The 122,147-nt window shown below is 35.9% G+C and overlaps 13 protein-coding genes, 1 non-coding gene and 1 pseudogene across 29 annotated transcripts; 9 read left to right on the top strand and 6 right to left on the bottom strand.

Annotated features, from left to right (window-relative positions):
* The first annotated feature begins 16,234 nt into the window (after nt 1-16,234).
* LOC109011940 (thioredoxin-like 3-1, chloroplastic) lies at nt 16,235-18,426 on the top strand. Of its 3 annotated transcripts, none has more exons than XM_018993347.2 (5): nt 16,235-16,774; nt 17,123-17,197; nt 17,647-17,713; nt 17,896-17,913; nt 18,013-18,426. In XM_018993347.2, exons 1-5 carry the CDS (start codon nt 16,473-16,475, stop codon nt 18,109-18,111), a joined length of 561 nt encoding a protein of 186 aa, XP_018848892.1. In that variant the 5' UTR covers nt 16,235-16,472; the 3' UTR covers nt 18,112-18,426. The 3 variants fall into 3 exon arrangements, with proteins under 3 accessions (XP_018848892.1, XP_018848891.1, XP_035544901.1); XM_018993346.2 differs by having other exon boundaries at nt 17,842-17,913; XM_035689008.1 differs by lacking the exon at nt 18,013-18,426 and having other exon boundaries at nt 17,647-17,959.
* Nucleotides 18,427-18,690: 264 nt separating this feature from the next.
* On the top strand, nt 18,691-18,772 carry TRNAS-GCU. Its single transcript has one exon. It is a non-coding gene; the product is annotated as a tRNA-Ser (tRNA).
* Nucleotides 18,773-21,170: 2,398 nt separating this feature from the next.
* Nucleotides 21,171-23,226, bottom strand: LOC109011939 (activator of 90 kDa heat shock protein ATPase homolog). The gene is made up of 3 exons (XM_018993345.2): nt 21,941-23,226; nt 21,777-21,856; nt 21,171-21,652 (listed from the first exon to the last, which is right to left on the bottom strand). Exons 1-3 carry the CDS (start codon nt 22,808-22,810, stop codon nt 21,559-21,561), a joined length of 1,044 nt encoding a protein of 347 aa, XP_018848890.1. The 5' UTR covers nt 22,811-23,226; the 3' UTR covers nt 21,171-21,558.
* A 1,398-nt stretch (nt 23,227-24,624) lies between these two features.
* LOC109011938 (DNA-3-methyladenine glycosylase) lies at nt 24,625-28,745 on the top strand. 2 transcript variants are annotated; one of them, XM_018993343.2, is made up of 6 exons: nt 24,625-25,053; nt 25,185-25,256; nt 25,391-25,514; nt 27,998-28,068; nt 28,262-28,319; nt 28,410-28,745. In XM_018993343.2, the coding sequence occupies exons 1-6, from the start codon at nt 24,766-24,768 to the stop codon at nt 28,571-28,573; spliced, it is 777 nt and encodes a 258-aa protein (XP_018848888.1). In that variant the 5' UTR covers nt 24,625-24,765; the 3' UTR covers nt 28,574-28,745. The 2 variants fall into 2 exon arrangements, with proteins under 2 accessions (XP_018848888.1, XP_018848889.1); XM_018993344.2 differs by lacking the exons at nt 27,998-28,068; nt 28,262-28,319; nt 28,410-28,745 and adding an exon at nt 26,106-26,334.
* Nucleotides 28,746-28,974: 229 nt separating this feature from the next.
* On the bottom strand, nt 28,975-32,415 carry LOC109011937 (gamma-tubulin complex component 3-like). The gene is made up of 3 exons (XM_018993342.2): nt 29,884-32,415; nt 29,333-29,772; nt 28,975-29,237 (listed from the first exon to the last, which is right to left on the bottom strand). The coding sequence occupies exons 1-2, from the start codon at nt 32,154-32,156 to the stop codon at nt 29,478-29,480; spliced, it is 2,568 nt and encodes an 855-aa protein (XP_018848887.1). The 5' UTR covers nt 32,157-32,415; the 3' UTR covers nt 28,975-29,237; nt 29,333-29,477.
* Nucleotides 32,416-37,035: 4,620 nt separating this feature from the next.
* LOC109011936 (E3 ubiquitin-protein ligase SINAT2-like) lies at nt 37,036-41,852 on the top strand. 4 transcript variants are annotated; one of them, XM_018993338.2, is made up of 4 exons: nt 37,036-37,286; nt 38,898-39,200; nt 40,789-41,175; nt 41,295-41,852. In XM_018993338.2, exons 2-4 carry the CDS (start codon nt 38,985-38,987, stop codon nt 41,613-41,615), a joined length of 924 nt encoding a protein of 307 aa, XP_018848883.1. In that variant the 5' UTR covers nt 37,036-37,286; nt 38,898-38,984; the 3' UTR covers nt 41,616-41,852. The 4 variants fall into 4 exon arrangements, with proteins under 4 accessions (XP_018848883.1, XP_018848885.1, XP_018848886.1 ...); XM_018993340.2 differs by having other exon boundaries at nt 38,882-39,200; XM_018993341.2 differs by lacking the exon at nt 37,036-37,286 and adding an exon at nt 37,326-37,429.
* Nucleotides 41,853-43,320: 1,468 nt separating this feature from the next.
* On the top strand, nt 43,321-46,834 carry LOC109011962 (probable protein kinase At2g41970). 2 transcript variants are annotated; one of them, XM_018993376.2, is made up of 8 exons: nt 43,321-43,519; nt 43,956-44,127; nt 44,672-44,928; nt 45,008-45,134; nt 45,210-45,483; nt 45,937-46,069; nt 46,179-46,265; nt 46,490-46,807. In XM_018993376.2, the coding sequence occupies exons 2-8, from the start codon at nt 44,034-44,036 to the stop codon at nt 46,613-46,615; spliced, it is 1,098 nt and encodes a 365-aa protein (XP_018848921.1). In that variant the 5' UTR covers nt 43,321-43,519; nt 43,956-44,033; the 3' UTR covers nt 46,616-46,807. The 2 variants fall into 2 exon arrangements, with proteins under 2 accessions (XP_018848921.1, XP_018848920.1); XM_018993375.2 differs by having other exon boundaries at nt 43,325-43,519; nt 43,950-44,127; nt 46,490-46,834.
* Nucleotides 46,835-48,782: 1,948 nt separating this feature from the next.
* On the top strand, nt 48,783-58,476 carry LOC109011935. Its single transcript, XM_018993337.2, has 8 exons — nt 48,783-49,228; nt 50,005-50,373; nt 50,459-50,718; nt 53,760-53,901; nt 54,109-54,480; nt 54,621-54,752; nt 55,620-55,748; nt 55,856-58,476. The coding sequence occupies exons 1-8, from the start codon at nt 49,112-49,114 to the stop codon at nt 58,211-58,213; spliced, it is 3,879 nt and encodes a 1,292-aa protein (XP_018848882.1). The 5' UTR covers nt 48,783-49,111; the 3' UTR covers nt 58,214-58,476.
* Nucleotides 58,477-61,022: 2,546 nt separating this feature from the next.
* Nucleotides 61,023-62,302, bottom strand: LOC109011934. The gene is made up of 2 exons (XM_035688267.1): nt 61,678-62,302; nt 61,023-61,216 (listed from the first exon to the last, which is right to left on the bottom strand). The coding sequence occupies exons 1-2, from the start codon at nt 62,300-62,302 to the stop codon at nt 61,023-61,025; spliced, it is 819 nt and encodes a 272-aa protein (XP_035544160.1).
* Nucleotides 62,303-62,306: 4 nt separating this feature from the next.
* Nucleotides 62,307-64,956, bottom strand: LOC109011932 (annotated as a pseudogene).
* Nucleotides 64,957-65,128: 172 nt separating this feature from the next.
* On the bottom strand, nt 65,129-66,987 carry LOC109011930 (putative metal tolerance protein C3). Of its 2 annotated transcripts, XM_018993334.1 has the most exons (4): nt 66,918-66,987; nt 66,551-66,764; nt 66,047-66,222; nt 65,129-65,514 (listed from the first exon to the last, which is right to left on the bottom strand). In XM_018993334.1, exons 2-4 carry the CDS (start codon nt 66,759-66,761, stop codon nt 65,308-65,310), a joined length of 594 nt encoding a protein of 197 aa, XP_018848879.1. In that variant the 5' UTR covers nt 66,762-66,764; nt 66,918-66,987; the 3' UTR covers nt 65,129-65,307. The 2 variants fall into 2 exon arrangements, with proteins under 2 accessions (XP_018848879.1, XP_018848878.1); XM_018993333.2 differs by lacking the exon at nt 66,918-66,987 and having other exon boundaries at nt 66,551-66,884.
* Nucleotides 66,988-68,688: 1,701 nt separating this feature from the next.
* Nucleotides 68,689-69,620, top strand: LOC109011931 (calcium load-activated calcium channel-like). The gene has a single exon (XM_035688635.1). It carries the CDS (start codon nt 68,830-68,832, stop codon nt 69,403-69,405), a length of 576 nt encoding a protein of 191 aa, XP_035544528.1. The 5' UTR covers nt 68,689-68,829; the 3' UTR covers nt 69,406-69,620.
* Nucleotides 69,621-73,875: 4,255 nt separating this feature from the next.
* Nucleotides 73,876-80,753, top strand: LOC109011969 (zinc finger protein 6-like). Of its 2 annotated transcripts, XM_018993388.2 has the most exons (3): nt 73,876-74,184; nt 74,274-74,829; nt 80,265-80,753. In XM_018993388.2, exons 2-3 carry the CDS (start codon nt 74,274-74,276, stop codon nt 80,393-80,395), a joined length of 687 nt encoding a protein of 228 aa, XP_018848933.1. In that variant the 5' UTR covers nt 73,876-74,184; the 3' UTR covers nt 80,396-80,753. The 2 variants fall into 2 exon arrangements, with proteins under 2 accessions (XP_018848933.1, XP_018848932.1); XM_018993387.2 differs by having other exon boundaries at nt 73,876-74,829.
* A 994-nt stretch (nt 80,754-81,747) lies between these two features.
* Nucleotides 81,748-96,873, bottom strand: LOC109011927 (kinesin-like protein KIN-7K, chloroplastic). Its single transcript, XM_035688642.1, has 24 exons — nt 96,467-96,873; nt 95,485-95,776; nt 95,301-95,398; nt 95,033-95,122; nt 94,659-94,711; nt 93,559-93,624; nt 93,405-93,458; nt 93,268-93,327; nt 92,825-92,903; nt 92,397-92,464; nt 89,578-89,640; nt 88,776-88,880; nt 87,351-87,455; nt 87,077-87,184; nt 86,842-86,988; nt 86,276-86,458; nt 85,966-86,124; nt 84,657-84,887; nt 83,765-83,905; nt 83,549-83,674; nt 83,413-83,463; nt 83,169-83,216; nt 82,868-83,071; nt 81,748-82,613 (listed from the first exon to the last, which is right to left on the bottom strand). The coding sequence occupies exons 2-24, from the start codon at nt 95,730-95,732 to the stop codon at nt 82,050-82,052; spliced, it is 3,051 nt and encodes a 1,016-aa protein (XP_035544535.1). The 5' UTR covers nt 95,733-95,776; nt 96,467-96,873; the 3' UTR covers nt 81,748-82,049.
* Nucleotides 96,874-101,275: 4,402 nt separating this feature from the next.
* On the top strand, nt 101,276-111,656 carry LOC109011929. Of its 7 annotated transcripts, none has more exons than XM_018993329.2 (16): nt 101,276-101,445; nt 102,192-102,313; nt 102,582-102,683; nt 102,788-102,900; nt 103,015-103,279; nt 103,444-103,703; nt 104,037-104,190; nt 106,367-106,476; nt 106,562-106,649; nt 107,653-107,988; nt 108,079-108,153; nt 108,743-109,341; nt 109,976-110,084; nt 110,198-110,377; nt 110,836-111,038; nt 111,247-111,656. In XM_018993329.2, exons 5-15 carry the CDS (start codon nt 103,112-103,114, stop codon nt 111,019-111,021), a joined length of 2,265 nt encoding a protein of 754 aa, XP_018848874.1. In that variant the 5' UTR covers nt 101,276-101,445; nt 102,192-102,313; nt 102,582-102,683; nt 102,788-102,900; nt 103,015-103,111; the 3' UTR covers nt 111,022-111,038; nt 111,247-111,656. The 7 variants fall into 7 exon arrangements, with proteins under 7 accessions (XP_018848874.1, XP_035544413.1, XP_035544411.1 ...); XM_035688520.1 differs by having other exon boundaries at nt 102,788-102,930; XM_035688518.1 differs by having other exon boundaries at nt 102,228-102,313; nt 102,788-102,930; nt 110,836-111,656.
* Nucleotides 111,657-122,147: the final 10,491 nt, after the last annotated feature.

Here is a 122,147-nt window from a genome sequence, read left to right as displayed (position 1 = left end):
ATGACGTTTACGTATTTTATGATTATATATAAAATTACTTATAGATAAATTATATTTTAATATAAATTAAGCAAATTACTGTTTATAACGATTTAATTATCACTCTTTTATCGCCTTTTTACGTATTATTAATGATTGATATATAAATAAAAATTTATAAAGAAATTCTTTTAAAGTAACAAGAATTTTTAATCTGATAAATTATTTTTGGATATCATCAATCATTCACTCTCTTTTGGTAAGTTTATCACTTAGAAGGGATGAGGCGAGAGAATAAGATGGGTATTAAGTTTGGATCTTAACATCATCAGAACTAAAAACTAATTTCTGATATTAGTTGACTGGATTTTCTTTTTTTGAAACGTAAGTTTACTTGATTGTTATTCTCGCATCAACTCAAAATATCTTACAAAAGATCATAATGATACATCTATAATTATTTTATAATTTATTTATAATTCATTTTAAATCAATCAATATAATTATAACATTTCATTAAAAAATAATTTTAATTTTACTTAACTACCATTCATAAGTAAATCGTGACACTTCAGTAAATCTTCGCCTGAAGAATTGATAAATCACACATAGCTCGTGCGATCCAAAACTTTTTAGAGATGAAAAGGTTGGTGAGATGACTCTTCCAACGCTCCCATGATCCGACCGTTACCCAAAGGCAAAGGCTCGAAGCTCAGCAACAAAACAAGTTGACAGATCGGGCGCTGCAAGCAATGGTGTTATAGTTGACAGATCGGGCTCAGCAAAAATTTACGCTGGGCGGTATCCAGCGGTCAAAATGGGGCGGCTTGTAGCCGCACCCTATTTGGAAGCACCGCCTATTATTTTTTAAATTTTTATTTGATTTTTCTTGTAAAAAGCACCACCGAATGTTGCTATAAATGAATGATATCCCCTGCTTGATTCTCCCATTCGTTTTGTTTTTTTTTTTGGTCGAAGCTGCAATCCTCGGTTTGGTTGGTGACAAATTGATCCGATGAATCTATAAAGGAAATTATATATAATATTTTTGAATAAAATATTATATATTGCTTTGGAATAATGGTGAAGAGTTGAGCATGAGTTGGTGTATATTTTATTGAAGAATAAAGATTGGATTCATTCAATGGCTTCGTTCCCAATCAATCAACCATCCATCCTTTTGTTAAGAATTTATTTCTTTAAAATATGGAAAAACAGTTCCAATGCACGTGATCACAACATCACTTTAAATAATCGTAAATTATTGACTGCCACTGATATATTCTAATTAATCCCCTCTTGAGAAAAATCTCAACAATATAACGACTGATGTGATTTTAATAAGAAGATATTATAATTAATTTAATAATTTCTACTTAAATTAACAAGACTTGTTAATAAATTAGTCGTACGAGCTTCCGTACGACTCAGCGTGGACCTCGCTGGACTTCTGAGCATAAGCGTCAGCTTGCAAAATAATTGCTGGATTCTCTGTCGGTGGTTCATCCTCTCATATCATCTTTTTTGTAAAGATATTTGCTACGTGGTGCGCAATTTTTTAAAAAAATAAAAAATAAATATGAGGTTCACAATAATTGTACAATGCTTGCTTGTATATAATATTAGTCTTTATTTTATTTTTATTAAGTAATAATTGTGATTTAATTTTACTGACCCTGACAGAAGTGCTTGTATTTATATAAAAATATTGAAATAATTTATGCAAATTTTAAATAAACAAATCTTAAGTATTTATAAAAAAAAAATAAACTATATTTAAAAAAATGTAAAACAGCTATTTTTTATTAGTAAAACATACTTTTTTTTTTTTACAAAAAATTTATATAAAATTTATTTATTTGAGATTTGTACCTAATATTATTTATAAAAAATATATATATAAATTTTATATTGTAGCCACGTTTGAAAAATCTGAGCAAGTAAGCATTTATATATAGAATAGATTTGTTGATATAGAATAATGCTAACTACATTTAGTGAGTAAATTTTGCATATATATATATATATATTTTTAAATAGTGGGATTTATTATTAAAATATTAATTTGTTAATCTGAAACTCAAATTTATTTACTTTGATAGTGCGGAGCGTGCATATCATATAACTGTACAACTTAATTTTTAGAAAAACTCTATTTGCACCCGGGAGGGGTACCCCCCGCGTACACAGACTCCACGTGGATGCCAGAAACGCTGCGTTTCATTTGCAGCCCTCAACTGATAGACTCTCCTTCTTCTTTGACGCTATGTCACAGACACCTAACAACAGACGAGCCACTGCAAGTGTTAGTGAACATCTAGTCTTTCATATTCATAAGAGACGTTGGTGAGGCAACATATTCATAAGAGATTTTGCTCGAACTAACACCCAGAAATTGTTAGTGAACATCTAGTCTTTCATTGGCCTTGCCTCAGTTCATCGATCTGTTCGTATCAAAATGCAATGTAGAAAAAAAATATAGCAGGATTTATTTGGTAAGGTCTTAGTTCATCTCTGCTTTACTTATCCCCAGTTTATTGTTCCAAGATGCTATGAACTGCTATAACAAACTAATAAACTTGAATGGAGATTAATACGAGGATCTAGCTTTAAACCCATATCTTTCTTCATGCTATTAGGATCTGTAAACCCATATCCCCGTAACATTTGTTTCTTAGGCAAAAATACAATCAAGCTAATTTTAGAAGAGCAAACTCACATTAAAGATAAACAATACCAACCAGCTGGAAAAAAAAAAAAACACACTAAAGTACCAATTAACCAGGAAAAAAAAACACGCTGAAGTATCAACCAAGAAAAAACAAATCGGTGGCTACCCACAACGAACCAAATCCCCAAACTCACGAACCAGACCTCTTTGGCTACCCACAACGACGACCACCAATTGGGGCAAATTGGGTTGTTTTATTTCACACAAGTTCTGCTGTGGTTTTACGATTTCATTTCCGAACTTCCCTCTCACTTTGTCATGTTTTTTTTTCTTCTTTTTTTAATAATATATTGGCTGCGATTCCCCCCGTGTACCCAATGGCGTGTACCTGTAGAAGAACTGTAATTTTTAATACACATGCATGCATTTTTCCATAATAGTTAACAAGCTATCATGTATGTAATTTGTATTTAACAATTAATTGAACAATGACACCTAAGCGTAATGTTTTTTAAGAAAGGATAAAATATATAAGACTTGGGAGACTTTTAAGTGGAAAGCGAATGAATAAATAAATAAATAAATAAAAAGTACCGTATATCAATCGGGAGGATTTATTAATGAAAAGTGTTACAGTCATAAAGAGATTGATCTTACGAAAATAAATTTATAAATTAACATAATGTTATTTCATATGACACGTTATATCTACTTTATAATAAAAATAATTTTACAATTTAACATATCACATCGAACCACGTCAATTTATGAGTTAATTTTATAGGATTTTTTTATACTTAAAAGCATTTCTCTTGTTAAGATCATTTGAATCAATTGACAACATCTTAATATCGAATCCCTCATTCTCATGTATAAAAAAAAAAAAAAAAAAGCATTTATCTTTATTAATATCACGACCAATTCCCTTCGTATCGCGGGTTAGTGTTTCAGAGAATCCAGTGCATGTTCATTCATGGTAAAAGAAAATCCAAAACGACATGGGTTTGGTAAAAATATGCCTATGTTGAAAGTCCATTGAGAACACCATGCATTGCATGCTACCTGGAGTAATAATATTCCAAAGTAAAATACGTAAGCGACCTTGAAAAATCAAGTTCACTTCACTGTAAAATCAATTCAATCATGCATATAAAACTGAATGCGGAGAGAATCACACAAGCTTCAAAAAAAAAAAAAAAAAAAAACAGAATAATAATGACTATCAAATCGAAATTATATTACTACTCTATATATATAGTACATAGCTCGATCGTGAAAGAAACTTCATTCCTTTAATTTGTTTTAAGAAAATATGTCATCTCATCTTATTTAATCATTATAATTTTCTTAACTTTCAATATAAAATAAAATAAACAATTCAACTTTTTCAAATCTCAAAATAAAAATAATATTAAATAATATATTATAACAATACTTTATTCAATTTTTTAACTTTAATTTCAATTCATCTTATCCTGCAAAAACAAATGAGAAATCTTGTAGGAATAGGATTTTTTGTCACAAAAAGTCTGTTTTTTATCATAGGAACTTGCAGTTTTTGTTACAGTAAACGAATATATTAATTATAAGAAAATGATTTACACACAATATTTTTTACAATACTTTATATAATTATGTTTTAAATAAAAGATATATTTATAAAATATCTTATAAAAATAATATTATTTTATAACATTATCATACAATATATTATATAATATATTTTATGGATATCATTACTCTTAATTATAAGAAAGAATAATGTTAGAGCCATCGTTAGTAGCTCCCATTGGAGCTACCACTGGCTCTAATATGTATTTTTTATATGTTTTTTTAGTTATTTTTTTAAATAGATTTTTTAACATTTTTTAATATTTTTAAAAAATAAAAAAATTCATAATATTATTAAAAAATACTTTATTAATCAAGAAGTATTTTAATATTTTTTTATTTTATGATTAAAGAAATTTTTTTTAATAATATTATAAATTTTTTTTATTTATTTTAATATTTAAAAATATTTAAAAAATTTATGTATGAAATAACTGAAAAAAATACATAAAAATATATATATATATTAGAGCAACGGTAGATCCTCTTGCAGTACTCTATACGAAAACCACGGTGATCTGTCCATACAGACTCCGTTACAAAAGCGAGTTGCGTACACATGACTGACATTTGTTATTGTCATGTCGGGAGCTCGGTATCAGAAGTTTATGAAATACTCTGAAATGCCAAATAAAATATTCAGAAACTGAAATAATTAGGACAGATTTGGTAACAAAAATAAAATATAAAATATAAAATTTTCATCTCATCTCATCTCATCATTACATTTTTTTCAAATTTTCATATAAAATATAATAAACAATTTAATTTTTTCAAATCTCAATACACATTTTTCAAATCCCAAAACAATAATAATATTAAAACATAATATTTTAAAATTTAAAACAAAACACAAAATTCTCATCTCACCCCCCAAATCTACCCTTAGTGATACGCAAGTGTGTAATTTGCTTTCATAAATGTTGTGCTTAGACATAAAAAAAAAAAAAATTCTTAATTATATATAGTTTTTTTTTTTTAAAAAAAGGTTGCTGTCTTTATTACATTGATGATTCAAATTAACAATATATTTGCGTTCCTCCATCAACCGATATTTTGATAGGCACTTCTCTAAAGAAACAGAATGAATTATAAATGCTAATAATACTCTCAAGTCTCAACCATGGGCACAACTTGTATGAAATTATGGTTTGGTGACTTTGGTCCACATAAGTATATATATAATGTTATATACGTTCGTGTATATATATATAGAATTAAGAACTTAATTAAGTCTATATAGCGAATGAGAAGTATTATTTGAAAATTTTTACACTACATATTATTCATATAGTATAATTTAATTTGTAAGATTTAAAATTTAAAATTTAAAATTTATTATTTAAATTAAATTATAACACATGAGTAATGTATAGTATAAAATTTTTTAAATAGAATTATTGATAGCGAAAGAGAATATTGATTAAGTTGGATGGCAAAGTGAATGTAACAATATTCATTAATTAACGTTATAATATATTTATCCCTCCATCTTAATTTCCCATTTTTATACCGTTAAAATAAAATAAATCGGCATTTATGAGAAAGGAAAATGACAACGATGAAAGGACTTTTCACTATCTCTGAACATGCAAAGGGGTCGGGTTCATTTAAGTCCTATACAACTCATCCACCAACTCTTATCCACCGACATGAATATATACACTCCTTTACAACTATATTGTAAATTTGGAGGTTCGACTATGGAAAACGACAAACTGCACCATTTGATCCCTCTCTCTCTCTCATCATTCCATCCATTTTGGTCCGTTGGGCACTTTCTCAAACACGGCATGTCACTCTTGGATCTATTTTGAAAGCCGATCGATCGAGCCGAGAGCGACTTGTCAAATAAATTGATTTATTGAGTAATGAATGGTATACTTACAATTTTTTTTTTTTATAAATGTAAAGACCGTTAGAGACATTAAGAAATTCTATAAAAGGATCTCACATATTGATCTAATACATGCCATATCTCTCTCTCCTCTTCCTTTTCCTCTCTTAGCTTTCTCTTCCCTTTCCCTCCCCGCTGGTGTTGTCTGCCCTCTCGGAGTGGTTCCTTACCACCACAGACAGCTAAAAGACAAGCCATCGGCTCAGATCCTGCCATCCCAACCACCTAGCGGCATGTGGTCGACCACACACACAATGTGCGAAATGTGTGGTCCTCGACCACCAACGTGCACGACGAGTTGCCGTGAGCTCCACACCGGTGATGCCACTTGGACTGTTACTGTCTTCTGCCCATCTTGAAGTGGTCTCCAACCACCATAGATGATGTGGGGAGAGGGTAGGGGTGCTGGCACGGGGGGAGGGGATCGAGAAAAAAAATAGAGAAGGAGATAGTATTATCACATCAATATGTGAGATCTCTTTTTGGGATTATTTTGTGTCTATAGCATTTATACAACCATGTGCTAAATTGAGGATATTTTTGTAAAAATAATATTACTTTTATAAGTTGTTTTGTAAAAATATCTCTCATTTAACACGTGGTTGTATAACAGCAGTAAAAAAAAGTTGTAATTGTATCATTTTCTTTATTTATTTACTAACTTACATAAAAGAAATTAAAATGATTTTAAAGCTTAGGTACAAGCTATTTTTTTTATAAAAAAAATAAAAAAAAATAAAATTATAAGAGGCTTATCCACCACAAACTTATATCTATAAATTAATTATATTATTACAGCTTATAACAGCGAAAAGAAAATCTAGTGTATCACGGCGGACAAAAGTGTTTTTCAGTAATATAATATATATAGCAAGATCCCACTCCATTCACACGGGTGCATGGACTTCACCTTTTGCTCGGCCTGGCCTGCTCGAGATCCGAAACGTAAGGAAGAAGGAATAATTTGAGAAACAATTTTGAAGATGGACGGCTCAACACAACACCTTCACGTCTTGCATGGACGGTCAAAAGGCAATATATATCTCGATATTAGATTATAAAGATCAAGAAGAGTCATCATGTGATCAGACCTAACCACAAAAGTTGAGCTAAAGTAAGTAATCGGTATGATTAGATTGAAGAAGAAGACTCGCTCATGATCATGTCATGAGATATTGTTGCCTTGGGTACTGGATATATATAGAAACTATAAAATAAAAAAAAAAGAAAAAAAAAAAGCAAGCTATATATAATTCTTCTGTACGCTGCATGCCTTTGCTTTCACGTACACGGTACACCTACCCCTGAGTTTCGTCCATGATCATGAAGATCACAAACCAGTACTCCCAGTCCCACTCTTTCCTTCACGAAGTTATGATCATTTCAGCCGCCTCTACAGATATTCTATCATCACTCCACTCTTTTATATGCTCGCTCCAACCACCACCACCATTAACCCTAGTCATCATCCTGATAATATTGCCCGGTCCGCACTTGCAAATAATAAACTATGGTAAGGGGCATGCATTAATATGTATGTATATAGACATATTATATACATACATGATATGGGGATGGAACATCATTAGTGTGAATGAAGACTCGACCAGAATTTGTCCAGATCATAAAAATGGGGCCCCATATATACCACTCAGTAACATTCAGACGTATTAGATCAATCCATAACCCTATATACAATACCTTTGAAGAGTAATAAGCAAGAAAGATGAACAGAATGAAGTAATGTCATTTATGCTTGTGTCATATATAATAATTACTTGAATTAATACACATTTGATTCGGTAAACAAAAGCTAGTACTTAATTTCTTTGATTAAGAATATTAATATTTGGTATATACCGACGTGTTAAATTAATCTCCATAATTCGTTTAAAAAAATTAAACCCATTGTAAAGAGTACTGGAATTTAATTATTAATTAATTCATTAAAGAAAAAGATCGAATGAATTAATGTTAAGTGACCATCCTAGCTAGCTAGCTGTGAGCAAATCAGTACTCCAATATTCCGTAAAAGTGACTGGAACGTGTTTTCTGGGGCAAGCAAGCAAGCACTAAGTTTGAATATCTCAAATCTCTATCATGAGTCAAAGAAGAAGATAGCATGCATGCAGGCTGATCTGCCCCACTACTAATTAATGAAGAAGTTGCTTTTTCTTCTAATAATTCATTGTGATCTTATGATTTATATATATATATATATATATGCATCAGGCAGCTGGAAACATGCAACTTAAAAATATCAACTTTAATTAACTGCATGATGATCTTAGAACAGCGGGTTGCCGACATGATGAACTTCCAAAATATATAGCGCAATGATAAGTAGATTAACAAATAAAAAGGCAGCTAGATTGACCTATCTATGAAAAAGGCATTAGTAGTACGCACTGGTGACAAAAAGAGGATAAATTTGTAAGTTCCAGAAGATGTATTTGAATGTTGAAGTGAGTTGAGTTGAGTTGAATTGAGTTGAGATAATAAAATATTATTAGAATATTATTTTTTAATATTATTATTATTTTAAGATTTGAAAAAATTGAATTGTTTATTATATTTTATATTAAAATTTAAAAAAATTATAATAATAAATTGAGATCAATTTGAGATCCAAACTCACCCAAATGACACTTTAGGAGTGGATTAAAGTATCAGAATAGATTGAAATCCACGCTAGCTAATGAACATGACCTCCTGTTTGCACAGCACCAATTTTTGAAGAAAAGAAAAGATTGCAATATGTCAGAAGGAAACAAGTGGGCACTGCCCATGAAGTGGTACTGTACTGGCTGCTTTAGAATGCTTACAGTAAGGAAGAACAAATATGACCATAAATGGGCCTTTTGTCTACATTGTGAGTAAGGTCTCGATTAGGCGAAATGGGCCTTTTGTCTAGCTACTTTCTGAGATCATGATTAGGTGTGTTGGGCTTTGGGTTCTGAGTGCGATTACTGAATTTCTTGCGGAAATAAGAAATTAATTGGTTGCAACCACACGAAATATGTTCTTCGATAGTACTGTTTGTAAGGAAAAATAAAATAAAAACCAATAGGCTTTCAAGTTTCAACATGGCCGGTGGCATTGTGTGCCCACAAAATATCGTCTAGCAAGTCATGATCCTGAGGTACTACGTACTTAATTTGATTTGATTAACCGCAGCAGTGTTAATTAATAAATAGCTAGATTAAGAAACCAGTTGTAACAAGTAAATTAAATAGCTTAAAACTCTAAATACGTTATAAAATAAGAGGGCTATATCAATAAATTAATAATAAACAAACTAGGGAGAATTTATTTTATTTTTTGTAACATTTCATCATCTTTCGACGTTCAGATGATTCCGTACAAGTGACAAGGCGCACACCTCCTTTACTTTTGTCCGAGAGTACCGCGTCCATGCACGTACCGTGCCAACACAAAATGTTTTTTAAACGATGCAATAAAACCCAGCACCCCAATGCCTAATGCCTAAACCCTGATCATCTTGAGGTGTCAGCGATCGATGCCCGAATTATTAATTAATACAGCCTAGCTTCTAGACGACTCTAGTATTGCATGCTAAATGCTCAAAGTTTCGTTCAATATGATCTTCTCTTCAAATCTCAGGCCGCTGCTGTTCATAATTATGAGGAGCAGAAAACGGTGGGAATCATCATCCTGATCTCCAGCCGAACGTCACAGGCACGCTAATTAGGAATATGAGGTGCTTGCAACCATCTATATATTGAGTATAAAATACCGAGGTGTTAATATTTGTAATCAAACTAAAGCTGCCAGAACCAAAATAGGCAAGCTAGCTGCATACGCGGGCAGAAGTAAACCCAAGCATGCAAGAGGGTCGACGAGACTAGTTCCTAGTTTGAAGGATGACAATTAATAATAATGACGACGACGACGATTATAAGGAGGGATATTTGGCTGTTGGTACGAAGAAAAGGAAAGTCGAGTTGGTGAAGGACAGCTCGATCGGCCGGTCAATATTAAGCAATTGTTTAGCAGTACTAGCCCTTCATGACTCTTTAGTTCGACAACATGATCATATAGCCAAAGATAATAGTGGCATTATAAACAGGTGATGCATGTCTTTTTCGCGAACATGCCACAGTACTACCTACCCTTTCGTAGATTAATATATTACTACTTAATCTAGATCTTTGCTCATGATGTTTGTAATATGTATGTCAATACATTTATCTGTTGCCGTTTATTTACTAATGTGTTTTATTCTTATGTAAATAAATGGATCTGAGGTGGCACAATTTGGACCCTTGAAGTAAATAAGGTTGAGCCGCTTGATCATGTGAGAGGTCCGTGATTGCATCTGAGGAATAAATTGTTGAGCCGCTGGATTGTTACACATGTTGGCATCTGTTGTACCGTATATATTTATTGCTACACGTTGTAAACCCTAATCGATTCATTCTTTGTACATTTCGGCGGTTTGTGAGGCATAAAGATAGAGAGAGCAGAGAAGAGGCGATTCTTAGGATTTTCTCTTAGAGGAGAAATCTGTGTGATTTCTGGTAGAAAAAAAAGAGGGCTTTGTAACTCTAACATGTATTGAGGCTTCTCTGTGAATGAAGTATTGATCATCAATAAAGATCTTTGAGGCCATTCATGCCGTGGACGAAAACCATTAGCGTCGAACCACGTATATTAGTTATGTTCTTTCTTTATTTCCTTACTTCCTTTACAGTTCATATTTTATTGTTTCTTTTGATAACTATTTTATATTCTTGTTGATTCATGTTCCATTTTTTTCTATAGTGTTCTATATTTGTAATCTGGTTATTTTCTGTGATACTGTTTATTTTTTGGCTATGGTTGATATCAAACCGAGATTCTTGTGATTCTTGAGTTTATGTTTTCTAAAAGAAACTTAAATATTCTATAACAACTGGCATCTAAAGCTTAGGTTTATGGAGACCATGAGGTTTGATATAAAGAAGTTCACTAGAGATAACGATTTTGGCTTATGGAGGATCAAGATGAGGGCACTGCTAGTCCAACATGGATTGCAGGATGCCCTCCTTGGTGAGAAACAGAAGGGTTTTTCCTAGAAAGAGGAAGAAAATGGGGTTGTCCATAAGAACATCCTCCAGAAGGCCCATAGTGCCCTAATCCTGTCTCTTGGGGATAAAGTCCTGAGAGAGGTGACTAGTGAGGACACTGCTGCAGGTATATGACTAAAATTAGAGAATCTGTACATGACCAAATCCCTAGCTAACAGACTACACAAGAAAACCAAACTTTATACTTTCAAGATGACCCGTAGGACTCCAATAGGGTAGCATTTTGATGAGTTCAATAATATTATACTAGACCTAGCAAATATAGACATTAAGGTGGAGGATGAGGATCAAGTCATCCTCTTGATGAGTTCTTTGGACTCATCATACCTAAGCCTAAAAGAAACCATGATGTATGGTAGAGACTCTTTGACACTAAATGAAGTACAATCTGTACAACACATTAGGGAACTACAGAACAGAGGAGATACCAAACAAAATCAAGGGGAAGGCTTGTCTGTTAGGGGTAGAACAAAAAAAGAAAGAGAAGAGGGGTAAGAATAAAAACAAGAAATTCAGGTCTAAGTCAAAGGGAAAACAATTTAAATGCTTTCACTATCACAAGGAAGAACACTTTAAGAAAGATTGTCCTAATAGGGAAACAAACCTTAGGAATAAGCCTAAAGAGGCAGGAGATGCTTCTGTGGTTTTAAAGGGGTATGAGAGTGCTGAGGTACTTACAATGAGTGAGGTTGATTCAAAAACAAAGTGGATAATGGACTCTGGTTGCTCTTTTCATATATGTCCAATCAGAGATTGGTTTGAGACATTCTTTGAGTTAGATGGGGGACATGTAATTCTAGAAAACAATAAGTCCTGCAAAATCATGGGAATAGGGTCAGTTAGACATAAAATGCATGATGGAATTGAAAGAGTTTTGAGGGAGGTCAAGTTCATACTTGAATTAAAGAGAAATTTAATTTATCTTGGTATGCTTGATTTGTCAGGCTACACCTTCAAATATGAGGCAAAGGTTCTTAGAGTTACTAAAGACTCCTTATTTATTATGAAATGAGTAATTAAAAATAGATTGTATGCACTACTTGGGAAAACTGTAGTTGTAGAAGCATCCCAACTCAGAACATAGTAGAAAACAAAGCTGTGTTATGGCATAAGAGGCTTGGGCATGTAAGTCAAGGGGGTCTTCTAAAACTACAAAAACAAGGGCTACTGAGTGATCAAAATCTAGGGAAATTACATTTTGTGAAGATTGTATCTATGGAAAGGCAAAGAATGTTATTTTTAAGTCAACAACTCACAACACTAAACAAACCCTAGATTATGTCCATTCTTACCTATAGAGACCTGCAAGAGTGAATTCACATAGTGGAGGGAGTTATTTCATCTCCTTAGTGGATGATTACTCTAGGAAGGTCAGGATAGTCATCCTTAAAAACAAGAGTGACATATTTGAAAAATTCAAGGAGTGGAAGTCTCTAGTGAAAAACCAAATAGGTAGAAAACTCATGACCGTAAGAACTGACAATGGTCTAGAGTTCCTGTCCAATGAGTTTAATATGTACTGTTAAAAATAATGAATTTTTAGATATAAGACAGTGATGGAAACCTCTCAATAGAAAGGCTTAGCTAAAAGAATGAATATGACCATCTTAGAAATTGTAAGGTGCATGTTGTCCAATTCAAGCTGCCCAAAACCTTCTGGGCAAAAGCTACCACTATTGCTGTTCACCTTATAAATAAATGTCCACCATCTGCTGTAGGGTTTAAAACTCCACATAAGTTATGGTTTGGGAAACCTCCCAGCTATGACTACCTAAGAGTTTTTGGGTGTATTGCCTATGCATATTCAAAAACTGACAAACTGGAATCTAAGGCACTCAAGTGCATTTTTATAGGGTATCCTGAAGGAGTTAAGGATTACAAACTTTGGGTAGATGGACCTAGAAAGTATAAGTGCATTGTGAGAAGGGATGTGACCTTTAATGAGTCATAAATGGCTTGGGTACAGGAAGAAAAAATAGACCAAAAATTTGATAAGTCTCCAAGGGGATCTCAGATTAAGGTAGAGTAGGTTAATACCCAATTTGAACCTGAAATTGGGGAAAGTAGTAACTCTGATGAAGAATACTCATGGGACACTGATCAAGGTGGAGTTAACTCCTATAATTTGGTTAGCGATAGGCAAAAGAGAGTTATCAAACCACCTATAAGGTATGGGCAAGCTGAACTCACAATGTTTACCCTAACAATAGCTGATGAGGTTGTTTACCAGGAACCTAAAACTTATAAAGAGACAATAATTAGCAAGGATTCCTATAAATAGATTCTTGCCATGTATTAGGAAATTGAATCTCTTAATAAGAATAAGACATGGGTTTTAGTGCCTAACTTAAAGGGATCAAACTTGTTGGATTCATGTGGATCTATAAGAAAAATGAAAGCATACCAAGGGTAGAAGGGACCAGGTATACGGCTAGATTTGTAGCCAAAAGGTTTATAAAGAGAGAATGAATTGATTTTAATGAAATATTCTCCCATGTGGTTAAACATAGCTCAATTAGGCTACTACTAACTTATATAGCCTTTGAAAACCTGCTTCTAGAATAATTAGATATTAAAACTGCTTTTCTATATGGAGAACTTGATGAAAAAATTTATATGCAGCCTCATGAAGGTTTTACTAATAAAATTAAAATTAATCAAGTGTATCTTTTTAAAAAATCTCTATATGGTCTTAAATAATCACCTAGGCAGTGGTATAAAAGATTTGACACACATATGATTAGTAACAATTTTAAAATAAGCTGATATGATAGTTGTGTCTATTACAAGGAAGAAAAAGAAATATTTGTTTATCTCATTTTTGTATGTTGATGATATGTTGGTAGCTTGTAAAGACATTGATTTAATTGAATAAGTTAAATGCATGTTGAAATCAGAGTTTGAAATGAAGGAACTGGACCCTGCTAAGAAAATTTTAGGAATAGATATTGAAAGGGACAGAAGTGCTGGAATGTTATATTTGTCTCAGAAAAATTACATTTCTAATATTCTCAAGAGATTTGGTATGGAACACGTGAAACCTGTTAACACACCCCTAGGTCAGCATATCAAACAGTCTATAGATCAGGCTCCTAAAACAAAACCAGATATTAATTTTATGCAACAAATCCCTTATGTTAACATGGTGAGAATTATAATGTATGTAATGGTTTATTCTAGACCTGACCTGACCCGACCTATGATGTGAGTGTAGTTAGTATGATTTATGGGGAACCTAGGAAAACCCCATTGGCAAGTCATTAAATGAGTATTAAGGTATCGTGCAGGCACTACTAACTTAGGTTTCAATTTTGGGAATAAAGTTGAAAAAGGTTGTGAACTGACTGGTTTTGTAGACTCTAACTTTGCAGGGATTGTAGACACTAGGAACTCCTTAACTGGTTATGTGTTTACTACTTTTGGGGGAGCTATTAGCTAGAAATCACACTTACAATCTATGGTGACTTTGTCCACCACAGAAACTGAATATATAGCATTGACAGAAGCCACTAAAGAGGCCATATGGTTAAAAGGTATTGCAAGTGATGACCAAGTTTGTCCCTTGGTCTGTCCCTTGGTCTAAGTTCAAACACTGTTTGAACTTAGTTGGTATGGAGTCTAGAGTCAGTCCCCATTAGGGGAATAATGCAGGAATGAGCCAATTATGAGGATTAAATGAACATTTGGCAAATAAATGTTTTGCCAAGGTAGAGAATTGTAATATGTATGTCAATACATTTATCTGTTACCGTTTATTTACTAATGTGTTTTATTCTTATATAAATAAATGGATCTGAAATGGCACAATCTGGACCATTGAAGTAAATAAGGCTAAGTTGCTTGATCACGTGAGAGGTCCTTGGCTGCATCTGATGAATAAATTGTTAAGCCGTTGGATTGTTATACGTGTTGGTATCTGTTGTACCATATATATTTATTGCTATACGTTGTATACCCTAATCGATTCTTTCTTTGTACATTTCGGCTGTTTGTGAGGCAGAGGGATAGAGAGAGCAGAGAATGGGCGATTCTTAGGATTTTCTCTTAGATGAGAAATCTGTGCGATTTATAGTAGAAAAGATAGAGGGCTTTGTAACTCTAAGATGTACTGAGACTTCTCTGTGAAGTATTGATCATCAATAAAGATCTCTTAGGCCATTCCTATCGTGGACGTAGACCATTAAGGTTGAACCACGTATATCGATTGTGTTCTTTTGTTACTTCCTTATTTTCTTTACAGTTCATATTTTCTTGTTCTTTTGATAACTGTTTTATATTCTTGTTGATTCATGTTCCATTATGTTCTATATTTCTAATCTGGTTATTTTCTATGATACTGTTAGTTTTCTGGTTGTGGTTGGTATCAAACTGAGATTCTTATGATTCTTGAGTTTCTGTTTTCTAAAAGAAACTTAAAATTCTATAATAATGTTGTTCACATGATTTCATGCAAACGACAATATTACAGTCTTGCTGATGCTCACGTGTTATATATGGACCATCGTGTTATTCAGAATTTACGCAAGCACTATCCCTTCACGTGCAGGATGCTTGGGAGGAAGCAAGGTGGCCGGATTCATTACCTATCTGGGCTATCTCTAAATTTTTCGAAGTGGAAAAAATGGGAGTGGTGAATGAGTTCCTTGGTCATGGAAACACGACTAATTTATATTTTATAGTCAATAAATATTATCGATTTCAAATCGATGATGATGTTAATTCTCTTTATCATGACGTACGGCATCGGCATATGGCCGCTTGCGCAATGCGCTTCATCCCCACGTGAAATCGCCAGATCGTTAGAGAAGTAAAGGTCGTTTACCCTCATGTGTATTGAAATTTGAAACGGCAATCATCTCAATGCCGTTTACGCCACACAAAGACGAATAAATAAATAAATATCTTGGCCGTCAATGGTCCCCACGCGTCCTTTGCTTTCCCAATCCCAACTCACCTTGCGGATAAGCTTTCCATTCAGCCATTTCTCGCATTTTCCGAAGCAAGTAAAGCATTAAAAAAAAGTCTGTAAAATGCAAACTTGTACTCCATCCATCCATGCCAGTTCTAGAGCCCAATAAGTCCAAACTTCCCATTACCACCAGAGAATGATTTTCCGCGTCAAGCTTTCTTCCATCCCATCAGCATAAATTTCAGCTTAGTTCCCTCTACAATTTCTCTTCTTCTTAATATTTTCCTTTTCAAAAAGGGTTGCAGAGAGATCATAATGTCTGTATTAGCTGCGAATTCTCATATTTTGTACAGGGAAGTCTACCACCGAGACCAACAACAGCAATTCTTATCAAGCAGTGGGAGCTTTTCGTTTCCGCAAAGAAGTTCCGGGCATTGGGTTGATCGTAGAAACAGAGACTGCAAGAAGATATTGAGAAGAGACATAAGAGTGGACGCTTTTTGGTCAGATTTGTCAAGACCCACTACGGTCGAGATGGAACCCATCAATGATTGTGATCATCTTGATCAGATTCTACTCCATGCAAAACAGCTCTCCCAACCCATTCTCATCGACTGGTATGTCTCCCTTCCCCTTCCCCTTCCCTGTCTCTATATCTCTGGCTCTTAGCATGACACAGTTTTCTGCAAAACGGTGTTGTTTTGACGCACATCAATTTTATTGCTTTAAAAGCGAGAGTTATTAAAGAATTGTGTCGCACTCGCACAAGCGGCTGCAGTACCTGGTGCCTTTTGAGTAAGTCGTAGGGCCAGAATACTTGTAGCTTCAATATTTGCGCTTAAGTAATCAACACGCTTTTTTTTTTTTTTCGTTTTTGTTTTAATGTTTAGTTCTTGAATTGTATGCTTCTTCCAAAATTGTTATTTGAAAAGTTTGGTTTCCTAATGTTGCCAATTCGCGCGCAGGATGGCTGCTTGGTGCCGCAAATGCATATACTTGAAGCCTAAATTGGAGAAACTGGCTGCCGAGTATGACACCAAGTAAGCCTATGCTTGTTATGAGAGTAGCTTGGTAGTGAAATCAGGTGCTGCATTGTGACCTGAAAACATGTTTCTATAAAATTATTTCTTGCGATATTAGCTAAGCTTGCATTTGGTTGGGTTCTCTGAGCTTGGTCTAGCCATTGCCACTTTATTTGGTAACTCTTTCTTGAGCTCATTGACTTGGAGGTCAAGTCGAGTCTTGGTTTAGCAGTAGTCATATCAACAAGCTTACTTTGGTTTGAATAGCCTTAGCTCCCAGCACAAATGTTTCATTCCCTTTCTGGAAGACGGGCTGGGGCATAGGCTAATTAAATGGGGCACCTGCTTTCTTGGGTTAACCAGTATTGAAGTTCTAAGATCTGTATAATACCCTTTTTAATGTTGTTGTCTACGATCATTATTCCAATTAGTTGATTGTTTGTTTGCTTTTCACCTGATTATAATAGGATCACATTTTATTACGTCGATGTCAATAAAGTACCTCAAGCTCTAGTGAAGCGTGGAAACATCTCTGTATGTATAATTGCAAAGCATTTCAATATTTTGTTTACAGATCTATATAAATATATGTATATATGTTCACGTATATGTACGATAAATATTTTTATATCTTCATTCTACTACTCTGTCACTGCCACTAGCTAGCCCTTGCTTGCACGATTTTAATAATGGTTTCTTGTGTTCTCTTTCCTCAGAAGATGCCAACACTTCAGGTATGTCCGTCTGCTTTTTTGCTTTTGTCGATTAACTTGATTGTAGTGGGGAGAGATCTCAAGGAAAACTTACAAACGACTTGAACATCTGAATTTCAGCTATGGAAAGATGGAGAGATGAAAGAAGAAGTAATCGGAGGGCATAAGGCGTGGCTTGTGGTTGATGAAGTGAGAGAAATGATCCAAAAGTATTTCTAATATTGTTGTTCTATTGACAATCAATCTCTCCCTCTCTCCAAATTCTTGTATACAGTCTTCCTTTTTTTTTTTTTTTTCCTGCCCTTGTCATGTATTGCATTGCATACATGATCATATAGAGTACTACACTAATATTTCATTCCATCTTGTCTGTAACGGGTGCTTAATTTTGAGGGAAGATATCTATTTTATTTATTTTTTTTACCCTCTATTCGCAGCAGCATACCATTTTTATGGAACATTTTGCTGCTTTCAGATTTGGTATGTGTAAGGAAAAAAGTTCATAATTAAGGCTGTGGATGTAATTTTTCAATATTTTGTGATCTTATCCATTCAGAGACTTAGCAGCAACGGTATATGATTTGACATATCAAGTGAACCATATTTCGATGGTCTTGGACTATCGTTTTGCCCTTTTCTTTGAGAAATTTAGAACGATAGTCTTTGTGCCAAGGTCTAATTTCCGAGTGGTTCAGGAGCTGGGACCCGAATAATTTTGCTGTTACGTATTACAAGATAAACCCATCGCGCAGCAGAAGCTTGAGATATTAAAAAGATGGAGGACCATCTTACCAAATCGTCGCTTTGGCCGAGTGGTTAAGGCGTGTGCCTGCTAAGTACATGGGGTTTCCCCGCGAGAGTTCGAATCTCTCAGGCGACGATTCCTTCTTTTGTTATATATATATATATATATTATATTTTGGACTACCTTCCCAATCGTTCTAAATTACAACTTGGATTTGCACTCACCTGTTTGTTTATTGTTTTGTTTTTAACTAAAATAAAGAAAGTGCGTTGTAGTTGGAGGAGTTCCATAGCTCTTTTTACAAAGAGCTCTGGACTGAATGAAATCAAACCAATAGACCACCACATTAGTATAGTTAATTCTCCATAAATAGTCCACAACATTTGTAATTAATTGATGGAAAAATGAAATAGAAATCTCTCTCTAAAAGAGGTATCTTATTTAATTTCCAATTAATTTCGGACTCAGTTTCATAAAAAGGGAAATTTGATGGTTCTATTTTATTTAAACAAAATCATGATGTCTCGACATGAGTATTTCAATCTAATCGTCAGGTAATCACTCCTTGTTAACTTTTTCTATTATCCACAAAAATCCTATCTTTTAAATTTATGTATAAAAGGATTTAAAGTTGACCGTTGAAAGGCCTCGAGAGACATATGAAAGGACCAGATATGTTACTCAGTAGATAGAAACTTAAGAGCAATGAATGGCAGTTCTCATCACTACAGCAAAACAGGTAAAAGGTGAATCAGGTAGTAGGGCAAAGGATTTACAGGATAACAATAATATCATCAATCTTTGTTGCTCATTAAACAATGCTAGTTTAGATTAATATTCCTCGTTTCGTTTCAACCAGTCCTACTTCTGGCTCCTTTAAGGAGCAAATACAATTGTATCAGAACAAGATAAACTTGGCATCTTCTTCTATGAACCTATTTATCCTAACCACCTTATATGGGCTTCATGAGGTTTCAACACTGGAGACCAACAGGTTCAAACCATAACATATGAAGCGACGTTCCACATAGCTACTCTCTCACTGATCACCACCATTCTCAGCATCAGTGGCCTTTTTGAACTCTTCGGACTTATTCAACATGCTATACAAGGATGTCCTCCCTAACTTCAAATGCAACCCCCCAAACCCCCCCCCAACGTAGGCCTCCAACCCAACCAAACCGGACTGGGTTTGGGCCCGACCCGACGTAACAACAAGGGCAACAAGAAAAAACCCAATCCAAGTTAGGTCAACCCGTTTAATATCTACCTCCATGAAGTTTCCGAGAAAAAAATCTCCCAAAATGTCTTTTGAAGCCCTTCCAAACCCACAACACCATCAACACCAACACCAACACCAACACCAACAACGCAGAGAGCACAGGTAGATTTTCTTGATGGATTCAGACCACGACATTCCCAAGATTATCCGCAGCTACCAAATCCCATTGGTTGGTGACCATACTTCGGCATGACTCTCTCCCCTTTACGACAGGCCCCGTTTCTGGATCAATGAAATGGGTCTTGTCCTAAAGCACCAAATTTTTCCCTTTTGCTCTCCGTCGAATTTGTCCGAGTCTAGAGCACATCGAAGAAAATAGGGCCCAACATTGCAACAAAATTACGCCTCCGACCCGGCGAGCTTGGCTTACTGCCGACCCTATCGCATAGCCTCAATGCAACCAAGGCACGGACTTCACCGACAACAACAACTTAGGTGATAACAAAGAGAAATGGAGAGTGATAGCAACTATGGTTTGAGATTTGGGGATGGATGGCATAAGGTATGAGATTGTCGTATTGAAACTAACAGATAGCGGGTTTGACCCATAAGTTAGTTCAACCCGCTTTTATCGATCGGGTCGAGGCGGTTCGTACATGCGGTTCGGGTTTGTACGAGCGGTTCGGGGCAGTGCCTTTTCTGCACAAGCCCACCCCAATGTTTCCCTCATTTCTAAACTGGTCACAACTTATCCATCTTCAAGTCGCAACCGACCTTGGAAAATGCTCTTCCACCTCCAACATCTAATTCTAGACTCTATGACCTCTTTACCTACAATAAAAAACAATCATCATATACAAGTTATATTTAACTCGTAGCCCACCCTCCCCTCAAGTCAAACTATGATCCTGTAAAGGTTTTCACGGTGTTAATACTAGATGAAGCTTTGCCATTACCCCCCCCCCCCCAAAAAAAAAAAAATAAATAAATAAATAAAAATCATACTAAGCATAAATGCACCTAAAATATTCCCAAATTCTAACATACCATTAAAGACAAATTGGCCATCTCAGCCACTACATTGCCAAACGTTACGATATTCAGCATTTCCCTATGGCTTCTTAACCCAGCCTCATACTACCAAAACTCGGTATAAGATTATTATCCAATACCAACTATAAAAAACAAAGACTATTATCCAATAGTAAAATTTATCAATAACAAGTTTTTACCAACTTCTAAAACGGCTCAACTACAGTATCAGTGATGGCAAACGACAACAGTCATTCATATGTAACGGAAACGAATATATAAGAAGCAAATACATAACATTCAGCAATGGTTTTCTCTCCCCAAATGAGGCAGAAAGTCACTAATGAGTTCCAATATCTTGAATGCAGTATAAGATGAAGCAGCATGAAAGCTATCCAATGTTGACAGAAGCATAATCTTAACAAGACACATCTTTATCAGTGACACAAAGTTCTAAGTTTAAGGACATTTTTTAAATTGAAAACATGGAACGGATGATAGTTCAGATCAAAGGGCAGTTATTAAAAGACTCAAACCGCCCAATCAAGAGATTCCACGACTAGAAACAATGTCTATATAATCCACAGATTTTCAGTGACACTCGATACCGAAGAAAGAGAGATTGATTGAAAATTCTACACTTGAGATGGATTTTATCTCAAAAATCTCAAATACCGAAACCAAAAACAGCCCGTATCTTGTTGAAAATAAGATCCCGCCATCCCCTCTCAGTGTTCTCCACTACAGTCGCATTCCCATAACTGCAACCAAAAACAATCCAAAACAAAGGGAAATCATCTGACCATCCGAGAAAAAAATAAATCCCCACATTTTATGAACGAATGAGAAAAAAAAAACCAAACAAACTCATCAACTAAAGCGCACCTGTCTTCCTCAGGAATATCAGCATGCGTCAGGTTGACAACTGTAACGCCAGGTTCCGGCTCATGAAGAGAAAGTCTCACCTGCAACATTCATCCAAAAGAACAGTCACTACACTGACTCACATCAACCACAATCTAATCAAACCAGAAAACAACAGAACTCACCGTCGAATGAATACCATCAGGCCAGCTCCCGAACCTCCACTTCTGAACAATTAATTTCGCTTCCTGCAATTCCACATTGGTCCCAGTCACCGACCCATCAAATATGGTGAACTCCCCACCCACCTCTTTGCTAATCCTCGCATTGCTCTGAGTAAAACCCTTCCACCTATTCTCGTCCATCAGTATCTCAAACATATCCCTCGCCCTACAACTAAACTTCTCCGTCAAAGTTATCGTCTTGAACCCCTTCTTCGCCTCCTTCTTCTCCACCACCGACTCCTTCGGCTTTGTTGCAGCCGCCGCCGCCGAAGAAGTGGCCGACTGAGCCTTCGGCGCTACCTTCTTGACCTCCAATTCGTCCTTGGCAGGACCACCTTTAGCCATGCTCTGCACGTAGACCCTGACCTTCTCGAGAATCAAGGGTTTTCCTTTCGACAGCATGGCATCCTTGAGTCTCCGACCAACAGGGCCCTCGTCCTTTACGGAGACCTTCAATTCGGGGTCCTCGTCGGCGTTCTCGTCGGAAATGTAGGGGATCTCGACGAGACCTTCGGCTTTAAGCAAGGATTTACCGTCGGAGTCCTTGGCCTCGCCCTCCCAGGAGAGCGTGAGGCTGATCTCGTAGCCGGGTATAATCTTACCCTTGCGGATGTTGACGTAGGCCTCGCCCTCGACCTTGTCGACCTTCTTGGTCTTGATGAAAAGGTCGCCTTCGCCGTCGAGGACGGTGAGATCAGAAAGGAGCTTGGAGAAGAGGTTACGGGACCAAACGAGGCAGTCGGTCTCGGCCCAGTGCCAGTTGTGGACGTTGGCGCCATCGGGTCTGTCCTCCACGATCCAACGCTTGTCGCCCTCTCCGTATTTAGCCATTGCCCAATTGAATCAATGTAAGAGAGCACAAAGAAAATTACAAAGCTAACCTCCGAGAGGGTTCGTATGGAGAGAGAGAGAGAGAGAGAGAGAGAGAGAGCGTGCGTCTGCGTGTTCTTATACAAATACAGAGATGGGATTGGGGAGGCGAGGGAAAGTGGGAGGACGGAACAAAAAGCTTGGAACTTTGGACCAGGAGGAGGGGTTGAGGGTGCGGCGTCTGGAGGGTTCCTAGACTGGAAGACTCTAGAATTGCTATTACTTTTATTTTTTCCTTTGAAGTATGTATTTAACTAATTAAGTTGGGGAAAGACTTTGGAAGGGTCTAGACTCTAGAGAGACTAGAGATCTCTGGCGAGTCACGACCCCTTTAAAAACACCAATTTTTTTTTAGAATTCGCCCTGTTGGATTGGATTAAACGTTTAGAGATGCGGCAATTGCCTTCATGTATAAACAAAGTGATTATGGCTCCGAGGTATGGTCTTATGAATAACCCAAAAAGAAAGAACGGAGACAGTATGCTACAAAATCGAGCACGTGGTGGCTGATATGATGATGAAGGTGTCCAAAGCTCGGAAGGGGAGCATTGCAGAAGATGTCTACATATTGGTCCAACGATTTGGGATACCTATTGTCAAGTTAAAGGTGCTCTGTGTTCGGATCTTTCTAAGTGGGCCAAGCTGGCCTTTTTGGGTATGTTCATTTGAACATCAACGACAGTAGTTTTGATTTTCCAAGCCCATGTGGCGATGGTGGAGTGATTTGAAACGTTGATGATGTTTTTTACTGCGGCCTTTTCAGCCCACCATAAGTAGGGTGCTGACTTCATTGCGGTATAAAGAAAAAAAAGTTAAACTTTGTGTAAATTATGGTTTTGAAATGTGAAGCTGAATTTTATTCTATGTATAGAAAAATAGTGTTATGCCGCTAGGGCGGTTCTAGGCCTGATTTGATTTTACAAATTTTAAAAGTTATTTCATCTCAATATTTAAATATAAATATTTTTTAAATTCAAATTTTCAACATTTTCATATAATCATTATAAAATTTTTAAGCTTTTAAATAAAACACAAAAAAATAATCTAAGTTTTTCAAATCTCAAAATAAAAATTATATTAAAAATTTATATTTTAACCCTCTTTTAATTTTATATTTTTTTCTAATTTTTTTGTTCAAATTTTTTTCTCTCATTTTCTCAAATTCTATAAAAATTTTAACTCAAATTATTTTATTATTATTTACAAATTATCTCAATACTATTCACGTATTTCTCATATCATCTTATATATGTAACCAAACGAGACCTTAATATGACTAATTTAGAATCTACATTTTATTTTTTCTATAAATTAATTTAATATTTTACATGTTAGGCACGTTCAAGATTAAAAAAGTAGTTATAAATTTGTTTATTTTATATAAGAATCCTGTCACGTTAATTAGTATGAATTTTCTAAATTTATTTATAAATAACTTAATTAATCGTTAAAGAGTATATTTACACATAATTAAGAGAATTAGATAAGAAATACTTTAATTATAAAAACGTAGTTTGATGTCTAATATTTACACACAATTAAGAGAATTAGATAAGAAATATTTTAACTACAATAAAATTAAATAAAAGTAAATTTTTTATTATAAAATAGATTTAATCTAACAATATAAAATAATGTCATTTTATGATTTATTTTTATATAAAAAAAAAAAAAAAAAAAGTTTTTGTCTATTCCGAACTTGGGAACAATCGTATCCCAGTACGGATGATTTTAGTGGTGACTAGGAATAGGATATTAGAAAGTTAGAAAGCGTGCCTCGTATGGGAACAATTACCCGCCAAATATCCCCGAAACTGGTCCACGAACAGTGTTCCTCGAACGCCTGATCAGATGCCCATTCTTCTCCCCATCTATCTTCTTCATTTACAGCTCCGCTTTGTTTCCACAGCCACGCGATGAACAAAACCCAGCGTTTCAAACGAGTCGCCAAACCCAAACTACCGATTTCGACTACCCAACCCGACGACCTCGAGACTCGGCCGAGTAACCGCTCCAAGGCGCTGACCATTAGGGTCAAACCCAAACCCAACCCCAAATTGAATGCTGTTCCAATCCCAGATCTCTCTTTTGACAGAATGACGATCCTGTCCCCTGAATTCTATCAGATTGACGCTCTAGATCTCGCCCCACGTTTGCTTGGCAAGCTTCTTAGGAGGGACGACGTTGTTCTTCAGATTACCGAGGTAATTTTCTTTCCTGGCCTCCGTTTGTTTCCCGAGAAACATATAGGAAAACTATTGGCGAAAAAACAAAGCTTTGTTTAAAATAGAGATGTGATACAAATTTATAACCTTACTACAACTATTTATGATAGGTTGAAGCTTACAGACCGAACGATTCCGCTTGTCATGGTCGATTTGGAATTACAGCAAGAACAGCCCCAGTTGTAAGACACTCGACAGAATTTGGATTTAGGAGTTACATTGTGCAGTTAAAAAATTTAAAGCTCGTATTTTTGAGGCATTAGTAGTAAAATTCTTTGTAAAATGTAGATGATATTTGTTCACACTTTGGTTGTAGTTTGGACGAGGTGGTCATGCGTATGTTTATCTATGCTATGGTCTCCATACAATGCTGAATATTGTGGCTGACAAGGAAGGAGTTGGTGCTGCTGTGTTAATACGCTCTTGTGCTCCCATTGCCGGTATTTTTTTTTTCAAAATTTCAAAAGCTATTTTCTATTGACTTTATTGTGGTTGGTTATGTTTAATTTTGTGTTATCTTCACCATTCTATCAATCACGCCCTGCCAATCCAGTCAGGAAATTGATTAAATATTGACAAATACTCATCTCAATAATGTGGAGATGGCTATCCAAATATTTGAGTTATTTGCATTGCTAAATCGACTAGTCTGCATAAATAAACACACGAAAAAATCTATTTTTTGAAGAGTTGGTTTGGTTGCTTAAAAGTGAAGCTTGATTTCGATGGTGCTTTATTTCATTCTAACCATTCAGCTGATATTGGTGTTATTTTACGGAATGGTAATGGGTATGTTTTGATGGCTGCAAGTCATAAGGAACATAGGGTTTTTGAAGTTGATGATATTGAAGCTTTAGCAGCTTTGCGGGGTTTGCAGTTAATTCTTCATTTGGGATTGTTGAATCTGATTTTAGAAGGTGACTCACTTAGTATTGTTGAAGCTATTTGTTCCAATGATGCTAATTTAACTAGAAGAGGGTCTGTGATTGATGAAATCAAAAGCCTTCTTAGTCGTTTTAATTCTTTTGAAGTTCTCCACGTTGGTCGTCAAGGGAATGAGGCTGCTCATCTATTGGCAAGACATGCTTATTTTATTGATGATACTTTGCAATGGTGGCATTCTTGTCCAGAGTTTATACAAGCTAGAGTTGTCTTGGACGCTGCTGTGTAACTATGCAGTGTTTTATTTGTATTGACTTTCTTTATGAATGAAGTTATGCTGCTGTTATCACAAAATCCATTAATTCATAACGGGATATTCCAACTTTGACCTGAGACATATAGAATACAAGCTAACTACTGCTTTTAAGGCTACCCAATACACAGTTTTTTGCGACTGACATGGTCCATTGTTGTAACTCTCTACAGACAAACCGTTTGAGAAACAGCATTTTGTCCTAAGACAAATTTAACAAACCCCACATTATGTCTTAAGACAGAATTAAACAACCCTACATTCTGTCTAAGACGGAGTAGAGGACACACTCTATGGATAAAAATCCAATATCTATGAACAAAAATCCAAGAGACTGTGTTTTTTTTTTTTTAACTTGAAACAAAGGAAATAACAGAAAATGTAAAAGATACATGGAAAAATAATGAATTACAGCTTGGAAAGCTGTAGATCCGCATTTTCAACTTTAGAGGAAATAAAAAATGCAAACACCGAGATTGTGGTGGCGTGTGAGGGACGCACGCCACCCTGGAAGTACGGCGGAACATCAAGTCTAAAGAAACTGATGGCCCTGATCCCAGAAAAGCCACGCGTGGCGCGCGTCCCTTGCGGTGGTGCGTGGATGTCATGCGCGCACTTTGGGCCACGTGTGTAGCTCACGTGCCGTTCAGTTCGACGAAATTCTTCTTCCATCTGAAAGATCGGTGCCTAGGAATCTTGCAGTGTGCGCGTGGTGGTCGCCTGGCTCCGGAGAACAATAGATATGCATTTCGCCCTACTGTGAACGAAAAATAAAACAAAACCATAAAAATAAAAGAAAAACTAGAGAGAATAGGAAGGAGGGATGAGGGAGGAAGGGAGGGGGGAGGGAGGAGCCAAAGCTCCAACCCCCCTCCTCTGGTCTGAGTTTTTTTTTGGAGGGGGGTTGGGGGCTGTGTAGAGAGAAAAGGGAGAGAACGAGAATAGGGTTTTCCAGATATGCTTAAAAGCCTAGTTGATTTAGTTATATGAGCAGGTTCACTTGTAGGAGAAGTAACCAAACAGCTCGTACTAGTGGTGTCCTCAACAAAATTTACATGGGGGACAAGAAAATGTCACCACCTGAAAGTCAATAACAAATCTTGAACATTTTGGAGTAAAACATGTGCAGCATTTTATTGCAACATTATGAGGAATTATAATTTTAGTAATTTTTACAAATTAAATCATTATCCCACTCTATTGACTTGGTGGTGTTTTGTAGTCCTTGAATTTACATCTTTTTTTTAACCAGGATTGATCTAAAGGTTGCTAAACAATGTTACATCAGTGATGAATTAACAGTGTATTCCGTAGAATTTTGTGGATGAGGAGAGATTGGCTTTGTTTGGATCCCAAACTCCTCTTAACTCATCTCAACTCATCATTACAACTTTTTCAAATTCCAATACAAAATATAATAAATAATTCAACTTTTTTAAATTTCAAAATAATAATAATATTAAAAAATAATATTTTAACAATATTTTATCATTTCAACTCAACTCAACTCAACTCACTTCAACATCCAAACACAACTTAAAACAATTACTGAGATCCTTGGTACGCGGATTCCAGTTATTCACTACTTTTTATTTTTCAAGTTTTCTTTTTGTTCCTTAGCTGTACATTACATAAACATGTACAAGGACCCTTGTTCTATCATTATATCATCTAGAATGATCTTGTGTAGTTCTTTTACCATCTTTATCATTGTTAACAACATCACAGGATTGGACACCATTCAGCAGCGTCGAGGCCGGGAAACTGACAAGCCGGTTCTTCTTACTGGGCCTGGAAAGGTCAGTTCTTTTTCCTCTCTTTTTAGTCAATTTGGTGTTGTATTTTCAGCTTTCCAGGTACCGAGCTTGAAATAATTGCTAATCCTTGCTTTAACGACGCGTTCTTGAAGCCTGAAGGGAACTGAATTAGTTTTGATTATCGGGATATCTGGGTTTTTCCACTGCTTAACGTTCTATATTTTCCCATATTTAGATCGGTCAAGCACTGGGTCTTTCCACAGAATGGTCTAACCATTGCCTTTATACTCCTGGTGAGCACATGGATCATAATTTTGTGAGTTTTACTTTTTAGATTAATGGACTTCATGTGGCTCTGAAATGAATAAAATGGCGTGGCGCAGGCGGTTTAGAACTCTTAGATGCTCCAGAGCCTGAAAAGATACTAATCGGTCCACGTGTTGGCATTGAATATGCTTTACCTGAGCATGTCAATGCATTATGGAGATTTGCTGTTGCGGATACCGCGTGGATAAGTGCCCCTAAAAACACCCTGAGGCCGCCCTGATCTTTTTATATAATGTGGTTTGATTTTTGCAACATTTGGAGGAAATGAAGATGTAAATATTGCTTTCCGTGGAACAGATTGAAAAGGGCAGAACCTGTTTCCAAATGTGACCAACTAATGGCCAAGTTGGCCTTTAAACAAAGATAGAGAGAGCTCAAGCTTCGAATATGTTACCCAGATTTTTAACAAAAAAAATAATGATGGGATAATGTCTCAACAACTAGGCCAAGAAACGAACTTCACCCCTTTAAAAATTGCACACTTTTTTATCGCACTTACCATCAATTTCTCCATATAAATTAGACTGAATACATCTACGTGCGGGCGAGAACATATCCGACATTCCATCAGGCACAAAGATTTTCATTCAATGGCACAACTCAAAAATTAACGGAACAGAATGGAGAGAAATTAATTGAATAGATGTGAAGGATGATACAAAACAAGGGATGACACATTTCTTATCAGTTGGCGAATGTATAAATTATGGTACAAGTGTCCAAGCCCTGGATGGACAGCCTGTGTAAGCCGCAAGAAATATTCCAAAAGAAAATCATTCAGATATCTGATTGAAAACCCGTAAACTACCACAATTTACCCTGATGTATATACCTTCAAGTCAATTAAACTTCCACACCAAACCATCTGGAAAAGCAACCACCATCTGAAAATTAAGATATTCCAATGTCAGACCCAGAGAAAATACTGTAAACCCTACACACAATTACAAAAAAAGAAAGGAGCCAATAGTTTCCTTACCTAAATTTGAGCACTAAAAAATTATCTGGTATGTCCATAGGTCAGCCAGCCCCAGGTTCAGGCACATGGCAGGAGCAGTTAGCAAATTGAAGCACTTTCTTGGTGCCTTGATCTCACAAATAACTCAAATACATCGAATTCTTCCCTATAAACTAGGAACCGAACTGCTATAAAATTCAGTGAAGTCAAGTCGGAACAGAAGGAACTTTAGATCAACATGTTGCTGCACAGGCAACTGAGAAAGGAAGCCCTCAAGCAGTGACGAATATTCCTTTGCTATTGCATCCAAATCTTGTCCCATATTTCGAAAAAATTCACTGGCACGTTGTGTGAGGGCCTTTCTGCCATCACCTATCCAGGACCCAGGTTTTGAAGCTTTATCACTTAATTGCCTCCGTGATTTGCTCTTGTCCTGAGAGGGTATAGAGGATTCTGTGGTTCTGTAGCCAACATGCAATTGGACATAAAACAGTTTCAACAAATGTAATTCCTGCGATATTTAATAATTCATGTGCAGAAATATTGCAATGACAATACAGAAAGATCATTACCTTGCTTGCAGCTCACATATCCCTTCATATAATCGATCAGTATGACTTCGGAACCGCAATATAAGATCAAACAGGACAAAGAGTGACTTGCAAAGGGTCTGGGAACGTTCTCCAAGGAGGGATTTCTCAACTATTGAATGGAGATACTTCTCATGTGCAGCCAGTAGATCATCAAGATCCCTTGCTACCTCCATTTCACCTGAAAACTCCGACCATGACACCTCCAAGACTTCAAACATAATATAATACTGCAAGTTTGTAACAAAATGATTCATGCCATCCCAAAGAACCTGACATCGCCTCAATGTTGAGAGCAACTGGAACTTCACTGCACGTTGCAGCTTAGTGAAGGAATGAGAGGTAATACAATTTGGTTTCATAATCTTCCAGGCACCAATAAGCGCATGCTCCACCCGCCTAAGCTTCCACAGGAAATTAAAAATTATTAAATACATTGCCATAACAGACTCTGTAAACACTGTATCCAGTGGCACTCTTGCATCATATTCCAATGAGAAAACATCCCAGCCAATATCTCCAGTTTCATGTGGCATCATCTTCACTCTCAACCTATCCAATATGTCACGATCATCATACTGAGCATTAGAAGACCGAATTGCAGTTTCCAGCAAGCCAGCTAGTTTGAAAGTGCTAATGGTGTTAGCAGGCTCTGAAAGCTCTGGCCCAACAATATCCATTAGGTACTGAACAAAATCACCTTGTCCAAGCAGTAAGTACCGCTTAATTGCAAGACAATGCTCTTTAAACTTATACTGCTTGTACATAACTTCCAACAAGTGCTTATCAATCCTCTTCGCCGCTTCATTAACCAAGGTCTCAAGGGAATCAGTTTCACCGTACCCCAGGCCCCCTCTTCTTGTTGTCATCCCAGCAGCTGTGGCAGCTTCTGTTGCAGCATCAGCCCAACCACGATCCTCACAACAAACACGAAGAAAATTTATCGACTTGCCAGTCCTTAAAATGCGCTGAGCAAGAGATTGAGAGATAAAAGAAGGAAGCATCCCAGCATGGAGCCTATAACCATCTCTCCAAAGAGACTCGACTTTCACAGGTTGACCTACAATGAAATATTCAGCAAAAATATCTTCCAACTCCCCTTCCAAAACCCAACTCCTCACCATCTCAAAAAGAGGAGAACAAACCCGCTGAAGTAAACGCCTCATGAACTCATGCACCAGCGGATCACCATGCTGGGCATGCAAATGAATAGCCCCAGCCATTGCCCCACCCCTCAAAACCCTACACTTGTCAACCAAAACAGCCATTAACCTCATTTTCACTGTTGGCTCTGCAAACCATACCGACAATCTTCTCAATGAAAGATAATTATCCGAGCACACCTTCTCCAAAACCAATGGAATAGAATTCATAGACTGTCCTTCGAGCACTGCCAACAACTTGTAGTACTCTGAAAGCTCATCTTGCAACGCAGCACAAAAGGCCTGCCCAACCGTTCCGACATCCTTGGCTGGAAATCGATCCATACTCTCAGTAATATACCCTGTAACCTTTCTGAACAACCACCCCAATTCACAAAGCTTCCGGACCATAACCCGGGTTGCTCTTGGAACCTTAACTGAATCCGGTAAAACATACCCATCGGCATTTTTATCAAATTTGACATACTTCCCGTCAATTCCTTGACAAGCATATAACACATCTCTCACCAAAACCTCTTCGCACACCTCATTTTCTTCCTTAATCAAATTCGCGAACTCCCGAAATGCAATTTCACGCCGATTTCCCGGGTCTTTTGAGACCAACACAACCCCATTTCTCCAACCCTTCTCTTTAGTTCCCAACCTTCGAAAAACCCTCGAGCTGTTACCCAATTCGGTGTCGCTCAGCGCCAAGTTGGGTAACAAAAGCGAAGAATCCAACTGGGCTTTCGACGCTTTTCTATCCTCGGCTATGATTTTGAGCAAATAAAGGACAGCCCATTTGTTATTTACGCTACCGGGCCCGGATTTGGAGGCGAATTTAGTGAATAGTTCGGCGAAAGTGAGGGCTTCGGAGGACTTACCTTGGGTGGCCAGGCGACGCTTGATGGACTCGGCGATGGCGGCGGCGTCGGGGGCAATGGAGGGCGTCATTCGGCTGGAGAGGATGCGAACCGCGTAGCGGAGAGAGTTTCGAAAATCGGAGGAGTTAGGGTCTATAGGGTGCGGATCGGAGGTGGGGTTTTGGGATAGCAAGCGTAGGACTAGCTCTTTGATCAGATCTGCGACCTTTTGGTCGTCCTCTTCTTCCATGGCACTTCACAGTTTCCACACTTGGGAGAGAGAGAGAGAGAGAGAGAGAGAGAGAGAGAGAGAGAGGTGGGGTTGAAGGCAAAGGAGAGGGGTTGTGAATTCGGAGTAGCTGTGGCGAGTGGGAGTGAAGGAGGTTTTCCAAAATCTATAAGCGCGGGGAAAGGAGAAGCAACTTTTTGAAATGGTGTCTGATAAATTGCATTCTCTCTGCGCCTGCGGAGCAAATCAGTTGGCGTTGAAACTCGCAAGATCATCAGGTTTCTGCATTTGGCAAGCTCTCCGCATTTTCAGCGATTTTTTTTTATATAGAAAATATATAAAAATATATGCAGCCAATATTATATTACTTAAATTCTAAAATTCGTATTTAGGTATCGTTTGGATTTGAAGATAAATTAAAATGGATTATAAATAGTAATAAGATGAATTGTGAATAATAATAAGATTTATGAGTTAAAATTATTAAATAATAATAAATAATAATGAGATGAATTGAAATAAACTATAAATACAAACGAGACTATAGATAGAATGATGCTAGAGAAGCCACCAAAATTTTTAGCTGGGTGTGTAATTTTTTAAATTCTTTAAACATATATATTTTTAAAAACTAAAAAAATCATCAATTAATTAAAAGATACTTCTTTAGTTATTAAATAAAATAAAAAATATATATAAAATATAAATTGATAAAAAAAAAATTCGAGTAGAGTTTTCCATATAGTTAATCATTAACATATAAACAATTATTTTTGTCTAAATATCCATTTTAGAAGTTTTATTACCTACAAATCTGATGTGTCAACGTATTATTTGTTGTAGAATCTATAATCTATAATCTATAATCTATAATAAGAGTAGCAGCATTCCTCTATTATAATTATAAAAATTAAAATATTAATAATATTTTATTATTGTAAAGACTTTTATTCGAGTGAAGTGTTGGGCATGTAAAAAATACATGCTTCGAACTAAGGACTCAGGAGAACATCTGATGAGAGAGCAAATTCCATTGAAACAATTTTACAACAATGCCAGTCAATGCGTTGAGTTTTTGCTTGCTTTCCCTTATTCGGTTTGAGAAAATCTCTGATTCTATCCGTATACAATTGAGGTTGGATTGGGTTTGGGACTTTGGGTTCAGTCCTTTGCATGACATAAAGCCCACCTTTTTGTAATTGGTTTTATCCTTAATTTTGAAGGTAGAATTACAGCTACAAAACGGGGCAGTTAGGATCGGACTTTGTTTGGATTGAGAGATGAGATAAGATGAGTTGAGATAATTTATAAATAGTAATAAAGTTTGTGAGTTAAAATTTATAAATAGTAATGAGATAATCTCAACTCATCTCTCAATCAAAACAAATAATATTAGATTTATCTATGAGAAGTGCTACACTCGCACAAAGAAATCTTTTAAAAGTAAATTTATAAATTAACTTAGCTTCATGCGATACATTATATTTATTTTATAAAAAAAAAAACTTTAGAATTTGACTTAACACGTTAAATTACATCATTTTATTTTCTTTAAGGCTTTGTTTGGTTACACAGTTCATATGAAATGATATAATATGTTTTTATTGAAAGTTGAATAAAATATTATTATAATATAAATTTTTATTATTTTATTTATTTTATGATTTGAAAATGTTAAATTGTTTATTATATTTTGTATAAGAGTTTGTAAAAATTATAATGATCATATAAGACGATATGAAATAAGATTGTTTGATTTTGCGTAACCAAACTAGCCCAAAATTCTTTTGTAACTAAAATGTTTCTCCTTATTAAATAGAGATATTGTGATACCTTGAGTTCATAGTTCAATTCCATATTCTCAAAATGCAAGGCTTGGCCAAGCATCCAAGAACCAAACTTGACACTAGGGGTGAGCACCGATTTAGGAGGAGTTAGATTTCTCTAAAGCCGACTCTAATTCAAACTTGTCGGAGTGAAGTAAGATTTGTTTCTTTAGCATTTTTTAGCTTCATATTCAGCTCATTTTTTTTAAATGCGGGCTTTCAAATCTCAATTTTTCAAAAAATTAAAGATTAAGACTAAATTATTCAAGTTCAATACTAATATCTAGCTTATTTTTTCACGAGACTTATATTATAATGTCTAATTACATGTTATTATACTATAGTGTTATATGTTATTATAATATACTAGTGTCTAACTTATTTATAACTTATTTCTACACTAGATTTATTAGTTATTTATATACTAGTGCCTAATTTATTTATATACAAGATTTATACTATATGATTATATATGATAGTAATACTATGATATTTACATATACTAAACTATAATTAGTTTATTTATATTATAGTATAAGTATATTATTCTATACTAATTAACTTATACTAGTATATTATTGAATTTAACTATATAAGTTATAAACTATACTAATATTCATGATAAATATATAAATAAATACATATTCTTATAACATATATATAATATTGGAGTTGAATTTGGAGCCGGAGGGTAAAGTCGCAGTCGGTCTATTGACACCTCCGACTTCAATTGAAAAGTTGAAAAAAAAATTCGACTTCAATTTTATTTTGTTAGAATTAGAGTAGAGTTAGAACAAAATCAAAATGGAGTCAGATTCAAAATCAAAATTTTGAATTTGTTCTCAATCCTACTTGACATATGCATAAAGAGATCTCAACGTAGAATATGGCCATGGAAAACTCCTATGGCCCAATAATATTTTAATAGGCCTCGTTCGGTTATGCAATTCATATGAAATGAGATGAGATGTTTTGTTGAATAAAATATTATTATAATATAATTTTTAAGATAATCATTATTTTACAATTTGAAAAAATTGAATTGTTTATTATATTTTATGTTAAAGTTTAGAAAAATTATAATGATGAGATGAGATAGGTTTGTGTATCCAAATTCAGCCTAAATTATTTGTTGCGACTATTGTTTCTTTTATGAAAGAGAAATACTCTAACCACAAAATGATTGCACAAAAATAATTTTATAAATTGATGTGGCTTGACCTAGTTTGTCAGATTGTAAAGTTACTTTTATTGTAAAGTAGGTCTGATAGATTATATGAAATCACATTAGTTTGTAGGATTATTTTGTGTAATTCATTTGTAACTGTACTCCTCTTTGTGAGATACGAACAAAAAATAAAATAAAAGAAATATATATATTTTTTCCAGAAATGCTAAATCCAAACGAAGAAGTGTCTCAAAAAAATTATTTTTACTTAATAATTAAAAAATTATTTTTTAATGATGTTGTAAATTTTTTATTTTATTTTTAAATGTTAACTGTGATTAAAAAATACATAAAAAAAAAAAATTGAAATGCACTTATCGGACACACTTTCGAGACAATTTTTCGATGAGTGCAGTGCTACAATTTTTTTTCAATCTTTTTCCGAAAAAACCTACTGCCTTGTTTCACTTCTTTCATCAGTGCTTTGGAAACAAATCACCTAGTATTATAATTAACTTTCTGACGCCAATTTTATGACTTTTATCCTTTTTCATTTATTATGACGCACATGCATAATTGCAAAATCATGGGCCTACATATGTTCTGTTGGAATTAAATACGATGGCAGGAGAGAGTAGAGCGAGCAAAGGAGATGGGGTAGATATGAGTTTTATATATATATATATATATATATATATATATATATATATATATTTATATATATATCTATATATATAGCTGGTCGGGATAAGGTTTGATCCATAAAGTTGATAACTACGAAAGAGTCATGTATATATACTATAATTTCTCATACGCATGAGATCATTTCCAAGTGGTTTTCAATTGTGTTAATATTTCGTTGATTTTTGTGGTCGGAGAATTTTGGAACTTGGTTTTATGGTATCCGATGGAACGAGTGGGTGAGTTAGCTTGTATTAATCATAATTGCCGGTTCACCCACATAATCACAGTTGATTTTCCATATTACTAATGTTGTCTTTTGTTATATATATTTAAAGATGATTGCTATAGACATAAAAGAATCACACGTTTTTTTTTTTTTTTTTTGTTCGCGTGTGTCTCCCCTCCCTTCCTCCCCGCTTTCCTTTGTCTCAATCCGTCTCCACCCCTTCCCGTCGCCGCCATGGTGGTTGGGGACCACCTCAGGATCGGCAGAAGCCACCGACAGTCAAAGCGGCACCGTCTCATTCACGACAATGTCTTTCCCATACGAGTCCCCTCCCCTCCTCTCCCTTTCCCTCTCTGTCTTCGTTCGTCTCCACCATGGTGGTCGGGGACCACCTCAGGGCCGGTAGAATCTACCAGTGGTCCAAGTGGCACCGTCCGGCCCTGATGAGAGCTCCCGTGCACGGTAGCTCAGGTGGTAACGATAATTGGAGACAGGCAGAGACAGAGAGGGAACGGGAGAGGAGGGGAGAGGAATCGCACGGGTGGAGAAAAAAAATGGAGTAAATGTGGCACACTCACAGTGTGCCATATTAGTATGTGAGGTCTCTTTGTAGAATTCTTTTGTGTCTGTAGTATTTTTCATAATTAAAATCCATACAATATTCATTGCCATTTGTGAGCCTATATTCAACGACAAAGTTTGGAGCTTGATAATGCGCTACCAAACGAAGAAAATTGCCATTCCATTATTGATTTGAGGGAAGTTATGATATTGATGTGGAAGAAAGAAAAAGGTGGAAGATTAGCTGAAATGGACACTTTCCAAATGGCTAGATATAGGTTGAAGATATGCAAAATTTGTGCAGGCTGTTTGAAAAAACGTGATACACCGTAAGAAATTTTTTGTTCGAGTTTTATTTTTAATTTTTGGAAATTAAAAATAAGAGGAAAATAAAAGAATCCGATATTTCAAACGTTGCGTGCGCGTACAGACACTAGTCCGCGGTCGGGAACCGAGTCCGGACTCCGAATGCCATAAAGACGAAACAAAGTTGGGTAAAAGTTTTGCAGGTAAAATAAAACCCCCCCAAAAAAAAAAAAAAAACCCCGAGAAAATATTTTCAAAACCACATTTTGCAGTTGTGATTTGTGGAAGCATAGAGCCAGGGGCCGTTCGTGACACGCACCGATAGAAACAAGATATCCTTTTTTTTTTTGTTCTGCAATTTCCACACCCGGGTAATACGCGTAAGTACCGGAGCTCGTGGCACTGTGTTGTTTTGTTTTTTCTGATTTTTTTTAATTTATGTTTCTGATTCTGAGTGAAACCCATAGTTTATGGATTTAATTTGATCGCGTGCAGAGACATTTGGTTTGGAAATCTCAACAGGGTATTTGTTGTTTTCTTCTTTTTGGTTTGTTCTTTGGTTGTATATTTTGTGGGTTTGTTTTTTCTTTTGATGGGCGATGATGGGTTTGTTTTTTCTTTTGATGGGTGATGATCTTTGGATAGTTTAAATGGGTCTTCTTTTGGTTGTTCTCATGGTAGGTTTTACTGCATTCTTGATTTGTTTAAGTGGAAAAAGGCAGTTTTTGGCGAGACCGAGTTTTGCGTGTGATTGATTGGTTGGGTGGGTGGAAGTTTGAAATTGGATTTTGCGTTGTATTAGTGTTCTTATACCTATTTTGATTTATTTGATGGATGGTTCAAGTGGGAAAGGTAGTTTTGGCACATAAGTTCGTTGAATTTTACTTATTATTCTTTTTTTTTTTGACTTTTGAAATGTTTCTCTGTCCTGATTTGTTCTGATGACTGAATTAATGACTGATTTGAAAAGATAGGGATTGTTTTTGGACGAGTTATTCTTGGCACTTTGTCGAATATCCCGTTTGTGGGAATCACGATCCTATTACTTTGTGCCTGGGTTTTGATTGCTTCACGGTTTATGTAAATGGAAATGGTTGTTTTGTCAAAACCCACTTGGAGTGTGTCCCTATGCGTTGAATATGCTTAAGTTGTAGGCGATTTGGTTTACTGAGTTATGGTGGAGGAATTTATGTGAAGCTGTTGCGTTGTGGGATATAAATTTGTGTTTAGCTCTGTTGATCCCATTTTGTATAATGTTTGAAGCTGAATCATTCTTTAATTGTGTATTTCATTTGCTTGAAAACATTTTTCATATGTTTTTATCTCCTCTTCTTGTTCCAGTTTAAGTGTGTATACAAGGTGAAGTTTGAAATTTATATCCATCTGCTTAGCACTGCTTTTCATTTCCTGAATACTTTAAATTGCCTTTCAATGGGAAGAGTTTTATTAACGTTATTCCACTGGGGAATACAAATGATTCATGAATGTCGAATTACAATACTCTGGGGAATACAAATGATTCATGAATGTCGAATTACAATCTTTAGTAATTAGAGTAACCGACTAGTTCTTATGATTTGTGATTTGTAGTATAGAGTGCTTTTGTATTATAGAGGTCCACGAATTGTATATTATCTATCTGGAAAAACATATTCATCAGTCTGTCTGTCTAGTTGTCAGTGATATTTTTCTCACCTTTGAAAACCAGAAGAGTATTCTTGAGATAATTTAATTAGGATGGACGTGCTAAGGGTTCCACCAATAAGCCTATATAGTGCTTTAGGTCCACAAAACCCCTTACAGTGGTGGGAGTTGCTGTGGGAGTAACATATTGACACCATCTTCTATACATAATGCTCAGTTCATTGCTAGGTCTATCTTTTATATTTGGTTGTTCAGTGAAAGTTGAATTCAATATTATGTATTAGGTGTGTGTGATGGTCTTTCGCACTCATATCCTTTATATTTCTAACAGACCAATATCATTATAGGGGACTAGAAGAGGAACATTTGGAGAGTCAATCAAAGTTCAGAATCTTGGTCATTGAGCTAGAAATATTATTAGATTTGTATTAGCAATGGCTCCTGGAGGCAGTGCTTGCAAAGAAGTCCTTGAATCTTATCCTACGGTATCAGATTATGAAATAGCAACAGCAGAGCTGGAGACTAATAGCAAACCTACAAGAGCTACCAATGGCTTGGGTGGACAACAAGGGATTTATTCAACTAATGGTGTGCATGAACTGCTCGAGTGCCCTGTCTGTACATGTTTGATGTACCCTCCTATACACCAGGTTTGCTAATTCTCATATGTTCCATTCCTGAACTTGTCTATGATCTGTTTTGGATAGGAATCGCACTTCTAGTTTTGGGATGTTCATTTGGAATGACTCTTTAAAGTACTATAGAGTTTAAATTACCATGTGTAGAGCGTTTGTGATGTCTCCCATATATGTACAATGTACATGCTTTTAATTTTTGTTTTCTACTACACTTTAAAGGTTGTATTGAAGCATCAAATGCTGTTGCAAACCAAATTACATGTACAAGTAACTTTCCCTACATTTTCAAATATAACTGTAATGTTGGACTGCTTAAGCTAAAAAGAGAGGAATATAGAATTGTTAGTAAAGACTCTGTTGGGTTGCAGAACATGCTAGTCTCTAAAAAAAATTCTTGGGCTCCCACTCCAATAAAAATTGTCAATTGTAATTTTTATTTATCGTTATATTATACTCACCTTGGTGTGTATGGATGATAAGTAGAACAACTCAATTAGTTTATTCTTGGGCTCCCACTCCAATAAAAATTGTCAATTGTAATTTTTATTTATCGTTATATTATACTCACCTTGGTGTGTATGGATGATAAGTAGAACAACTCAATTAGTTTAACAAGAATAAAATAAAATAAAAAATAATTTTAAAATATGTAAACTGTGTGGTGTGGGATGATGAGTAGCATCCCTCTTTATTGTAATTTACCCTGCGAAAGGCTTGAGTTCTTACTGCTCCCATTAAATACGGAATCCAAGTTTGTAGGTGCAACTTGAATAACTGATTATTATAGATCTTAAAGGAATTCAATTATAACTTAACGTTAATATATGTATGAATTATAAAAGAATTTTTATGCACGACAACTACCAGAATTTTTTATTTTCAAGAACATGTGCTATTTCTATGAATCTGTGGGGTGGAAGAATTTGTTGAAAGGATGGATGTCTATCCTGTTTATTGGCACCTTATTCAGTCTACACATTTATAATATATGTCAATGTTCTTCCCAATCAGATTCTTAACTGAAACCATGCTAGAGAAGTTTCTGGCCCTTTGGGGAAGGGTTTAGATTTACCTATTATTGTCTTTCCAAATCTATTTTTCAAATGATGGATGTGGTATACACCCTCCAAAAGACAGGACTGTTTGGGTAAAACTTTGGGCAATGAATGTATTATCAGGTGGGTAACTTTGGAGATCTTTTAGGTGGCTGGATAGCTTATGCCCAAGGGATATGTCTTGGTTGGTGTATGACTGGGGGTTGGTTTGCAATGAATTATAAAGTGAAAAGGAAGCTTTACTATTCGTGAGGGTAGTAGAGTACTATTTAGTTTAAGTGATTTAACTTAACTTTAATGTGTTTTTGGAAGGCTTTGCATGAATAGCTTGCAAATTCCTGTTGATTATACACTGAATTGTAACTGCTTCCTTTGTTCAAGCTGGTTTGGATGTTAGGTTATAAAATATCAAAACTGGAAAGAGCTTCTTGTCCTTTTTCTCTTAACATGCTAATTGAGAAATTATTCTATTTCTATGCATGCTCATTCCGCATATTCTAGGTTTTCTGAACTCTCTTATGTGTGTCTGGGTCCTCATTTTGTAGTGTCCAAATGGCCACACACTGTGTTCAAACTGCAAGATAAGAGTGCACCAGTGTTGCCCAACTTGCCGCTACGATCTTGGGAATATAAGGTGTTTGGCTTTGGAGAAAGTGGCTGAATCATTGGAGCTCCCATGCACATACCAGGCTTTGGGTTGTAATGATATTTTCCCATACTACAGCAAGCTTAAACATGAGCAACATTGTCGATTTCGTCCATACAATTGCCCGTACGCTGGATCCGAGTGCTCTGTCACAGGTGACATCCCAACTCTTGTTGAACATCTCAAGGACGATCACAAGGTTGACATGCATGATGGTTGTACCTTCAACCATCGATATGTTAAATCAAATCCACATGAAGTTGAGAATGCCACATGGATGTTAACTGTAAGTATTTCATGCCATGCTCCTAATATCTAGATGGCTTTCCTTCCCATTTCCATCTTCACCAAGTACAATTCCATTTTGGCATACCAATTGATGTTTTGATCTCCATTTTGGTGCAGGTGTTCAATTGTTTTGGAAGACAATTTTGTTTGCACTTTGAGGCTTTCCAGCTTGGTATGGCACCAGTCTACATGGCCTTCTTACGATTCATGGGCGATGATAATGAAGCAAAGAAATTCAGCTATAGTTTGGAAGTTGGCGCAAATGGTCGGAAGCTCATATGGCAAGGAATTCCAAGGAGCATCCGTGACAGTCATAAGAAAGTTCGTGACAGTCAGGATGGACTCATTATTCAGAGGAACATGGCGCTATACTTTTCTGGTGGGGAGAGGCAAGAGCTGAAGTTGAGGGTTACCGGCCGTATATGGAAAGAAGAATAACATAGAGAAAGATGATGGATGTTTAGGTGAGTGTACAGTAAGTCATTGGGGTTGCTTCATGTGGCATTAATTGTTCTGATTAGGTCTCCTTTTGTGTTTACATGATGTTTCTGTAATTGGGGTCAAGTGCATTCTACAAACTTGTTTCTCAGCGGCCCTACTTTCCACAAACTCCGGTTGAAAATTTGTGTAAAAGTTCGAAACAAATATTGGTGCGAAAAGATTCATTTGGTACGATGATTGGAGTTTTACATTTTTATCATTGCCATCAAACTGCCGGCTTTGGTTGTGGATTGTCATCAACTTCTTTTCGTCCTTCTGAGATATTATAAGTTATGTCGAAAGTTGGAAATTTAATAAAAAAATGAAGAATTGCTTGTGGAACGTGAGAGAGAACATTGCGATGGTGCGGTAGGAATTAGGAAGTAGTGCACAAGACGTGCATCAATGGTCGTGAAATTATTTGTTTGGTAAGATCGCGTTTGCACAATCGAACCCTGTTTAGAGGTTTGGACATTAAAGATGTGAGTCGAAGTCAGAGATGAACCCGTTGGAATGCATATTCATGATCTAAATCTACAAGACAGATCGATATATATATATATATATATTTTTTTTTTATATTTGAACTCTAGAACATATTCGAGACAGATGTATAAAATGGATATTATAATATTTATTAAATATTTAATATTTTTTTGTAACAAAAATTCATTTGATAGCAATAATTATGAAACTCATTTTATATCTTTATTTTTTTCATTTAATCTTAGGTTTTTAAAATATCAAAATCCATCCTTTCACCTTTGAAAAGACTAACGTTTTTCTTGTTTTAGCTGTGTTTTGATTAATGAGGCATGAAATTTGTCTCTCACTCTGTTTTTAGGACGCGTGGGAGGCACTTAGACATAATGCATGTTTGGAATTACTGTTTGATAATCATATATTCAAAACACTTTCAAACATGTTATATTTATTTAGAATCTGTTTGAGATTGAGTTTGAAAGCTTAAAAAGTGCTTTTAAAGAAAAAATGTTGTGTTTGGTAAATTTATAAAAAATGCTTTAATCACCTAAAAAAATTGAGAATCATAGTTTTTTAAAAAGTACCAAATTGAAGCTTTTATAGAAAAGCTTATATATATTTTTAAAAAATTAATGTAACTAACTTTAAAAATGCTTTAGATTTAGATACATGTTTATCAAACAATAAATAATTTTTTAATTATAGAGCTTATTATTTAAGTTATAAACTATAAGTTCTGAAATTATAAACTATATTTCCTATCATAATCCCAAACATGTACTTAGAAACAAATAAAAAAGTACTTTCTAAGCTATTAACGATTATTTAAATTTTTAAAGATTATAACTATATTCTTGAAAGTTTAAAAATTATAATTATTTTAAAATTGTATAGATATTTTAGTCTATTAATAGTTTTTTTAAAATTTTAGTTATGTTCTGTATTATCTAGAAAAACACATTTGATATTTTTCTTTAAACGTACTTTTTAACTTATCTGAAGTTAAAAATGTTTTGATACGTAAGATCTAAACTATCTAATTTTTCTATTAAAAAACTTCTTAGACTATTTAAAAAATTTTTAAAACAGCTACCGCAACTCCAAACATGCCGTAGTCACGCGGGTGGGGCAGTAGATTAGTTTTACGGTTTAAGCTCTCCAACCGAGTTTCCCGCGGAACAGAGAAACGTCTGCCACTGCCCCAAAACAGAGATCCCATCCGAGGAAGTTAGAGAAAAACGACTTTCTGCTTCCTCTGTTTCCAGATCTCTTTCCTCTGTTCCTATATTTCTCTCTCCAAAATAATTCTTATTATTTTTCTCTGTCTCCATCAAGTTATTTTTGGTGTCTTGGCTCTTATCGGTTTGATCGGATCACAGGTAAAAGTTCATTTGTTTTTTTTTCTCGAGAGATTTTTCACATGTTATGTACATGAATACTTTGAATTTGCATACATTGGAAGTGTTTAGCTCATTTATCATCTCTCTTCTATACCAAACATGTTAAACATTATTCAAATTTGCTTTCTTTTGTTACATTAGGTTTGTTACCTCGTTGTCATATTGAAATATAGATTACATTGGTGCTTTGAGATTGATACAAAGCAGAGGAATCTTTGAGAATTAGAGAAAAATATGTGGGTTTTCACTATTCTTCCGCTGTGTTTGTTTCACTTATCTCTAATTTTGAAGGTCAAGTGAAATTTGAAGGACACTTTGTTGTTTGGGCTCTTTCGTTCTTTTGTTTTCCCCCCTCTCTTCTGCAGTACGTTAGATTCATGATTTCACGTATGGGATTGGAATGATGTAGTTGCAGGAACAGTATTGTACTGAATAGAACAGTGTTCGTTGCTTTGAATGGGTTTTTGAGATTGCTGCCCCTGAGACTTGAACTATGTTCTGCTGTGGAGATAAGGAGGAGGAAAACCTCGGTCCACCAGCTAACCAATATACCGCACCACCCAGAGGGGGAAATGCATATGGCGGGGGTAACATACTTCCAACTCCTTGGTGTTGCTTTTTTAGTCTTCATGTACTCTTACATTACAATTTCGAGATCCGTGGTAGTATGTAAGGATAAACATGTGTTAAACAACAAACAAAATTGTCCAAATTGTTTACGCTCTGCTGTCAGAGGCAACAAGACGAAACTTTTGCTTGTTTTAGTATATGTCTTCAGCTGTAGCATAATGTTCAGATCTTCTAAATCCAATATTTTACTCTTAACATTCATTTATACCAGCTAACCTTCCCTCCTTCTGATTCCACTATGAATATGCGTTTCTGAATCCATGTACGTTTGCATTGCCGGTAGCTGTATGAGTTTTAGACCCTTCAATCAATAACTACCGCACTTTCACACGGAAAAATACTCTTTTTTCTTGATGTTTGTTTTACATATTTATCAGTGATGTAGGCAGCATATGACTCCAACGGGGAAATTCTATCATGAACAATAATCTCATTACAATTGAACACGCTTTAAATCACATATTTGAATGGTGTTGAAATATTATTTTCTGTGAATGACAGTCAGCGACAGAGGAGAGCCCAGGGGTTCCAACATGGTCAAAAGTGGAGCTCCAGAGAAAGTATTACCCATTGAAACACCAGCCATGTCATTGGATGAGTTAAATAGATTGACCGGTAACTTTGGTACAAAGGCTTTGATTGGAGAAGGTTCTTATGGCCGGGTATTCTGTGCAAAACTAAGTAATGGTCAGTCTGCAGCAATAAAGAAGCTGGATACCAGTTCATCACAAGAACCAGACACTGATTTTACAGCTCAGGTTAGATTATAGAACAATATTTTTCTGCTGAAAGCAATACGTTTGGCACTTGATTTCACTGTTGTCATGGTTCATGCAGTTATCAACAGTTTCAAGACTTAAGCATGAGTGTTTTGTTGAGTTAATCGGGTATTGTTTGGAAGCAAATAATCGAATCTTGGTATATCAGTTTGCCACAAAGGGTTCTTTACATGACATATTACATGGTATGCCCAGTTATAACTATAGAACTTATTTCCAAGTCCATATCGAATTGGGTTCATATTTGTTCTCTAATGCAGGGAGGAAAGGTGTAGAAGGGTCTGCACCTGGTCCAGCTCTAAACTGGAACCAAAGAGTTAAGATTGCCCATGGGGCTGCCAAAGGCCTTGAGTTTCTGCATGAAAAGGTACAGCCACCCATAGTGCATCGTGATATCAGATCCAGCAACGTCCTACTTTTTGACGACTTTATGGCGAAAATTGCCGATTTTAACTTGTCAAATCAGTCTTCTGATACGGCGGCTCGGCTGCATTCAACTAGAGTCTTGGGAACATTTGGCTACCATGCCCCTGAGTAAGGCTTCGCTTTTCTCTAATTTTAGCTTCCCTTCTGCTTTTTTTTTCTTTTTTTTTTTCCTTCTACCTTCTCAATTTCTAGTTATTAAATTCCTTGAAGTCTTTGGTGGACCGTGAAAATGAACTATGAACTGCTTAATCTCAAGATAAAAGGTAAGCTATTACCTTTATCTGGATTGAGTCAAAACAGAAGTATTGATAGTATATAACCTGAGGGCATATCTCTCATAATCCGCGAATGAAAGTAGTTCTGCAACCTTCTGAATGAACAGAATTTTGCAGTTAATGCCTAGACTGCAAATTACCTTCCTGTTATGCCTTCAATTTTAATACTCATCTCTTCTTGGGTAGTCTAACGAAAAGACACTTTATTCTGCTCTCAAGATTATTGTTTTCTGTTGTTGATTTTCCTTTTTTTTTTTTTTCATAAACATAAATTCTTTCTGTTCAGGTACGCCATGACAGGGCAGATAACTCAGAAAAGTGATGTTTATAGTTTTGGCGTTGTTCTTCTGGAGCTCTTGACAGGAAGAAAGCCAGTAGACCATACAATGCCTAAAGGGCAACAGAGTCTTGTTACTTGGGTATTGTTTTTTGCCAGATTTGTCTTGCTTGCTTTGTTTTCTGCTGCTTCGATTTCAGTTGCTTTGCAACCAATATATACACCTCTGATCGGTATTCCAACTACCACAGGCAACTCCAAGATTGAGCGAGGACAAAGTGAAGCAATGTGTAGATCCCAAGCTAAACAATGACTACCCACCAAAGGCAGTTGCTAAGGTGGTCTTCTTCTTCATCCTTTCCCTCAACATTGTTATTTCGTGACTCACAAGATTTTAAAGTTATGATATACTAATGGAGTATAATAGTATATTGGTTTAATAACTTCCCTCCTAGGATATCATGTCAAAACTGACAGGATATCAGAAACTCGTGAAACCAGTCCCCTTTTAATTTTGGTCATTCCTCAGAAAATCTTCTCAGTTTTCGTGTAATTTTCTCAGTTGGCAGCAGTTGCAGCACTCTGCGTTCAGTATGAGGCAGACTTCCGGCCAAATATGACAATCGTTGTCAAGGCTCTCCAGCCACTTCTTAACTCAAAACCGGCAGGCCCGGACTCTCATCCGTAGTAGATCTTCCTCAGAATCAAACCGACCGGTCTTCTGTCATTTGTAATCTTGTAACTCTTCCCATGTTCCTTGTAATCGTATTTTCCATTATTCTAATATTGACTGAATCATGCACAGCAACGAGCATATGTCTGCTTAAGCTCTTGTGAGTTCCAAAGCATAAATGTACTTGGTGTGTATTCCATAATTTTTTCTCCATGATTTAGAATCAAAGAAAAAGAATACTTGGGGATGACGTAGCCGAAGCAAGAGGAAAAGAGAGAGGTTAAGGGAAAAGAAAAGGAGAAGAGGATGATAAAATACAGTATAAGGATATTAATCATTAAGTTTAGTAACGTAACATCGTTGTCTTTTTGTTGTGTTAATAGTGAGGTGATCTATATTCTTTGAATAATAGTAAAAAAATAATAATAAAATATTAAATAATATTAGATAATAATAAAAAATAATGATAAAATAATAAATTACCCTGCTAAAATTAGAACTGGAATCGTAATTGCTTTTATTTTAAATAATCATCATTGCATCATATTTAATATGATATTAAAATGATTTATATTTAAATTAATAATTAATAAATAAAAATTAAATAATTTAATGTCATGTCACGAAATTATAAAAAAATAATAATGATTAAAAAGTCTATAAATAGCATTTCTCAATTCTCATGCCACCCGATTCATTGCCTATTTTTCTACCTTCTCCGGTCGAGATTGCCCTGTCGTCTTACAGGAATTAAGGAGTGAAAATGTAAACAAACTATTCTAACGGTGGATCCGTCTAGAAAGAGCAAAAACCTCATGGCAAATTAACGATTTTAAATACCAGAAAGCACCTCATCTTTCAACAACATGACAGCACCACAAACTTTTCCAACCTCACGACACGTATAATGACAACATTCTTACCACATTCGGCAACATTAACTACACATACACGCACATATGTATATCCAATTGCAACAGTCCATCAGATAATACGTGGCACTCAGTGATTCGGCATTCAGGATCTCTAGTGAACATGTCTGCGACGACTTTTTTGCAAAATCACGCGCACCAATAATGGGTGGAGTTTTGAGTTCCACTCGATAAGCAAGGACACACAATACAAACTACAAACTCGACCTGTTGAGGACCTTGAGGTCACTTTTGTCTTTTGCATACGAACCCAGTTCGATGCCGTCGCCATTTCCACTTTTTTTTTTTTTTTTTCGCCATTTCCACTTAAAACAATTATAGATGCATTCATTTTGTGTATTTATTTTTACACTCCACTAATATTTTTTATTTAGGCTGCATTTAGCTCCTCGACCGAAGTCAGCTCTTCAGATTTATACATCTTCCAATGTCTAAATATCAAATTTTTAAATCACTAAATTAATCTTAATTCAAAATTTATTTACATATAAAACTTACAATCTTTTTCAACTTAACTATTTTTTACATACGAGATTCACAACTTTTTTCAACTTCTCATAAGACCCCATAAAATTTATTCTATTATCTCAATTTATTATTATTTATAGAGAACTCAACTTAGCTCAAAATATAAACATAGTCTTAATTACCAAAAATGTCAAATGTGGCAGAAATTAGAATTCTTGTTGGAGTTTATCATTTTAAAAAAAGTGAATAAAATATGAGACTCACATAAAAAAATTAATTTTTTAATAAATAATCTCACTCTTTTTTAAAATGATTACGCATCGTTTATGTATTTTATAGTTGTATATAGAATTATTTATCATAAATGCCCGGTGGCTTACGGAAAACAACATAATAAATACGTACGACATTCGGGGAAATATACATGTAACTTAAAACTAAGCTTTTTTGGGCCTAAAGGCGTGACATGCTGCTCGAGCGTACCAGGTCCCTTAATTTTAGCATATAGGAAAAGGTTGTGTTTTTTATAAATTTATGTAGTAATTATAAATAAAATCATTTTTTTAATTTTTAAACTGATTATTTAATGTTGCATTATAAAGTGAGAGAAAAAATAACAATAAATGAGAATAAGATGAACAACGTATTTGTAGCTTGTAAAATGAGGAAATGATGAGAATGTGAGAGCTTTATCAAATTTAACCCGCACGTAAAATTGAAATGTAACAGCAACCTCAACATCCCTTTTAACCGTGCCCCCAAATAGCTCCCATTACCAATCTACAAAATATATAGACGGGGGAACACCAAATCTCCATCGTCTTTTCGACCAAAACCCCTACGTCATTCTCTCTAAATCTCTTCCAATTCTCGCCGCACCAATCCATAGATTCACCTCCAAGCCGTACCGTTTTGATCCGGGGACTCGTCGATCTGTAATTTACAAATAATTCGATTTATTCTAATCAAATTGCGTGTTCGGCAATCCGATTCGATTCAATTTTCAGTTTATCGATCGGATTCGGTTCTTATCGAACCGAGAACGCGGCAGTAATCAAGGGACAGGAATGGAAGCATCGGTGAACGATTCTACAAGCGCCTGAAAAAGAAAATGCCAGGTCTAGCGCACAGGAATGACCAATTTAGTAATGGTTCAACGGCGTCGTACTCGGCCAGCGTGTTTTGGTCCAGACATGGCGACGATGTTAGCTACAACCAACTCCAGAAGGTACTAGAATTAGAATCCCTCTCTCGTTTTAAGAATAATAAAAAATGATTTAGATCATTGGTTTGTATTAAATTTATATGGATTTCGATGGGCGGGTTGAGTTTGTATGGGATCTTGGAGTGCTAAGCGTTTAGACAATGAATTTTTGTGGGGCTCAGATTGTGATTTATAGCTAGAGGCTTTGTTTTGACTGGATTATGCGTATTTGATCCATCAGATCCATTTTAGACAGGTTAGCTCGTGGTTTATTTATTTGGAAACGCTGCACTTGATATATTACTGGTTTTGTTAACTTTAACTGGAAATCAGGATTTATGTTTCCAGTTGATGATAAACACATTGGCGCTGATTTCGTAGTAAATAACTCTGTAGCTAGAGAATGAGATATTAGAGCTCTGGTTATTCGGTTTGTCATAATCCTGGATTCGTAGAAACTGGAATAAATGGACGTAATTCATGGTGGATTTTATGTCTCTTTATCTGCAAAAAGGAAACCAAAATACATGAACTGAAATATGCACATGCAAACTGGGGATAGAAGAGTTCAGTGTTTCATCTTCGAGTATGAGCCATTTTTCAATCCATTTATGAAGTGAGGTTCTGGGTTTTCTTGATTGTATCAATGATTGCCGTTAAGCTAATAAGTTTCTAGGGACAATTATAAATTATGATTCACTATATGCCATGTTGCATGAGTATGTGGTTGTTTAAGTTTGTGTGCAACTCACAAGATGGTGTGATTTGTCATTTACAAAATGTCTTTTACTTTTGACTAGTTCTGGAGTGAGTTGTCGTTGCAAGCTCGGCAGGAACTTCTGAGGATTGACAAGCAAACCCTTTTTGAGCAAGCTCGTAAAAATATGTACTGCTCTCGATGCAATGGGTTATTGCTTGAAGGTTTTTTGCAGATTGTCATGTATGGAAAGTCTTTGCAGCAGGAGGGAGCGGGTGGGCACCTTCTCTGCAACAGACAGGGGGCCTCAAAAACCCAAAACAATGGTGGATCAAGTATCACTCAGGGTTGCCAAGATGAAATGCAGGATCCATCTGTCCATCCTTGGGGAGGTCTAACCACAACACGTGACGGGTCACTGACACTTTTGGATTGCTATCTATATGCCAAGTCTCTCAAGGGACTTCAAAATGTAATTTCCAATAATATTTTATTTTGCAATTAGATTGTTAAGCTATACTTCACTAATTTAGCAGCTGACATTTTGCTTGAATCAGGTCTTTGATAGTGCACGTGTTAGGGAACGGGAACGCGAATTGCTTTATCCTGATGCTTGTGGTGGGAGTGGTCGGGGTTGGATAAGTCAAGGAATTACGAGTTATGGCAGAGGACATGGAATTAGGGAAACATGTGCACTGCACACTGCCAGGCTTTCTTGCGACACTTTGCTGGATTTCTGGTCAGCTCTTGGAGATGAAACCCGACAGTCTCTTCTAAGGATGAAGGAAGAGGATTTTATTGAGAGGCTTATGTACAGGTGTTTTACCTATATGCTTATTCCTTATACGCAACATTTAGGCCTCTTTTGGATAGTGAGATGAGATGATATATGAATAATAGTGAAATGGTTTGTGAATAGTAGTGAAATTGTTTAAGTTGAAATGGTTTTATGGGGTTTTGAGAAAGGAAAGAAAATGAATAAAAATATTATAAAATTAAAATATTGTTAGAATATAATTTTTTAATATTATTTTTGTTTTGAGATTTGAAAAAGTTTAATTGTTTATTGTATTTTGTTTGGAAGTTTGAGAAAGTTGTAATGATTAGATGAAAAAGTTGAAAATTTGAAATTGAAAAGTGTTTGTATTTGTGGTGTTTAGATATTGAAATAAGATGGGATGAGAGGCTTTTGCCATTCAAACCAGGCCTTAGTTTATATTGGCAGAAAAATGCATGATAATTAATGGTAAATAAGTGAGTTTCTATTATTGGAACTGTCAAATGAATGCTTACATTGGAGGTGGTCATTCATGGTAAAACTGATGCAGAAGAAAAGAAAATGTTAATTTGGCTGCATGTATGATGTTTAATTTTCACATTTAGTGTGGCTTAAGGATTTAAGCCTTCTTAAACCATTCTAGTTTTTTCAAAGATTGTCTTTTGGTTCAGATGCCTTCGAAGATAGTCCCAGCACAAATCTGCAGGTTGATTAAAAAAAAAAAAAACTTATCTTTCATATGGACAACTTTATTGTAAGGCCCCAATGGAAGGCCTAAGTCACACAACTTATACTCTAAAAGGACTAGTCAATGATACAATTGGAGTTTCATTGGAACATTATAAAGAGCAATAACTTCTCATTCCCAATTAATGTGTGATCACATACACTACTTATCCTTATCACTTATCAGAATAGGGTATCACAATCTCTCTCTTTATATTCCCGACATCCTCATTGGGCCAGTCCGTCGTAGGTGATACAGCTCAAGTCCCACTTTTTGATTGTGATAGGTTCTGATACCAATTGTAACGCCCCAATAGAAGGCCCAAGTTACATGGTCTATACTACAAAATGACTAGTCAATGATACAATTGGAGCCCCATTGAAATATTATAAAGAGTAAGAACTTCTCATTCTCAAATAATGTGAGATCCTATACACCACATACCCTTATCACTTATTAGAATGAGGTATCACAATCTCCCTCCTTATATTCCCAACAAGGACGTCGGGCCAGTCCGTCGTAGGTGGCATGACTGAAGTTCTACATTTTTTGTTGGGATAGGCTCTGAACCATTTGTGAAGCCCCAATGGAAGACTCAAGTCACGTGATCTATATTTCAAAAGGACTAGTCAATGATACAATTAGAGCCCTATTGGAATATTATAAAGAGCAAGAACTTCTCATTCCCAAGCAATGTGGGATCTCATACACTACCTACCCTTATTACTTATCAGAATGGGGTATCACATTTACAAATAAATATTTGATAGGCACGCAGTTAGGATGTTGATAAATTTAGGCTTCAAGAGTGGTTAGGAGATGTGCTGTACATGACAAAAGTCTGTGTCAATTTTCTTTTATATATCTTCCCTGGGAAAAAGGAAATGGTATTAGATCGTGAGAATACACCAGTTGCAATCAGGGAGTATACTACATGTTTGTTTCTGGGGGCAAGCAACGCTCCAAATTCATCTCCACTGCACCTGCTTTTAGTTTGTCTATTTGGCTGTATCTTGGTGTGATGTTGATGGTGGGTGTTACATGGATGATGGGGAATCCAAGAGGGCCTTGCTGATACCAGAGGAGTCCAGTAACTAGCAGATGTCTTGATCCTTGACTTTTGCTTGGGAAGTTTGAGACTCAATGAGATAAAGGTGCTATGCAAAGTATTCAGGACTTGCACTCTGTTTGGATGCAAATAGGGAAAGAGGAAAAAACAAGAGAAATAAAAGTGAGCAAAGGTAGGGCAATTAAGTATGTATGTTTTGACTGAGATGCTAGGGAAGGAAATCTATGCTTTTATGATTGGTTATCTGGTGAAGAGGAAAGGAAATATATACCCATATAGTAATTTTAGCGTCACAATACACTTATAAAAAAAAAAATTTAGCGTTATAATACTGCTACAAACGGTATAGGGCGCTTGGTGACTTGCTGAATAAAAGAGGAGAAATTTCGAAAAATGCATCAGGCAAGCCATTTCCTCGGCAGTTCTGCAGTTGACTAGAGGAGTCAAATGGTGGCCCTCGAGAACACATTCCCTTCCCTTTCTTTGTTTCTTTCAAATGGGACATGAAAAATTGCTTGTCTTCAACCATTTTCCTTATTATTTTCTTTTCTCACCCATCTCCTTCAAACCAAATGGAGGATTAAGCTCTGTTAAGTTGCTGATTAGTGTGTCTAACCATTAAGGAGCAGAATGACTTGACACTGTTAGATGCATCAGCTGTAAACGGCATTATTAATTAGAAACGTTTCAAGATCCCTGGGGCAGGTTTCCTTATAGGACTGTTGTCTCCTATCAAAGTATACTACTATGCGATGCTTCCTGTCAGGGTTTGCCATAGGAGGGAAGGTTTCTAAAACGTGTAGCGTTCATTGAAAGGGGATTGGCAAGCTAAATATTTACACACTTTCTGGAGTACCCTTGGCTCCATCCATGATCAAGATTATACTTGAAAACCATTAGGAAAAAAATACCACCATGAGTGTAAATTGATACTTTCAAGAAGGATGTGGTGATATCATTGGTAGAAGATTTACAAAATACAATCTTGTTGATGAGTGCATGTGTTTGAAGGCTTTGAAGGGTGGGAGCTGGCAAGAGGCAGTCAAAGGGAGGAAGAAATAAAGTCACATTCTTATAACTAGAGGCATTCCTTGAAAATTGCATACAGTTATTTGCTTGTTTTGTCCCACTTGTTGCACATCAATTACTTGAATATCTGGCATATTCATTCAACACTCTTGCCCATTTAGACTTATGCTAATGCTACATATTGTTTCATTAGGATCTCAGGATCTCATGTCACATTATTCTGTTTTCTTATAAGCATACGACATGCATGTGCAGATTCGACAGCAAGAGATTTTGCAGAGATTGCAGAAGGAATGTCATTCGCGAGTTCAAGGAGCTAAAGGAGCTGAAGCGCTTGCGGAGAGAACCCCGCTGCACTAGTTGGTTTTGTGTTGCAGATACGGCCTTTCAATGCGAGGTGTGGCTTTGCCCATTCCTTCAAGTCCCCACCCCTCTTTTTGAACCCTGTCATTACAAATTCTAGTAAATTTCAACTTAATAATTCAAAGAAAAATGCTGAGATGATGGTTTTGATACTTTGATAACATGTTTCGGGGCTTTCTGTGTGGATTCAGTATGGATGTTGTGCCTATTATGAAAAAAAGGTTCTTTTTAATTTTCTCAGGTATCAGATGACACAATTCAAGCTGATTGGCGCCAAAATTTCTCAGACACTGTGGGAACATTCCATCACTTTGAGTGGGCGGTTGGAACAGGAGAAGGGAAATCTGATATTCTGGAATTTGAAAATGTTGGAATGGACGGAAGCATCCAAGTCAGTGGCCTAGATCTTGGCGGTTTAAATTCATGCTTTATCAATCTGAAAGCTTGGAAGTTAGATGGTCGCTGCACTGAGCTTTCCGTAAAAGCTCATGCATTAAAGGGTCATCAATGTGTGCATTGCAGGCTTGTTGTTGGGGATGGTTTTGTGACAATCACAAGAGGGGAGAGTATCAGAAGGTTTTTTGAGCATGCTGAAGAGGCTGAGGAAGAAGAGGTAGGGTAGCTTTATCTCCATAGGTCTAGTTAACTTCTTTTGATGCATTCAGAATTTGTTACGTTCTTGTTTACAAATATCTATGAAGGTAATGCTTTGTGAGATTTAGATTAACCTTTTATTTTGTCTAATACTTTCAGGATGATGATTCCATGGACAAGGATGGAAACGAGCTGGATGGAGAATGCTCCCGTCCCCAAAAACATGCGAAGAGTCCTGAGCTTGCCCGAGAGTTTCTTCTAGATGCTGCAACTGTTATTTTTAAGGAACAGGCATGTTCAGTTTTTGTGTTTTTTTTTTTCAAAATATAACAGGTTTTAGGAAAGTAGGACTAGAAACACAATGATTTCTAAGTTCAGTCACTAGACTGGTAGTTGGTCTAAGAGGAGACTATAATTGCATGGAGAACCTTGTGATCACTTTTACTATTTATGATTGGTTCTCCACAGAGAGTGATTGAAGAAGATGTTTGTCAAATAGTTTTTTGCAAGTTTTTTTCCCAGAAGAAAAGAAAGAGTTACAGCAAGAATGTAGAGGTGGAAGAGTCCAACTGCCTGTTGTTTGATCACCAAACCCAAAATAAAATAATGGACATAGGATTTATTTTTATTACACATGTTTAGCAAATCAAGAAAGGGGACCCCCCCCCAAAACACAGTCATGGAACAAGTGTGAACATGTTGAGATGGTTAGTGCAATACTAGTATTCTGCAGCCAATGGGTGTATAGTGGTTGCGTGGATAATAAAGATGAAAAAACACAGTAAACGATGATTCAATGGAAGATTTTCTTTCCAACCTTAAGATCTTGGGATATGAGGACTTGTTGGGTGGGTTCAATTTCTGCGGTCTAGATCATTATGCTACCTCATATGCCAGATCAACTGCTCAATTCTTTTGTTATTGCTACGATTTACAAGTATAAATAAAATTCTTTACAACGAAATAGCTGGCCCATATAAAATCTCTCAATTTTCTTAAAGTCAACTCCAAATGGCTTAGCAGCTGTCCAGTACTCCTGAATTCAGTTTCAAGTATTGTTGCGTGTCTCTAAATGCGTGCTGAAGTGGAGCTTGTCTGTGTCCATAGATGAATGTATGGCACGTTCTTCACCTGATTCTTGTGAATGCCATCTTTCAGGTTGAAAAGGCTTTCAGAGAAGGAACAGCACGCCAAAATGCGCACAGCATCTTTGTCTGCCTTGCACTGAAACTGCTGGAAGAACGTGTTCATGTTGCATGCAAAGAAATTATCACATTAGAAAAGCAGGTTTTGCTATTTTTGGTATTTAAGTATATGATTTTTGCCCCAAAAATAGACTAGGCAAACCATTTCTTGGTAGAAATTTGTCTCACTAATGCGTTCATTCCCTATAGATGAAACTTCTTGAAGAAGAAGAAAAGGAAAAACGTGAAGAAGAAGCACGCAAAGAGAGGAGAAGAACGAAAGAAAGAGAGAAAAAGCTCCGACGAAAGGAAAGGTTAAAAGAGAAAGAAAAGGATAAGGAACAAAAATGCTCCGAGTCAAATCAAACTATTTTTCATCCTGATGTCTCAAAGGAAGAATCATCACATGAGGATCCAAACAATCCCCTCAGCTGCCGGGATTCAGTTAGTGAAGGTGATACCATTCTATCTAGACCTGGATCTCCTGATATTCAAGAAGATTTTTCAAATGGGTATGGTAGTTCGAGAATGCAAGACCACTCCTACGATAGTCCTGATGGGAGTCCTGATAGGGAACTTATCTATGAAAAAGATTGGAATGGTTCTTTTACAGTTGAGCAATTGAATTTTTCTCGTCGGAGACCAAAATTTCAGAAAGAAGTTCCACTGGATCCATCTTTGAAGTGGTCTGACAGACGCCGATATGTAGCTGCAGAATGTAGGCCTATGGTTAATAGATCTGAGCCAAGATATTATGGTGATAACATTGAGACTCCTTCCAGGGGCATCAATGGATCCAATAGGCAGTTGAGGATGAATGTTCCAAAGTCAAATGGTCGACATTGTGGCCCTAAGTTTAATGATAAGGTTTCAAGTAACAGATTGAGTGATAGATATGACCTCCATTCTTGCAGCTGTAACCAGAACAATGATTATAGAGCAAGGGTTGATACACACATTTCTACAATCAGAATAAGTCGAGAGACCAAAGCTGCAAGTAAGTTAGAACCTGCATTGGATATGTCCAAGCAATTTTATCGTGGTAACAAGTATAATCAAATAGAATACTTGCGTGATGGTTGTGGAAGACCCAAAAACAAGATCATCTCAGGGAACAATCCTCCTGGAAAAGAGGTACTTCATCCCAAGAAAGTATGGGAGCCCCTGGAATCACAGAAAAAGTATCCACGAAGTAACTCAGACTCTGAAATCACCTTGAGGTCCACCACTCTCAAGGTTGAAGGTGCTAAACCTGATAATAACCTTGCCAAGTCATCTGGTGACATGTGTTGTCGTGAACACAGTGAAGATTCAGCTGATATTGATCAGGAGGACAGTAATTCGAAGGAATCAGGACACTCTAGCATAGAAACCGACGGGTCCCGTGAGAATGGATTTAGTGTGGGAGCAAAGGGCCAATGCAACTTAATCGAAGCGGCTTCTGAGGAAATTGGATTATGTCCTCTCAGTTCTGTAGGGAGTTCTGATAAAACTGCATCTAATAGAATCTTGGATCCGATTGTGAGTACCGTGTTGAGTTCTGATAACTTCTCAGCATGCTTGAGTGAGGGTGACAGCAATACAGCCTCTTCAAACCATGGAAATCTGGAATCCTCTTCCACATCTGATTCAGAAGATGCCAGCCAGCAATCAGAAGGAAGAGAAGCATGCATCCAAAATGGCATGTCAGAGTGTCACATAGTTACGATGGTGAAAAACCAGAATTCAGATGGCGGGAAGGTTATGGGAAGCTGCACATCAGTTGGTCTTTCATCGGATGGAGCAGCAAGTGTTACTCTGGGGAAACCAACAACAAGAATTTCACAAAATTTCGATAGTGGGTTGTCTGCTGTTAGCATTGGTTCTCAACATCAAGGCATGCTTCCTCCAATGCATAACCAAAACATACACTTTCCAGTGTTTCAAGCTTCTTCAACAATGGGTTTTTACCATCAAAACCCAGTTTCATGGCCTGCAGCTCATGCTAATGGATTAATGCCCTTACCCCATACCAACCCCTATTTGTATGCTGGCCCTCACGGGTACGGTATAAATGGAAACTCACGCTTCTGCATGCAGTATGGTCCTCTGCAACATGTAGGTGCCCCTGTATTTAAGCCCAGCACAGTCCCAATTTATCAACCAGTTGCCAAAGCTAGTGGCAGAACTGCTGATGAGCGAACTCAGATCTCTAAGTCAGGTGCAGGACAAGAAGCTTGTAGTAAAGCTAGTACAGAGAAGGTGGTTCCCACCGGACCACATCCAAAAGAAGCACCGGGGATTGAAGGTGGGCAAAATGATAATTCTGCCAAATTGCATTTGGATAACTCTGGGTTTTCCTTATTCCATTTTGATGGCCCTTTTGCTCTTTCAACTGGATGTAAATCCCATCTCATGCCTCCGAAAGAAGGAATTACTGGGGATTTTTCTCAAGAATGTCCAACAGACCATGTTGAGAGTGATCATTCTTCAAATAAGAAAGAGAATACAATGGAAGAATACAACTTGTTTGCAGCGAGCAATGGTACAAGGTTTTCATTCTTCCAGTATAGTAATGAGAAAGTGTAAGGTAGCTGTTGGGTATTTTAGTCCCCATCTTCTAATTTGGCAATGGAGGTTTGAGTACTTTGTAATTCTGTTCACAATAATCTTCAGAAATGGTTTGATTGTTATGCCATTTCTCTCATTGTTTTCCTAATAGAGAGAGAAAGAGAGAAAAAAAAAAAAGGAAAAAGGATTTCAAGAGTGCATAATGTTTGAAGAGTTTTTCTGTATGAGGTCAGTTTTTATTTTTTATTTTCATAAATGAAGCATCCGTTGGCATTAAATTATTTTCTTGGCTTGTTGGAATTGAAAGTCTGAAACGTTTCGAAATTCAAGGGTATCTTAAAATATCTGTAAATAATAGTGAAATAATTTGTGAATAGTAGTGAAATAATTAGTAAATAGTAATGAAATAATTTGAGAATAACAATGAAATAGTCTGAGAATATCTAAAAACAGTTGTGTTCTCAAACTTAGTTTAATCTTTAAGGCTATTAACATCTTCAATGAATTACTAATAACTTTTTCTTGACCCTCAAATATCGCTATTGTCTTATGGTGTTGAAGTATAAAATCTTGAAATCCCCCAACTAGGGTTGTAAGTGATTCGGTTCGGACCAACAAAACTGATCAGATCGGATCAAATTATGGATTGGTAGGTCTTGGTCCCAAAATATGTGGATCGATGACATTCGGTCCAGTATCCAGGTCTATAAATTTTGGACCGGATCAGACTGAACCCCTGTTTATATTTTTTAAAAATATTTTTAATAATTTAATATATTATTTTTATATAATAATTATACAAGTTAATGATGTAATTTTCATCTAATTTATTATCATTGACCATATAAAATATAAAATAATATATACTATCAATTAATAATAAATCATAAATCTTGTGATAATTTATGTCATTATATGTAAATAGTTAATATATTATACATTCATACATACTTTATTATTTACACTTAATTAAAATAATTAGGTATTTTTTTTAAATACCTTAGTTGAAAGCAAGCATGAATAAAATTATTTGACATTCATTAACATTGTGTCGAGCAGGGTGTCGAGCGTGACTCGAACAAACACTTGGATTTGTGTCTCGCTCGAGTCCACTATCGTGCGAGGCTCGAGCGAACTCACGGGTTAAGCTTTGTTCGATCCCACTGTCGAGCGCACCTCGAGCGAACTCACGGTTAGAGCTTCGCTTGAGTGACAGTCGAGTGAGCTCACTGTTTCTCGATTTTTAGCTCCAAAACCAATCTCCACCCCAACAATTAATAATTATGCATACTAAAGAGTAAAATCTAAATTAGTAAATAGTAACTATCAATATCATAAATATAATTATAGTAAAATATATTTTTTAATGAGTTAGTTATATAATACACATTAATAATTCATTTAATTTTAATTTAGTAATTTAAATAATTTTTTTAATAATTTATTTGAAAAAAAATGAATAAAATAATAAAATAAGTAGGCCGGACTAAACAGACAGACCGGACCAGTAGTTATACCGACCGGACCGATAGCCTATGAATGTTTAGTCAAAAGAAAATGATGGATTGAAAATACCGGACCTGACCGAATCGATTTACACTCCATTCCTGAGTTTAAATTCATTAGTTCAGACCCAACATCTATGTAGCCATGAAGCATATAATCTTTTACCATCGAATTACTCTCAAATGATGGTTAGCTTAAATTTTGATTACTATTTCTGGTGGAATGATGGATATATATAGGACTAACCTCCCCAACTGTAATACAACGGGAAGTGTTTTACATAGGCGAACCTCGTTGGTTCTGCATGTTGCCTAGGCTGGACAATGATCACACTCTTGCACTAAAAGTTGTTGCCTTGCGAAATGGTTTCCGCGAACAACTTGCAATTTCCATCTCTTCATCAAGTTTGCGCAAGTGCATGTTTCGATAGTGAGATAAGAAATTCTCAAATCTTATTATATATATATTTTTTAAATATCACTTAAATATAAAATATTTTTTAATTTTAAATCTTTAATTTTTTTTTATCTAATCATTATCTAAACACAAAAAATAATACAATTTTTTTAAACTTCTAAACAAAACACAAAAATCAACACAATTTTTTTAAATTTCAAAATAGAAATAATATTCAAATAGTTTTTTAACTGTATAATATTTTTATTCAATTTTTTATCTCTAATTTTTTAAAACTCAATAAAACATCTTAACTCAAACTATTTTATTATTATTCACAAATCATTTCATTACTATTCATAGAATTTTAGAAAGTGAGATGTGATGAAAATTTTATGAATAATTGTAAGATAATTTGTGAATAATAATGAAATAATTTGAGTTGAGTATTTTTTTAATTTTAAAAAAGGAGAGAGAAAAAGTTAAATAAAAAATATTGTAAGAATATAATTTTATAATATTATTTTCGTTTGAGATTTGAAAAAGTTGAAATTATTTTTTATTTAAAATTTAGAAAAAATTGTAATGATTAGTATAAAAAAGTAGTAATGATTAGTTTGAAAATTTTGTATTTGAATTATGTTTGAAAATAAGATAGACTAAGATAAAATGAGAATTTTATGACTTACCCCATGCCCCAACCTGCCTGCCAAACCAGCATATAGTATCATGTATCTAAAATAGACATGCCCTCTAAACAAGATGTGTGGTAAGCAATGGCCACATGCAGTGTTTGTCATAAATAAAATAAAATACACAACTCTTGCAATATGAAATCGTGATGAAAAAATCGTCGTGATGAAACCCTTTGATGACACAGAAATTCAAGTTTTGTTTAGGTACAATTCTGTTTTCAGTTTCTCGCCTAAGAGAACTTCAAAACAGCAAGATAAAAACCGGGCTCGTCTACAAATTCAACCATGTCAAAAGAATGATTAGCTGCAACTTTCTGTAAAGTCGTCTTATCGGGCAAGTCTGAAATTATGACATCCGGATACTGTTGTTGCTGCTGCTTTAAGACTTCCCTTCCTTTGGGATGGCTGATAACCACCCTTGCACCTGTACAAGCAATATAAAGAACTTATAACCTCAAGTAGTGACATAAAAAGGAAGCAAGAGCACAGTATAAGAACCATGCTATTCTTTCAGCATACAGACAAAGCTGTGCTAATACAGCTTCATCCACACCATTTCATCATTTATTTATTTATTTTGATTTGTAATTCACAACCACACCACCTACATTGTTTATTACTACAAAAGCTGTTCCACATCAATTAGAACAAGTTGAAGTAACCTATATAATTGTTTTTTGTCCTTGGCGAAGTAACATATACTACAAGCAGGAGAGTTGATATTATGAAAGTTATGCCAAGAATCGGGGTGTGCTCTACTTAGATGTATAGAGGAGAATTGTATGAGTCAAAGGGGGATGGAGTCAAGGGGGAATGCTGCTTTAAAAAAGAACTGTTAAGTTTAAGATAAATAACAGCACATGAAAATGTCTGCTAAAAAATTACCAGGCAAACAGCATTTTGCAAGTGCTTCAAAGACCTGGTCAAGTTTAAAGGGCAAAGCAGGCAGAAAATAGAGGAACACAACATCCAGTGGCGCCCACTTCTCTGGTACATATATAAGTTCTCCTTGCCAACACTTAACATTGTCATATTTTTCTTTGATGCCAGCTAACAGAAAAAGTGAATCATGGACGACAAGCAAAAGATTGCATGGTGATGAATCAACCAACCGATCTATAAATCCTTCAGAACCAATTGAAACCAGAACCTTAGAAGTTTCTTCAATCTGTCCCGCAGTAATAATGTGTTCAATCTTTCTGTTAAGCTCATCTCCAGATATCAAATTATCTGAATCAAGAAATGACCAATCTTTTTCAACAAAGTCTTCGAAGTTAATCACAGATACTGTTCCTTCATTTGAAGGAACTGTAGCACCAGTGGATAACTTATGAGTAAGTAGTGAATGATGTGGAATGAATTGAAATGCGAGAAAAAGTGGAAATGAGTGATGAACACGATAATGATGAAAGTTTGTGCATAAATTTTGTGGTTGCACTTGAAGACATGGTGTGAACTGCCGTCTAGGTGACGGAAGGAGAAGAGAAGTAGGTGAACAGAGGGAATTCATGGAACAAAATTCGTCTACTCCCTTCTGGGGATACTCCTTGTATCAGAGGAGCAACTTCAGCACTAAGTGCCTATTTGATAGTGAAAACTGAACCGAAAGAAGTCACGACCAATCTTTTCAAAGATCCTCTGGTCAGTCTATGATTTATATCCCTTGCGTCTATTCTTGTTGATCACCCGTATCCCTTCTTGTTCTATGTCTCTGTCAAGAGAAAGCCAACAACGTTGATGCAAAGTACCAATGTGAACAAAAAGCCAAATCCTAATAAAATAACTTTGATAGTCCAGACCGCTAAATTGTTGTACACGGAATATAACTTGTTGAAAGTAAAAGTTGATTTTAACATAAATTAATTATACATAGGCTAATCTCAACTATCAGCAATCAGCTTTTAACCTTCAACAATCAATCAAGAAATTACACGACATACACAATATCTCATTAAGAAGAAAAAACAAAAGAGATAATTAACAAGTTTTGGAGATTAGTCGAGCAACAGCAGAGCCGTACTAGGATTGAATTGGTCGATGGACTCCCAAATCAACCAAACTCCATTTTTCTAGAACCTCTTACAGACACCATGTATCTTATACGCATATGTCGGACAGTAGCTTTTTCCCAAGACCCTAAACACGTAGAGGTGAGACAAAGCAAACTCAGTCCAGGGTAAGCTTTATTTTGTCGTCAAAAACGCGCATTGAAACAAAAATTGGGGAAAAAATAAAAGACATTGAAAGTTAATTTGAAACACTGGGTCTCATTTGAAACCTGAGGAAACAAGACAAAAATAAAGCCATTTGACTTTGGAGCAACTTGATGGATTAGTCGAGTGAAGTCTTTCCATTTTGTAAGAAGCTAAAACAAGCACCCAAAAAAAAAAATCAGAATTGCATTCTCTCGTGTATGCCTATGTCTGAAAAACATCAAGTTCACAAAGTAAGAACATTTATGCGGGAAAAGAACCAGAAATGATACCGGATAATAGAATTCTAACCTTAAGCGCTGCGAATCAAGGCCTCCTGGGACTTTGCGAAGTTATTCTCACGCTATCGCTAGAGATGGTAGTTGAGAGTTGAGACACGCAGCTTGGTGTCACTGAAATGAAACCCTAATTCTGGGCCTTGGCCCATCTTTTCGGTAGTGTCTTCGTTTCGGTCCATTGACCATTATCTTCTGGGTCACTTGTGACCGAAAGGGTTGCGCGAGAGAGAATCTTGTGTTGAGCTTTCTTTTTTTTTTTTTTGTGTGCGTCGAGCGTAGTTTTGTTCGTGGTCGAATCCGTTATTATCTTTTAGTAGATTTTCAATGAGATTTGGACCATGGAACGGAGGCTTGGGTCAATGTGTACTTATATATTGTATTATACCATTGAGATCTATTTGGGCTCTTTGATCTGACCTACTGATTATGATTTATTTATATATTGTGTTATATTCTTGTACAGCTGCCGCACTCATTTTTGTAATCATCGGAAATAAAATCCTCTACATCTTTGCGTATGTATAATACCAATTTTTTTCTCATTTTTTTTATTTTATCGCATGATATAAGTAATAGAAACATCTGTAATTTATTAGAGAGTGTGTGTATAAGAATGTTGATGAGAAAATCTTACTTAGAATATAATATAAATAATTAAATTTATATCCTCCTATCAATTTAAACTTTTAAGATAAGTAATAATTTCATATAGTATCAGAACATAGATGCTCAGTTCAAACCAAACCCATGCCAATACTTCTTAAGATAGACATATATAAATGAGTGCTTAAACAAAAATCAGTCAACAAACCTCGACAAAATAAAGAACACCATGCAAAGGTACTGTAAGCACAGACCGTGTCAACACGTTCAATTTTGGGGTGGTGCCTTAGGACAAGGTATGTGAGTTTCTGCAGGACTTGATCGGGAGGAGCAGATTGTCCAACCAGAGAGACTACATGAAGAAGAAACCAGTAAATAAGAGAAGCATGACTAACATGTAATAAAATAAAGCTTTGAACATACATGCAAGATCGTCCCCACAAAATCTCTATATCAGTAGTTTATTATTTAGGAATTATATCTTTAAATCATAATTCCTTGTCAGTTCTCATTGATGAAACAAAGCAAGGAGAGAGAGAGAGAGAGAGAGAGAGAGAGAGGACCTGGATTTTCCTGTACAGTTCCAGTCCAATTTGAAATTGTATAGAGTGCAAGGATTATTGCACCAATTGGTCAATCCACCAATAGAATTGATTTCCAAGAACAGCAGCAATCAAACCAACTACATTTGTTATCACATCAAAGTAATGGTCCTGCAAATCATCATTAATAGGTGAAACAATAAATTATGACTAAGGACTCAAACAAGCCAATAACATTAATGTATCATGGAGAAACGACTTAATTGCTAAAATCCGCAAGCTTTCGTATATATATATATATATATATGTATGTAGCATCCAACCTTTGCATAGGCATGGACAATTTTGTTTCCTGAGCTTCTACAGTAAAACCAAAAGGCAAGTTTCACTCCAGTAGCTGTTAGCATTATATATTGCATACAACCAGACCAATTGCTCCGAGGTCATTTTCTCAGAAGGTTGCCCTTTGATCAGTTGTTCTACAGCCTGGACAAGCACTTGAAAGCCTGTATGGATGGGGCTACGGTATGATCATTGTAATCTTCTCATGAGCTCATCATGATCAACTATGTCAGAGAGTAAGTTTTATATATATAATAAACAATATATATACATACATATATATATATACACACACACACATAATGGTGCACATTCAGTATAATAATTATTTCCTGAGAAACATTAATAAATGGTCAAGTGTAGCCATGACAGCAGCGAAGATGATAATGCCTACTGGTTGCATTCTCAACTTTCCATCAGGATACTTGTAGATATTTATAGTTTTCATTGAAAAATGTGTGAACCAAAGTATGCCACCAGCCATTAGATCTAGCAATGAATCTAGTGTCGATGCTGCAATGGCTAAGGATCCACTCGTCACTGTAACATATATCTGCAGTTCATGAAAATATAGTCATTCCATACAAAACATGGCCCCATTTTTTCAGAAAGAAAAAGGACAAATGAAAAGGGATCACAATTGAGAGAGAGAAAGAGATAGGGTTTCAAATGGCATCTGATGAAACGAACAATTCGTATTCGATCATGCACAAGTCCATACTTTTGACTCAAGTCCATCACCATCTGATCATCAATTAAGGTGGCATTAGTAGTTATAACAACAAGAAGCTGGTCCGAGGAAAATGTTATGTAAAAGAAACAAGAGCGTTTTGAATGCTATAGCATGGAACAACATTTGCTGAACCCTTTCTTACGTCAAAATACCATGCAACGTGGCAGCAAAAAGAGAATAACATGTTGGGATTGCCTCATATCGGTTGTGAAAATGGCTAGTGGTCAGTTTATAAATGTGAGGGAAAATCTCTATCTCTTGAACTAGTTTATGAGGTTGAGAGATGCCCAAGTACCATCTATTAACACTAGTATCAGAGCCTAAATTTATCAATATTCTCAGACCTAACAATCCGAAGAAGAAACGGGTTGTTGCTGCTTTGACCCAGAGCCCGATGTGTGAGGTTAGGTTGTTGGAGTTGTGCCACATCAATTGTGAAAGGGGCTGGTCAGTTTATAAATGTGAGGGAAAACCTTACCTCTTAAACTAGCTTTTAAGATTGACCCAATATAACATGACAACAAAAAATGTGTAGGAGATAACCTTGAAAGCTAGCAAAAAAATATTTGCGCAGTTAGAAATGTTCATCGCTCTCTCGTGCTGGGCTTGTTCTTCATAAACTTGCGCTTCATCATGAGTAACATCAGGCGAATCTAGGGAGTCTACTTCCTCAAAAGACCTTAGGGTGGCAAACTGTTTTTCGTAGTATTCCTTCTCCCCTGAGATCAACAAAATTAAATGAATGAACATAGAAATGGCAAGAAAAATTATTTGAATATATGAGATAAGATTAATCACTCGCAGTTGAAATATTAGATCATGAGAGTTTTAGCCAAACTAACTCATGACAACAATAATTTCTGTAGAGTGGTACTGGAGCAAAAAAATATATTCATTTCCTCCCGACATGACTGTCTAGCACTGTGTTGTTTAGTCCAACCTCTTCGGATAAAAGGTGAGGATACGGGATTAGAAAGAATTAATTAGGAAGTATTTTCCTTTTTTTTTTCAACGAACAACAAAGTTCGAAGATTTTGGGGTATATACCTTTGATTAAGTCAGCGTTTTTAGAAAGGTCCAAACGAAAAGGACTCTCGGGATCGAGCCCAGAGCGAAGTTTGTCGGACAATTTGGAGAAGAAGTCACATTTGAGAGCGGTAACGGTGTTGCCAATTCGCAAATATCGGCCATTCGGGCTGAGGTTTTCACCTTCACTTTTCAGCAGTGGCTTTGTTACGTGATCGAAACCGCCTTCCATTCACTCAGCAATCAGAATTTGAATGTTTAAAACACCAAAATAAAACAACTGATTTAGGATCCTAAATAGACAGTAGTTCCATGAAAACAAAATGGAAGAAGGCGAGGCAGCTAACAACATTAAACTTTTTTATTGGAACCAAATTAACAAACCCACCAGAGCCATAACTTCAATCGAAGCAGACAACCCAACTGAAACAAGATGGGGGTGTCAATCTGCACCCGTGACTCGGACAAACATATAGGGAGCCAGAAGCATTGCCTGTTTTTTTTATATGCATGAACAGCACATTTCAGGAAATTGAAGTCATAGCCTGCTTCTGCCTGGGAGTTTGTTTTATGCTGATCATAATTAGTCCTTTTTCTTTTTCGTGCTTTGTGAATTGTGAGTGAGTGATGGGAGCCTGAGGCGGCCTCACCATGAGCACCCACCACCTGTCCGTTGTTACCGCCACCTTCACGTGTTGGCCTCGGGCATCTTTTCAGACGTTGGATGTTTGTGACTTTGTGGAGTCCTGACTCCTGAACTGAAACCCACCAGTTTCGGGCGGAGGCGCTTACTCAGTTGGGCTGTGTTCACAGGATAATGTGCCACCACCGAGAGAGTTGCATTCAATTTTTTTTGTTTTTTTACTGTAAAACACTCTGTTTCCATTCATATATCTGATTCAAACTGTACAAGTTTATCATACTGAATCTCTCTACATATTTATTTTGGACTCTCCTCCTTTGAGCTGCTAACTGCTTTTGCCATGTACAATCTGTGAGTCTCCTTCAAACACTACACTTTTGAGATTCAATTCAGTACAGAGCTCGACTGCCCTCCACAAAGCATTGCTCTCGGCCAGAGGGTTGCATTCATTGAAGACATTTTTAAGCCTACCTCTTTCTATTTTCTAATGGAAAATATACGTGGTATCCTAAAAATTAGGGTTTGTATTTTAATTTTTTTTAATAATTAAAAAGTAATTATTAATAAGGTTGTATATATATATTTTTAATAATTAAAGATGTTAAAAAATATTTAAAATAAAAAATTCGAATACAACGGTCCATGCTGGCGGCTCCTAACATTATCCTTGTTTAATTGCAACCGCACTAGAAGACACCATCTTATCGCTGAGTTATTAAGAGTTGATTTTTAAGAATAAAATTTAAAAATTATTATTAAAATTTAAATTATGTTATATTAAATTAAGTCTACTTGTTTTGTATCTCAAAATTTTTATTTGCAAGCCAATTATATTTGTTAAAGAACAGTATCAAATGAGTCAACTCGAGTTTATTCCAATTTTATTCACAAATTTAAATCGAGTGAAGTCGAATTGATATAGATGTTGCTCGTTTAATATTTAAATTTATATTATTTTTTACCAACATTTTATTTATTAAATAAATCGAATTTAAAACAAGTATATACGAATCGAGTTAAACTGTTCATTAGTTTCGTTGCTATGTTCATTTGCCGGCCTACGCGGATGATACGGTGGACATCCGCATGCAAGTTCAATTCAAATATTTAAAAAAAAATACACATTATATACTATACGTATATTTATTTTATTTTTTTATTTTATTTTCTTATTAAATATGATGTGTTTGAATAATAACTAAAAAAATTTAACTAATTTAAGAAAATAAATTTTTTAAAAAATATATTTTAAACTGTTCATTAGTTTCGTTGCTATGTTCATTTGCCGGCCTACGCGGATGATACGGTGGACATCCGCATGCAAGTTCAATTCAAATATTTAAAAAAAAATACACATTATATACTATACGTATATTTATTTTATTTTTTTATTTTATTTTCTTATTAAATATGATGTGTTTGAATAATAACTAAAAAAATTTAACTAATTTAAGAAAATAAATTTTTTAAAAAATATATTAAAAAAAAAAAAAAAATGAGGAGGAAAACTCTATTCCGAAACCCACCAACCAAGACACCACGAGTGAAAAAAAGTGCGAGTCACAGTAAAACTGAGTTCAAAGTCATCGAACCCCGTAGACCTCTCGGAAAAGCACTTTCTCGCCCTTTCCTACCTGCCAAACAACCACCTATTCCCATGGCCACACCTCAGATCTTCTCCTCTTTCAAGTACTCCGACAGCCTCACCGTCGTGGCCATTTCGTTCTGCACTGCCATAGTCTGCGAGGCTATCTCCTGGCTCCTCATCTATCGCACCAACTCCTACAAGTCCCTCCGTTCCTCAATTGACAAGGCTGCCAAGAAGCTGGAGACGATGAAAACCGAATCCTCCGCCAAGATCGCCAAGAAATCTAAGACCAAAAAGATGGACCGCGTCGAGACCAGCCTCAAGGAGTCGAGCCGCGACCTCTCCCTCTTCAAGTTCAAGTCCGGCGCCGTCGTCGCCCTTGTCCTCTTCGTCGTCTTCGGTCTTCTTAACTCACTCTTCGAAGGCAAGGTGGTCGCCAAATTACCATTCAGTCCCGTCAGGATCGTTATGAAGATGAGCCACAGGGGTCTACAAGGTGACGATCCAACCGATTGTTCCATGGCCTTCTTGTACTTCCTCTGCTCGATTAGTATTCGTACCAATCTGCAAAAGTTCTTAGGTTTTTCACCACCACGCGGCGCCAGCTCCGGGCTCTTCCCCATGCCAGATCCCAAAACCAATTGATCTGGTTCACTGCGCTACTCTTCCTCTCCCTTTTTTTTTTTTTTTTGTTTTAAATTCAAATTATGATTGTTATGTTCTAGATCATACGGAGCTGACCGTTGTTCTAATTTTAAGCTTCCTGAAAGTATAATTGTCTGACTCTCTAATGAGAAGTAGGATCGATATGAATGGTAATTGAGGTGAATTTGAATTGGTTGAGCTTTTCAATTTCCAAACGTTTTCACCTTTTGATTTGGATTACTGTGCTTGCTATGGATAAGTTTCGAAAAATGTATACTTCTTACTTATCAACAAAAAAAGTTGCGAAAAATGTAGTGTCTTAAGCTGGATTATTTATGGTAATCTTGTTCGTGTGAGTTTCAAGTGTTTTATCGTCAAAACTATTGCACCTCGTAATCTTCTGTTGGCATTGGAACATTATTTATCTGGATCTTTTCATGCATATATTGTTGAAATAACTAGTTTTTCCATCGGATGTTTGGCTTTTGTTATCTCGTTACAGTATACTATTTATTGATTGTAGAAGTTGAGTTGTGCAAAGATGGTTACGGGCTCCAGTGCTAAACTTACTAATATTCTTGCTCTTAAAACTTTCTACAAGAGATTCAACTCGGTCTGTAGATTGGATGTATTTGTCGCAAAAGGTACAAGAATAGAAGGGACCGTTCTCCTGCAATGGTAAAAGTCTTAGGCTGCAATTGCGGGGATTCGAGTCTTGAGAGTGACCTTATAGAACGCCACTTAGTGAGACCAGCATTAGGCAATAACTGTTTTGTGGTTGATTAAAGTTGTCATGGGATATCTCATTGTTTTCTTCACACGTGGATGCTGTTGCTAAGTGCTTTCTGCAGACAAATTTTTTTGTGCATTCAGGAAATGCTATTAGTCAGATGCTTTACCTGAAACTCCTTCCTCAAATCAATCATGTTTAGTTATTTTGGAAAAACTCAAATGCATTAATATTGGTCCTTGAGGTTCTAATTATTAATAACCTGTTTTGTTTGAACCCCAGTGTTTCAACTCTGCCTAAGTTGGGGTGTGTGTCAGGCATTTGTGCGGTATCACAAAGAGCCATGGTTTTTTGTCAGTTTGGGATTTACTTGTAATAGTGGAGTATGTGAATAAAGAAATAGTACTGCTATATCTACAAACGAATTACACAAAAATAATCTCACAAATTGACGTGGCTTCATCTGATCTGTTAGATCTATTTTATAATAAAAGTAATTTTATAATCTAACGAACCACATCAAGCCACATCAGTTTGTGGGATTGTTTTTGTGTAATTCATTTGTGGCTAGAGTATTTCCCATAAACAAATGGGCGGCCTTTTTAACCAACTCTAATTGAAATTTTGTTTTTAATTTATACTTTGTCCACAATATAAGGAAATTAAACTTGGTCGTCTGAAAAAAAAAAAAAGCATTTTAAAGGTACTTTAACAAACTCTGGTTTGATTATTAGTTATGTATTGCGAATGAATTAGCATCCATAAAATTGAATTTGCATTATGAAAAAGGATATGAGTGGAAATGTTGGTTCCTATTCCTACAGTAACCACATTCAACTTATCTTGATGCTTAGAAATGCTCTTACTAAGTTGTCATTCATTGTGATTATACTTTTGCCTCTTATTGAATTGCTCTTGTTCATGATGCTTGAAAAAGATTATACTTCATTGATCTATACCCTAAAGAATGTCCTTTTTTTTTTTTTTTTTAATTTCATTTGTGGCATATACTTGTATCGCACTTTCTAAGGCCAGTGATATTATTCAATAAAACGGGAACAGTAAAAAGTATTAGCTTAAAATACATTTATATTCTTGCTGGATTGTTTTAACCAATATACCAATTTGTTTTCACCACGAGACTTTATTTTTTGATGGACTGGGATAGGAGATAGTGTAATAATTATGAGACAAAGCAAGGTTGATTGGTTTTCAGTTATTTGGGCGATATAAATTAACATCTACCCACAATTTATTTGGTTCTACTTTTATTTTTGGCATACAAGTGTGCTATGTTTGTACAGGATACTATTTATATTAAACAGACCACCTCTTTAAGTGGTGGCATTGCCATTTGGTCTGACTCCTCCCCCCCCAGCTTTCAACGCCCAAATTTGGATGAATTAGAAGTACTATCTATCTTAGTTTGTCTTTGGCACTTTGCAATCGTCTGGCTAACGTTGGATGGGTTCAGGTTTGGGATAGGCTGCGAGTTGAGATGGGTTCAATCCTGATAAATGAGTTCGGGTTTGGATTGGTTGATATGGATGCTAATGTCTCAGTTCTTTTCAGCAAGTGTAGAAGGAATTAGAAATAGAACTTTTAACATAACGAATCATTATTATCCAGCTTCTTTTGCTTGTGATATATCAAAGCTTTTACGAAATTTAAAGTTGGAATAAACTTGAAATACGAATGTCTTCACAGATATCATAACTGTGGAGTGTGGGACGGGAAAGTTCTATTTTTCCCTATTAAATTAGAAGGGGGAAGGGATGGGAGTGAAAGGATGTGATAGACTGCGTTTAAGCTTGGTCTGATCGATTGTTTACAACAGTTTTTTTTATTAGGCAATTAAATGGTGCTTCTGGAACCTGGACGCTGGGAAGAAGGTGATAGTATCGTCTAGTCCTTGAAAAATTATGGTTTTCTCACAGAATATTGAAAAAAAAAAACAGTTGTCTAAAATGTCTATAGGACTTGGCTTGGTTTAATATATGGGACTCTCCATTATGCATAGATTCAGGCCTCCTTCGACTGTCGGGCCCAGGATAGGTGGTATGTTGTCACGACACTGCCTCTAATTAAGTTTGCCTTTTTCCCTCTTAGGTTAATTTAGCATTAGGCTTGTATCGGTAAAGCTTTTTGGTCAATTGGAGTCTCTCATATCTATCCTCTACTAAGATTTTAAGGATGACTTATAAAAAAGAAGTTCTTAAGGATGACTGAGAAAATCAAGCCTACAAGATTCCTGTGTATTTTGATACGTAAGATTCTTGTGAAGAACAAGCTTTGAATCTCTATTTGAAGACCAAGCCAAAGATCACATGAAACCAATGCAAGATGTGAAGAGCAAGCTATGTTTGAAGAACAAGCTAAAGAACATACGAAACCAACTCTGAATCTCTTCTTCAGTTTTCGTTGATTTCATTTTTTTTTTAAATATAACGGCTGACATCAACCGACTCCCCACCGATTGGTTGTCCCAACTGTCCCTAGAAGAACTGATATTTAACTTGTCGTAGAACTCGTAGTGGTAGTTTGAGGAAAAAATAATAATTTTGCAAAACTAAAACATGGATATAGATGTGAAATAAGCGAATCTATAAAAAATAAAATAAAATTGGAGATAGATAAATATAGAAAAAATAATAATTTTATTAGGGTTTGGATTATATCAACACAGGCTTAAGCCCAAATCAGAGCTTGTCCAATTGCAAATGCTGGGATGGGCTTACTTAAGCCGAGCTGGTAAGCCCAAGTTTCTATTACCCACACCTGGCCTGGGTAATGGATCGAAACCTGCGTACAAAACAACTGTCGTGACGCCTTTAGGTGGTGTTCTCTCCTTCCAGAGCGAGCGAGCGAGCGAGCTGGACCTCGAGAATTTTATGGCATTATTGCAGAAATTTAGGAAACGACGCCGCCGCCGAGGAAAAGAATACGAGCAGATTTCGGCATATATGCCTTAAATTTGAAGCTAACTGTTTTAGTTGAGGTTTGAGTAATTTATGAGTCGGCCCAATAAGATGGCCATTCTTGTTATGCAATCACAGAAGCAGACATTTTGAGTGGGGATGACTAACCTTCAGACTACCGTACACTTGGTTTGTGTGGTTTAGCACGTGGCCATTCGTCCTACCCCGCGAGAGAGACAAAAAGAGCAGTACTACGTAGTATATGTTTTATTATTTTTTTGTTTTATCAGGCTAACCTAACGTGGGGCGACTCCTACCAATCATAGAAAAATTATTTTTTCATTTTTGTTGCATAATCTTTCTTGTTTTTTTTTTTTGGTTATTTCCCTCTTTATTTCTTTTGAGTTCAATGCATGGAAACACAATTTATTAATGATATATAATTAAATATTTTCTTTTTTAAAACAATTAATAATCTCATATGATATTACTCATTTAATTAAATATCAACACAAAGATATTAAATTTAAATTCAGACTCTACACTTTATTCATTTAATTAGATATATTACGTATTTGACCTATTTATTGAAAGAGAATCTGTCTAACTCAAACATTAGAAAGAATATTAACTATATAATATAAATAATATAATTAATTTATTTAAATTTTTGTGATAAGAAGATTTATAATAAGTTAAAATTTACCCTTCGTTGAGAAATGTGCTGCCCTTTTAACAGCTGAGAGAAAATAAAAATAAGGGAAGAGAACTACTACGTAAATCACTTCACTTCACTTCACTTCACTGTGTTGTTTGCAAACTTAAAACACGTGCTTAATTAGCTTGTTTACTTATTAAGTTTGGGCTTTTGAGCTACGTGGTGGCTGGCGCTCAGCTCACGCGCACTCCTTCAAAAGAAGAGTTACCTCTCTAACCATGGTCAATCTCTAACCTGTCGATCACACGTGTCCGGTTTTCACTTAGCCGCTGCATGCACTTTGTCTCCGGGAGTGATTGCTAAAAGTTTCTTTTCCGTAACCCAACAACTCTACATAGACCCAATACTTTCTTATATGTAGATTATAGAATCCTCTTCATACTTCAGCATCCAGTACTGCCACTCGGTCTCTCGTAAGCCTTTCCTTTCCGGATCGTTATAGTCATTGTTTCGATCTTTTCTCTCTCTGATTTTAGCTACATTTCCTTGATAATTCTTCAAGATGCTAGGAAAAGCTAACTCTGTTGAAAGCTCACCAACCAGTACTCTATCAAACACTAGGACAAAGCTGGGTGCATGGCCGAGTTTGCACCCTCCTTTCGTATGCCCACTCTGCTCCAAAACATTTCCGACCTCACAGGCTCTAGGAGGCCACCAGAACGCGCATCGGAAAGAACGCAACAAGGGACGGAGGTTTTTTGTCGAGAAAAGCCGAGCTACAATGAAAGAGATCAATATTCTGACACCCGCACCTCTAACAGCGGTACCGCCCAATGATGATCGGAACTTTGAACATTTAGCCCTGTCTATGACTAAACAATATGGGGCGAACCATGGTCATGTAAATTATTATCATTCGGAATCAAGGGTAGGGTATGGATCAATTACTAAGAATGCTGCACAAGGGATAAAGCTTGCAGGGCTTGAATATGGTCCTTCTGGGTCTGAACGCGTGGGTGGATGCAAGATTAACCTAGGCAGGGCTGCTTATAGGAAAGATAAGCATCATCCTTATCATGTGAAGCCTAAAACACTTTCCTTTCTTGAGCTGACTCTGGGTGTTGGGGAAATCAACACAGCGGAAGGGATAAAAGCGGTAATAAAAGAGTACACTCATGCACTCAGTGACACCAAGAATTTAACATGGTTCGGCAACTGCCTACATCCACAGAAAAGAGCTTCACTAATAAATAGTGGCACACAAGAAAATATTACAGAGGAGGAGGATCACACTCTACTCAACTCAACTCTCTTCTTTTCTCTCAGAGCTCTCTCGGCTCTCTCTCTTCTCTCTTTTCTCTTTTGGGTGTATCTGAGTCTCTCGCCAGAAGCCTCAATTTATAGATGCATTGTTTTACGTATGAATGCATTTATTGTTGCATTCAATGGACAGTTGAGAGTTGGGCGTTAGGGGTTAAGCAGCAAGCAGTCATTGTTGACTGCTTGCTTGGGCAGGGATTTCAACAATTCTCCCCCTCCATGCCCATTTACCTAGATGCTCTCCATCCCAACTATGTCTCTGCATAGCTCAAGCTTCTCACTTGTAACCACCTTCGTCAGCATGTCCTGCTGGATTCTCTTTCGTATGGATCTTCACAAGCTTCAACAGCTGTTGTTCCATCGCTTCGCGTATCCAATGATAGCGGATGTCAATATGCTTGGTGCGGGAGTGGTACATTGAATTCTTGCTCAAGTCTAGAGCACTTTGACTATCACAATGTACCTTGTAGTCTTCTTGACTAACTCCTAGTTCTTGGAGAAAACGCTTCATCCACAACATCTCTTTCCCAGCTTCCGCTGCGGCAATGTACTCTGCCTCTGTTGTGGATAAAGCAACACACTTCTGCAACTTGGACTGCCAAGAGACAGCTCCTCCTGCAAAGGTGAAGAGAAATCCTGAAGTAGATTTCCTGCTATCCAGATCTCCTGCCATATCTGAATCTGTATAGCCTTCCAAAACTGGTTTAGCTCCCCCAAAACACAAGCACATATTCGATGTACCTTTCAGGTACCTGAGAATCCACTTGACTGCTTCCCAATGATCCTTTCCTGGATTTGAAAGGAATCTGCTCAACATGCCTACAGCATGAGCAATATCTGGTCTGGTACAAACCATTGCATACATTAGGCTTCCTACTGCTGAAGAGTAGGAGATTGCTTCCATTTCTTCAATCTCTTTCTTTGAAGAAGGACACGAGCTCTTGCTCAATTTGAAGTGGTTTGCAAGTGGAGTTTTGACTGGCTTAGCATCTCCCATGTTGAAACGTCTAATGACCTGTTCAACATATTTTTGTTGTGATAGCCACACCCTTTTGACTTTCTTATCACGAACAATCTTCATGCCCAAAATTTGTTGTGCTGGGCCTAAGTCCTTCATGTCAAAGGACTTGGATAGTTCCTTCTTTAGTTTGTTAATCATGGACCTATCCTCACCAACGATTAACATATCATCAACGTAAAGAAGGAGTATGACAAACTTGTCATTCTGGAACCTTCGAACATAGACACACTGATCTGCAACAAGTCTCTTGTAACCATGACTCATCATGAATGAGTCGAACTTCTTGTACCATTGCCTCGGCGCTTGCTTGAGGCCATAGAGACTCTTCTTCAGCCTGCAGACTAAGTGATCTTTCCCTAGAACTGCAAACCCTTCTGGTTGCTCCATATAGATCTCCTCCTCCAAATCTCCATGGAGAAAGGCTGTCTTCACATCCATCTGTTCGAGTTCCAAATTCAAGCTGGCTACCAATCCGAGTATGACTGGGATCGACATCATTTTCACCACCGGAGAAAATATCTCGTCAAAGTCGATTCCCTTCTTCTGTTGGAATCCTTTGACAACCAATCTGGCCTTGTGCTTCATTAGCTTTCCTTGGCCATCTTTCTTCAGCTTGAACACCCATTTGTTCTTTAGGGCTTTCTTTCCTTCAGGAAGTTTCACCAACTCATAGGTCTGATTTTTCTGCAAAGAACTCATCTCTTCTTGCATTGCCTGCACCCATAAGCTTCTATCAACATGAGTTTGAACTTCCTGGAAGCTCTCAGGCTCCCCCTCATCAGTAAGCAGAATATAGTCTGATTCCGGATATCTCCTCGACGGAATCAGTAGGCGGCCTCTTGCCGATCTTCTTGGTTCATCAACCAAAGGAGGTTCATCACCATCTAACCCTTGTGGTGGTACACCAGCTGCTGGTGGAGAGGATTCTTGCTCCCCCTGCTCAACACCCTGAGCTTCTTCTTCTGCTTCTGGATCTCGATCCTGCATTTCCTCATTATCTGTGGCGGACTGTAATGGTGCAGGATTTGGAGTATCGGAACTAAGCTCTCTTGATGAAGCTTTAGTTCCGATGTTCTGGTTTTCATGGAACACAACGTCCCTACTTCTGACAATTCTCTTTATCACTGGATCCCATAACTTGTATCCGAATTCTTCATCTCCATATCCAACAAAGATACATGGAGTTGACTTGACATCGAGCTTCTGTCTCAGCTCCTTGGATACGTGTGCAAAGGCTTTGCACCCAAACACTCTCAGGTGAGAGTAAGAGACATCTTTTCCAGACCAAACCTTCTCAGGAATTTCAAATTCCAGTGGTGCAGAAGGTGATCTGTTGATCAGGTAACAGGCAGCTAGAACAGCTTCACCCCAGAATAACTTTGGTAACTTGGCCATACTGAGCATGCATCTTGTTCTTTCAATGATGGTCCGGTTCATTCTTTCGGCTACACCATTGTGCTGAGGGGTATATGGGACCGTCTTCTCATGTCGAATACCGCGATCAGCGCAGTATGCAGCGAACCTTTTGGAGACATATTCTCCTCCGTTTTCTGTTCGCAAGCACTTCAACTTCTTTCCCGTCTCTCTTTCTACTAGGGTGTGGAAATTCTTGAAGTGCTCGAAGACCTGATCCTTTGACTTCAAAACATATACCCAGACCTTTCGTGAAGTATCATCAATGAATGTCACGAAATATCTGTTACCTCCCAATGACTCTTCTTCCATGGGACCACATACATCAGAGTGTACCAGACTCAACAACTCTGATCTTCTCTTCGTAGAGGATTTAAACGAGACTCTACATTGTTTGCCAAACAAACAGTACTCACAAGGGTTTAACGCTGTTCCTTTGGCAACTTTGATGAGTGCCTTCTTCGCAAGCGTATCCAACCCTTTTTCACCCATGTGTCCGAGTATCTTGTGCCACAGATTCGGTGATGCCTCGTCTTCCACTGCATTGAGGCTATCAGAACTGATCTTCACATGGGTCTTGTACAACGTACCGCAAATATGTCCTCGGGCGACAACCATGGCACCTTGTGACAGCTTCCAAGTGCCTTTGCTGAAGTAGCTGTCATAGCCCTGTCGATCAAGGGCTGTCCCGGAAATCAGGTTGAGCCGAAGGTCAGGAATGTGTCGAACATCTTTCAACACCATGGTGCAACCAACGTTGGTTTTTATCTGCACTTCGCCAACTCCCACGATCTTCGAGGAACTGGCATTCCCCATCCTTACCGTACCAAAGTCTCCTGCTTTGTACGTAGTGAAAAATTCACTGTGGGAAGTGGCGTGGTATGATGCTGCTGTGTCTACCACCCACTCAACATCATGGCTTGCAACGTGCAGACACGTCTCGTCACTGGTGGAGAGTATTGCCACATCTCCAGAAAGAGTGACAAGGGTTTCACCATCTTCTTTCTTCAGCTTACTGCTTTGACCTTGCTCCCTTAAAAACTTGCGGCAGTGTTTCCTCATGTGGCCTTCTTTGCCACAGTGGTAACATTTCATGTTACCCGTCTGCTGGTTCCTGCTACTGCTGGACCTTCCACGTGGTTGAGGCTTCCCTCTGTTTCTGCCTCCACTTCTCCCTCTATCATTACCTTGAGGCCTTTCTCTACTCTCGGTGACAAGGGCATGAGTTTGATTCATGCTTGTCTCTTTTCGTCTGGCCTCCTCATTAAACAGAGGCATCCTTAACCATCGTCATGGTAAGTTTGCCATCTGGAGTAGAGTTACTTAGGGAGACCACCAGCGTCTCCCAACTGTCTGGTAATGAACTGAGAAGTAGCAGGGCTTGTTCTTCATCGCCAAGATTCAGGTTGACGGACCCGAGCTGGTTAACTAGGTTTTGAAACTCGCTAGTATGCTCGGCAACAGAGGTATCGCTTTTCAACTTCAAGTTAACAAGCCGTCTCATCAAGAGGGCCTTGTTTCGAGCAGTTTTAACCTGATACATATCCTCTAACTTTTTCCAGAGGTTATATGCATCTGTCTCCTGGGCCACGTGGTGAAAAACACTATGGTCAATCCATTGCCTGATCTGACCAATAGTCTTCTTGTGCATCTTTTTCCACACTTGATCCGTAACTTCATCTGGCTTCTTCCCTTCATCTTCCAAAGGGTCAAACAGATATTTACAGTTCAAGAGATCCTCCATTCGAGGTCTCCAAAGACTGTAGTTTGAGGCAGTCAGCTTTATCATGGCGCCTGATGCTGAATCCTCCATGGATTTAGATTGTTCTAAATACAAAATACAAGTACAGGATCTTTGAGGTGGAATATCACAAAACGGACAGCACCGTTGTGTCCGGAACGTCTGATTTTGTTGGAAACGAGTCTTGTTTCGTCAAAATCGGACTCAGATAGCATAAGGAATGAGCAAAAGAACCAAAACAGGAACTCTGTCGCGCGTGCAGTGCGTGGCGCGACAAACAGCGCGTAGGCGCGTGTAACTCACGCGCCTGAACTCCTCTGGTGAGCGTGGAACGCGTAGGCGCGTGTCCCTCATGCGCTTTATGGAGTCAAGAACACGTCAGGGCGCGTGAACTTCACGCGCAAGTCTTCTCTGGAGCGCGTGTGGCGCGTGTATGAGCGTGAGAATCACGCGCTAGAGACTCTACTTGGCGCTTGGGACGCGTGTCGAGAGTGGGTCTCACTCTCCGATCTTCAGACGGCGCGTGAGGGAGCGTGCGACCTCCGTTCGGCCTCTGGTTTTCACCGCTTTTCTTGTCTCGATGAGACGAACACAGTGGTATGCTCAAATTTGAAAACTGAGCTACGCACTAAAACCGAGTTTTCTGTAAAAACTCCTTTCAACAAACGCTCTGATACCACTTGTTGGGGAAATCAACACAGCGGAAGGGATAAAAGCGGTAATAAAAGAGTATACTCATGCACTCAGTGACACCAAGAATTTAACGTGGTTCGGCAACTGCCTACATCCACAGAAAAGAGCTTCACTAATAAATAGTGGCACACAAGAAAATATTACAGAGGAGGAGGATCACACTCTACTCAACTCAACTCTCTTCTTTTCTCTCAGAGCTCTCTCGGCTCTCTCTCTTTTCTTTTCTCCTTGGGTGTCTGAGACTCTCGCCAGAAGCCTCAATTTATAGATGCATTGTTTTACGTATGAATGCATTTATTGTTGCATTTATTGTTGAGCAAGCAGTCATTGTTGACTGCTTGCTTGGGCAGGGATTTCAACACTGGGGAGAAGGGCTGTTGAAGTGTCAACTATGGCAACTGGTGCAGGTGAAAATGATAAGGGATTTTATGGAGGCGAGCATGGCGCCGAGGTCACGAATTACAAGGCAAAGCTGGATTTAACTCTAAGGCTCTAACATGATGAATAATAGTTCTCAACTCTCCTATAGGCTATAAATACATAAAATATATGAGCATTAGATATAGATCAGTGCGAATATGTAAACTAGCTAGAATTAGTGTCTGCGCGTGTGTGTAGGACAAAACTAGCTTTATCTTCCCCCTGCGCGCCCTTTCCTGTTTTATCATTCCTATGCTAGCGGCTGAAAGATGCTACGAGGCATTAATTTTCCAAATCATATGAGTATATATGTAAAGGTAAGACAACATGGGATGTGTAATCTAATGCTCAATTGGTTTTGTTAGTTGCTCTTTCGTTGTGTTTTCCCCGGCCCCCTTCAGACTGTTAGCAGGAAGGCCGATCGAATTTGATCAAATGGCAATTACACCTCACCGTTTTCCTAGACTTGAAATATATCTACCATATATTTTATATATATATATATATATATATATATATATGCTGGTTAAGTCTGGAATATTGGAACATAATTAATTTTTATTCCATATACATGATTTATGTAATTCTTTCAGTACGTACATCAGAACGTAGTCGTATTACATGAATTGAAAATATGGTACTTTTATTTCAAAGATACCACTGATCTTCTAATTCCAGGTCCCCGAGTTTTATTCTCAACTAGTGGACCAGCTAGCTATATATATACACTACTACTTTTGGATCAGCAGATGGACTGAATATTGGTGCTGATCATAATTTTAAGTACTGCTTTTAGTTGTTATTAACACTCCATCTTAAGAAAGTCTATGTATGGCATCACACGAATTGCCATCATCATGTTAAAATCTCGGGGGCTCGCGTATCAGTCAATTTTTTTTTCCCTTTTTCTTACATGAATTCTCATGAATTTTACTTATGTGGCAAAAAGCTATCGGTCTACTTAATAGAGATTCTCTTATAATTTTAATCTATTCGATATACATCATAAACCTTTTATGCTAAAATAAGATTATTTTATAGTACTATTTGTACGAATACTTACATACGCTCACAACCGGATAAGATTCGTATACTAAAATAATTGAGCAATGCTATACAACATCCTCAACCTTCTCATACCACATTTTTTTAAAATTTTTAAATTTTTAAATATTTTTTTTTGAGTTTATTCTTTTTAAATTAAATTAATTTTTCTATTCATTATTTATATATTAAATATTTGATAAAAGAAAAAATAATAAAAATTAAAAAAAGTGTGGTTTGTGGAGGTTGTGTAAATTTTTTTCAAAATAATTTGCATCCATCTCCTTTCACAGACGAATGTGGAATATTTATCATTAAAAAAAAAGAGATGCATGAAATCTGCAAGCTTGTACATGATACATGCTTTAACAACACAATTCGATAGGTCCCAATGAAATGAATATTGGATTAGTAAAATGTCTCTTTAAAATCACAGTTAACAGTCAAACTCTCCCTCTATATAACACATGCGGGCGGATAAAATGTCCTTTACACCAAGAGAAAAACGTCACATTAGATAAACAAACACGGGGGGGGACATCGATAAGCAAGAAGCTGTCATTTGTTATATACACAATCAGGAATTTCCTACCATGCACACCAAATCTCTAAACACACACACCTCTCTCTCTCTCACTCTGAACCAATCATCCCATCCATGGCCCAGTTCATCATGGAATCATTTTCTAAATCCCAAAACCGTTACCGTCAACTCGCTGAGTCACTCTTGTTGACTCAGAGACATCAGTTTCAGCACCATGGGAGTTTTTCAACTTCGCCACAAGAACCCACATGTTGGCAAGTTCGTTTTCCAGATAAGCTTCTCTTTGCTTGGATTCCTCCACCTTTCTATGAAGCTCGGCCTCCCTATGATCCTTCTCTAATAGAGTGGATTCATATGAAAGCTCTCTCTCCCGACTCACGGCCAGTTCTCTCTTCATATCAGAGACTGAACCACCTTGATCATTTCTCTTGATATGACTCTCTCTCCGGCCATTTCTGACTGCAGGACTATTTCTACGCTGAGTAGGCGAGTTCTTAGATGCCGCCAGCTCAGCAGCTAGTAGCTCATTATGAGTCATTAGCTTGGCAACTTCTTCTGATAATGCCTTGAGCTCAACAGCAGCTGCTGAGGCTAACCCTTTGGCATATGAACTCTCCTCTGCCAGTTTCTGGTTCCGAAGTTCTAGCTGTTCTTTTGATTCTCCAAGTTCTGCCACTCTCTGCTTCAGTTCTTCAATCTCCTTTTCCTTATTGAAAAAATAAGTAATATCAACCCACTTGACAAATCAAACTACAAAGAGCGCCATCAAACAATGATAGAATGATTCCTATATTGTCAAGTTGCAATCAGCGTGAAGAAAATACGGGGGGAAAAGGAGACGCATTCATCAGTACTAATTTTAGTGTTGTTTTCCTTTTTATAGCATGCATTGCAAAATAGAAAAATTCATTTTGAGATGGCTGTCCTCCTGTAGCATTAGATAATGGAGAAGGCAGAAACCTGTGCTTGTAAGAGCAATCCTTCGCTCATATCATTCAATGCTGCACTCCCTTTGTCTGAGCCATGCTCTCCATGACAGTTCTTTGTTTCAGTATATTGTTGTGAATGACTGATTACGGGACTCAAATTTCTTAACTCTAGTGCATCGGAGAGCTTCTGCTTCAAGGAGGCAATTGTGTCCTGCAATTCTTCACATTCACCGATCTGAAAGAAGGTAACAAGAAGTCACGACTCTGAGTAATAGCATAACTAAAAAACCAAAAAATAAAATCATAGAATTTTGTTCGTGTGGTTCTTGCACCTTTTGGCTGAGCTGCTCTTGAATCACACGATTATCTGCAGTTTTAACCTGAAAAAATAAATAAATAAAAGCACTCGTGACAGCAGAAAATGACATCATTTCATACATATCATAACTTTGTTGGTGACTTGATTTCTTTGCAACACTCCACTTAGATTTGTTAAACAAACCTGAAACTAAAATATGGATATTTTTGTAACTAATCAAATAAAAATATTGGATCAAGATATACAGAGCTGATCACCTCGAGTTCAAAGGACTTCTCATTCAGTTGTGCCATCATTTCAGAAACAGACTGCAGCAAAAAACAAGAAGCAGCATAAGTTTGACATGAGAAACCAGAAAGCCGCAAACACAGCAAGAAGGAAGGCTAGACTTACGTGTGATAACTCCAAATTATCCATCCTATTGTGTGAGGCAATAATGGAATCAGCAATTTGTTTTTCCACCAAAGCTATTTGTTCATTCTTTGCAATGATTTCATCTTTCAAACTTTTGATCTCCTCCTAAATTGAAAGATAACAATAAGATTTGAGTTCTAAGGCAAAATACTCGCAGTTGAAGAAACAGTCCAGGGTAGGGTAACAAGATATTACATGAATCTGATCCTTCTGGGGGTTTCTTGCAGCCTCCTCAGACAACCGCTTCAAAGAACTTGAATGGAGTGCCACCTCTCCAGACAAGATCTTTTTCTGCTCCCTTAAAAGTTCAATCTGATCGATTGATTTTATGCTAGTCTGGAAAAAATTCAAAAACAAATAAATGAGTACATGGAGGTCTAACTCTGTTCATATGCAAGGAATCTGTGGAAAGATTTATAATGAACCTTTTTATTTGGAACTACAATGTTTTGAATCATGTTTTGGGAAGAAAATACACCCCCCAAAGTTGTGCAAAAGAGTCTAAGATGGTATTTCTAAGGGAGAAAAAATTAAATATTCGAGCACTCAAAGCAGTATGGGACCTGAGGTATTAGTGGAGATAAAAAAGAAGGAAGTTGCAATGGAAATTGAGTGCGGAATTTGACTGAGCAAATAAAGTACCACATACGAACAATTTGTACTCTTATAATTATCAACACATTTTTTATAGGAGAGCAATCATTTTATTAATGAAGGCAAGGCAAAGCCCAAGTACGCAGGTCGTAAACAAGATAAACGCCTAGCTAGGCAAGGCAAGCATAGTTTCTTAATTGACAACAACATTTGTTCACTGACATGCACTTCAAGGGTAACATAAAGAAAAACTAAAGTTTCATTAACACAATAGATTGGTAATTCTTGGGCTAGAGGTCTAGAGCTGGGACCTATCAAAAAAAGTATTCATCCATCTTTAGTACCTTTTAATGATGGAAGTTCTTTTTGAGATTTTTCAAGCCAATATGCTGTGGCAAAGTATATTACAAAATTGAGAACATAACACTGAGGAAATGAATATGTTGGCTCATGTACAATTTAATTTCATGATAAAAAGCAATCAATCACATACCAGAGGTGTTTCTTGCCCCAGGAAATTATCCCCATGAACGTCACTGTCCTCTCTAGCCTCAGATAAAAGATCCATAGATGGAGGGCTTTCTGCAAGCAGAGAATGGGAAAGTCCGGCTTCTGTATGGAGGTTACTACTTTCACCCTGAGGGGTTGAAGGTGTACTTATAGACTTTATTCCACTAGACTTATCACTGGTGCCTGTCGAAGTTCCCAAGCCACTATCTCGTTTCTGACAAAGCAAAAACAAAAAGTAACTGGCAGAAGCTCCAAAACTTGAAAATAAATTAGAGAAGGAAAAAAAGAGGAAAAAAGTTTATGTTATTTAAAAATGTCTGAGACTTTAAGCTTGCATAGACATTGACAACCATTAAACTCACAGATAATCAAGAACATGGAAGGAAGTAGAACGAAGATCATCATTGCATGGTCATAAAGTAGACTCTTAATCTTTTCTTGGTATAATGTTTTTAACAAAGATTTAAGCTCTGTTTTAACTTCTGGAATTATTTGAAGCAATATTTCAAAAAGTCTCATGGGAAACTAACTTTTATGTCAACCGCTATCTAGGAGTTTGTAATAGATTCATTCCAATGGAGAATGCATCAATGGAAATGGAAAATTCAAAACGACACCAACAACCTTCTCAGACATCACTCTCTCAAACCCAAGAACTTTAGAAAGAAAAGACCAAAGATTGCTAGCGACAGAACAATGAAGTAAGAAGTGATCAACAGACCCATCACTACACTTTTACATACAACACCAATCCACCTAGATAACATTCTTTCTTTTAACTTTATCCCAAATCTCCAAAGCAACTGGTCAGAGGAAGAAATCAACTTTCCTAGGCACTTTAATACCCCAAATACCTCTCTTGAGGAAATCACAAAAGGATTTGAGCTTCTAATGATCTATTGGTAAAATTTAATCACACGAACAAACACTTTAATGACCAATATTTAGACTTAAGATGTTTTCTATAGATTATTTAATCCTATAACCATGACTAGTAGTGCAGAGGGAAGAACAGAGAGTGAGAAATGAAAAACGAAATCCAACTCCTAAGATGCAAACGGTACATGAAAGGGATGAAATACATGGCAAACTCCAAAAGTTGCTATATCTATACTCTCAATTTTGTAATTAACAAACATGGGATCTAAGCTGTTTTTTTTCCCCCCCGGGGGGGGAGGTGGTGGGGGGAAGTGCTAAGTAAAACATAAGAGAACTGATGAAAATCACTAACTGATCATTAAAATTTAAAAGAAAAGGAAAAAAAGAGAAACATAGATCCATGCTTTACATACCCGTAGCTTTAACCAGTTCAACAATCCATGTTTCCGGGTCTTTTTCTCCTCCTTCAATGTATCATCAGTGGTTTCAGCATTCCCCTCAAGAGAAACATACAATTCAAGGTTATCATCATCTAATACCAGGTCCCGCCTTTTGTGAGGTAAGTATGCAAGCTGTATGTTTTACATAAGCAACCACGATCAGATCAAATAGATTGCTTACTATCAGATAAAATAGAAGTGAGGAATAAGAAGAAGAAAAGGCAGCATAAAACAAAAAACAAAGAAAAGGGGGAAAGAAACTTTTGGTACAACTCAGTCATACCTCCTCTTCACCAAAGGAATGTCTCCTTCTATTACTGGGACGATGAGGAATTCTTGATGATTGCGATGGTTTTGTGGAGACCAAAATTAATTTAGTCAACCGTTGAATTCTGGCTAATAAAGCAGCTTTAGCTTCTTCTTCTTGTTCCAATCGGGATTGCAGCTTGACTTGACCATCCTCTAGCTTTATACACCATGTCGTACAAAAATAAAAAATTCAAGTCAGTTGATATTTTCTGTTTAGTAATAGTAAATGTGTTAGTAGCAATCTAAAGGAAACCGCCCACTGTCTCTTGTGTAACAAAAACATGGGCATAGGCAAAACTTGCAGTGGGACCAAATATCAAAGTAAAAGATTAAGGGCCCGTTTGGATACAGAGGTGAGATGAAACATCTCACTTCATCTCATATCATCTCATCTAATTTCAACTAATAATCACACTACTATTCACAAACCATCTCAACTCATCTCATCTCACTATCCAAACGGGTCCCAAGTATATAAATATTTAGAAGAAACGAAGCCCTGGAAATAGCCCAAAATTAACCACATCAGTATGATTGTACCTTTTGTTTTAAGACCACAAGATCATCTTCCTCAGTATCTTTCAGTTGAGGAACTGTAACAATCCCCCTCTTCAACTGTTCTAATTCTTCCTTTAAAGAACGAATCTCATTTTGGTATTTTTTTATAAGTGATTTCTCATCGATAATCTGCAGGTTCCACTATTTCTTCATATAAGTGCCAAAGAGGATACTTGAAAAATAGAGACAACTCAGAGAAATAACAAAATGAATGGACCTTGTTTTGTGCTGCTTGGATTTCAATGTGTTTGGCGCGGTGTGCAAATTTGAGAGTGTTATGTGTCTCTTCTGAACTGCTTGATGAAGGAGTGACAGTGCAAATGAGCTGTAATTTCAGATCAGAGAGATAAATGAGTAAATAAAAATCAGTAATTAGTACCTTTTCATTAAAAACAAATTAGCTACCACAGATATGTTCTAAAATTATCATATAATTCACCCAGATATATATCAAGCCGGTTTAAAAAAAATATATCTATGAGAAGCCTTACAGATACACGTCCATGACCACTCAATGAAGACTGAAGAAGCCTGGTCAATTTAGAGTCTCTGTACGGTATATGGGTAGCCCGGGAATCTGTTAACTTGGATATAACCTATGACAACCACAAATTGTTACATTTGCACATAATTAATTTTTTTATAATTTACATTTGCACGTAATTATATTTTTGAACAATTGCACAATTATAAGAGTGTACACAAAGAACCAACAGATAAGACAAAAAAAAAACTACATAAGCCGATAAGCACTTGCCAAAATAATATGGTAAGAAATATGCCACAAATCAAACCAAAAGGGAGAGTGTGTGTCTCAGAGAGAGAGAGAGAGGACAAGAATTGGTTCCATGCTCAACCAATCTGTTTAAATTGCATGTGGTCACTGTAAGCAAACCTATTAAAACCATTCTGGGTTTGTGAGAGTTGAATACCAAGGGAAGTGACCTTGCCTTGCCCTATGCAATAGATTTCAAATCCAAAGTGGATAAATTTTACATTCAAAATTGCTAAGCTCTTTCTGAAGTTCCTCCTTTATATGACTAGAAACAAGGACCTATTTCTTCTTCTAAAAAGGCAACTTTTAAATTGGCTGTCTGTAAACAATTTCACAATATCACATGGGATATAAATTGACATCTCAAAAAAATATTCTAAGCTTAGACAAAACATGTCTCATATTTCAGAAATCAACTCGAGTGAATTTTTACCAAAAAAGAAAAGGAATCAACTATGCAAATTCAATTATGAATATCCACTAAGAAGGGAAAAACTTAAGATATAGATTTACAGTATTGTTAATGATAAGTTTTAGTTACATAATTTATTGAAGTCCAGACCCCAAAAAAGAGTTACCAATATTTCACAATATCACATGGGATATAAATTGACATCTCAAAAAAAATATTCTAAGCATAGACAAAACATGTCTCATATTTCAGAAATCAACTCGAGTGAATTTTTACCAAAAAAGAAAATGAATCAACTATGCAAATTCAATTATGAATATCCACTAAGAAGGGAAAAACTTAAGATATAGATTTTACAGTATTGTTAATGATAAGTTTTAGTTACATAATTTATTGAAGTCCAGACCCCAAATAAGAGTTACCAATATTTACTACAAGTTGTTCCTGTAATCTCATTGGTGGTTGTGTTTAGTCCTTTGATGAGAAAGACCATTTTAAATATGCATCAAAACTGTAAAATTAGGAGCCACAAACATAATATACTTGTTTAGTTCTCACACAAACATGACGTAATAGTAACAGAAAAAAAGTATAAACGATAGCACGCTTTGGAAGAAACCAGAGCCAGAAAGATAAAAATTGATTTTATAATGGAATCAAAAGGATAAGCAAACAAAAAGCACTATGAATTCCAAAAATGCTTGACCAACACAATGTTTGAGGCCTCACAGTTCCAAGTGTCAGGAGGCTCTTATTAATATAGGATCCTTCTTTCCGTCTTACACCCGTAGTTTCTGCTTTTGAGCTCTCAGAACCTGCCAGATCGATGAGGTTCTGCAGGTATAAGTAAAATATAAAAAAGTTATATACATTGGGAATACACAACAACAGAGTCATTTTTTAAGTGAAATATGAAACTAAAGGAGGTTAAGATTCCTACTTGAGGCAGGACAACAAAGAATTGAGAGGAAAGCTTAAATTGATAAGAGAAGAGAAGAAGATGCAGAGAAGAAGCCAAGCAGAAGAAGCAACAAATAAGAGAGAATAAGCCACCAAAGAAGCTAAAGAGGGAAGAAAATGAAAGAAGTCCGAGAAAAAGGGGAGAGAATGAACAAGATCGAGAAGTGGGGGAAGGGAAGAAAGAAAGTCACCTTTCTCAAAATTTTATTCCATTCCCAAAATAACTTGTCTCCATTGAAGTATAAAATATCTTTAAACAAACTAGAGAATGTCTTAATACGATTAGGGCTTTATTTCAGATAAACTTCTTTTCTTTTTTTCTTTTTTTGATAAGTATTTCAGATAAACTTCTAAGCAAATAAAATCCAAATAAGACTCCTAAACCTAATCTAATTCGAAGTAAACATCCTAATTGAACTCAATCTGTTCAAAATAACAACTCATAGAATAAATAAAAGAAATATCAGTGCTACAGACAAATTAGAACTCTTATTTTTTCAATTCATTCGTCCCACATCACTGGTGAAACATGGAAAGGAAACAAGTACTTTCAGCTATGTCAAACAATTACCAGTTGTGACAGGCTTACAGCTTCCCCTTCACTATTTTCACCACATGGGCTGCTCTCAACCGTCTGTCAACAAGGTAGTAAAAGAAATTTTAAGTTCAAAGGACTAAAAACCCAAAATGAATATGTAAAAAATTAAATCATTGGAAGATGAGATGGTTTGTACTTAATTGAAAAGACCAAGAAAATGGAAAAAATATAATAGCATCTCATGCTTCAAAATGAGGGAACAACACCATTTTCTTATAATAATTGAGGGGGAAAAGAAGAGAGTTAAGCACCTAATAACATTTTAGAACAAACAACCAATGGTCATATATGCACTTCCTCACTAGGAGGCCCAAACAAATAACCAGCACTAATGGCAAAGTCATACCAAAACAAGCAAGAGAACTTTTTTATAATAATTTTTATAAAATTCATTAAGAAATTATATCAGATAGCAATAGAATTAAAAATTATGGCTCATGCCAAAGAATGTAGAGCAAGAGTTGCTTTAAGCAATTTAAGGAAATGGGTAGATGATGTGTTTTTTTCTTTTTCCCTCTCTTCCCAGTTGAAGTTTCCTTGGGGGGGTGGAGGCTTTTGGAGTAAGTGTTTTCACAATATTATCTGAAGATGTTCATTTGATAAGTTTGCAACCATTCTTGAAAAAATAAAATTTAAAGAACATGCATCATTTGAGGAAACCCGATAAGTAATTATGGAATTGACTGATTATTATACTTTCAAAAGAAAAATGTACAAAATTTCCATAAAAGTTAGGAATGGTGAAATTATGCAAAAACATAGCAAATAGGTTGAATTTAAGTCAATTAAGGACCTCCACATTACTTGGATAAGAACAATAGAAACTAAGATTTATTATAAACAAAAAATAATGTTGTGTAAATAGTTGAGTTGCATAAAGAGAGCATTACAATCTCCCATTTTTCTCTATTTAAAGGGTGTGAAATCACCACTTATCCCAAAAGCTTAATCTGATGGAAATAGGTAGATTCAATTATTTATTTTATATCTTAACACTCTCCCTCACATGTGGGCCAGACTCTCTCTCAATAGATGGTCCAACACGTGAAATATTTAATTAAATGGGGTAGAGTGTAGAGTCAAGGTTCGAACTCAAGACTTCTGCTCTGATGCCATGTGAAATCACCATTTATCCCAAAAGTTTAAACTGATGGGAAGAGGTAGATTCAATTATGTATTTTATATCTTAACAAAAGGTATATATGGATGAAACAGAAGTGTTCAAGCAAATCCATGATATAACCGATAAGTTGGTTGTTAACTTGTTGTTAAGCAAATATGGTGATCTAGGGGAGGGGTGGTGTACCAGAGAAGTGAGAGGAACAGCGGGCAAGGGGTTATGGAAATACATTAGAAGAGGATGGGAGGTTTTCCAGCGATACACTAGATTGCACTTGGGGACAGGTGTCAAGATCAGATTTTGGAAGGATGCATGGTGTAGTACCAGTGTACTTTTAGATCTGTTTCCGTCTCTTTTTTTGATTGCAAGTAACAAAGATGCCACAGTGGCGGAAGTTATGGAAGTCTCAGTCACAGGTAGAAACATTCATTGGAACATCAACTTCAACCGGGCGGCACAGGATTGGGAGATGGGAAGTTTTGTAGAATTTTATAGCCTCTTATATTCTGTTCGACCGAACATTCAGCAGGAAGATGAGATGTGTTGGCATCCTGCAGAGAAAGGGGTATTCTCAACTCGCTCTTTCTATAAGGTTCTCACACAAGAACCAGAGATACAGTTTCCTTGGAGAAAGCTTTGGCGCCATAAGGCTCCTCCCAAAGCCTCTTTCTTTGTGTGGACAGCGTCTTTGGGTAAGATACTCACTACGGATAATCTAAGAAAGAGAAGGATAATTATTGCAGATTGGTGCTGTATGTGTAAAAGAGGGGGTGAGACGGTAAATCACTTACTTCTACACTGTGAGATAGCTAAGACTATTTGGGATGAGGTGTTTAAAAGGATGGATATGGCGTGGGTGATGCCGAAAACAGTTTTGGATGTATTGGCTTGCTGGAATTCTATCCGGGGGATGAGACAGATTAAAGCAGTGTGGAAGATGATCCCTACCTGTATTATGTGGTGTCTATGGCAGGAACGAAATGAGAGGACTTTTGAAGACAAAGAGAGATCTGTGGAGGAGCTAAAATTGTTATTTTTTAAAACTCTTTGTACTTGGGCCATTGCTATAGACTTAAATGGCATGGACCTTCATGAATTCCTAGTTTCCAACATGCCTTCATAAACAGGGCATTTTCTTTGTATCATGTTACTTTGGTAATTCAATAAAGTCTTATTTTACTTATCAAAAAAAAAACTTGTTGACCTAGATAGCAAGGCCTTTCAACTAAGAAAAGTACACTGCAGAGTTCAACTACGTCAAATAATAGATAGCTGCATCATCTAAGGGCCAGTAAGCTGGTAGACCATATATATGACAGACATTTTATGCTTATTATCATTCCACTGCAGGTTTCTGCACACAAAAAGATGGGTGTGTGCGCGCAAGAGTGTGACTTTGTCTTTGTGTCTGTGTCTCTATATCAATAAAATGTGAAAAAGCAATCTAATCTAAAAAGGCTTGAAAAAAGTAAGAATGACCTGTAAGAAAGTAACCAAAATGCAACAATTAATTAAACCTACATTATGCTTCCACTAAGATAGGGAAAAAGTATCACTGAAATAGCACGCTAAGACGATGCTCTTGTATATGTCCCGTATACCTGGGCTTTGCCTATTCTTATAATCAATAAAATTTTGTTTACCGATAAAAAAAAGAGATAGGGAAAAATACCAGGGTAAATATCGTATGGCTCCTGCTGCTGAGTAAATTAAAATTTGTGGACCCCACATGCCTATGCTCTGTCATTAACAACTAAAATCTTAGAAAAAACATGAACAGAATTTCATGAATGGTGTCAGGAAAAGGGCACAATGTGGGATTAAACCCTCGATTGGTGACAAGCAATCCAGATATTTGGTTTCACAAACTACTCTGACATTATCAAAAGATATCGCCCTGCTTTTGACTTTGGGTATATTTATTGATTATCCTGTCACAAATATGTTTTGACAATACAAGAAGTCTAAAGCATGAGTTCGCGTGTGACAATAAGCTGTTCATAGATAACGGATCATTTACAAATCCTCCATCACTACTTTTGATCCACCCCATTTCTTTTGGCTGTCATTGCATGACAAAACATTGCAACAGATTTGTACCTTCTCCAGCAGCTATTAGGGAAAGCGCATGAGCAGGGGACAGTACAACTTCTTCTTTTATTCCTTCAACAAAGATGCCCTGCAGCCATCGCTCAATAGTTAAAATACTTAACACATAGAAAACAGAGTTTTAGATAAACTATCAAACCATGTAATAATCCAAAGCAGTGATTAATAAACTCAAGGCTCCAGCATACAAGAGTCAGAAAGGAGTGTATGTCGTATTTTCAATGTGTAACACAAATTGTCTAACAAAATGTCCCGCTAAGGTAAAACCGGTGCTATGCTTGGAAGAGAATGAGAGAAGAATTGCTTCATGTTCAGGAATCAAAATTTATGTATACTAGGTATAGGTAAATAACTTCCTAGATGAAAAGTCATTTTCTCTATTGAGTGCAAAAAAATACTTAGAGTAACTGTGTTAGAATGTAACTAACGACTACCTGTGCGTCCTCTCTAATTCTTAGATTCTGGCCTGCCGGGTTCAACAAGTCATTAATAACCTGAAATAAAAGAAACCTTAAAAAGATAGCAAAGAATCATAAGCCAAAAAAGCAATAAATAATTTGAAGAAGCTCACCTCATTATAGATTTCCAAGTATGACACACGAAGAAGAAACTCTCGATTTGGAGTCTAGAGCATATACACATGTCAGATTGTAGTTTCTCTAATAAGAAAATTTAAGGTTGGAAGTTACAGAAAGGCTAATAGCCTAATATCCCTCATGCAGTACCTCTTGGATGATACTAAAAGCATCCTTCACTGCCAGTGGTATAATTCCAGGGGACCTCTGATCACCCTGCAATTGTCATGTGTACTATATAAATGCAAATAGAAGTTATGTCATAAGTATATTAATCCATAATATAACAGAATACATGTTATGGTGCAGCATATGCCAAATGCAAGTTCAAACAAAAGGATGGGACTTCAAACTGAATTGGTTAGAGCGTGACATCTAAAATTTTTCTCTTTTTTTTTTTATAAGTGACTTTTAAAATTTCAAAATGCATATGCAACATTGAATTGTGTAGTTAAGGAATTTGTAATGTACATGGATGTATGCGAAACATGATGATATAATCTAACCTATGCATCAGACAACCTAGAATGAAAAATTACCCTTTAGAAAAAGATGACACAAATATAGTGGCTAATAGGGTGAAAAACACAACACAATAACATAAGATCCTGCTGAACGCACTTCAATACAAAGATAGAGAAAATATACTACAAGTCCAAAACCCCCACCACTTGCTGGTTCTGTTGGAAGCACCAACAAGAGGTAATGGTAATAAGTTATCACTTATCTCTTTTTTCCATATGAAAAAGAAAATTTTGCTGTCTACACAAGCTATGTCTATGGGTGTCTTGGAAGCATCATCGGCCTTAAGTAATTTCTTATGTCATATACGCAGAATTACAACTTTAAGGTGATAGTACAGATGCAATGTACATAGAATAGCAATTTTAAAAGTGAAACTACTCAACGGGTCTCAAAATCACTTAAAATATTTTTTATAAGCAAGATAGGCTTTATTGATAATCAAGAAAATGAAGCTACTATGGGAAAATGGATTTCCTACATAAATACTACCTATATAACATTGACCAAAACATGATGAAAGCATTTAGGAGTCAATTTCACTCCTGTTACACAGAGATAGGTCATGAATCAGCTCTACCAAAAAAATATGACAGCACACCAATTCATAATTTCTAACCGTGCAGAATATTGTGGAATAGCATGTATACAGGAAAACTAAAGGAATATGCATTATCAAATGTATCTCAGATAAATAAGAAAGGAGGGGCATAAATATATCATCTCACATGCATTGTGTGGGTCTTCCCACTGCTTGTCACCCCATATGCAAAAATTGTACCTGTAGTAAAAGGAAAGCACGTAATAAAAATTTAAACAGTACTCTTCATGACATCTGCAATTTAAAGAACAATACATATGACAATCCAGAGAGTATCAGTCCATTTCACTTTAATACAACAAATGCTTATAATTTTGATTCGAACAGTCAACTTGTCAACCCGCCTAAACAGAGCACCTAAAAGTACCATTCCAGCCCATCTTCCTCTGGATTACAATCATTGCTTTGTCATTGAGTACCCAAGGATGATGACACTTGGTATATATTAGACAAATTGTGAAAACTCGAAACAATGAATGAATGGATAAACTTTTTTTTTACCACTAATGCCTTCCATAGAGCCACTAACAACATGCTGAGCAGCAACATCATAGACATGGCGAGTTGTGGTTGTAGGGCCAAATACTCTATCTGGAAGCATGAAACAGAAAACCATAACTTAGAATGGAAAACCTAACAACACCTTGAATTCTCTGGAGAATGAAAAGAAAAGAGAAATATGCATGCAACAACAGGATTATAAAATCGTGGGAAAAGTTTAAACAGAAAGCGGGCACTTATACGAATTTCAGAGTTTTATATAGTTTACCGTAAGCATAAGCTATTGATGGGTTATGCTCGTTCCGCACGACTGTATCACCATCTGCATACCATGCAATCTCCTCTCCTTGACGGATTTCCCTCGGACTGCTCCAAACATAGACCAAAAGCAACTTAAAGCACTCGCCAATAGATATTTTCAAAACAATAGAGTTTGGAAAAGTGAGATGCACCTTAGTGGACGAAACCGGACTGTCACTGTGACATTTTCTTTGGATCTCTCCGCATCCAAAGGTAAACTCTCTGAGTAAAAGTATCTAGGCTTACTTCGAGCCGATGAAGATGCAGGAGAGCTCTGACCATCAATAGTTGTGTCCAGAAACTGTTTGGAAGACGATGTGGTTGAAGATGAGGGAGAATTGGGAGCTTTAGAGTTGCTCGAACCCAATTTCTTCGATTTAGATCTTTGTTTTGACGCCATTACGACTTCCAGTCAATCTTTCAACAGAACAAAATAAACATTGACTGCATTTCAATCAGAGACAAGTTCAAATTATGAATTCTTCGAAATATTACGCTCTTTACATTTCTTTATGAGTAATTTCTTAACAGAATATGTGTCATAAGTTTTTTCTCCAATTTAATCTGCCAACACATTGATAACTAAAAATGAGTTCATAATCAGTGAAAAACATCTTCAAAATTTGAGCTCATCATGTATCTACGTTGCTGTTTGCTTGCCAAAGAAAACGAAGGATAAAAGTTTAAAGAACAAATCAAGATTTTTTTATTCTAAAGTGTCATTTTTAGAACTGAAGAAGAGAGAACATATTAACTCCTTGGATGATTTGAATTGACATTTTCCAATTCTTGTGCAGCATCACCGCCACTTGAAAACTTAAAACTGTAAAATCTGTATGCCTCCATTTTCTCAGCAATTAAACAGAAAGTACGCAAACAATTATCGTATCAGGCAAGAAAACGAGAAGAGTCAAATTGAGAAAAGGAGCATGAATTGAAACCAAAAGCAAATGAAAACAAGGTTGAAGTACGTCATTGCCGCGAAAGTGACGGGAAAATACATGCATTCCTCAGTCAAACTTTTCAACTGTCGAAACATGCAACGAATATAGAAACTCGGAATTATCTTCTTCTTTTTTCCCTTCGTTTCGTCCATTTTCTTGGGAAGCAAACGGAGCAAGATTTGACGGTTACCTTAAATAAAGCAGACGAGCGTTAGCAGCAGAGCAAATCCAGCAATGTGTAGTGCAGAGAAAGTCAGTAATCAGGGAGATCTTCTTCGAGCTGAGAGAATCAGATCTAACAGCGAGAGTGCGGGCGGGCGGGCGAGCTAATCAGTCAGAGAGAGAGAGAGAGAGAAGAGTCAATCATCTAATTCCAATTTCCCTTTAGCTTTTCTTGCTTGCCTTGGAAGGGATGCCCTCCATTGAAGGGCAAAAGCACTTTACTACACTAGCCTTTTTTCAGAAAGAGAAGAAGAGTAGGGTAAAATAATTCTTGACTTCATCATTTACTCCAATATATTCTCTCCCTATGCTATGTGCTAGTCTTTCTTTCTTTCTTTCTTTCATTTTCTTTCTCTCTAGCTTTTTGTTTTGAGAGAGCGGTCTCCCTGGGACGTGCGGCAAATAGGACTTTGCGACGTGTTTATAACGGCATGATTTTTAGTGAGCCGGACAAATATTAAAAGGAGTCGGGACTCCGACCGACACGACAGAGAATTGCTTGACAGTTAACATCGAATTGGTCATTTTGGACAGCGTCCCGATCAACTCGTTTGGAGCAATGGCAACGGCACAAACATTTACGTATTACCTTTTTTTGTGTGTATGCTTTTTTGGCCTTTACCAGATTTATTTATTTTTTCTAATTCATAAAAAGTTACACACTAATGGTGATGCGCACGCATGATCAAGTAGCACTCGTTTAAACAATGAGAAATTATATGTATAATTTTGTAGTGTATAAGTACTATATAATTTTTAAAAAAATGTACGTAAATATAAGATTTATATGAAAAAAAAAATTAATTTTTTAATAATATATCTCATTTTTTTTAAATAATTATAAAATACTTATACAATTATACATACATTACTCTTAAATAATAAAAGACCACTTCTTGTATACTCTTTTAAAAAATGCTATTACTTTTGATAACTTGATGCATAAAGGACCAAAAAAGTGTTTAATGGTACTTCAAACAATCAAAAGGGTCATTTATTTGAGACGTCATTCCTTTTTTCCTTCCGTCTTAAAACAGCATCTCAAAATTAATCATAAATGTGATATTTTATACTGAATAATAATGTTGAATGGTTAATGAAATTGTCTATTGCTTGAGAATGAAAAACTTTTATTCTTCGTAACGATTCTAACAAGATTTTAATTATATTATTAAATAATGATTTTAAAAAGATACACAAATTATTACAATAAAGATTAAAGAGGTTGGAATACTTTTCGATCGAGTTGTTGTTTATACTTCATAGGAAATTCCTTCCTATCCACTCCCAACAGAGGAGAGAAAAAGGCGTCCGCCAACCACTCGTAGCTTTTTTGGTTTTTTCTCTGCTCGGTTGGAATCTAATCACCAAGGGGCATCTCCGTTCCTCTACTTTTTTTCGAGGTTTGGGGCATCTACTTTTTTTTTTTTTTTTTTTTTAAATTTATTTATTTATTTAATTGGGATGAGGTCAACTCTACTCATCCTCAAGGCCCGAAACAGTATGAGAAAAAAAAATACTGTTTTAAGATAATATAAATATAAAATATTTATTTATTGAGGGATAGAGAAGACAATAATGAGTGAGATTTTAATTTGATATAGGATGTAATGAATGCCACTTAATTAAACTAATAATAAATGTTATCAAAAGCAACTGGATCAATGGGTGAAACTATGTCGACCAGTGGGAAGCAGGACGACGATTGCCACCTCATCATATAATAACAAGTTTTTAATTGCATCTTTGGTCGTTGATGGAGATGTATGTCGCGCCAACGATCGATATGTAACTGGCGACGTTACCTCTAAAATTTATTTTGTAATATTAATCTTTTTTATTAAGTCATGGTCTGATAAGTGATAACTATTCAGTTCATAAGGAAAACGAAAGAACTGCACGCAATCAAGGGAATGGACATACAGATTTTTTTATTTTTTATATTTTTTTGTAGGTGTGTAAAATTTTCGATTCAGACCAAAAAAACCGTTTGGATTGAACTAAAAATTTGTTTGGCTGGTTTCGATCCTCCATTTGTGAGACCGAATGGGTTTCGATCCAGTCCCGGAATGAGATTTTTTCATCCTAGACCGGATCGGACCGACTGAACTATAAATATATATTTTTTATAAATTATATATATTGTTTCATATAGTAATTATATAAGTAAATTATATAATTTTTCATCTAACTTACGACAATTGATAATATAAAATGTTAAATATATAATTATTAATTAACTAATATATAATTATCAATTTTGATAATTTGAATAACTTTCTTGAGATTATTTTTAAGTAAAAAATGTGCAAAAACAGTTAAATAATTGTATTATTCAAGATTATAAACATTGTGGGTTTTATTTATACTAAAAAGCCGAAAATACAAATTGATAACTTTTTTGTATACTTAAAAAATGATGTGTTTTTTTATATGATTGGCTCCCATTTGAAAATGGCCCGGACAGATATGGACTAACCAAACCGATAACTAACGGTCTGATCTGATCTATTAGGATTGATTAGTTCGAGAATATGAGTATCGATCCATCATTCCTAGACCAATTTACACTATTAATTTTTTGGATATATAGTTATATACCATTATTTAAATAAGAAAAAAATTATTTCAATTCCTTTTTTTCTCTTTTTTTTTTTTTTTGTAAATTATAAAATAATTTACAAATAGATAACATTTTATATAATAGAATAAAAGTTTAGAAATTAGTAGTATTATTCTAATTAATTTAAAGAGATCACAATTGCTTTTTTTAAAATAATTGTAGCAGCAATAAAAATTAAAATGGGAGCCAATAATTAAAACTGATAGCGCTATATCAGCAGGGTCTGCGTTGGCAGTGGAAAAGTGTTCGCTTATAAATTAGCACGGCAAAGAGAGTTGGAGCAGGCAGAAAACATCATTTCTAATGATAGGAGGGAGAGAGAGGGTCCCTATAATCTTTCGAGTTAAAACGGGTAGTGGCATTGCAATATCGCAAAGAATGACCGACAAAAGGCTGTTGAGATTAGAAGCAATGATACTTTTTTGTTTTTATTTGCTCTGTGGTTTAAGATAACACGATTACACGTGCTACAATTATGAGCAACTGGTCCGGTTTGGAATCTGGATGGCCATCTCATATGAACTGTACGGTCTCACAATTTTACCAATCTAAATATTATATTTTACCTCTAAATTTTAAAAATATACATTTAAATAATTAGTATAAAATTAACAATAAACAGTTCAAAATAATAAATAAATTAACGTGAACAGTATAAAATCTCAATGCTTCGAGTGCTCTATAAATGCTATTGGAGGACCTTCACATTTTTCAAATATCAAAAAATTAAAATTATCTTATTTTATCTTCCTATCTAAAATATATATATTTTTTATAAATTATTTCATTTTATCTTAATTTAAAAAATTTTACTACTATTTTAAATATTACTGTTTATTTAAGGGTTTTTTCAAACAAAATTGATTCAAGGGCCGAAGCCGGGTTGAAGTCTTTACGAGCAAAAGTTATTCATTGTCCTTTTTTTATATTTTGTCACACCGATTAATTTGATATATATTTAAGTAACGTTAAATAACTTTAATTAAAAAAAATAGCGAAGGTAATTAAAAATAATCAAATTCTAAATAAAAAATAACATTTATCTGAATTCAATTTTGTTAGATAACGGTTGTCTCTCGATAATACTAAATATTTTGAAAGCTTCTCACTTGTAATGGGATAATTTATAAAGTAATATTGTGATAATTTTTATTGAATTTTGTTATTCATCATCTTCACACATTAATGACATCACACACTGCACTTATTTTTAATATTTTTTTAATTTTGTTGATTTTATTCTTCTTAAACTAATTGATTTTTTATACTTTTTGTCCATATACTATATATTTGGTAAAAAAATAAATAAAAAAATTATGCGTGATGTGTGATATGAAAATGATGAGTATAATTTTTCTTTTTTGTTCTATTATAAATATCATGTTATTAAAAATAAATATTTATATAAAGATTTTGCAAAGAAATGAGGAGAAAAAACCTTAAGGATAATATTTGATATTGGGTCCTTGGCTCCGAGGACAACTTCCGGCCTAAACAAAAAGGCCCAACTTGACTGGATCGTCTTGTTCGTAAAAACTAATTAACAGCATGAGATGAGAAGTTTGGCTAATAGACCTTAAAAGTAATTTATATTAAATTATATAATTTCAAAAATATATGACTTTTAATTACATTAATTTGAGATTAAATTGATTATACCAAATTGATTAAAAAAATTCTCTCTCTCATACAGGTACTTACTATTTCATTTACTTCTCTTTTGTACCATTTCTCGTTTCTTATTTCATTCATTTGTTTTTTTTTTCGCATAATTTATTTCGTTTCTAAGGTTTTTTATGCCTGATATTGTTCGCTTCAATTTTTCAGATTAAATTTTTTTTTTGAAATTTGTGCTTTATTTTAGTACTCCCAAGGCTGGGATTTGCTTACTATGCAATTGTATGTATTTTCATATAACTTTTAATTTAGAAAAAAAATTATTAAATCATTAAATTAATAATATTTTATTATTATTTTAATTAATAGATAAATAGTTTAATATAAAAATAAATTTTAAATAAAATAATCAAATATAACATCACGTCATATTATACCAGCTTAATATTTGAATTTTTATAAGTAATGTTATTTATCCTCTTAATTTTTATTATTTTTTTATTATTTTATGAATTTTTTCATAATCGAATCCTAATCTCTAAGCGGGAATGAAAGGAGGGCCATCGGAAGCAAAGTCGGCCCTCGAAAAAAATAAGAAACAGAAGCCGATGCAGCGAGAGTTCGTCGAGCCGTTTGCGTGTACACCAGCGGTGAATCAAACCCCTAAGTTCACAAGTTGCAGGCAGCAACAAGACTGTTACTGTTAGGTACGTACCCATTTCCAGAAATAAAATTAAAATTTTAAAAAGATAGGAAAAAAAAAGAACTATGATCGTGAGCTCTGTGTCCGTATCGATCCCGAAAATCTTTGACGGTCATCAATTCACGAGGTATTTCTTTTACTTCCGCAAATCATACTTGCAATAATTTCTCATCGTCGATCATCAGAGCAAACGGATAGGAAATTTTGTTTAGATTCTACTTTCAATTAGGGTTTCATTTCTCCGTTTAACGATTTCGTTTTAAGATTTGTGTTCACCTGTTAAATTTCTTTAACGGTATCTTTGGAAATCCGAGAAGAGCTCTATTTTGACGAAATCGTCAATAATATAGACATTCACATTTTTATTGATCGGTATCAATAAGATAAACATTCACATTAATACAAGCTTGGGATGGGAAAACAATCGGCGTTTCATTGTAACATGATTTACCTTATTCTGACGTTCAAATGACTCTCTCTCAATAATTTCAAGTGACTGGTGATGCACTTAATGCAATAATCTGGACACTGGTTTAACATCAAGTTTCAAGTGACTGGTGCTCTTTTTTCAATTCATTTGTTATCCCTGTGTACAATAATTTAGACATATTTGTATCTAAGTTTCAAAGGATAACTTTTGCTTGCGTTCAATGATGGACAAATCCTTTCTATAAACATTAGAAACTCGGTATTTTGAGTTGTTATGCATATTTTCTTATCATTGTCCCTTATGCTACCCATAACATCCAGGCGACAACGGCTACCCATTACTGTGTTCATTTATAGGACGCAGGTTTGACAGTACTCTGGGGATGAAAGAAAGGAACACTAGTAACACCCTCAAGCGAATTTTAGTGAATTGTGCAGCCCAGGTTTGTTGATGAGCTTTAACTCTTTGATTTGGAAATATGTATCTTTATTTGAACTTGAGAATGTTCATGTAGAAAAATAGTGAGAACATAAAAACGAGACATCATTAAATCCTTGTTAAGCTAACTTATAGAAAAGAGCACAGCGTGCAATAGATCTAAATAATTGTTTCTGTGCTTATTTTTCATTTTTGTATTATTATCAAAGGCTGATTTATTTAAGTGTTTGGAATCTGCTTGATGTATTAAGTGGAACATTTCTTATTGATAGGCAAAAGACTATGGACACTGTGTTGCGGTCAAGGTTCCAAAAGTTGAGCATGATATGTGTTTGAAAGAATTTCTTGCACTAAAGAGTTGCATGCAGAAAACGGTATTGTAATTCGTTATTGAGGAAAAAAACACTTTCTAGTGTAACAGCATGAAAAAACCATGTTTGAAAGAAATCTGACTGTCTTTTTCCGCCTCCTTGAATAGCTGCAAGGAAAGGTTTGACTGTGTGATCTGTTCTCTTCACTATATTGAGACGTATATTGAAGACCGCCAGCACCATGTGTAGAGTATGGAGCCCGGAAGCCTGCAGAAAAGAGGTGTTTCATTCATCTATTTCGAAAGAGATGGTATTGTTGTTTCTTCTAAGGCTGTTATGCTCCATATATGTATTCTTCTGTTCCCCTGATACGATCCTTTCTATTTTTTTACAGTGTACTTAGAGTATATAATATCAGTTATTTAAGACTGTTCGCACAAGTACTTGCCATACTTTTCCGCCTTCTCAAGGTCAAAAGGTGACCAGGAGAGATGTCTGGGAAAGCATCGAGTTCACAGCCTAGTGTCCGTTTGAGTGGATCTGGTGGTCTGTCACATGTTTATATTCAATATCCACCCTTACGATGCAACATTTCTGGATCAAGGGGTTTATTCTATGATGATGGAAATAAGTTACTACACTCCCCAACATCTGATCAGGTAACAAGAGAAATTTTTATTTTTTAATAAGTGGGTAATAAGAGAAATTGTACTCCTGTACCTGCATCTGAACGATTTGAACTTTTTTTTTTCTTTTGTAAAAAATGAAATTAAAGATTTGAACTAAGTTGGGTCGTATTTGAACTTTTTTTTTTTGGTAATAGGTCTTCTCATGGAAAACTGTTCCCTTTTCTCCTCTTGCTGACCCTATTGCTGATTTGATAAGTGAGGGGCCCGTCTTATCTATACGGTATTCTTTAGATGCAAAGTTTATAGCAGTCCAGCGGTCTAATCATGATATACAGTTTTGGCATAGAGAAACTGGGGAAACTTTTAGCCAGAGGTGCAGATCAGAGTCTGAGAGTATTCTGGGGTTTTTCTGGACAGACTGTCCATTATGTGATATTGTATTTGTAAAGACCAGGTAAGGGAAGCATCTGGATGCTTTATGTGAATATGACAAATAAATGCAGTACTTTGAAATTATTGACATTTTTTTATTACCACCGGGTGTCCGGGAACAGTGTCCCGACTAATCCCAGGGGTACTTTGAAATGATTAACTATCATTTATATCAGTATGAATTGATATTTGCTGGCTGCTCCTCCCCCCTGCCCAGCTTCTAGTCACATGCTGCATTTTCCTTCCTATTATTTATCTTTTACTGTTTTTTAGGGGTGGGGGGTTGTTTCAAGAAATTTTGGATTTTTTTGGTTTTATTTTCTCCTTCATGTCGCTAAGTAGAGTGATATTGCAGTGGGCTGGACTTCTTTGCATACAATTCTGAGTCGAAGTTGCTTCATTTGGTGGAGACAAGGAAATTGAACGTTAGTTGGTATGTTTACACACATGAAAGTCGTTTGGTTCTACTTGCATCTGGAATGCAGTGCAAGACCTTCAACGGATTTCAGGTATGTTCCACCATTGTTGTTATTAGTTTACATCTCCTTTTTAGCCCTTGCTGAGGCATGGCTTGGATAGCTGACTTTATGTTTATGTGTTTGGAAGCAGAAATTAAATTGACATGGAACTCTTCATAGTTTCATTTCCATTGAAAGTCGATTTTTCATTCCAAAATGTCTCATTCTTTTTTTTTATAGGTAAAAAGAAATTTATTAAACCACGTAATTAGGCATAACCCAAGTACACAAGAAGTATACAAGAGAAAATACCTAATTACAAGCTAAGAACTAGATAAAGCAACATAGAAATCATGAAAACAGGTCCCATCCAATACAATAGCTGATGCCCAAATCTTTTAACGTATGGGAATGTAGGGCCTACTTCGAAGCTTGCTTAAATTTAGTTGCACGCGAAAAACACGACAAAGGCAGGTTCGCTGCTGGCGTTAATGGAGTTTTAAGCATTGTAGTTTCTTGTGCTTTGTTTTCTTTTGTTTGGCGAAGTAGTTGGTTGTGATGGGGTCGTGTAGAACCGTTGTTATTGATTTTAAGCCATTTGAGTTTAAGAGGGAAAATGAAAGGTGGTGGAGAATCACAGAGAGTAGCTGTCGGATAGTGAAGTACATCTTCATTGATCAAGAAGCTTTGGTATGGTTGGGTGCAAATGTGAAGGAATGTATAGCCTCTGGGGGATCCTCTGAGTTTCTTAGAAATCGCCGAAGGGGGAATCAAGTACTTGTGGTGCAAAGACATCTCGACTATCATGGCAGGTTCTTTTCTTTGTCGGAGTATGGCAACGAGAAGAAGAGGTCTGATAATGGTGCCGGAAGGGAGGAAGGGGGAGTGGTGGAGGAGTTTCAGGGATACCGTGAAGGAGATCCTTACCATATCCTCTGTTTCGGGAGAGAAAAACAGAGTGACAGCTGGAAGAGTAGGTGTTTCAACCTTCGATGATGGCAGAGGGCTCTCAGTCGTATAGAGATGCGTAGCAAGCCTAGAGGGTGCTGCCTCGAGCCGCGCAGTATGTAGGGAGGGCAAAGAAGCCACACTCAGCTATTTCGGATGTCGCACAGAGGAGTGAGGGAGATGGCAGAGAGATGGTGGGTTCAAATGAGGAAATAATGTTGCAGGAGTTGGCTGATATGGAGGAAAAAGTGGGGGTATTGTTGGAACATATAATGCGGCTTAAACGATGCGTGAAGGGGAAAGGGATTGCGCAAATGGGTCAGGGCTGGGAGAGGGGGACTAAAGAGGGTTTTAGTGTCTCAGACCAGGGGGCAGTGGAGAAGGGCCTGGGTCGGGATTTCGGCTCCAGGAAGGGTGGAGTTTAGAGTTGTGACTCAGGCTGGGCTGTCCATGGGAGCTAGGCTGGGCCCCGTTTCAGGCCCACATAGGGTTTGGAAACAAAAGAATCGGGTGCAAGCCGGCATTTTGGTTCATAATCCTGAATATTGTTGTGCAACATCTGAGTTATCAATCTCATACAGTATAATGATGTTAGTTTAGGGTTTGGTGTCATCTTCTTTCACAATGAAGCCTCATGGATTATTATTATTATTATTATTATCATTATTTTGATTGGCACTGGGTGTCCAGGAACAGCGTTCCAACTAATCCCAGGGGTGCACAAGCCCTCGGCAAAGAGTTTCCCGCAAGTGCACCTCGGGTAATTCAAGAAGAAATTTCCCAATCCGATAGCCCCTAGAGATTGTTTGCACCCAAGGGGATTTGAACCTTAGATCTGGGGGGAGCATACCTCCAAGCTCAAGGCCTTTACCAACTTGAGCCAACCCCTAGGGGTTTGGATTATTATTCTTATTATTAGTTATTTCAAATAGCTGTCTTCTACTTGCAGATTTTACTTTTAGAAGCAAAATACTCTAATGATAGACCGTTTCCTGTTTTCTGTTCAGTTGGTGCAGTTATGTGCACTCAAGTCCTTTCAGCAATGAATACCTTTGTTTTGTCTTCTTCTTTTTCCTAAAAAGCGGTGTAAATGGTTGGTTGGAACTACGGGTCTAGAACAGAATATTTTCATTATTCCATGATACATGAAATTTTCAATGAAGTTTCTTTGGTGTTCCTTGATGTGCATATGTCATTTAACGTGGCTACTGATAAGAGTTGCTTGGCTGTCCTTTAGCATCTCCTATTGTCTGACACAGTTACTATTTCTTCTGCTTAGCTTTCATCCGCGGGGATTATTCGTTTACCAAGGTTCGAGATAGCAATGGCTAAACCTGAAGCTGACAGTAAGCCCGTCCTAGCTGCTGAAGATATCTTTATCGTCACTGTGTAGGTGCCTATTGTTTAGTTTCTCCTGCTAATATATTTAAATTGTTTTCAAAGTCATACATTTAATACCTGTCACTGTTCACAGTTATGGTAGAATATACTGCGTGCAAGTTGATAGAGTTGCAATGCTCCTCCACTTGTATAGGTTTTACCGTGATGCTGTTGTACAACAGGTAGCTTTTGCACAAAATTCTTTCTTTTCCAATGCTTTGATTTGCTCTAAAATATCTGCTGGTGGCAGACTGGAGGATTAGTTCAAATAATTTGCATGTCTTTAGTCCACAAAATTAGTTAATATTAAATTTCTAGTTATGAAAACAAAACTTAGGATGTTACTCTTTACTACAGTTTCCAAATGATAGAGATGAATATACGAGACTTACGAGTGTATCATGTAATAGGATATATAGCTGTTGGCATCTTGAGAATAACCTTAACCTGATCTCAATAAGATGAGATTAAATTGACAACCGCTCCACTTTTAAGGAACTTATCATTTCTAAAATAAGAAATTGAAAATTATTTGTTTTATTTATTGTCTGTCTGTTGGATGCCTAGCTTGTTTAAAATAAAAAATAAAAAAGCTAGGGTGAAAGCCTTCCTCCTCCCAAGAGAAATTTCTTCGATGGGTGGGGAAAACGGACTGAATATTGTTGTTCATAATCCTGTTGCTTTTCTCCAAAGTGAAGCAGAGAGCTGTTCTTTTTCTTCAATGACTGGTGCGATCTTGTCTGTTGTATGCTGTTTTGATGTGCATGTTGTACGTGTTGACTGCATACTCTAATTGCACTTAGTTTCTTCTTTTATATAATGCCTTTTCATTTGCAATTTTAGTTTCTTCTTGCCCTCCCTCTCTCTCTCTCTCTACCAAACTCCGGTCGTCTTCTCTTGTATACTACTAGCGTACTTCAGTTGCCCCCCCCCTTCTCCAAAATGAAAGTCCAGGAATCTCAGCTTGAAGAGCACAAATTGTTATTTCTGGTTTTTCTGAATTGTTGTTACGGCTTTTGATCTCTTCGTTGTCAGATCAAACGCAGATGTGGGAGAATATTATTTGGTGCATGTATTATAACTTACACATTTATGTGTCTTCAGGACAACAAATGATTTCGTAATTTGACATTACTCGCAGTGTAGTGTTGACTCTACTTACAAATTGATGTTGATTATCTGCAGGGTTCTTTACCTATTTATTCAAGCAGGATTTCTGTGAGTGCGGTTGATAATGTTCTGCTTGTTCACCAAGTTGATGCAAAGGTCGTTATACTGTATGACATATTTGCAGATTCTCAGGCACCCATATCTGCCCCACTTCCTCTATTATTGAGGGGTCTCCGCAGATATAATTCGTCTGCTTCTCGATCTGGTAGGGAAGATAGCGAAAGTTCAGAAGCTAATATTGTAAGTGAAAATGAAGCCGCCATCTATGGAGATGACTGGACCTTCCTTGTTCCCGACCTCATATGCGATGCCGCAAACAAGATTCTGTGGAAGATTCATTTAGATTTGGAGGTAAGTTGTCTATTCTATTTTCTTTTTATCATTTGTTAATATTAAGATATTCTTCCTGTGATGAATGTGTAATATTCTATTTCCTTGCAGGCAATTTCTGCCAGCAGCTCAGAAATGCCTTCAGTACTAGAATTCTTGCAGCGGCGGAAGTTGGAAGCCAATAAGGTAGTACTCTTTATGCAGTTTTGCTTTGCTCGGCATGATAGAGTCAAAACCTTTGTTTCACGTTCTCCTTTACGTGATTGTTTATGGGGCATATATACAGCACATTGCAAAGAGTTCTTCTACTTGCAAGCCAACACACTATTCACACCGTTGACATGGCAAGATTTGATTTGCGACATTCAAAATTTTAATTTTCTCTTGCAAATCAAATTATGCCATATCATTGGCATGGAAGGTGTGTCCTCCACATTGGCTTGTAAATAGAATTTTTTTTATTGCAAATAATTCATTCCTTCTTCGGTAACTATAAACACTTATTTCATTTTGGAACGTCTCGGACCCTCAGCTACATTTTCAATTTCTCAATTTATTGCTCTTCTTATTAAACTATAAATGCATGGCTATCATTAGAAATAAAGCCAATAGCCCAACTAAAATGCAGTGGTCCTCATGTATGTAATAAAAGATTAAATATGCCGTTGTCTGAAATTGTACGATTATCCTAATGCCTTTCAATTTTTTCTGCCCATCTCTATTTAAGATTACTTGATGAACTAGCCGTAATTCTACTCCACTTCTGCTGTTTCAGGCTAAGCAATTGTGTTTGGCAATGGCACGCACTGTTATTCTAGAACGCAGACCTGTGGCAATGGTTGCCAGGGCTATGGATGTTTTAGTTACCTCTTACTCCCACTCTATCAAAATGGGAAGCTATCTCAAGGGAATAAAATCTGAGAAGGCATTACCTTCTACTGTCACACATGTTAGTAGTCCTAGTTCTGCGGCTGACACAACTGCCAGTAGGATAGGTGTACTTGGGAAGTCTGCTAAACATGAATCTGCTGCTAGTGCAGACAGTGAGCATTTTAATAGAACTTCAACTTTTCCAACTTCAGACGCCGAGGAGAATGCCAGCTTTGAACCACCAAAGACCAATTCAAGTGATATGCAGTCTGTCGACAGTAGAGTGGACGTGGGCGCTAATGTTCAGACATCATCTTCCCAACATCATCTTCTTGGAGCAAGTAACACCCCACTGGATGCTAACATTTCTGAGCAGCAGGAGGAGCTTACTTCACCAGCAATTTCACCTGATGAGATGTATGATTTTGTGTTTGCTCCTGTTGAGGAGGAGATGGTGGGAGACCCTTCGTACTTGGTTGCCATCATTGTCGAGTTCCTCCGCAGGTATGCTTTATTCTAAGACTTTGCTCTAAAAGCAGAGCCTTGATGGTTTTATTTTTGCAGTCTGAGCTCTTCTTCATTGCATCATTGTGGTCATATGGGTTTGAGGAACTCAACTTTTACCAGGGGTTAGTTAATCATTAATAAAGGGCTGATGCTGCGCTGTTGTAGTTTGTTGTGAGCCACTCACTGTGATATGACGGCCTCATCTATGCCCAGATTTTACAAAAATGTGTAATAAGCTCAAGAAAAACTCCCATCAACAATTATTTAGTCTGATAAAATCTACAAAATAAATGATAAGAAGCTAATTTTGCAAGTTAAACATTACAATAGTACACAAATTATGGCAGAAAGGCTTGTGGTTCCTTTCTGGACCTGGCTGAAAATGTAATCAAGCTATTATAAGCTGCCTTGCTTCTACCTGATGGGCTAGGAAATTAGTCTAAGACCTGGATTTAGACTGATCTCTGTATTATTAGGCTACCTTGGCTGGGTGAGTGCCTGAAAGTGATAATCTAATTAAGGACTAAATGGTCGTACGCGCGCGCGCGCACACACACCTATTTTGTTACTCGTACCTATTTTCATTTCTCTCTTCTTGTCCAATGAATTATTATTGTATTTACTTTTGCAGTGCTAACTCAGAAAAGATTAAAGTGCATCCAAATCTTTATGTTTTGACCATACAACTGCTAGCACGCAATGAGAGATACACAGAACTTGGACTGTTTGTCATAAACAAGGTATCCACACACTTTCCATCTATAAGTGTGTGGGGCTGTGAAGTAATGGAAGGCGGTCTATGCTTTATTTGTATTGTGGTTTGAGGCTAACAGAGGAAGCTATTTTGTCACAGATTGTTGAACCTTCTAAAGAAGTCGCATTGCAACTCCTTGAGTCTGGTCATCAGAATATCCAAACCAGGAAGCTGGGTCTGGATATGCTAAGGCAGCTTTCTTTGCATCATGACTACGTGTTGTTTTTAGTGCAAGATGGTTATTATCTTGAAGCTTTACGCTATGCAAGGAAGTATAAGGTAATACCTACTTTGCTAATTTCATTTAAAAAAAAGGAGAAGAAAGGGCACCGTTTAATGTTTTCATTTAAGTTTTTTTCAATAGCTGTTTTTTTGTCTCCTGTTAATTTATCAGTCTGTTGTTGAAAATCTGATTAAATGGATAGCCTGTGTGTGGGAGCTTTATAAAATCTGAAAAACAGGAGTGTCTTTATTGCCCAATTCCTTTCTTCAACTGTGATTTTGGTTTATAGAAATTGCATTTTGCCGTGCTTCGCTAAATTTTTTGGGATCTGCTATTTGTTGAGAAGATGGTTTTGATTTTCTTTTTTGAAGTTTTAAGGCCAACGAGATGCCTCATCCAAAGGGGGGTAATTTTTTCACCTGCCCCAATCCTTTTCCTGATGGAATTTCCGTGTATATAAAGGGTCTTCATTGTATTTAGAATTCTGCCCCTTTATTGTCTATTGTATTTTCAGGTCAATACTGTCCAGCCTTCATTGTTTCTTGAAGCGGCATATGCTTCCAAGGACTCTCAACATCTAGCTGCAGTTCTGAGGTTCTTTTCAGATTTTATTCCCGGCTTCCAAAACACTTCAGATCACAATACCTATTATCGCATTCTCAATGAGATGAGCTCGTCCATTGCTGGTCATTGTTTCTGAAGTGCTTTATGTGCTGGGTAAGTGTTTAAGTACCTCTTGACAAGAACATCTCTGATATGTGAACTTCACAACTGTAGAAAATATGAAAAGCTACAATTTGGTCAAGTAAGGTTTCTTTTTGAAAGACCCTCCCATGAAAGTCACCAGGCCCTGAAAACATACAAGATGGTTCGCTTCCATGAGTGATTTAACACATACTTTTTTCTGATGTTTGCTTAAATTCAGTTGAATGGTTCGTGACCGACTGTCTTTCCTCCTAATCATATGTTAAAGTGGCTTTCTGGCAATGGCCTGTGGAGTACATCAGATTCCAGCACTAGATGAAATAAATTCCTCATCAAATTATTTTCCATAGACAAGGCACGACTTGTTTCGCATTAAATACCGGCAATTCCTGGAGACATACTTAACCATTACCTCACTCTCTCTCCGTTTTCCACCCTTCAAAGTACAAATTAAGGTCCAAAGACAACTTGTAACTTCTTTACTGTGTTTTTCTACCCTTGCAAAGTTTGGTGGATCCAGACGAAAGGATTTAAATTCTGAAGGTACTTTACAGATATATAAGTAATCACATTGTAAAGCTACCATCATGGCAATGTATTCTAATATTACAGCAGTTTTTTGTTAAGGAATTGACGTTGGTGATCACCCTGAGCCGAGCTGTGAATGCTCGAGGGAGCAGTCTCTGATAATGATGAAGTTAGTTGAAGGGTAAATTGGCCTTAGACTCAAAAGTACATCTTGGCTTAAGGTCTGACCATCTGAAATTCTGAATCATCAGGAAAAAGAGAGTCAAATGCGATGATTAATTATATGGTTTATCCCTGCCTGCAGAACTTCCATGCATTTTTAGGTCCCTCGATCCAGGGCGCTTTAGGGTGGTCTCATCCAGCCTAAGCCCCCAAGAAACTGTCTGTAGTAGGGACAAACTAAAGTTTTAGCAATGCATGCGCGTGCACCAACACACAATGATAACAAAATGTGTTGCAAATTCAGCCCTCGTGAACCAGAGGTAACTCTGGCCCTTTTTGGTTCATGTATATACCACATGAGATCAGCTTCTCAAATGAAACACTAGACTCTCTTGGCCCCCGGTTTAGTTGGCTTCAGTCACTAAGTTGTTAATCCACTTAAAATCAATTGATATTAAGAAAGACACTCTCTTAAGTGTTCTATGACATTTAAAATTTTATCCTACATGCATGTTTTTAGATGGCCGTGACTTATGGCTCATTCCAATTGTCAAATCATCAGTTGTTAAATCATTTAAAACCAGTGAACTTTAGGGAACATGCATAACAATCTTTTGCCGCATTCAATATCGTACCATATAAGTTTTTTATAGAACGATAATAAGAAGCCGTAATATTGTGGATACTTTTAATAACTTGCGTCCTGACGTGCTGGTATGGATCAAATATCTAATTATCAACCTAATTTTCCTGACTTCACAAGACATCATAGCCAGAATTAGCTGAATTCCAGCTGTGGATACCAAGGTTTTTTTTTTTCCTCTTTTGAAGCTATTATTACTAATTTCACTCTTCGCTTGAGACAGAAATCCTTTCCCAAAAAAAGTGCAATAATTTTTCTCAGGACCCATTCCGGATATTTGTTGCAGGGTTTTTGTGACAAATTGAACCAATGTTCATGTATTGGTTAGGATTTCCTATCAAAATGACTTGATATGGATTATCTCAGGAAACTCCAAGATGCCAATAATAGCTAATAATGATGGAATTGCCCAACTAAATGACATCAGTATCAAGAACCCATAGGCTGGTCGGGGAAGAAAACGGGACCCCATCGGCCTTCTTGGTCTGGAGATAATTGATAGGAGTAGTTCTTTAGGTAACGAACAGGCGGCATGACATGATGAGGTAATGCAACTTTGATATTTGCCCACATTTGTACACACCCTTTTCTTTTTCTTTTCTTAAAGATAACAAGGATATCTAGGAAACTATTCTCGAACATGCATGAGACTACTACTACGAGAAACAAAATTATTATGTTGGGGTTTCTATAACTAGTTACGATACTGTACTTGATTAGGTTTTCTCATAACTCGTGTATATATATATATATATATATATAATATAAATATAAATATAATTGGTTGTCTGTCGTCCGTTTCCATCAGCTAGGCAGTGCCCACAAATGGGGCCGGGTAGTACAGTGCTAAACATTGGAGGAAAAGTCAAGAAAGTATATGTGTGGAGGAAGCAGTACAAAAGATGATAAAAACACAAGACATGGGAGGAGTACTTGTTTAGGACCACCTTTGAGTATGCCAGAGAGCATTGGCTATCAATGAAGGCAAGTACTATGGCCTACCAACTACCAAGTCATGAATACAACCAATCCAAGTCTCTCTCTCTCTCTCTCTCTCTCTCTTCCCCATCTACATGTGCGGTTACTCAAACAAAGTAGTGAAGTACCATCTCTTCTGCAAACATGGAAGAAATGACAAAGTTCCCAATGTTACATTGCCAAAGCAAAGAAGCTAGATCAGAGTAAAATTTCATTCCCCGGAAGCAAAAGGCTTCTACATACTTACGGTAATTAAAAAGGCTCAGCAGAAGATCAGATCAGAGAATAATTAAAAATATAAAAATAAAAATAAAAATAAAAGGGTGGTGATATCGGCACAAGAATGATCTTTAGTCGTTTAAGAAAAGATTCTCATGTCGATGCATATATACTTCTTTGAAGAAAGAAATTTAACCACTGATCACTTCTGCATACGTACTCCTGATCTGGATTTTATTTCAGGAACATGACTCCGGTCATCGTACAACTACTACTTCAACTAGAATTTGATCCAAATTATAACTATATAGTTACTTCAATTGCTTTATTTATTTATTTTGTAAGACTAATTAATTAAATTGATAATGAAACGCATGCATGCAGGAGATCGATTATTCAAAATGGTCTTTCATCATGTCAACGTCTTGATTAAAGATGTGGACCAAATACCAGTGATTGAAGTAAATGTGGGGAACATTGTTCATGTGAACGTCGCTAACTTACAACTACCCAAATTCAGATACTATATATATATATACGGCTGTGAAGCACTTTGATGTCCTTCTCCATCGAAGACCATATCAATGTGAATGAATCTAAAAGCTCTCATGAAGATCGAACTTAAAGCAACAATATTCTCAACAACATGGCACTCATAAGTGAATGTGATCGATAGAGGTAGGTTCGATTACTATTTGGTTTAATTATCTCAAAGGCTTCATGATTCAGTTTATTTATATATATATATATATATATATATATATATTCTGATATTTTATATTTATGGCTGATAATATAAATCGTTCTGAAGATTCTGATGACCAAATTATGGAAAACCATCTACCAAGTTGCAACATTATTTCAGATACATCTACCGATCCACATTGATATCAGTCGGTGCCGTACGGATCGGCAAGTCAATTTGAGCTTTTTCTTCAGTACTTTCATCGCAAATCTAAAAATAAAAAATAAATTTATCCAAACTCCAAAGCATGTGAGGAAGATATATGCACAAAGACGCTTTAACTAATAATTATGAGATCATGCAGGCTGCTGGTTTTTTCTTTTGTTTGGAAATTATCAGATCTAATTTGATATATATAATGCACGCAACATAATTTATTGGTCATCGATCCAATTAGCGTTTCAAATCCTAAAAACAACTAGTAAACTGAAAAACAATCCTAGCTAGCTAGCTAGCTTCGTCATCTAATCATTGCAAATACAAATAAAATCTAAGGAAAGCGATGGGATCATGACCATCTTTATCATGAAAATTAAATTCGTGGAACTAAGACATGAGATCCCAGAATACTATATCAACAGATCATATACTCATGCACAGTACTTTTGATATTCTATCTGCATAATTTGAAATGAATATATACTATATTATATATAGCAGTTGCTCGAAAGACACATCATTTAATTATACAGTTTGAGATATGATTTAATCTGTAAGATATTATAATAACTTTTCTTCAATTTTCTTATAAATCAAATATTTGTCATATATATCAACAAATTATTGGAAGGCGTAGTACCTACCTACCTACAACATTGGTTTGTAAGTAGAATGGATAGTAAAATGGACTGATATTGTTATCATGTTAGGTACTAGATGGCCAATGAAATGCCACTGATGTGCCGCGTGTAAGCTAGAAATTAGATGGATTCATTTTCTACGTACCACAAGCAATTTTCTTCACATTTACGTTGAATTTTTATAGTATATCTTGGTAAAATATTACCAATATTATTGATAATTAAAACTCGAGCTATTTAGGTGTGAGGTCTAGCTAGCTAGCTAGCGTGGATCGCCATAATTAATTGAAGTTAGATATATCACCAGGAAATAGATGCAACTACGTACTATTGAGAAGTTCTTGAATAAATCTTGAAATAAGGTGGTAATTAATTAATATATGTGGAGGCATTAAAAAAAATGCATGATGTGACGAGTTACTTCTGATTCAAGCCGAATTTCAATTCTCTGCTTAGGATGCTCAAGTCCACTAAATAAAGGACGATTCGATCCATCAGTACTATATGTATTTATTTATCTGTAACATATAAAAAAAGGAAAGGGACGAAGGATATACACACACACACACAAACATATATATATATATATATATATATATATAGAAGTACATATATAATTAAATATATAAAAAAAGAAAAAAGAAAAAGATCGATGTCCCCACTGCATGCGTTAATGCAACATCTGAAAAGATGCTCTTTTGTGGTCCAAACCATCTAGTTTCAGACAACAATGATATCGTACCCATCAAGCTTTTAATTCAAGGAGTTCAAAGAGCCATCCTTACATATTATATATATTTGACAGTTCAGGTCATACATGCAGAGAAAAAAAAGCTCACCATCCATCATGATCATTAAGTTAGCTAGCCCCATGCAGCATGTATTGTTATGTGTTTAATTGATGGTGCTTCTCTGCTTTTTATCCTTCAAACAAAATGGTGGGCACTCATGTTCTCATTACCACTTGCATTGGTTTGATTTCTTGCGTCCACATGATTTTGCATTGTTTCTGTTTGGTTCTCATCATGTTCTGCCAAAATGTCTATCTATCATCTATCTATCTATTTTGAAGCTTATAATTATGTGATGAAGTAGTACTACTACTACGTATATATATATACTACTATTACTCACATGTGAAAGTGCCAAAAAAGAGAGAATTAATGTTTCAAAATCCGTATCCTTAATTTACTAGTTCTGCATTTGCGCGCATGCAGCAGCAGCAGCTTCTTGCTAGCTAGCTAGCTAGTAATAAGGTCAAATCGCTTCTGGCCGTCCAACTGCAGGATTCTAGATAGACATGATATGATTAATTAATGGGTGTGGGACACATGATCATGTATATATATATGGATTCTAATTAATTACTGGATCGATCGATATATCCCGATCATAGGCCGCGTGCATGTGATCATATATCATGTATATAATATGTCGATCGTCATAATTAATGTATATATATATCAGTCGTGCTAATTAATGTACTTACAAGTTACAATTTTAACGTATAAGTACTCTCATTTTATCAGTTTTTTTTTTTAATTCAAATTCTCAATTTTAAATTTTATAATTTTCGACATATTAAGTAAAAGTAACATTTTGATATATATATATATATATATATATATATTCATTGATTATCTCCCATTATTTATGAACCCACTAAATTTGGTGGCCGTCTCTGTCTCTGGTACGTACCAGTACTAAATGAGTCCAGTAAAAGATGGATGACAATAAAAATAGAGTAATTCTATATACAATCGTAATGTGCGTAACTATCACGTAATCGTTTTGAAAAAGAGTGAGATCTATAATTAAAAAATTAATTTTTTTATGTGGATCCTATATTTTATTCACTTTTTTCAAAACGATTACGCGTCGGTTATACAATTCACAGTTATAAATATATTTTCTCTAAAAATAAATATTAACATTTACCTTCTTATAACATGAAGAATTCATGTTCGGAGATTTAACATTTTTTTTTATATAATTAAATTAATTTTGTCCATTTCTATAAATTTTATTTTAACTTGTGCACTGTAAACACATCAATATTGACCTTTCAATTAGTTGATAGACTTTTTTTTATAAAGGAATTATGTCCCTTTATCGGCAAGATATAAATTAAGCAACATTTAAATTATTTTATTCCGGAACGACTTATAATATATATATAATTTCAACATGGGCATGCACCTGATGATTTTAAAATGACTTTGTATATATTAAAAAACCCTGATTATAAATAGTACGTAGTACTACCTGATCAATATCTGACACGATACAAATTTAAAAACTTGTGAAATGGAAGCTTCAAAATTTTAAAGAAGTAATGGTGACAAAAAAGAAAAAGAATGTCGCATCCAAACATGAATGTGTGAGAGAGATCAGATGATCCATGCCCCCAAAAAGACGAGTTCTCGGAGGCAATGTCGTGTTCAAGCCACCTAATGGGAAAGAGAGATGAGGAACAACAAGATAGTGACCTTTCCCCTTCACCCACAAAAGACAATTAACCAAGCGGATAAGAGATCAGAGCAGAGAGAGAAGCCTGAGAGTAGAAACAAAGACACCATGATCATGATGAGCCATGCAAAACCAAACTAAACCTCATGTGCTGCATATATGCTTTGAAAGAAAATTAGAGTTTCTCAAGATATTGACATGCATTTTAATTTGTTTGTGGATCGACATTAGATCGAACCAGAGTAAATGGTAAATTCTTGGGTTCCAACAAATTAATCCATCACCCGAAAAAGAATCTTGACATGCGCGCACCTGCAGTAGCTATAGTCAGGGCCGGCTCAATATGTTCCGGGACTTAAGGCTAAAATTTTGAACTATGTTTTTTTTTTTAAGGGTAAAATTAAATATTTTTATTTTTATTTTTATATTATATTATATTTTTATTTAAAAATAATTCCTATCATTTTGTAAAGTAAAATTATTGATTAAGATTTTATACCACATTTTCAATTAATACCTGACTTAATCTTTATTAGGAAATTTTTGATTTAGAGAGAATTTTATTAAATGTAGTTTTACAAGTACTTTAGACTCTTAGACACAATTATAATCTTTATTGTCAATAAAATTTTATAAACAACTTACACATTTGAAAAAAAGTGGGCCCTTGTCTCTTCAAAGGATTATACCAAAACCTTTTATGAACATTGAAAAATTAAAATTTGCTATTTATAATTCTCACATTAATTATATATTAAACTGATAATAAAAAAAGATAAGTGTATTCTTAGAAGGAGAATAGGTAAAATAATTACTATATGTGATACTTTTAAAAAATAATAATGATATAATATCTATTTAATCTTAGTTATATTCTCCTTTTCATTGAGTTAATTAAAATTTTTTATTAGATATATATATATAAATTATACTTTATATATTGTTTTAGGGGCCTTCTTTCATTAGGGCCTTAGGCAATTGCCTTCTTTATATATAAAAATTATATTTATTTTTATATATGAATTATGAGTAGAATAATTTAATTAGTTTAGTAAGAATGAAACAGAAAAATAAATATAAAAATAAGTATAGTGTGTGGTCATGTGTAAGGATGATGAGTAGCAAAACTTTATATTATATATATATATATATATGGCCTTTGGGTATATGGGTGCGCGCATGGTACATATATAGCTACGTAATTAAAGCTCATTAATTACTAATCAAGCTGCCTGCTTTCATTAGCATTACAAGATTGATCAGGGAGATCATCAAAAGCTGCAAGCTGTGCAAGATTTGAATATATATATACCTATTAACGTACAGTATCCTATTCATGAGTATTAATTACAAACGAATTGATTAATATCGAACAAATTATTAAGGCTTAGCCGCTTAGGTCATGAGTTAAATAATTATAAAAAGGAGAATGACTAAATTAGGTATTATATACTACAATTAATTGATCAGAGACCTTCAAAAGTTCCAGAAGTACTGAATTATTTGAATAATTCATAGCTGGGTTTCATAAACCTATGAGGCTAATTAAGAAGGCTGGGAAGATATACACAATACAGTCAGCCCTAGCTGATCATCTGATCATTTCATAAAATAATAAAATAATAAAAAAAAGTGTCACACACACACACATATATATATATAAACGTATAATTATTAGCTCATGCTTAAAAATTAGTGCCGGGCCACATGCATGCAAGCTAGGCCAATTGCAACAACGTCGACATGCATTAAAAAAGAAAGGAGTACCGGGTACTGGGTTCTGTCTTTAGAGTCATGAAACGTCGCATGTGATGTTGCCACATGATGAGGCAAAGGAAACGGCAAGTGTGCCCAGGCTAGCTAGCTAGCTAGCTTCACATCAGATAATTTTCTACTTTATTGGGAGATCAGCATATTACATGGATATTATATAAGTGGTGCAGTTGCAATATTGAACCCAATATATACATATATATATATATATATATATATACAATTCATATACATCATGCATATGTACATATATATATATATATGGTCCCCTCCCCCAATATTGTCAGTCATAGTCCTCTCTGCGACAATGACTTTAATGGCAAATTGGCAAAGAAAGAGTGTTCGTAGTTGCATGAATGAAGGGCGGTGGGTTGTTGTTGTCGTCGTCGTTGTTAGGGTTAAGGGAATTATATATGGGTTTTAAGGGACATGTTGGGTTTGGGTAGGGGTCCACCGTCGAGATGGGAGTGCATCCATCGAAGGGATGTTGCTTTAATCGTCATGTATATATCCGAAAACGATATCTGTATGTATATGTGCAAATGGCGGTGGCTCATCAGCCTAAGTGGTCTAAGATCGAAGGGCTCGTAATCTATATGACAAACCCCAATAAATTGTGTGTGTGTCTGTGTGTGTGAGAGAGAGAGAAGTCAGATAGCGACTTGTCTGCGATGGCTATTTAGAAAGGTAGAATTATGAAAGAAGTGAGAGGCAGTTGGGACTGGGAATAATTGCAAAACGAGTGAAGCATGCACGAATAAAGCAGACTGTTTGTGCAGAGACTCCAAAAGTATCATTAATTTACCCCTTACAACAACGACAACAACGATCTCTCTCTCTCTCTCTCTCTCTCTCCCTCTCTAACCTACCTGAAATGGGCGGAACAAACTTTTTAAAGCTAACAAACGGTTAATATATAACAAAATTTTAAAAGTTAATATACGTACTTACAGTTTTAATTAATTATATTTTTACTTCTAAAATTTATTTTGTTAGTTTTATTTTAAATTTTAAATTTTAAATTTTAAATTTTATGATTTCTAACGTATCAAATAACTAACATATGGAGAAGTAAATTTTTTTTTAAATTTTTTTTAAATACATTTAACATTTTTCATAATAAATATACGTCCCAAATCGACGTAAAAAGTGAATGTACGTTTTAATGACTCAAGATCATTAATCAGCCGTGCATGGCTTGTGGGTTTTTATAATTTGTTTGTTGTTATTACAATCGATCAAAGGTGGATTGGAGTTTACAAAACAGCCATTTGAGTTATCCTCTTAAGTAGCTAGCATGATGTAATTACAATCAGACGGAAAAAAAAAAAAAAAAAAAAAAAAAAAGCGGAGGGGATGAAAGAGAGATCAGAGAAAATTAAAAGAGAGATCAGAAGCTGGGTATATATATATAGTATTTATATTATATGGTGGTCAGAGGAGGAAAAAGAGAAGGGAGGGGATGATTACTTGTTGTTATACTTTTAACATTTTTCAGGACCACTTTGCAGAATCCCTGCAACTGATATAAAACAGCCAACAAAGCTATAAAGAACCAACGCCAACTACTAGTACCCTGGTCCTGGAGAGAGAGAGAGAGAGAGAGAGAGAATATTAACCAACGAATTGTGTCATGTCATTTCTTTCTTGCTCAGTCTTTTACAACTTACAAACGTAGAGGTGACTGATGGATACACGTACGTACATGCAAATAGACTAGAATGAGGGGAGGAGACAAATCTTGATCATGATCGATCATGTGCAGGAGGCAAAAAAAGATGTCATAAAACCTGGCTATCCTCAGCATCTTGACTTTCAAGCTGCAAATCATGATGCTAAGGATACTTTTTTTATACATGATAGATAATGTTGTTACTTTGCATATTTTAGAGCACTCACGCCCAGTTTCTTAAATTTTTTCTTAAATTTTAGTTAAAAAAGACATTTCTTATAATTTTATCTTAAATTTTATTTATTTTTAAAAAATCTTTTATATCTCATTTCTCATATTTTCTCTATTTTATTAAAATAATATTCTCCTATTCTTTTTTTATTATTTTTTTCTCTCACTTCCATTTACAAACTTAACTACTTAATATTTTTTCTTATGTTTTGAACTATAATAAATATGAGTATAAGAGAAATTGTAGTTGATTAGAAGAATAATTTATTTTATTTATTATAATAAAATATTAATAAAAGATAATTTAGTATATGAATAGTAATTTCTTATATTTAAGAAACTAATGTTCATCCCTTAAATTAAAATATTAAAATAAAGAATGAGATGAGAGGAGATTTTTGAATTGTTTCCTAAATTCTTTTCTATTATTTAGAAATAACAGTAATATAAGACATGGGATGGAAATACTATTAAGATCACTTAATTGGATCGATACAATATGGTACTATGAATTAATATTATAGTACGTACGTACCCCTCACCCCTCGTTACATAATAATAATAATAATAATATTATTATTATTATTATTATTATATGACCACGTACGTACGTACATCGACGATCGAGCTTTGATTGAAAACCTATAAAATGAATATTAATATATATGTATACATATTATTTTTATTTTTCAGATATTGTACTTAATTTTTAATAATGACACGTGCAAGCATATCTTTCAGTATTTTATGATACAAAATACCGTGGGTGGTATATATAGTACCGTAGTGCGTGAAGCTGGCCGATAGTACTACTACTACTACTGATCTGATGCAGGCAATTAGTTAATGATCTATATATAATAGTCTCGATTCTTGTCCAATGAATTATTTATTACTTTCT

The sequence above is a fragment of the Juglans regia genome, chromosome 3 (genome assembly GCF_001411555.2).
Source record: "Juglans regia cultivar Chandler chromosome 3, Walnut 2.0, whole genome shotgun sequence".
NCBI classification, from domain to species: Eukaryota; Viridiplantae; Streptophyta; class Magnoliopsida; order Fagales; family Juglandaceae; genus Juglans; species Juglans regia.
The sequence above is the reverse complement of the archived record's forward strand: the minus strand, read 5'-3'. Positions and strand labels throughout refer to the sequence as shown.

What these genes read in the sequence shown, in the direction of transcription:
- LOC109011929 (XM_035688518.1), top strand. Translation starts at nt 103,112, where the DNA reads ATGTCTGGGAAAGCATCGAGTTCACAGCCTAGTGTCCGTTTGAGTGGA. An exon ending in ATTGTATTTGTAAAGACCAG is followed by an intron (nt 103,704 to 104,036) that starts GTAAGGGAAGCA and finishes GTGATATTGCAG; the next exon opens with TGGGCTGGACTTCTTTGCAT. An exon ending in ATTGTCGAGTTCCTCCGCAG is followed by an intron (nt 109,342 to 109,975) that starts GTATGCTTTATT and finishes TTACTTTTGCAG; the next exon opens with TGCTAACTCAGAAAAGATTA.
- LOC109011935 (XM_018993337.2), top strand. Translation starts at nt 49,112, where the DNA reads ATGCCAGGTCTAGCGCACAGGAATGACCAATTTAGTAATGGTTCAACG. An exon ending in ATTGAGAGGCTTATGTACAG is followed by an intron (nt 50,719 to 53,759) that starts GTGTTTTACCTA and finishes ATGCATGTGCAG; the next exon opens with ATTCGACAGCAAGAGATTTT. An exon ending in TTATCACATTAGAAAAGCAG is followed by an intron (nt 55,749 to 55,855) that starts GTTTTGCTATTT and finishes CATTCCCTATAG; the next exon opens with ATGAAACTTCTTGAAGAAGA.
- LOC109011930 (XM_018993334.1), bottom strand. Translation starts at nt 66,761, where the DNA reads ATGGAAGGCGGTTTCGATCACGTAACAAAGCCACTGCTGAAAAGTGAA. An exon ending in AAACGCTGACTTAATCAAAG is followed by an intron (nt 66,223 to 66,550) that starts GTATATACCCCA and finishes TGTTGATCTCAG; the next exon opens with GGGAGAAGGAATACTACGAA. An exon ending in TTTTTTTGCTAGCTTTCAAG is followed by an intron (nt 65,515 to 66,046) that starts GTTATCTCCTAC and finishes ATTGATGATCAG; the next exon opens with ATGGTGATGGACTTGAGTCA.
- LOC109011969 (XM_018993388.2), top strand. Translation starts at nt 74,274, where the DNA reads ATGCTAGGAAAAGCTAACTCTGTTGAAAGCTCACCAACCAGTACTCTA. An exon ending in CTTTCTTGAGCTGACTCTGG is followed by an intron (nt 74,830 to 80,264) that starts GTGTTGGGGAAA and finishes TTTCAACACTGG; the next exon opens with GGAGAAGGGCTGTTGAAGTG.
- LOC109011934 (XM_035688267.1), bottom strand. Translation starts at nt 62,302, where the DNA reads ATGAATTCCCTCTGTTCACCTACTTCTCTTCTCCTTCCGTCACCTAGA. An exon ending in TGCAAAATGCTGTTTGCCTG is followed by an intron (nt 61,217 to 61,677) that starts GTAATTTTTTAG and finishes TTGCTTGTACAG; the next exon opens with GTGCAAGGGTGGTTATCAGC.
- LOC109011939 (XM_018993345.2), bottom strand. Translation starts at nt 22,810, where the DNA reads ATGGCTAAATACGGAGAGGGCGACAAGCGTTGGATCGTGGAGGACAGA. An exon ending in CTGATGGTATTCATTCGACG is followed by an intron (nt 21,857 to 21,940) that starts GTGAGTTCTGTT and finishes TGAATGTTGCAG; the next exon opens with GTGAGACTTTCTCTTCATGA. An exon ending in GATATTCCTGAGGAAGACAG is followed by an intron (nt 21,653 to 21,776) that starts GTGCGCTTTAGT and finishes TTTTGGTTGCAG; the next exon opens with TTATGGGAATGCGACTGTAG.
- LOC109011927 (XM_035688642.1), bottom strand. Translation starts at nt 95,732, where the DNA reads ATGGCGTCAAAACAAAGATCTAAATCGAAGAAATTGGGTTCGAGCAAC. An exon ending in GTCCGGTTTCGTCCACTAAG is followed by an intron (nt 95,399 to 95,484) that starts GTGCATCTCACT and finishes TGTTTGGAGCAG; the next exon opens with TCCGAGGGAAATCCGTCAAG. An exon ending in AGAAGTCCTTTGAACTCGAG is followed by an intron (nt 83,217 to 83,412) that starts GTGATCAGCTCT and finishes TTATTTTTTCAG; the next exon opens with GTTAAAACTGCAGATAATCG.
- LOC109011940 (XM_018993346.2), top strand. Translation starts at nt 16,473, where the DNA reads ATGTCTGTATTAGCTGCGAATTCTCATATTTTGTACAGGGAAGTCTAC. An exon ending in GCTGCCGAGTATGACACCAA is followed by an intron (nt 17,198 to 17,646) that starts GTAAGCCTATGC and finishes TGATTATAATAG; the next exon opens with GATCACATTTTATTACGTCG. An exon ending in TGAAGCGTGGAAACATCTCT is followed by an intron (nt 17,714 to 17,841) that starts GTATGTATAATT and finishes CACTGCCACTAG; the next exon opens with CTAGCCCTTGCTTGCACGAT.
- LOC109011938 (XM_018993343.2), top strand. Translation starts at nt 24,766, where the DNA reads ATGAACAAAACCCAGCGTTTCAAACGAGTCGCCAAACCCAAACTACCG. An exon ending in CTCTTGTGCTCCCATTGCCG is followed by an intron (nt 25,515 to 27,997) that starts GTATTTTTTTTT and finishes ACAACATCACAG; the next exon opens with GATTGGACACCATTCAGCAG. An exon ending in TTCTTACTGGGCCTGGAAAG is followed by an intron (nt 28,069 to 28,261) that starts GTCAGTTCTTTT and finishes TCCCATATTTAG; the next exon opens with ATCGGTCAAGCACTGGGTCT.
- LOC109011936 (XM_018993338.2), top strand. Translation starts at nt 38,985, where the DNA reads ATGGCTCCTGGAGGCAGTGCTTGCAAAGAAGTCCTTGAATCTTATCCT. An exon ending in TGTACCCTCCTATACACCAG is followed by an intron (nt 39,201 to 40,788) that starts GTTTGCTAATTC and finishes CTCATTTTGTAG; the next exon opens with TGTCCAAATGGCCACACACT. An exon ending in ATGCCACATGGATGTTAACT is followed by an intron (nt 41,176 to 41,294) that starts GTAAGTATTTCA and finishes ATTTTGGTGCAG; the next exon opens with GTGTTCAATTGTTTTGGAAG.
- LOC109011937 (XM_018993342.2), bottom strand. Translation starts at nt 32,156, where the DNA reads ATGGAAGAAGAGGACGACCAAAAGGTCGCAGATCTGATCAAAGAGCTA. An exon ending in ATATGTGAGCTGCAAGCAAG is followed by an intron (nt 29,773 to 29,883) that starts GTAATGATCTTT and finishes TGTTGGCTACAG; the next exon opens with AACCACAGAATCCTCTATAC.
- LOC109011931 (XM_035688635.1), top strand. Translation starts at nt 68,830, where the DNA reads ATGGCCACACCTCAGATCTTCTCCTCTTTCAAGTACTCCGACAGCCTC.
- LOC109011962 (XM_018993375.2), top strand. Translation starts at nt 44,034, where the DNA reads ATGTTCTGCTGTGGAGATAAGGAGGAGGAAAACCTCGGTCCACCAGCT. An exon ending in ACACTGATTTTACAGCTCAG is followed by an intron (nt 44,929 to 45,007) that starts GTTAGATTATAG and finishes TGGTTCATGCAG; the next exon opens with TTATCAACAGTTTCAAGACT. An exon ending in AACAGAGTCTTGTTACTTGG is followed by an intron (nt 46,070 to 46,178) that starts GTATTGTTTTTT and finishes CAACTACCACAG; the next exon opens with GCAACTCCAAGATTGAGCGA.